Consider the following 144,179-nt stretch of genomic DNA (forward strand, 5'->3'; position numbering starts at 1 on the left):
ACTCATCCTATTTTCCTACTCCAAAAAAAGGCAATAAGAATTATCACTAAAGCAGATTTCTATGCACCGACGAACCCTATCTTTGTAGAGCTGAGCCTACTGAAAATCCATGATCTTGTTGATCTAAATACATTAGTAATAGTGCACAAAGCATATCATAATCTTCTCCCTCCTCAAATCCTGGAGCTTTTTGAACACAGGAAAAGTCAGTATAACCTTCGAGGAACTGCTTTCAAAAAAGCAAAAGCTAAAAAGAATAAAAAGAGTCGATGTATTTCTGTAAGAGGTGTTAATCTGTGGAACGACCTGGAAGATCAGTTAAAACTGTCCCAAACAGTCAAAGCTTTCAAAAAGTTGTTTAAAGCTACTAATATTCAAGAATATATAAGCTTAGGAGGAATAAAGTAAGAAAAATAAATGAAAAATAATAATGACATGATTTAGTTTCAACTAAATTAACTTAAAACAAATGTATGTATACATATTTGTTTTTATGTTACTAACTTCAGATACATGCTTTTTTCTCTTCTGTTTGACACTTGATATTGTTCATTATTAATGTTTGTGTTTTGTTTTTGTTTTTCTCTCGTGGAAGTCTGTAAACTGGGTTAGGCGTAATAAGTTTTCACTTCAGCCTAAACCCTTTCGGTCGTGTTGTCCACAAAGAATTGGAAATGTATTTACGTTTAAAGGAATGAACTGATCGAATAAACTACTACTACTAACAACTACTACATATTTCTTCTTCTAAAACACTCAAGAGCCCCTCGACTCCTGCAGCACAGTGGAGGCGTCACAAGAGGCGCTACAGGAAACAAAAAAAGGGAAAACAGGGAGGTGTCCGGGCAAGACTCGCAGCTAAGCCACACAAGCGTGGACCCCAGTCTTATAAGCTTCATCGGGAGTCAGTTTTTTTCGCCAAAGGATGTCAAGCTGTGAGACCTGATTGTCTGGAGCTTGGAGTTTGCATGTTCTCCCCGTGTCGGTGTAGGTCTCCTCCGGTTTCCCCGACCTCCACAAACATGCTGGTCCGGTTGGCCCACAGCGGCGTCACGCAGAGTCACAGCAGCTCTGGAGTAACCCAACAACCTTCATTTTTGTGAGCAGTGTAATGACTGTAAAGCTGTGACAGGTTTGACGCCAGATGTGCTGTCTGTCCCACCCGGCCACATCACTGCGACTGTCGTGGGCGTTGTGAAATGAGATAATGCTGCACTGAAGATTTAGTTAAAAGTTAAAAAAAATATCAACAACAATATTATTTCAAGTTTTATGTAATTTTGAGTGCGACAAGGTCTTTCTTCCTAATTTAAAGGGACTATACAGAGTTTAAAAATGTTAAAATTAAGTATTTTCATGTTTCCTGTTCACCACAACTGCCTCTAAAATCCTGCACTGTCACTGTCAAAGGTGTTACTTTGGATCCAAAGTGCCATCATGCATGAGCTTAATATAGAAGGTGCAGTTACACGTATGGCCTGAGGTGGCAGTAGTGAGTATAGACTGGCCAACTTGCATCTAGCCCCTTTCAGAGTAAAAACAGATTTCTTGAAATGAGTTGCTCAAATCAATCAAGACCATTTTAGTCATTTCTATGTAACTTTTTCCAGTGCGGTAGTAAGTATAAGGTTTCAAACAAGTGAAGAAGAATCAAATTAGCCAAAATTCCCATAGATACAGACGGCATCTCGTCATAGAAGGGGGCGTGGCTTCGCCAAGGGGGAAAATAGAATCTTTAGAGAAACACGATTTTCTCTCTTTTTTGCCATTTTCTGGTGGAATATGAACTTATTTATCACATACAAATAAAGTCAAATGTAAATCGGGCCCATATGGATATTTTCTCACAGCAGATTGTTCAGTAGAAGTGAAAAAACGGCAGTTGTAGCTAGCGCGAGCTAACCGTTAGCATTAGCCCGATGCTAACATGTAGCATCATGTTTGCATTCTCCGTTATTCATGTATTTATGGGCTGTTGAACCACTTTGCTCCTCTCCATGTCTTTGTATCTTTATTTAGTAGAAACTATAACATATAACATATTTCAGCATTTGTCGTTTTTGAATAATTAGAGAAAATATACATTTTTTCAAAATTATTTTCCCCCTTAACTGTTTTGAAAAATGACCATATATGGGCGATTCCAGAGATACCGTCTGTATCTATGCAGTAGCCAGTTACAGAAAAGAACTAAGACAATCTTCTTTCACCAAAAAATTCTCTTGTAAATGTTTTTTTTTGTGATTGTGATGTGCATCTTTCAGTATTTCACAGACAGCACAGTTTTTCCTCACCCTTTGTGATTGTGGATCTTTTGCATGAGCAGTTATGCACAAAACATTTGCATCTACATGGAATACAAATATCTATGTACAGTACATTTATAGATCATTCAAATTTGGGTTAAATGCAGAGGACAAAATTCCCTACGGGGCAATAAAGTATACCAATTTCACAACAGCTGTATTTTGAAGAAAAGTCCCAATGACTTTGTTTGAACAGTAGTCGAATCAAACTAATCTTCACACACTTCCTGAGTTTATTTTATTCTGAACTGCATTTTGTGGTTCTGTTTAAACCCGTGTTGAAAGTGGACCCTCTTTGACAGTCAAATATAATGTGCACGTTGGACACGCTCCACATGTAAAACCTGCCGTACGCGACTCCTGCTCACACCTACAAGTCTGAGGCCGAAGACGACGTCACGATGTTCTGGGGATCTTTGCACTGAGGCTTCAGCTGGTTCAGAACATTCCATTAGTCTCGTCCTTCTGTTTTATAAATGCAGGATCACTGACTGTGCAGAAAACCCACGGAACGTCCCACACGATTTAGCATTAGTTTTTACTGTCTGGGGCGCCCTGCCATTACCACATTAGGAGATCTGGTTACTCAGACTAAGTGCAGCCTTTATCCGAGCCCCTGGATTCAGCCTGTTATAGAAGATCACTCTGCAGCTCGACTGAATTAAGAAACATGAGGCAAAAATGCATTGATTATGTGCAGATTTGGGCTTTTCCACTGTCCTGAAGGCAGTGGAAAGGGAAGGGAATCCAAGAACATAACACGGCAATACTAAAGCTTGCTATTCTCTTCGAGTAGAACCACCATGCCTCATTTCAGTTCCCGAAATCAACATGTTCTTAACAAATACAGGCTCATTTTCAAATGTTTGTCTTTCTGTATCTTCCCCAGGGTTGGTTGTAGAGAGTTGTGTGAGCAGTGACAGCCCACAGTTGATTTGGATAAGGTTCAGTCTCTGCTGTTGCTCAGTGATTTCTTTGATCACACAAAGCTGATCGTATCTACAGTACAGTTGACGGCACTTCCTGGTTTCTGTACAGTGTGGATATGAATAGCCCGGACACACTTTATGTCTTCCTTCCTCTTCCACACAAACACTGTTATTTCCTCAAAACCCACTTCAATGAGCCGCGAGACCTGAAAGATTAAAACAACATGACGCCGGTTCACAATGAACTGACAGCTGTTTGTTTATGGTCGACTGGACAAAACAAGTTCAGATTCAGAGACGCAGATGAAGCTCTTGGTCATGTTGAAAGAGTGACGGTGTCCTGAGTGCCGCCACCACAGACTGTATAGAGTTTATAGTGGCCACTGAATCTACTACAGTATTTGCTGAAAACAAATGAATTTGATGAAAACTTTCCATGTTTGTCCTCCAAGGAAAAGCCCCTGCCATAGATGTACAAACTTCCACATTGTAGTCAGTCTGCCCCAGGGCGGCTGAGGCTTCCTTGCTCTGCGGGTGCCATAGCACCAAAAATGTTTTCAGCCTAAACACAGTCTCAGCCTGACTCAGCCTCTAAACTCTCTGCTCTTATTCAGCGCCTTGTAAAATGTCTACAGTGTGTCTCACAGCGTCACGTCTATTAATATCTCACATTACTGAGCTGCTGTGGTCTGTGCACGTGGACACAGGAAGTGTCGCCGGGGAAACACGCGATGACCCCTCCCCTGCAGCCGTAACCGGGCAACGCACAGTCAAAACAGGAAACAGAGACAGAGGGGACGCAGGGTGTGGGACGCACAAATAACAGGCTCTGGACATTTATAAACTACTACAAGAGCAAAACTGTCTTTGTGTCTGAAATATTGAACGGCATGTTCGGGATCAGGGGAATAATAATAATCCACTGTCCACAATGCAAACGACTTTTCCAGACTCAGGACATGTGTGTCTGTTTAGTCATTTTTTACTGAAATTCACAAATGTTGTCTTGATTAAGCTGTGATTAAACTTCACAGATGTTTAACAACTTCAGCACAGTCTGTCCTGTTTTAAACCCTAAAAGTTCAAATGCTCAAATATAATCCACATTTCTAATACTTCTAATAGCCCAGCTCCTCTATCGCCATCTGAACTTCAGCTGTGGTCACTCCAGCTCTTTTTAAGCCTCTTTATCCCAAAACACGTAATAAAGCGGTGGTTTCGTGCCCTGGGACTCTCTCAAACACAAAGCCTCACAGTTAAACCCGTTCACTCTCTTCCCCCAGACCAATTTTCCAACACAAACAGGAGGGAACGCAACATTCGGAGTTTATGAATTACTTGTAGCTTTCCAAATTTCCGACTTCTAAAAGCGGTGGATTCGGAAAACGTAGGGGAAAATAATCCGAAGTCGAGGCCTTTTCCACATCTCTGAAGCCAACGCGCGTCATAAAGCGGAGAAATGTTCACGAATTCTGGCAGTAGCCGGGCACAGGGGCGACCCGCAACCAGAAATGTGCGGGTTTGTTACAAGAGGGCCACCCTAAACCGCCGCATCTTTCATCTCAATCACGTTTTTTACGCAAAGGGCGGCAGCACGAGAACCGCAGTTGGGTAACACTGGCAGTCGATATTGAATGCATTGATTTATTGCTCTATTAAGTCAGAAATATGTTGGCGGCGCTGAACAGCATAAACACATTGCACCACAGGAGAAACGTATATGCATGGATGGCATCGTGACCAGTGGTTGACTTCACACACAGTTGCTCAACAAAGGTTATTTAGAAATTCGGGCGTGGAGAGAAAAGCCCTTCTATTTCGGGAGAGTGAAGAAAACAGTTTTATACGCGGCCCGTGGGTTCATTAAGTTTTGCACGTCGAGAATAAAGTGTTGCCAGTGTTTCCTGAGTGCTGAGGGTGAACAATGAAATGACTGCAGTGTGGAGCAAATAAAACGGTATTGTTCGGGGTATTCGGCATTCTTCTCGTGGATGTCACTCCTAAGGGACATTATCTCATGAAGATGTGTTGCATTTTGCAGAAATTACACTTTCATCTGTTGGCCTGACTGGGCAAACATTTAAAATTGAGCTAAAAGTGAATCATTGCTACTTTGCCACCACTAACATTTTGTTTGTTCATTTCTGTCTGTGATTATGGCATTTGCTGTGGCGTTTTAGTTCCTTCTGGGTAACACTTTATGCTACACTACCCTTGATATATTGTACCTGCCACATTAAGTATGTAATGTGCTCTGTAACACTGTCTAATAACTTGTACCTATAGGTTACATACACAATGGAATAATGTGTATTAGTATTTTGGTGGTACATAATGTAATAAGACATAAGACCCAAACTCTAACTCTGACTTTAAGGTCTTACATCATATTATGTACCTCCAAAGCACTAAAACACATTATTCTATTGTGTATGTACTAAAGTTATTACACATTGTTACAGAGCACATTACATTGTACTGATTTTAGTTGGGTACAATGTATTAAGGTAGTGTCCACAGCCCGTTAGAGCCGCACAGACACTGGAGCATTTTAAAACTCTGCTAAAAACACACATTTGACTAGCGATGGCCGATACTGTGGACCGATGTGATACTGGTATCGGATATCGGAGCCAATACTGGCAAAAAATACGGTAATGGGCATCTGCAATATCTAATACTGAACCGACTGAAAGCCTACCTGCTTTGGCTGTGGCCGTTTTAAAAACACAACCAGAAGAATTCAATCGCACTCGCAGAAGTATTTTTGGTCGTATCGCTGTGCGAAATGCTGCTAACAACAGCATGCTAATGCTAACGGCAAATAACCGAGACAGAAAACCATGACTGTTTCACCTAAAGTAATAAAATCATAGTGTTTGTATTTTAGTTTATGAAAGGCTGTTAAAGAATAACTGATCGAGCACATTTGTGATGCAAGTTAATGATCAATGTATGTGCGTCATTATATTAATGTAAACTAAAAGTAAAGAATATTTAGTGCAGAAAAGTTTGTTTTTTCATTTGTTTATTAATAGATAATGGATAATTATTAAGTAACATCTCGTTTGCACGAAAATATAAGACTTTTGATCTGACACTGGAGAAAAGAGGAGCATTCACTTATGTCACACAGCAGCCATTTTTGAGAAAGTCTCTTGGTATCGGTTAATATCGGAAATCGGCAGATACTCAAACCCCCGGTATCAGTGTTGGAAGCAAAAAAAGCTGGATCAGTCGATCTCCAGCTTTATTCTAAGATGTTCAGACACTGTTTTTAGCTGTTTTATGGATGAGTGTTTTGTTTTTCCCCTCAGTTCGTCTGTTTGCTCAGCAGTTGTTTTTTAAATGTGCCATAGAAATAAAGATCGGGAGCGAGATTGCAGCACCTCCAAGGGGATCCCCAGGGTTCGCGGGCCAAATATGCAGCGCCATGTCTTGGCCTGGTTCTGGTGGAACATGCCTGACCGAGGGGAGCGTCCAGAGGGCACCAGGAAGACACCCCCAGCTTTTACGATCTCCTAAAAGATCGAAGAGCTTTGACATTTCAGAGAGCGGGTCTGCTTTGTTCACGGTGGAGAACAGGCTCATATTTTAGAGTTTAGATAAATAAATGATTGTAAACTCAAACTTTTTCTGGTTAAGACAAGGTTTAGTTGTAACTTGATCATGATCTAAGCCTGGTGGTGCTTGGAAGGTCAGATTTTATGAGGTGGCCCTTGGTGTGAAACGTTTGAGAACCATTGGATTATATCATACTTCACTCTCTGACCAAAATAAACTCACCACCTGGATTTATTTATTTATCTGTTCTGATCTGGGGTTCCTGCAGTTGGTCAGGTTAAGGTTCAGCAACACTATGTGCCCAAAGAATAAGACCTGAACTTCCTGAATGGCCAGGTTATATGGATTTTTCTTCTTCCCTGATGACACGTGGCTAAATTCCAAGATGACGATGCCAGGATTCATCAGGCTCCTCACATTTTGAAGTAGTGGTTCAAGGAGTGTGAGATATCATTTTCACACAGGGATTGGCCACAACAATCCAGATCTTAACCCCATTGAGAATCATTAATCAAAGCTCAACTCACATTTACAGTTCTTGCATGGGCGGCTCCAAGACAATCATTTAACTATCAACATTAAGAAAACTGAATGCATGAACTGCCTGGAGACACCTGACCATCTCCAACCCCCTTGTCATTGCAAACCAAAAACTCTCAACTGTATCGAACTATGAAACCAGGGAGTAACCCTTGACTCTCACCTTACAAAGTGTCCACATACAAAACCTCACAAAGAAGTTAAACCAAAAACGTACTTGCATGCCATTGTACGTTCCACCTTGTCCTACTGTCTCCCAGATTGGACGCTCACAACTAAGGAAATGCTGGAACCTGTGTCTAGACTAACAGAGCATAAAAGACCCACCGCAGGCTCCCTGGTTGGACTCACCGTTGCACTGCTGTGTCACAGACCTTGACTTTCCAGAACTCTGCCCTGAGCCACGGGATTAAGCTTCCATCTGCTCAACAACTGGTCAACTCATGGTCTGCTCTGGTCCCAAGACCCAGCTCTCGATCCCACCGCTCAACCGGATCCACCACAAACCAAATCTTACCCTTACCTCACTACAGGAACACCTAAAAGACTGTGGTGAAACATCTGGCCTATGGCTATCGCTGCGACCACTAGTGACGGACACCATCGCCTCACACCAGTGCGTTCCTCCTTTTATGTGTGACTTTTGTGTTGAGCTTGAGCTGATGTTGCTGTGTTTGTGTGTTCTGCAAATCCGTTTGTACTGAGCCGGGCCCGATTTTGTTTTCTTTCCTGCTTAATAAATAAAAGGAAATAAAATCTTTGAGATGTTCTGAAGATGGCTTTTACAAGACCTTGGTGAAACATTAATGCAAAACTGGATCTTTTGACATTGCAGAAGCTTATTGAATCAATTCCACAGAGAACGTCACGAGATATTAGAGCTTGTGACCTTGTTTTTTGTTGGAAAGCAGTTTGTTTTATTTTGAAAGCTGAATATTTAGAGGTACTTTGACTGAGAGGTTAAAGGAACAGGCCACCGTTTTTCCATTACTGATATATGTTCTTACCTGAGCTTAGACGAGTTGATACGTACCTGTCTGGTCTCTGGTCACTTCTTACTTCACCATGTTTGGAGCTATAGGAATATGTTGGAAGAAGCCAAATGCAAACAACTTCTTTGGTCATTTTGCGTGACTGAGGGGACACACAAAGACCAGACAGGTACGTATCAACTTGTCTAAGCTCAGGTAGAACATAGATCAGTAGAGAAAAAACGTGGCCTGTTCCTTTAAGGACAACTGCAATGTTGTACTTCCCCATCTGCATCAACAGATCGTCTAAGCCTTCTAATTTTCTGCCTTGCATCCTCTTGCAGAAATGCATGTGCGCCTCTGGAGTGGCTCTGTCGTCTATAACCGTGCACTAACAAGCTGCAGGTTTGTGCGGAAACACTTCGCACAGTAACAGCGCGTGACGTAGAGAGAGGCACCGGTCAATCAGCGCGGCCTATTTATTCCCCACATGCTACAACTGTTTACAGCCGCACATGGCAGAATTTAACCCCCCCCTCTCCCCCTCCCTCCGGTCCCGCCAAGAGTGCATTTCCATGAGGTCAAAGCATTGCTATAGGGGAGCCACGTCTACAAGTTTCACACCTGCTGATATTAGTGTCCCGTGTGGAGATAGGGGTAAATGGGGTGAGGACAGGGCGGGTTCGGGACATGGGGCGAGGAGACAGAGAGGAGAGTTTATTAAGAAGTTTATTCTTGAAGTCTGGAATTTTTAGGTTTGTTTTGAAGTTTTGGTGCTTCAAAATGTAATGAACGAGCATTGGTTTCATGTTAAAGAGGTGATTACATTTCCGAGAGATCACTACATCGGCGTTTGAAAACACTTAACTTTATGTGAAGGTAATTTTGTTGTTTTGACCTTTGGAAAAAGTGCCACATCTTTTTAAGGCCACTGCAGAAACCTGTCGCCCAGCTGATAAGGTAAACTCCACATTCCCCGTCAGCTTTGGGACAGGGCGCCTGTATCGAGAGGCTCAAGATAGACCTTTGTCGGTAAAGAGGAGAGAGGAGTGGAAGAAGATCTCAAAATGCAGAACCCTCTTTCACTCTCACAGGACAGTTTTGCTTTGTATCTCTCAAAATGCAGATGCAGAAAATGCAGATCTCTGAAACTAAACTCCAACATCTCCTCTACCGACAAAAATGAACAAATCTGACATCTGGTTTCCACTAAAGTGTACGAGAGTGGTGGCAGTTTCCATCTACAACTACTTTTTTCAGATTTTTCAGATTCAGTCTTGATTCATTTAGACATTTTCCAGGTAAAGCCAGGAACATCCATCCATCCTTCCTTCCTTCCTTCCTTCCTGCCTTCCTTCCTTCCTGCCTTCCTGCCTTCCTTCCTTCCTTCCTTCCATCCATCCATCCATCCATCCATCCTTCCTTCCTTCCTTCCTTCCTTCCTTCCTTCCTTCCTTCCTTCCTTCCTTCCTTCCTTCCATCCTTCCATCCATCCATCCATCCATCCATCCATCCATCCATCCATCCATCCATCCATCCATCCATCCATCCTTCCTTCCTTCCTTCCTTCCTTCCTTCCTTCCTTCCTTCCTTCCTTCCTTCCTTCCTTCCTTCCTTCCTTCCTTCCTCAGCTGGCTCCTTTTGACGGAACCTATATTTCCTATATTAAATAGTCATTCTCATGTTCTCTTGTCTGTGAAAACGGGTTAATGATGTTGAAAGTTTTTTTGCTACTGTTCATAAAAGTGTAGCTGGGTTGTTTTGTCAAATGACTGGGTGCACAGCAGTGATTTCCATACGTGCATGTACTTTATAATGATATGTTTAAAAGGAGGAAGTGGAAACGATCCAGAGAGTTTATATTATGCTTTATGACTGATATGTCCTGGCTTGTTTTATCTGCGTTTTCTCCGATCGCCGCAGCCAGGAAATGTGCGTGGCTTTGATGAACGTCTCTTTGAAAGTGAAAGCGTCAGTAGTCGAGGTTTTGAATGCTCACTCGCCGCATAAATCTTGATTAGGGAGAATTCCTTGTGCAACAGTCGGTCTGTAATGATGCGTTTGAGTTCGGGGCCAAAAGCAGAAGATGCGGCCGATAAAGCGGTGGAAACTCCAGGATACACAGCTCCTTCTCATTAACATCACAGACTGGAGACCGACGCAGTTATACATGCAGCTGATGGTACTTAGAGATTGAGGGGTTCTCAAGAGAATTTCATCAACTTTCAGAGGATGATTTAGTCAAAATGTCACAGTCTGCGTCCCTTGAATAAGTAGCTGAATCAGGCAGACTCATAGTTACAGACACATCATTTCTGATAGTCGCTAGAATCATGACAAAATAAGACACCATACCATTATCTATTTGCAGAGTATTTAAGACTTATATAGTGGTTTCCAAGAGCCTCTGACCTGGGTGCCCCAAGATGATTTGAAGATGAATATTGACACTGCATTTCAATTCAATTCAAATTATATGACTTAAAGGGACTAGACGGAATTTAAACATGTTCAAATAAAATATTTTCCTCCCCCTACATGTTCCAGCCATGTCCTAATGTGTAGAATGAGCTCAGACCTGTTCACCACAACTGCCTCTAAAATCCTGCAGTTACTCAAAAAGGTGTTAACTGACTCTGTGCATAACTTCAAATCAAAACAATGCCCCCCAAGAAGTGACTTCCTGTTTTGACCCAGCACACCAAAATAAAAGCACCATCTTATTCATTAGTTCAGCAGTTCATTAGTTCAACTTTCTTTCTGCCTAAATCATAACAGACAAAACACTTAAAATGTGTGTATTTAATTATATTCTTGTAATGTTGCAAGTACCTGCTGAACTAATCCATGAGACGAGCTGTGTGCTTTTATTTTGGTGTGCTGGATCAAAACAGGAAGTCACTCCATTGTGTAAATGGATGTACAATATCCCTCTGTCCCTTCGCCCTTTCTGTCAGCGTAGTATTTACTCACAGATAATTACTAAGTTAAATAATCACAACTTGCTACGACACCTGCAGTTGTGCTTATGGCCTCTAGGGGCAAGAGTTACTTAGTACTGCTTTAATATACAGTTACGCATAAGACCTGAGGTGGCAGTAGCGAGTATAAAATGACCAACTTGCATCTAAAGAAGTAGCGTATAACATTCATTTACGACATAGAGAAAGTGAGCAAGTAAGTCCAGTAAGTGTAAACTGACAACACAGTCCTCATCACGTCTGTGCAGAGTTCAAGAGCACAAAGGTCTTCCTCCTCTGTTTCAGTTCATTGAAAACAGATGATATTTGTGAATTGAAGTCACAAAGTAAACAATCTCAACATTATTAAACCAGACTTTAGAAGTTTTGCTTGATAATAATTCTAAGTTGTCCGTAAAGCACTGACTAATAATCGGCCCGGGGTCATATCAGACCTCCATCTGGGCCAGACAGCTCTTTATTTCCTTTTCTACTTATGAAAAGTACTTTGTTCACAGCCTTTGGTCATAAATGATGCTGAATCTGTCCAAAGTAAATGTTCATGTTGTTTTTAAAGCTTAAGTGCAGGAAGTTGATTTATCACATAATTTCCCATTGTATCAACGATGGAAAACGCCTGTATGACTGAGAGCTAGTGCACAAACATTCCTCTCTGTTGTTTGTTTGGCATCGTCTCGTCTGTCTTAAAGTGTCTGTAAGTTTAAATGTTTTACAAATTTAATAGATCGTGTCCACTAGGGCTGTGCAATTAATCGAAATTCGATTACGATTTTGATTACAACAGTTAACGATTACAAAATTAGCATAATCGCAAAAAATCGATTATAATTGTTTTTTTCAAATTTGTTTTTCATTTTTTTCATTTTTTTTTTCTTTGGCCATTTTTTTTTTTGTAAAGCAGACTTGCGTTATTTCAGGCCGCTGGGATTATTTTCCCTTCGCTTTTCACGTGCCATGGCTCATGCTTTTGTCTGACATAAAAACAAACGGCGCTGTGTGATGATGTCATCAGGCCGCGCTGCTCAGTTTACTTGCGCAGGTGTGAGGGCTGGCCAGCAGGGGGCAGGTGTGAAACAGGGACCTCTCTTTAATCAAGGCGTACTTGAAATCATTTGTACTTTTATGACTGTCCAGAAAACATAAAGTGTAGTGTAGTGTTTTGATTAATAAATAAATAAAATAAAGATAGACTTTCAATTATGACAAAAATAATCCTGATTATTATTTTTTCAATAATCGAGCAGCCCTAGTGTCCACTTGACTGCCTGGGTCTTTTGAGGAAGCATAAGTAAAACTAGAGAATAATATTTTTTCCCTCGATTCGCTGATTTCAGCAACTCACAATCCCCGGGATACCACTTTGACCAATGAGACGAGCTCTTCCTGTGAACCGGCCTGTCAGGTCCAATCAGGAGGGAGGGGGAGGGAGCTTGATTGTTTACTTTCAGATTTCATTTGATCTCTCTTCACTTTGCAAACTTACAGACTATCACTTTAAAAAAAGGTCTCTGAGGCAAATGACCACTGCCACAAAGCAGGGGCGGACTGGCCATATGTCCATTCTGGAAGAGGCTCTAGGGCCACCAGTCCCGCCTCAACCGAGCTTTACCCAAATCTAAAAGCTTAAAAGAAAAGCATCAAAATAGCGAGAAAAAGAGGATGAAAAGTCAACAAAAACGTGAGAAAAACACGGCCAAAAAATTATGGAAAAATTATTTAAAAAACAACAAAAATATGCCAAAAATGTGGCGACGTGACAAAAAGTTTCCGTCACTTTTGTAGGTCTTAGCTTTCAAATGAGGCGTTACATTGTTGCTCTCCAGTCGAGAAGCTTTTAGATTTGGGTAAAGCCGTGTATAAAAAGAAAATGAATCTAAAAGGAATTCCGTGGAGTATGGTGCACCACAAGGTTCAATTTTGGGACCGTTATTATTTATTATTTACATTAATGATTTTGCTTCTGTTTCTACGACCACCTTTCCCGTTCTTTTTGCTGATGATACCAGTCAAAAAAATAATAATAAAAAGCCGAACTGGGGAAAATGCAGTCGTTAATGTTAAGGCGGGTGGTAAGACGTTAAAATATGTATTTGTGGAAGTGTCACAATTACGCTAATTTGGGCCAGGCTGGTCAGAGTCCAGGGCTGTTTTCCAGTCCCATCCGCCCCTGCCACAAAGTGATAAACACGTGGTGCTTCTCATCATTTACAGGCTTATTTAGGCTCATTCCTACACAACCCTTTTCTTCGTTTTTACACTTGTCTCGTCCATTCCTGTACGTCTTTTTTCTTACCATGTTTTCCATTCACAAACTCTAAAGTCCTGTAATTGGAGGAAACCCCGCGGAGGGAGCGCGGATCTGGAGGTCGACATGGGACGAGCCTCGTGCGTCACTGTCTGAAGTCTGAAAGGGGGGCGGCGCGTGCGATCCGAGGAGGTGATCCCCCGGTTTAAAAGCGCCCGAGTCCTCAACGAGCTCGTGCAGTGCGTCACGGCCGACCCGAGCGAGCCAGGATCTCCCAGACACACTGGCGCGCGCTCCCAAATATAGCTTTAAACCCAGAGGCGCATCTGCTTTTACTTTGGATACGAGTTCTTTTCTTTTTTCTTTTCTTTTTTCTTTTTTAAACAGGAACACCTCCAGTTTTCGTGTCGTTTCATTCAAACAAGCTCTTGGGAATATACACCATCACCGCTTTATGGATCCATTACCGCTATAATCAGAAGAGTTCGAGTTGTTGGTCACGTTGTTTTCAGCGCAATAAACGCAAAATGAAGTCGGCAGAAGAAGGTAAGCTCATCCTTCATCAGCTGCATCACGCAACACGTAACTTTTACAGAGTTATTGTCGCTTAACATGCAGAAAACCCGGTGAGAGAGATTGTACGGCTTGGATGAACGTGTGATATTACGCGTCGATATTAAAGCTGCAGTTTGGCGTAAGTAGCGCACCCGCCCATCTGATTTAAGCGATGTGGGCGTGTCCTTTCTGACCGACAAAGTGCTCTTAAAATAGTCCCACACTTTGCAGAACTAGCCTCGTTAATGATTCGGTATCGGGGCAGTATTGAAAATCCCCCGGGGCCACCTGCAGGTCTAAGTATAGCACTTTACTTTCAGCTTCTGTGTCAGCGCCAGGTCCTGTATAGTGTTAAATTTAGCTTTTATGAGAGACAGTCATGAGGTGCAGAGCTGATGTCATGTCTTCATAGCGGGGCCCATAATTGTGTCTAATTCGCTGCAGTTGTGGGTGCTCCGTCTGTCTCCCTGCCTGTATCGGTGTTCACCATGTGGTCGTTTTCATCTGAGGACCGCGCGACCGCAGCTGCAGTTCCCACGTTCCAGGCTGTGGCTCATCTCCTGGATTGAGATCAGGGTTTTGTTTTTTGTTTTTTTTGCGTTAAACTCTTTGGTTTCAAATGCTGTGTAGCCACTTAAAAGTTGTATTCGCTGCAAGTTATGACGTTTTTGCTATATGTTTGATTCATGGTATAGCTGATCTATAGCCTACAACAAGTCCATGGTAGAAATGGGCCTATGAGTTCATTTCCTTAATCAGATCTACCTCAATTGGCCAAGGTGAAAAAAATAATCCCACTGTTTGGTTTGTGTTCATGCCAAGCAGTGTTAATTTCGTCGACTAAAATATTTTGTCTTAATTTTTGTCAAAGTGTTATTTTTGACGACTCAAATTGGACTAAAACTAAATTAAAAGTTTCTCATGAGACTAAAACTATGACTAAAATGTCCAGATATTTTAGTCGACTAAAATAAGACTAAATAAAAATGAAAGGGAGAGACTAAAATCATCCAAACTTCTGTTCATAGTCTGAAAGAGCCTCAGATCATTTAAATTCTCTGCCAAAGGAGCAGCTCTGAGCTTTATCATGTGGAGCAGCTCCATAAAGCAAAAGAGCTTTATTAAATATGATTATAATACATATTATAAAAACAAAGCTGACTAAATTATTAACTAAAATTTTTTTGACTAAATCTCGACTAAAATTAAATTACATTTTAGTCAAAAGACGAAGACTAAAACTAAATTAAAATATGTTGTCAAAATTAACACTGATGCCAAGCCCTGATTATGAACAATATGGTCAATTTCATTTAACTTAAAGGCCCTATACCTGACATTTTATGCATTTATTGTATTTATATTACAAACAATGCAAGAGAAAGCCACTAAATTAACATGTTGTGGTCCCAACTCATGCCTAACTTTTATAGAAATATCCCTAGCCTTCACAGGGACGACTTTATCGGCACATTTCATAACTCGCAGGGTCACTTTTCAGGGTCATTGTCACAGAAATGCTACAAAACAAGCCTGAGAGTTCATGAGATGCTTTGTAATTAGATGGGCAGTGTTTGTCCCACACATGTCAGAGTCTACACACTTGATTTGTTTGGTTACATACAGTAAAATTGTCGGCCGTTAATATGAAATTGACCAAAGATATCATTGACATAGCTAAGTCAAGAAACCTACATTGAAAGTGCTTTGTGTGTTGGAGAATGAAGATGACTAACTATATATAACTACTTTTATGAGCTATTCCAATGTGTGTTTCACTTTATCTTTTCATTGTGTCGACAGTTGTGAAGTTAGAGAGAAGTGAGCACTTTGTGTGCCAATCCAGAACTTGGATAAATGAAACAGAATAGAAAGTTGCCAAATGTTTGTGGATATGTCTCATTTGTCCAGGAAGTGTTCATCATAGTGAAACTTAAGTCGTCGACTGCTGGTTTTGGTTGAGTTGAGGACGTATATATAACTATAGCTTCCAAACCCAGTCCAGTCGACAACTTAAAGGGATGTTTCAGGATTATTGACATAGGGCCTAATTTCCTAGTTATCCAGAGTGTTGCTGATTTCTGGAGATATTTTTTTTGTAATTCATGCAGTTCTTATGTTTGAAGAGTTACGTAGCGCTAGGCTAGTGCAAGGCTAGCGCATTTCTATGGTATCAGCTAGCCTGCATTAAAAACAGTCTGACCTGCTCCACAGTGCACCTGAGGCAAATCACTTATAACACCAGACTAACCATATAAATGTGTTGATAGAATAATATTTGGAATATAACTGACCATGCACCACATGAATGATCGCATTTTGAGGGACTATTTTCTAGCAGATCACTCCGCTGCTGCGTAGCTTATACAACCACGAAGCTGATGCTGCTCAAATATAAGGTATTTCAAATGCAAAATGGTTACAATTATTCTATCGACACATTTATATGGTTAGTCTGGTGTTATAAGTGATTTACCTCAGGTGCACTGTGGAGCGGGTCAGACTGTTTTTAATGCAGGCTAGCTGATACCATAGAAATGCACTAGCCTTGCACTAGCCTAGCGCCACGAAACTGTTCAAATATAAGAACTGCATGAATTACAAAAAAAATATATCCAGAAATCAACAACACTCTGTATAACTGGGAAATGAGGCCCTATGTCAAAAATCCTGAAACATCCCTTTAAGCTTCACTACGACGATGAAGGTTGCAAGTTTTCCAAAACAGGATCAAATTATCGACAGCTTATGGGACCAACAATGTCCTGTTTCCTCGTGTGATATTTGTGTTTCCCTCGTGTTGCCGCTGACCTCAGAGCTAAAGAAATGGGTACAGCGCGCACCTTTACAGCGGGCGGCTAAACCACTCCCCATGTCCCCGGTGTTTCTTTTCGATGGCTGTAAGAACACGGACAGAGCCAACCCAAGCAGTGCGCTGTTTTCATAATCCAATGTTTTATGAGCTACTTACATGGAACTGGCAACACGTTCTGGAAAAGACACCTGGGTTTGACTTTTAGATCTGATTTATGTGAAATGTGTCGCTTCAAACGCAATTTCCTTTGGACAATAGCGGCTTTCATTAGAGAACTTTATATAGAGGATGTGTCAACTTTAAGTAATTGACGAAATGGCCGTCGTGTTGAGCCAGATTCATATAAAATAATATGTTTGTAGTTCTGGTTATTCATTATCTAGAACCATAAAGCTGAAAGATCATTTGGTGGAATCTCAGAACTCATTCTTTTTATCCTAAGTAGGTGGCATTTCATTGTATTTCATGTTTAGAGTGGGGTGATACTTTTCAAACAAAACTTAGCTCATTTTTAAGTTCTATGACATTTAAAGGTCTTTCATAATATTGTTTATCGTGGCTCAATATATCGAACTTCAAATTCTGTGACAGGCCTTAAGTGTTTGTTAATAAACATAGCCTTGAATATTTCTTGTGCTGTAACAGTGTCTAGGTCAGGTCATTAAAGTAGAATAAACACCAGCAGATGACAGATAAACAGGTGGAAAACAAGCTAAAACCAATGGCTGGTATTATAAAGCACTTTGCATTGCACAAGTATCAAGAAAGGCGATTTGAGCACCAACAGAACAAGTCTGATGAAGATGAGGACTTTAAAAACATGGAGGCGCTTCATTGTTTATGCAGTTCTGCCGTAAATCAGAGCTCAGAGAGAAAACCGGACCACTATGTTAAGTAATTATTATGCAAATTGTATTTCAGTGCCATAAAGTAATTCAACTCATGGATGGTATTGTGTCTGAGGGCTCTTTGAATCACTGACATCAATCTCAGACAGCTGTGATGATCAGTTGTCAGGTGAGCCCAGTTTCTGCAGCCGTTTCTGCTCATCAGCATTCAATGAACAGTTTAGGGGAAGCTGGATAGACGGTTCATGCACAACTGCAGCCTCTGGAGGGTCCTACACCTTGATGTTCGAGAGACTCCAGAGGTACCAGCAGCTTCAAATACCTGTTTACTGCTTTGTAGCAGCTGTTCTCTTAATCTGATGTATTTGTCTGGCAGAAACCGTCCTCATTGTGCCTTTATCTGCACAAACCCGCGTGTGCTCTGAATCAGCCATGTATCTCTTAGCAGTACGATGATTGTGATTGCTGTATATTCCGGTCTATAAGTCACACTTTTTTCATAGTTTGGCAGGGAGCGACCAATATGTTTTTAAATTATGTTTTTTAAATTCAAATATATAAAGCGGAGGTTACTCTTAGAGAAGAAAACAAAACAAAGTTAATCACAGCTAAAAGCTAGATGCCTCCATGCCTGGGTCGTTACCAAGGCGATTGTTCAGAAGTGACACAGAGGATGAAGATTTTCAATGGATTTAGTGATTTGAAGTGAGATCAAGAGTTTGGTATATTCTTTATGCTATAGTTATCTGAAGTGTTTATGTGACATTAACATACCAGACACCTATTTAGTTAGTTGTTTATGCTTCATGTAGCTACCCATCAATGTGTAAAATACAGACGGGGGCGTGCCTTCGCCGAGGGGAAAGACAGTTTTTCACACTTTTTAGCCATTATCTGGCGAAACATAAACATATTTATCACATACAAATATAGTCAAGTGTAAAACGGGTCCATGTGGATATTTATTCACAGCAGATTGTTCAGTAGAAGCGATAAAATGGCAGTCGTAGTTAGCGCTAGCTAGCTTTAGCATAAGCTCGATGCTAACATGTAGCATCATGTTATTATTTTCCATTATTTATGTATTTATGGGCTGTTGAACCACTTTGCTCCTCCCCATGTCTTTGTCTTTATGTAGTTAAAAACTATATTCATGATTCAGCATTTGTTAGAGTAGTTTTTGAGTAATTAGAGATTATTCTCAAATCTTTTGAATAACTAGAGAAAGTTTTGATTTTCTCCAAATTGTTATCCCTCTGTTTTCAATTGTGACCATAATTATGGGCGATCCGTCTGTATCCTGTTGTTCTTTTATCAGGCATTTTTTGGCGACTTAGTCCGGAAAATACGGTAATCTTTCGTGAAATAAGGTTTTCATACCTAGTCCAAGGCATTCAACTATTTCACGCTTTTCATCAGCAGAGAGATCTTTTTTATTTCCCATAGTGCTGGAAAGTGGTGGTCTGCTTAATAATGTGGAACGTCCTTTTTCAGCAGTTTTTCCCTTAACTGGGCTTATGTCAGTGATTCAAAGTGCCCTGAGACACAATACCATTCACGAGTTGTATGGCAATGAAATATCATTTGCATAATAATTCTTAACACAGTGTAAACATGCAGGGTCATATGCACAAAGGAAAGAAAACACAGCTTGAGAAATGTTTTCGTCAAGGGTTCAACATACACAAAGGCAATTTAGCACGATGTAGGAGCTGTCAATATTGTGTAAAGCTTCAGCGAGTGTTGTGTGGACGGTTTGTTGACGTGAGTGCCTGCATTATCGCTCTGAGTGATGGTGATTACTATCGACTCGTATGTTTTTGTAACACTCTGAATCCATTCTCTCCTCAGACGCTTTCGGCTACACCCCCAACGTCACCCTGTCCCTGCCCCTGAGCGCCCCCTGTCTGCCGTCCCAGTACCACAGCCTACAGTCCAGCCCGACCATCTCCGTCACCGAGCCCCACCTCCACCAGGGCAACTTCGACTCCCCGTCTCCGCAGGACGAGCTCAGGGCGTCGGGCTACTACTCCTCCCCGCGGCCCAACGGCGCCCCCGCCCTGGAGAGCCCGCGCATCGAGATCACGGCCTACAGCCAGTTCGCGGAGGAGGAGGTGGAGGAGAGCGCCCTGCCCGTGGCCAAACGGGTCAACTCCATAGTGACGCTGACCCTCCCGAACGCGGACGGCTACCGGGACCCGAGCTGCCTGAGTCCCGCCAGCAGCGTCTCGTCGCGGAGCTGCCACTCGGAAGCCTCGTCTTACGAATCGAGCTTCTCCTACAACTACAACTCCCCGCAGAATTCGCCCTGGCAGTCTCCGTCGGTGTCCCCGAAAGGGTCCACCCTCGCCCTGCCCGGGGACGCCCACTCCCCGGCAGGATCGCCCCGCACCAGCATCACGGAAGACACCTGGATGGGGCAGAGAGGGTCCAGACCGAACTCGCCGTGCGGGGCCAAGAGAAAGTACAGCTTCAACGGCAGCGGGACGCCCCATAACAAGTACCCGTACTCACCGACGCATTCGCCCGGTCTCTCCCCGCAGACGTCGCCGCGGCTCAGTGTGACCGATGAAACGTGGCTGCCCAATACAAACCAGTACACGAATTCGGCCATTTTGGCAGCGATAAACGCCCTGACGACAGACGGGATGGTGGATTTGACGGAGGGGATCCCGATAAAAGCCAGGAAGACCAGTTTGGAGCACAGTGCCACGCTCAGCCTGAAGATGGAGCCCTTGAGCGAGGAGATGGGTCACTCCGAGCTGTGCCCCGAGGACCGCGCCGGGCTGAAGAAGGAGGGCGGGTACGGAGGCGGGTTCCTGGACGTCCCGCAGCATCCGTACTCATGGGCCAAACCAAAGACGTACATCAGGTGAGTGTTTCAAAACAGTCACATCCTTTTTTATTGATTGTTGACTTTTGAAATGTGTCAAAAAGTTTACATCCTTGTGTCTAAGATTAAGTATTTTATTTACACATATTTATTGATCTTGTAGGATATACTAATCATCTAAGACAGTGACTTGCTCAGTTCTTCTGTAAGATTGACCTATTCTAATTTCAACGCACTAGATTAGTGGCTCTCAAACCTTTCACACGAAGTTCGTTCCAAATATTTGACCTTCCAAGAACCACTTAGTTTAATATTTGACCTTCCAAGTACCATCAGGCTGAGATCAAGATCAAATGAACACCAAAGCCAAATAGACCTATAGATTATGTTTAAACTGGGTTTCAACCATGTTACCTGAGGGAAAACTATTATTATTATATTGATTTAAACTGGAAGAAGTCCACATGTGACTGCTTTAGATCATAGACTATGAAAAACATGGATGTTTATCGCACTGGAAGATTCGGACAATCGCTGCTACCAACAGCGGTCAGGCTGCACAATCAGGACTTGAAAGGCTGATCTTTATGAATGATGTTTTTATTGATTACATTTTATTATATGTTCTTGCTGATAATCTGTCTTTGACTGCAAGCATGAATCAATCAAATAAACTTGAATAAACTTGAAACTTGACGTAGCATCGCTATTAGCTGCTGAAGCCTGATAGAAAACCCGGGCAGGCTCCGGAAGATCCCTGCAGTCATGGACTTGCCATTAAGACTTTTTAACCCCTCTTTAAGTCATTATTGAACACAGGCTTCTTACCTCCACTTCGCAAGGAGGTACGGATTACTATTCTAAATATAGGGGCTGGCTCCAAAAACCCAAACTGCTAGCATGAACGAGCTTCAGTTATGGGGGAAGCAAAACCATCATCTTTATTCTACAATCTATGCTATAGATAGATAGATAGATAGATAGATAGATAGATAGATAGATAGATAGATAGATAGATAGATAGATAGATAGATAGATAGATAGATAGATAGAAAACGACCCACTGTGACCCACATTGATCCCGCCCTCATTTACTTCAGTCTAAAACCATGTTCACAGTGTGTTCTTCCTATAATTTCTCTGGCTGATCCATCACGAGCCTTGGCGTATCTCTGTGTTCACATTCTGCACATTCTGCTTTGATAAACGCGTCGAAAATAACTCTCTCTCTCTCTCTCTCTCTCTCTCTCTCTCTCTCTCTCTCTCTCTCTCTCTCTCTCTCTCTCTCTCTCTCTCTCTCTCTCTCTCTCTCTCTCTCTCTCTCTCTCTCTCTCTCTCTCTCTCTCAGCCCTTCTCTGCCCGCTCTGGACTGGCAGCTGCCCTCCTCGTCGGGACAGTACAGTCTGCAGATAGAGGTGCAGCCCAGGTCCCATCACAGAGCGCACTACGAGACGGAGGGCAGCCGGGGCGCGGTGAAGGCGCTGACAGGACATCCCGTGGTGCAGGTCTGTTCGAACTGCTGTGGTTTACGCTCAAGCATCGGGAGAGCTTTTATTTTGTCAAGTGTGAATGATACAAACTCCCCCCGGTTCACACAATTTTACCTCCAACCTTCTTCTTTATCTTATTTAATCTAGTCAAACATCACTGAATAAGTATCGTGGTATGGCATACAAAGTGAAGAGACTGTTAGCTTCACACTTTTAAAGTAAGTTGTGGCTATATTTTACCTAAAACTTCTAAGTCCCCAGAATTTTACCCAATAAATACAATTGAAATACAAGCATTTATATCATGATGATACTTTCAAATACCTCATAAACAAACATTTGCTTTTGCTGTGAGTGGGCCAACACTACTAAGACATGACTGTGACTTTAGGGGAGTGGGTACGTCTCTGGTTTGTCTCCATGGCCAAATTTGAGATTTAAATAGGTTAGGTTCTCATCCAAATCCATTCTTTGATTATCAACTGAAAAAAAGCTTTTGCTGTGTTGTTTGTATTGATGGCAACAGTATAGTCCAAAATGTTATGCAGTGTGCCTTTAAAGCAGTGCTAAGTAACTCATGCCCCGAGAGGCCATAAGCGCCACTGCAGGTGTCGTAGCATGTTGTGTTTTTTACTCATTAATTGTCCGTGAGAGTAAATACTACGCTGACAGGAAAGGCGAAGGGAGAGAGGGTTACTGTGCATCCAATTATACAATGGAGATAATTTTTTTCACTCAAACTTGGCTGTAAATACTGTTTAAGTGGTGCTAGCCCACAGCTAGCTTTGCCCGTTAGCCTGTTAGCTTCTTCTTCATGATTCCATTAGAGTGTATTGGTGACTCTGACCCAGTGGCAGTGAAGTTGCAATTGTGGTTTTCTGGCCAGAGACACCAGGGGGAGATGAGAGACCCCCCAATCATCCCATTAACACTTGTATGTAAAAAGTGTAAAAAGAATGAGTCCAAAGTTTATAAACCAAAAGCCATTTGACATTTTTTGAAGTGTGAAGATTGAAAAGTGTTGTTACTGTAAAACGAAGGAGTGTGTGATAAAAAATGTCTCCAAACACAAGTATTGAAAGTATTGATACTTGGTATTGCAGCGATAGTATTGTGATCCACAGACTTAACAAAAGCTTCCATTTTTAGCACACGTTTAGGAATTAGCCTTCAATTCAACATTTAGAGCAAATTTCAGTTAGAACTTTACCCCCATTTGTAAATGTTTGTGCAGCAGTTTCTTCACTGGGCAATTGTCACCTCAGATTCATGCTGTGTAAATTTCGGGCCCCACTCCCGACGTTTTCACCCCCCTCTGTTTTCCTTGCCCCGTTAGCCCCAGTTTTGTCTGCGTCTCGTCACCTCTCGCCTCAGCGCCCCGTCCCGCGGCTCATGTGCTAAAATCGGCCGCACTTACTTCATGCCCCGGTGGTAATGTTATTCTGAGATGTCATCGTTTGCTCGCGTAGATATGCCGTTCGACGTGGAGCGCTCCCGTCAGTTCCTGTCCAGACAAAAATGACTCAAGAGTTTTCCATTGATGCAGCGGGTTTTACTCACTCAGCCACAGTAGCTCCGGCGGTCAAATCCTGGAGAGATATTTTGACTGAAAAAACATCTGGACCGACATTGTAACCCTGACATCAGCCTAAGAAAATAGTCAAACTAAACAAGCAATTTACCGTTTAAACCAGAGCGACAATGGGGCGCACGATGACGGCAATCAAACCGCATATTCTGAGGCAGAGGGGGTAAATGTACTGTTACCCAGGGTCCAGAGCAGGGAGGGGCCTTCGAAAAATGCCCTTGGGCAAGACACTTCACCTATTTGCCCACTTTTAACTAGGGATGCACCGATCCGATACTGGTATCGGATATCGATACTGGAAAAAATATGATTTTGGGTATCGATACTGAACCGATTCTAGTTTTAGCTCTCAACAATTTAAAAACACAACTTTTACCACCTAAATCAAAGTGAATATGGGCTGTATATCATTTAAAAGCTAAGGACCTGGAGAATTCAGTCGCTGATTTAGTTCTAACCGCTGCAAATGTATTTTTTATCACTTCGCAAAATCGCCACGCTAGCAATAGCATGCTAAAGCTAGCGGGTGCATGACTCAATCAGAAACTATGATAAAGATACCTACAAAGAAGCCTAATAGAAGAAGAAGATCTTTATTTATATTCACAGACATGATCACAAAGTGCTTTACATGAGAGCATTCACTCCATACTCAGTGGGGGAAAGCTACGTTTGTAGCTTCAGTTTCCCCTGGGGGAGACTGACAGAAGCGCTGTCGCGACTGCACACGTCTGCGCCAACGGTCCCTCTGACCACCACCATACATTCACTCACACACATCATTCATCCTGGCCTATTGTTCATGTTTTTAGTGGTAGGAGAAACCGGAGTACCCGGAGAAAGCCTACACAGACGCAGGGAGGACATGCAAAGTCCACACAGAAAGGCCCCGTCCTGGTGGGAATCGAACCCTGGACCTTCTAGCTGTGAAGCGAGAGCGCTACACTGCGCTACTGTGCCACCAATACAAAAAAATAATACAATAAAATAACCACTGCTGAAGCCAAGTGTTTGTAGTTTAGTTTAAGAAATAACTGATCCAACATATTTGTAATGATCACCGTTAGTTGTTTATATTAATGTAACCTCCTACCCTTGGTGAGTTCACCGTTTCAAGCTAAATTTTGTGGTCCTTTTACAGTCTTAAGAAAGGTGTCTGATCTGGATTATTTGATTGAAACACCAGGCCGTCGGAAGTCTTCAAAATTGTATGACATTAACCTCCTCAAGGCTTATCATTCCAGTGATCCAGTGGCAGGCGGTACAACAGTGAGGTCAGCGGTGGCGGTGCCCCGTTACTGGATCAGAGAGCTGGACTTTGTTGAGGGGGGGAAGAGGAGTTGGCTGTAGCTTCAGACGAAATTCAGAGAGGTCGGTTGAAAAATTCTCAAACCCTGCGAAACCTTGGGGTTTTTGTCAACCACTTGGATTGTGAAAATCGTGACGAGTTGTCATTAGAAACTAGTCCAGCCTGTGACAAGTGGGAGTGCTTCATAGCTCGAAGGTCCCGGGTTCGATTCCCACCAGGGACAGGGCCTTTCTGTGTGGAGTTTGCATGTTCTCGCCGTGTCTGTGTAGGTTTTCTCCGGGTACTCCGGTTTCCCCTACCACTAAAAACATGTACAATAGGCCTGGATGAATGAGAGTGTGTTTGAGAGTGCGCATGGGGGACGACGGATGGAAATTAGCCCAAGGCGTGTGGCGACCTGACCAAATAAACCAATAAATAAAAAAATAAAAAACTTCTACCCAAGGATATTTGTGATCCTTGTTAAATATACATCCATTAGTTTATCAATAGATATAACTGATAATTAATCTGTAACATCATGCCAATAAAATATGACTTTATTGAAATGGAGAAAAGAGTCACTTACATTTTTCACACAGAGAAAGCCACTCAGCCACTAAGAAAGTCTCTTGATATCGGTAAATATCAAATATCGGTAGATGCTCAAACCCCAGTATCGGTATCAAAAAAGCTGGATCTCTACTTGGAACTGAAACTTTGCATTAAAATGTTGTCAAATGTGGTCCCTGTACCTGCTTGAAAAAACTCATTTAGACACGTTTTTACAGAATCTCTCTTCCCTACATTGTATCAATATGTCGTGCAATAACTTCACCCGTTGTAAAGGAGGATAATAGCTTCACCCGTCGTGTTGGGGCTGTAGTTCTTGCTTTGGTTGTGTTTCAAATTGGTTCAGATGGCAGTAATGGAGAGGTCGTTTAGCCGCTGCAATAATAATGTGAAAGAAGGTGCTGAAAAGTGACGTAGCTGCAGCAGACGCGATTCTGGCTCTGACAGTTCGCTGGCCTGTTTTCTGAATATCAAGCACTTATGCAGGTAATAAACGAGGCAGATTTAAAACGTGAATATGGATTTATGGCGCTAAGGCGAGACTGCAAGAGTGGGCAACAATGAGAGGGAGGGCTTAGGATTTGTTTTATCGTTGTTCATTCGTCTTTTTCTGTTTGCTCTTTGCCAGGTTCTTCACAAAGTCAGAAAACTCGGACCTAAATCCGAATAAATATGATAATTGTTTTCAAATAGGACATTCCACTTGGTTTCCATCCACCTCCACCTCTGAGTTGCAGGAGTTTTGGATGCAACACAACAAGGCAGCGATGTTTTTCACATTAACATGAAAAAGAGTCTGAACCTGTGAATAGCTGTTTCATAAGCAGCTTCTTGGGCCGTTAAAGTGAAAATGTGTTTTTCGAACCAAAGAGCAACGCCTCAAATGCCCCGTTATACTGTTTACAACATACAGACAGGACGTCTATAACATGAAATGGGTGCGGTTCAATTCACTGCTGGCGACATTATAGAACCAGAAAGACTAAACACATTATACAGAATTACCAAAAGCCATACTGTGTAACTTCTGCAGCTTTTCTTTTGCTGTGGAGCCAAACATTTGGTTTAAGTACATGATGTCCTCTTCCAAATGCTTTATTTTGATTATCCTACGCTAAAAGAAAAAACAATGTTCGCCTGATTATTTAGAGCAGTGGTTCTTTGGTATGGCATCAGGACCCGCAATCGCTTTTGGACGACAAGCCGTGACCCAAATACAACTTAGACGTGGAAAATATGATGTAAAATATTTTCATTTCCTCAAAAAATGTTGAATAAGCATTAAATGAGCCAAAAAAAAAAAGATCAAAACAAACTGATAGCAGTTATTTTAACAGACTGGGGTTTCACTTTATTTCACTTTGATACACAGTGTGCCAAACCGAATCAAGTACAATGTAATTTGCTTTAACAAAGTGTAATAACCTGTACCTATGTAGTACTTACACAATGGAATAATGTGTATAAGTAGTTTGGAGGTACATAATGTAATAAGATATAAGACCCTTAAAGAGCCTAGTTGCAAGTTGGCCATTTTATACTCACTACTGCCACCTCAGGTCTTACGCGTAACTGCAGCTTCTATATTAACGTTGACTGCCAATGACGTCTATAGACGTCAATTAGGTTTATCAACGGGAAAAAACAGTCAACATCCTGAAAAGCCTCTCAATCAATCAATCAATCAAAACTTTATTTATAAAGCGCTTTTCATACAAGGTTGTAACACAAAGTGCTTTACAGATTAAAAGCAGTTCCCGCCCACCCAACCACCCACTCTTCCAAACAGACAACACTGCTCAACCCCACCCCCCTCCCCATAGCCACACACACACACACACACACACACACACACACACACACACACACACACACACACACACACACACACACACACACACACACACACACACACACACACACACACACACACACACACACACACACGCACACAATGAGATAATGGACGTAGTGCTGAGTCTGGGTACAGATGAACCAGGTGAGGAAGTGCCATCAGAGGCAGTGGGGAGCTCTCTGATGTGAAAATGGCTGGCAGTCAATGAGTTAAGCTCATGCATGACGGCAATTCAGAAGTAACAACTTTTTGAGCGACTGCAGGATTTTAGAGGCAGTTGTGGTGAACAGGTCTAGGCTCATTCTACACATTAGGACATGGCTGGAACATGTAGGAGGATGAAAATACTTAGTTTTAGCATTTTTAAACTCCACATAGTCTTCAGTAGTGATTTTAAACGTTTTCTTTATGTGAATATTAAAATTAATGTGTTGAGACTTGTTGAGAACCACTGATTCAGAGCACATTTGGCACCGCTGGTATGTTGGTTTATTCATTTATCAACATGGTAAAGAAGTTTGGCTAGTCTGGAACATTCTCCATTCCTTTCACAGACCTTGGCAAAGTTACCAACTCATTATTGCAAGGTTTATCAGACTTTACATACGGATTCTGGAATAAACTGTGCCCTAGTTTTCCCCTGTTTTGTGGTTATTTAAGTGGCACGAGATATGATGGAAAGCAAGAGATTTCTGTGGTGTTATTTATGATTCTGCTCTTGTTGTCCCTACTGCTCATGTGCGAAAAGCGAGAGTATGTTTGTCTTTGCGAGGGTGCTAATGATTTAATGACAGAGGTCTGGCCTGTACAGAGAGGGGAGTGTGTTTGGGCTGTAGCTCCCGGGACCAACCACCTCCATCCACTCTCCCCTCTCTCTCTCCCCCCTCTCTCTCCCCTCTCCTCCTCCCCTCCAGCAGCTACTACCACCAACCACACAGACCTCCCTTTGTTTAGGAAAGGTCCCGGGACGCCGCTGCTGACATCACTGCCCGGCCAAACCACACACGTTTCGGGCGGGCTGGGGCTGCATGTTGGACGGACTTCCTGATTACATGGTTGGCTTCTGGGAGCTTTGGTGCTGCTTCAGCTCGGAGTCCGGCCCTGCCCTGAGTTCTAAATGGCTCTATTCTGAGGACTAAAGACTTTGTTGCTATGGGTGTTGTTTATGGATTGTAAAAATAGGATTGTAAGATGGCCCGAAATGTTGTAGCCCAAACTTGCAGTGACGGAAGTTATGGCTAGGACTCAGACTTTATTGAGACTGAGGCGCAAAGTATTGGATGATTCAGTATGAAGTGAGTCAGTGCTAAAGTTTAGTCAAACCCGAGAGTCTAGACCAAGTCCAAGAGTTTTAAGTTGAGACTTGACGTGGCTGCATTGAAGTTTGTGATCAAATGTTATAAATAGCACATTATAACCAAATCTGCCATATCTGTCATATTGTTTGTAAAAGACAACAAGCTTAATATAGCCAAAGCAGTAGCAGCTGGTATGTTACATTTTGTATTTATTGCGATTTTTAGACAACGATACCAAACATTGCAAACATTGTACATGATAAATAGAAATACTTTAGCTTTACCTGGCCTGTCAGACACTACTCCTTTCTGTTCAAGAGAAGAACCGTCTGGACAACTCCTCGCAGCCTATCATTTCACGATTTTACCCACATCGGTCCAATCACGCACCGAGAGGCGGGACTTCATTCCCCCAAGAGGCGGAAGCCGTCACCACACTCTACCAAAACAATAGCGTGTGCGGCGGGTGATACGATGTTTTCTTTTGCTCTTTTCTCTGTTTTAAAAAAAATGTATCCCAAAAACCAGAGCAAGAAACATCGTTCAAAGCGTTCCTCGTAAATAAGGACGTTTTTGGAAAGGCTTCCTGCCGCTTGTTGCTGCGACGTATCTAGCGTTGCTCTGATTGGTTGATGCCGTCTGTCAATCACGCCCACCGGGAAATCATTGAGATCATGTTTGCTCCCAGACTATATGTCTTTGAAATATCTATGAAAAAGCATCTAGTTTGGCAGGTCAGGCAAACTTAGATAGTTTTCAGTGAAAGCAAAGAATAGAGGTAATGATCGCAGCTGTATATACCCTGTGTTTAGGGCTGTCACTATAATTACTACATCAACTTATCAATCAATAAATAGCAAACAATACATTTTGGGTTCAATATTTATTGTCTGGAAAATTAGCATTTTCCCCCTATTTTTGTAAAACTTTGATTTTTAAATGAAGAAAAATGACTCTGCGCATCACTTCAAATCAGAACAACACCAAGAAGTGACTTCCTGTTTTGATCCAGCACGCCAAAATAAAAGCACACAGCTCGTCTCATGGATTAGTTCAGCAGGTACTTTACAAGAATATAATTAAATACACACATTTTAAGTGTTTTGTCTGTTAATATTTAGGCAGAAAGAAAGTTGAACGAACAAACTGCTGAACTAATGATGAGATGGTGCTTTTATTTTGGCGTGCTGGATCGAAACAGGAAGTAACTTCGTGGGTGGCGTTATGATTGTAAGTCAGTTAGGTGACATTATATTTCATGTTTATTGCAGCTTCTGTTGGTATTCCATAATTAGATCTGTTGGATCTAATTATGGACTTTTAGAACAAAGGTTTACAGTATTTTTTATGCTTTAGAGTGGACAGCATCAAGCATCTTTATAGTCAATAACATCATTTACTGCAATATATTTTTCGACCACGATTCATCAAGCATCAAATTTGCTCTTGTGACAGGCCTACCTATAATACATCCTGTTGTCATGGATACAGTGTGATAAAAGGTCATAGTCTATGATTGCATAAAGACATTCTTAGCCTTCTAAAAAAAAGTTATAGTAATAGGTATAATCTAGCCAAATTAAGGATACATTAAACAAATAGTTTCCATATAGAAAAACAAAGACATACGAGGCTTTACTTTGGCTGCACATAGAAAGGTAGACCGTCTTCCCTTTTTATGTGTGGCAAGTTTCTTTTTATTGCTCTTCTTTTGTGCTGCATCAGACACATTGCTCCTCTGTCATACCACACCCAGCCCTATCCCAGCTCAGGACCGTCCTGTCTGCGTACAAGTGTGCCCCTCTGACCACACTAATACACTGTAATGGACTGTGCTGCACTGGGTCGAGTACCGCTCATTAAAGTCTGGATTTAGGACCTGCTTGTCCTCAAAGCACTTATGATCTTGTCTTTTTCTTATTGGCCTCTTTTCTTCCACTTAGGCCTCGAGCCACTTGCAGCTGCTGGAAAACCTCTTCAGTTGTGAACATGTCAGAGGTTGTTAGAGGCTTGGCCAGACAGGTCCCGTTCTATACTAGGACTGGTTTGGGATCATGCCTTACTGTATGAGGCTGGCAGATGGATTCAACTATCAGAGAAACGCATGGTCCGACCACATCAAAACAAACATGGCGGCTCAAGTAAAGAAGAAATAGTATATACGGGACTGTCAATCAGAGGCGAGAGAAGTTATAAAGTTGGGGAAATGTCATCCTTCGCATTTGAGTGACGCGCTAATAAGGACTGGCTATGAGCAGGAAGGAATAGAGGGAACTCCTATAATCGTAATATGGCATTTATACATTTTTTCTGCTTTCTCTATCATTGACATATTATAAGCGGCCATTTGATGTGTTTCCGATCCCACAAAAAGCAGAAACTAAACTGAATATGAGTTAGCATTTAGCTCAGAGGACACTTTTAGGCACCAAAGTAAAATCTCAAAAGGTCCGTCATTCATTAACGATTACTGACTGGGCTTTGACAATAGTTGAAAACATCTGGATCGCTCATGATTTGGTTTGTTTCATGGCTAAATGCTAATGGCTATAGGAAAATTACAGTGAGCAGGCCAACAGATGCTGAAAAGTGTGGACATTTCCTTGGACAGTCTGCCCATTTCCCACGTGGCTACAATGTGTTGTTTATATCTTGATCTCTCATTATGTCAGTGCCCTCTGCTGGACACGTGTGGAGTTCTTTCCTTTTTATTTTTATTTAAGCAGCCCTCAAAATCCGCACGGGAATGGTCTAGAGACGTTATCCGGGCCTACAAGTCCTGGGCCGGATTGCTTTAGATGTATATTTTAGATGCTTCTTCATATTTTCCTACATTTTAACTTATTTTAAGTGGAGATGCTGGGCCTGAGTGATCGTTTCAAACACTTCAAAGACAATAGCAGTTATTTTGGAGAGCGAGTTTATGTCGGTGCTTAACTGTGTGAATAAACAACTTTGACAGTAAAATAGTTTCGGGCTTTACGCTCTGTTTGTCCCTAAGCAACGTCGTGCAGGAAAAAGGAAACCCCAAAAGTGTGCTACAGTAAAGTGTGATTCATTTTGATTAATATTTTTAATCGCACTAAACCTGATGTAATTAATTAATCAGAATTAAACGACAAAAGTCCCTGTCCTTGTGAGGATTGAACACCAATGGACAACGTTTGCTAGTATCTATAGCGGATCTCCATGGTAACAATGAATTTATACCATTCCATACAGATTTGCTTTCCACATCTACGATATCTTCATGGAGAAATATGAACATTTTTAAGATAAAGGTTCTTCTTGTCCTCTATATTCATCTAAAAGTAGCCCCAATGAAACGGTTGGTACTTAAATAATGCCTGCAATGAAATCATATTCAATCAGGGAAGTAGAAAAGAAATGACGATGGGGATTTCTCTTTGTTCTAAATTTGTGTTGTTCCCTCATCTCATGCATCCATTGCTACATTAAGTTTCCTGCTCTCTACACGAAACAGAAATCTAACATTTGGCCAGAGTTACTATCGCGCCTGAGTTAGTACGTCCAAGTATACGTTGTGGAACCATAAAAGTATCCACCGGTTCTGGAGCCACAAAGATGGATGTCGCCATTAATTGAAAATATTGACCTCATAAAATCGTCTTTTTAGCCTAAAGTCAAACAGGCCTGTCCCGTATGCGCAGCTTGTTTTTAAGCTGATTTATCGTTGCCCCTGCTTGGCCCCGTTTCAGGTTTAGTCCGAGTCCGAAGTCTTGAGATTCCTCCAGTGGGTGATAATGTGGAGAGGAGGCAGCTAGCACCGCCGTCAGAGCCGGGGCGGAAAGATTTACGAGAACATAACACTGCTTTAAATGACGGCCACAAATCAGCTTTCAATCACAGCGGATTAACATGAAACGCAAACAGCAATTAATAATGTCACAATAAGCTTTTAATACAAGTGCTGAGCTTTCAATGGCCAATCCAATACTGAAATAGTTAAGGATGTTTAATGTGTACTTGTTTGACCATGGATCCTCATGCCCTACAACTTTAAAGTGATGTCTATGATGGAAAAATATGCAGAGTGTTTTTCACGTGGCTATAACTGTCCACAACGACCGGCTGCGTAGATGGTCAGTGTGTTTCGGAGCAGAAGTGTAAATGCTCAATGAAAGAGGCCCCTCTCTGGTTTGTTTACCCACAGAGGATGTTTTGACTGTCCAGAACCAATCACAGTGCAGTGAGTGTATGTAGCACAAGGGCACACAGTCAAAGATGGTAAAAACTGATTGAAACCCAACAACTAAAGCTTCATTTAAGTTTTTATTTTGAGTTTTTTGCTGTAGTCTGCATCGTCATAGCCTGCAAGCTTGACTTTTTTTTTACACTTGGGTGTTCTGTTTGCAAATATGAAACCTGTTTTGGTTTTTGGATTCAAATAGATCAACCTTTTGTATGTTGTAGTAGTCGACTGGACTGGGTTGGTTGATTAAGTTGCAGACGATTCACTTCTACAGTGTCGTCAGAAGCGAAATGTTCTTCTTGTGTCACCTATTTTACAGTTTGCCAAAGTGCCATACACACATTATAAAACAGACTTGATAAACAGTCTTAACACATGTTGAAAAGTCTGTCAATCAGAAATAGAAGAGAAATACAGTAATGCAGACAACATACTGTAGGAAATCAATCAATCAATGAAACATTAAAGCAACGAAACAGAACAACAGGCAGGAAAATTAAAGAATAACTAAGTAACTTGTTTACCTTAGTTAATCCTCTCCGTAGTCCCTCTGGGGGTAATGCAAGTGTTAAAGGAATAGGCCACCGTTTTTACATACTGAGATATGTTCTTACCTTAGCTTTGACGAGTTCTATAGGACCTGTCTGGTCTTCACCCGTGCCTTCAGTCACGTAAACACAGCGCAGACGGCGTTAGCATTTAGCCTCTCCCTCTCTCCTCTATAGCTCCAAAACAGGTCAAGATAGAAGCTACCAAGCTCTTCCACGTTTTCCCTATTTAAACATGGTTACGTGAAGTGTTGCACTACAAAGTATAATTACACAAAATTAAACAATGTGGATTTTCTAAGCGGATAAAAAGGGGGAACTATATTGTAAGGCGTAATAATACCAGGAGTAGTTCGAAATCCGCGTAGTAATCTACACTTTACTGTGCGGATGCAAAATTACTCCTGGTATTATTACAAAGCTAACTGCGGGCTAGCAACACTTGAACAGTATTTACAGCCAAGTTTGAGTGAAAAAAATGTACTCAAAAATCCAGTGGGACAAGAAAGAAACCTTGGGGAGAACCACAGAAGGAGGGATCCTTTCCCGTGGACGGACAGACTATAGAGATCAAGGGCCGATGGGAACCCCTCAGCAGACGGGCCAAGACTGCAGAACGTCCAGTCCTTGTTGGAGCTTTACTTCTTCTTGTCCAATCCCTGTAGGCAGGGTTCCTCCATTTCTCTGTGGACAGGGCTGAACACAACAACACCAATGACCCACCATCTGAAATGTTAACTACCAAGGAGAAGTGGGACAGGGGACACCATGTGAATAGTGATGAATAGACTTCAGATAAAATAAATACTGTAATAAGAACTAGAGGATAGCGCTTAGTGTACTGTACTTCCCACAGCAGTGTTCCTCCTAAGGTAGCTTTGCCTCAAGCTGTGGGTTAGAGCTTGAACTGACATGATACACTAAGTGATTGAAAGCCATATATTAAATTTGCAGTAAAATGAAGTAAACGTAGTGAAAGCAAGTGTTGAAATTGGTTGGTAAAAGTGTATAGAGCACCACTTTAGACACAAGTTTGAGAGCTGCTAGGTTACTTTAACATGAATAAAGCACAACTCTTGAAGTCAGTTTAGTTTAGCACAGTACAAGCGCTTAAATACATTATTTATTTTGTGTTTAGCTCGCTTGTACACAGATGGCAGCAGCCTCGTTCACCACAGTCATTTGCCGTCAGCCAGAACTCTGTCTATTTACAAACTGTGCGCTAACGTACGGAGAAAAACCCCAGCTATCTGTTTAGGGGGAACCTCAAGCCTTAATTTAACTCTCGCTCAGTTAAACGCTGATAACGCAGTGCCCAGTTTGTAATTACGTTTTAAAAGTAGCCGTCCCGTGTTGTTGCGTCCTAAATAAACAGGATTGCTAGGCAGCGGCCCCGCTTCCTTACACAAATATACGGCTGGTTCGCGCCGGGAGCTCCTCCTAAATCACAGGCTGTTCCTCCGGGCGCTGCAGGCTCTCCTCATGTGATCCCCTTATGTAAGAATACAAGCAAATTAAAGTGCTTCCTCTGCCATTGTTCCACATGACAAGTTTCGTGTGAGGCGGTGAGAGGTGTTAATGCCCGTCTAAAAGCAGCCTGTTCAAAGGAAGCAAACATAGCTCTTCTAATTGAACTCCAACATGTTAGAGCTGAAGTCACCCAGCTTCCTTTGAATAATATTGGTTTTGTTTGTTTGAGCTGAATTATGCATGACACTTATATAATATAAACTCACTGGGAGAGACACGGTTTTGGAAAGAAAACAGAAAATCTACAAATGTTTTCCCTGATCATTATGTAGAGGTGATTGGATTCACAAACCTGCCACATTAAAAGTCTTCTGTGACTGAAAGATGCTGTGTAAATGCTTGAAACTTTCAGAATGTATGGAAGGCAACTTAATTATGCAATTTCACACTGTTAGAGATAGATATTGATCAGTTCTGCCTTCTCTAAGTCTATGGAAAGCTGTTTGTTATCCCTCAGTTTAGAGCTGACCATAGAAATCACAGAAATGCCTTTAGCTCAGAGCCTGTTCCTACAAATGGGGATGATTTAACGGGGATGATTTAAATTGAATCTTTTGTCCTTTTCATGGCATTTATGTACTTTCTGTTGTTTCAAGATTATGTTTAGTGGCCAATGGATGTGTATCCGACAAAACAAGAAGCAGAAACGCAAAGGAACAGGCCACCGTTTTTCCATACTGAGACATGTTCTTCCCTGAGCTTAGACGAGTTGATGTGTACCTGTCTGGTCTTTACTTTACGTGTGCCCTCAGTCATGCAAAAAGACCAAAAATGTTGTTAGCATTTAGCCTCTCCTCCTCTCCTCTGTGGACCAACACAGGGGTGAAGTTAGAACCGACCAAGCTCTTCCACGTTTCCCATTTTTAAATATGTTTACGGGAGAAGTTACACAATCCAAGTATAGTTACACAAAATTAAACATGTCGATTTTCTAAGCGGATGTGAAGGGGTGCTATATTGTAAGGCGTAATGACACCTTCAACATCCACGCAGTGAAGTGAAGACATTACTACAAGGAGGAGAGGCTAAATGCTAACAACATCTTTGGTCTTTTTGCGTGACTGAGCTCACACACAAAGACCAATGGCTTCTAGAAAAACAAACTTGCAATCATAATCTGTAACGTCATGTGGGAGCGACTGTTTCACCTAGAAAAAGGACCGGTAGAAAATGTTCTAATGTTCCAATCTTGTTTAAATTAAATGTATGTTTTTAATTATGTCAAAATGTATTAATCCATGGTCAAGTATTCATTTACATTTAAAATCAGTTTTTGTAACATCAACCTGCCCAGGGACTACAGGTGGAAATTAGCATCTTTGCTATAACCTGGCACAATGCCTCTTTCCTTTTGGTCAATGTTAAATTGTGCACTGTCCCTGTCTAAATGAAAAACATACCATACCAGACAGGTACGCATCAAGTCGTCTAAGCTCAGGAAAGAACATATCTCAGTATGGAAAACCGGTGGCCTGTTCCTTTAGCTGAATTTGAGTTTGCATTTAGCTCAGAGGCCGCTAATTTGTATCTAAAATAGGATCTCAAAAGGTCTGTACATTCATTAATAATTTCTAACGAGGCTTTGATAAATGTGGTTGACGGGTTGACAACAGCTGAAAACATCTGGATCGTTCATAAGTTGTTGTGTTTGATGGCTAATGCTAACGGCTATAGGAAAAATACATTGAGCAGGCTAACAGGCTATTCCCGACTAACCCACTTATGACTGTCCTGTGTTACCATGGAGACCAGCTGCGATACGTCCCCTTTAAATAAACGGGTTACTCATTGCAGTAGCTTCACAAATGGACACTTGGCCTTCTGCCTTTTGCGTCAGCCTCCCGCGTTACCGCCCCTTCTCTAAGCCCTGACTCCGCGGCGGTCCGTCAGTAGCGCCGCCCGTCTCGAGTTACCCGCTGCGGCTCCGGGGGCCCGAGTGCATTGTGGGTGGCTGAGGTCATCGGGCCGTCAGCGTCACCTCGAAACGTCTGGCAGCTTTTTCTCTGAAGAGAAAAAAAAAAAAGCAACGAAAGTCACTCCTCTTCTAGTTTTCAGGCGGATTAGCTTCAAGATAAAGATCGAGAGTTCGGATTTCCTCGGCTCTGATTGGTTGAAGCCTGGAGTAGTTTTGATGACCCTGAACATCGGGTTAGCCTTGTCACAAAACCATGAATCACTGAAACCCGCTCCGTCGGTGGCTAACGCTACTGTGGCATCGAACATCTCGGGAGGTTTTGACGTGGACTGATTTAGGAAGTGCATTTCGGGGGCGCGGGTCGTAAACGGGGAGGAGATGAAACGATTAGGAAAGACTAAAAGCGACATTGTTTGTAAGAAAGGCCTGAACTCCGGAGGACCCCGGGTTTATTTTGAGTGACTGACCGCAGCAGCCCAGAGGTTCCCCTGATGAGAGAGCGAGAAACGGGAGAAAATGTCAAATCCAGGATTCCGAGTGAACTCCAGCTAAATGTCAATGCTTTTAGTTCTAGTGCGAGCGTGCACAGACCGGGACGACATACTGCTCTGTATTTCTCACATGAGTTATATTTTCTATTCATTATTATGTCTGGGGTTGGATGTTTTAGAATGTATTTCAGTCAAATGCAATGTATTTTTTTAAATTTTCTATTACAATGCAGCAATCTTCCCACTCACACCGATAAAAACACTAAAAGTGATCCTTAAAAGTTGTTTCAATGGTAGCTGAAACAAGTAGTGAATCTTATATTAATATTAAAAAAACTAATAATAAATTAGATACGGTATGTATGTGCAAAACCCCAATATGGTACGAAGCCATTGAAATAAAGGCCCTCGTTTTAGTGGATTTCCTTGTTCTTACAAAGCTCTCACAAACCTTTCTTTAAGGTGCCACAAAAAAAGATCCCACTCTCCTTTAGCTTTGATTACAGCACACACCTGTGGTCAATCCATGTGTGAAAATAATATATCATCAGCTCCCTGAACCACTCTTTCAGGTCAGAATAGTTCATTAAATCCAGGTGGCAACTTTTTTCTTTTGTTCAGGCACTGTATGTACAGTTTTACAAATTTCCGACTCCAAAGCAGCAGCATGCCTCAATCAAAATGTTTTGTTTCAGAAAAAACAGTGGTCAACATACTGTAGGGAACAGGATGGTAAAGAAAAACATTAGGCACTGAAGTCTTAAGGTCGACAGTCATTTTCACATCAAAACCCATTCAAGCTTGACATCGTCTTACTCCTTTCCTCTCCTCTCTCTCCTCAGCTCCACGGCTACATGGAGAGCGAGCCCCTGACCCTGCAGTTGTTCATCGGCACGGCGGACGACCGGCTGCTCCGACCCCACGCCTTTTACCAGGTTCACCGCATCACGGGCAAGACCGTGTCCACGCCCAGCCACGAGGCGCTGCACAACAACACCAAAGTCCTGGAGATCCCTCTGCTGCCCGAGAACAACATGAGGGCCATGTGAGTCCTCTGCTGTCAAAACATTATGACCCGTCAAGAAGTCGTTAACACAGATATGGTTTATGATTAATCACACGCTACACATTTGGAAAGCGTTGGTAAATATCGTAGACTTAAAGCCACACCGCGTAGAATTTTACCCAATAAACAAAACTGAAATACAATAATTTATTTTATGACAGATATTTTCATACTTGAAAAATACCTCAAAAATGTACAAACAAACATTTATGAGGCTCACCCCTCCTAAGATATGACTATAAACTTTACTGGAAGTGGGTACGTCTCCAGCTCATCTCCATGGAGATGTGACGAAAGGCAGTAGAATTTGAGATTTAAACAGGTTAGTTTCTCATCCAAGTCCATTCTTTTATTACACACTGTAGTAACAGCATTTTCTGTGTCATTAGGAGCATGTTTTGTTTTGCCCCAACAGTATAGTCCGAAATGTTACGCAGTGTACCTTTAATATTCATAGACCTCTTGTGCTTATTACACCTCATTTGCATTAATTACTCCATTCAGGAGAGAATCCATGATGCTGCTTAGTCTCCTCCTATGTTCCAAAAAAGGATAAAAAGGAGGGACGCTCCGCCCCTCGTGTTCTTAATTGCACAGAACAAAAAAACAGCGTAGTTAAAGCAATACTAAGTAACTTGTTTACCTTAATAAATCCTTTCCGTAGTCCCTGTGGGGGTAATACAAGTGTTAATAGGATGATTGGAGGGTCTTTCATCTCCACCTGGTGTCTCTGGCCAGAAAACCACACTTGCAACTTCGCTGCCTGCAACTTTGGAGACCCAATACACAGTAATAGACTCACGAAGAAGAAGCTAACAGGCTAAAGGGGAAAGCTAACTGCAGGCTAGAAAAAAAAATATTTCCATTGTGTAATTGGATGTACAATATCCTGCACCTGCAGTTGTGTTTGGACCATAAGGGCCAAGAGTTACTTAGTACTGCTTTAAAAAATATGATACCTAGCTCAGCATTGTCATATGGGTCAAAAAAAAAAAATGGCTGTAGAGCCAGGCTTTTAAGCGGTGTTTGGGAGGTGGAAAGACTCCATTTTAAAATGTGTCTTTTGGAGTCGCCCCTGGTATTGCAGGAATGCCAGTGATGTTGAGTGTACGTCTGCACAGCGCCACCTGCTGTACTGGAGTGTTCATCAAAAGGGTTTTAAATGGGGCATTTCAGTTTTACTTTCTACTGTGGAGCCCTTATAGAAATGTAGTAGAAAGGGTTTTATTCATCTTTCAAATGTAGTGGAATGAAAGTAGTAAGTTCTCTGCGTAAATACTACTCTAGTAAAGTACAGATCCTCAAAATCTCCACTCAAGAACAGTACTGTGGCAGTCCCAAACTTTGACTGGTAATATAAAAGGTATGGATATGAGCCATTTAAATCTTCTTCAGACAGCAGGTCTAAAGAGTTAACCTCTCTTTCGCGCTGTGAGTCTCTGTTGGGACATTAGAGCGCTCCCCCCTCTCCTCCCCCTTCCTCCCCGTCTCCCCCGCTGCACAGAGCCGTATAGAGCTGTTTGGGTTTTTCTGAGCGTTGGCCCAGGATCCGCTGTGAGGTTTTATAAGCCTCAGAGTGAGATCAGATTACCCCAGGAGCTCGCACCGTCCCGGGACACTGTCTGGGGTAGTCCTGCTTGGATCAGCACTTTCTCTGCTTTAATGGATATAACACATAAGCTTTGTGTTAGCGGGACCTCGGGCGGCTCACGCTCCCCTCACACGCTCCGGGAACGTCCTGTACACAGATGGGCTGAGAGACACCAGCCAAGACCAGAGTTTAGATACTTAATACCTTAAAATGAGATGTGTTTGTGTGTCGGTTTCCAAAGATTTTGTATTTTTCACTGGGCCTGTCAGGTAGTAGCATAAGTGAATGTTGCAGAAAAGCTGGAGCTGCTGCCGTATTTTCTGTTGACTTCAGTTGTTTGAATATCAGTGCTGATTTTCACCCCTCAGAATGGGGCCAAAGGGGGTCAAATTTGTTTCTGTAATCATGAAAATTTAGTCTGTATCGATCTGCTTTCCTGAAAATGCCAGCTCACACTCCGGTTTACATCACACGTGGACATTTCTGTCAAGTCTCTTTTTTTACAGCCTTGACCAAACTTGACCCGATCCTAACCTCTTCTCAGTCTCTGTGTGACTTTTATTAGTGATTTTATTTTATGTCTTGGAACTTGGTAAAGCCGTCATACTGGCGAATGTGTTTCTGTAATTGGTTAAAGTGACTGTCTGTAAGTCTACATGTTTTACAAATTTAAAGCAGAACTAAGTAACTCATGCCCCTAGAGGCCATAAGCGCCACTGCAGGTGTCGTAGTATGTTGTGTTTTTTTAATTGTCCATGAGAATAGATACTACGCTGGCAGAAAAGACAAAGGGAGAGAGTGATATTGTAACATCCAATTACACAATGGAGATAATGGGAATGAAACGAAAGATGTAAATTAGCCATTTTATACTCACTACTGCCACCTCAGGTCTTACGTGGAACTGCAGCTTCTATATTAAGCTCGTGCATCACTTCGGACCCGAACTAACAACCTTTTGAGTGGATTTTCGAGGCAGTTGTGGTGAACAGGTCTGGGCTCATTCTACACATTAGGACATTGTTGGAACATGTAGGGGGAGGGAAATACTTAGTTTTAACATTTAAACTCTGTATAGTCCCTTTAAGCAAGTTAGATAAAATAATTATATGTTTTCTAAAGTCCCTCCCTTTGCTGATCTCAGCAACAAATCGATGAGACCAGCTTTCCTGGAAAGCACTGGGAACGAGGAGGGGCTTTCAGGTCCAATCAGGGCAGGGCGATGGATGTAGGTCATTTACGCACATCACAACTCACGAAGATAACGCCAGGTCTCACACAGCAAAAACTTCTTGAAATAAATCAATGTATTCCTGATTTGAGTCGGTCATTTCAACAAATCTGTCCATGCGGCAAGTTTTTTACACTTAAAAGACAACAGCAAGTAAATAAAGATTTTCTTTTGTATGATTTTTGAGTGCAATGAGATATTCTTTTGTGGTTTTAAGCGTAAAAAAAAAACTTTCCTCATGGACAGATTAAAGATTCATTTGTCAGTGAATTGAAATGATCATTCTCTCGTCCTAGGTTGATTAATTAATAACTCAAATGAAGGAAAAAATTGCTTATTTCAAGTAAATTGTACTTATTTCTAGACTACGTTTGTGAAGAAGAGGAAAGAGTGTAGTCTGGTTCGTCAGGCTGAAATATACCGAGGCTAATGTGTCCAAAAGCAGTATAAAAAGCCGGACTAAAGTATGGTGCTTGAGTTAGAGCCCTGCAGTTGGTTCTTCGGGCCCATCACCTGCGCCGGGTCCAGAGCTGGGCCTGATACAGGAATGTGAGGGAGTGAGAAGAGTTGACTTTTACTGGAGCTGAGGAATGCAGTGCGAGATCTGTGCCAGTGGAGAAAATGGAGAAGACAGAAAGCGCTCACATAGAAGTAAGAGCGATGTTGATACAGTCCAAATGAGAGCAGAGGCCTTACACTTAAATATATACAGTTTACTAAAGTACTTTGTCACTGAATCTTATCCTACGAGATTGTGCATTCTATATTAAATGTTCGTTGTGTGTTTTTCGTCCAGAATCGACTGCGCCGGGATCCTGAAGCTGCGTAACTCGGACATCGAGCTGCGTAAAGGGGAGACGGACATCGGGAGGAAGAACACCCGGGTGAGGATGGTGTTCAGAGTCCACATCACCCAGAGCTCGGGGCGCATGGTGTCTCTGCAGGCGTCTTCCAACCCCATCGAGTGCTGTGAGTCTCAATGACACACGTGATATAATACGAACTTTCTGTCATCCAAACCTTTCCATACAACTTCAGCACATTCGTCACGTTGAGGTTCTATCTACGTAATACTGAGATATGCACCAACATCTACTAAACTTTCATATAGTGTACACAGGATAGGTCCAGGAAAGATAATATGTGAATAACTAAGAACCAGAAACTAAGTGGACACAACTTTTGGTCAAGATAAAATTTCCATATTTGTTAGTAGTAGTAGTTATAGTAATGATATAATGATTGGTCCATAAAATGATATAAGTCAAGTGATGTTGACATGCACTTGGACCTGAGAATGTTTTTATTTTTTTTTATTTTACTAAATGACTAAATTTGTCCTTCAAAAACGTATGTAAATGTGTTAAATAGTACACAAAAAATATCAGATGCCATTATTATATGTCATGACTAAAATTTGTTTAAAGCAGCACTAAGTAACTTGTTTGCCTTTATAAATACTTTCCGTTGTCCCTTTGGGGGTAATACAAGTGTTAATGGGATGATTGGAGGGTCTTTCCTCTCCCCCTGGTGTCTCTGGCCAGAAAACAATACACACTAATAGAATCACGAAGAAGAAGCTAACAGGCTAACGAGCAAAGCTAACTGTGGGCTAGCGCCACTTACACAGTAGCCAAGTTTGAGTTAAAAAAAATTATCTCCATTGTGTAATTAGATGTACAATATCCCTCTCTCCCTTTGTCTTTTACTTTCACAGACAATTAATGAGTAAAAAAATGCAACTTGCTACAGCACCTGCAGTGGCGCTTATGGCCTCTAGGGGCATGAGTTACTTAGTTCTGCTTTAAAATAGGGCAAATTTTTACTTGATTATGTCTAAACTGGTTGTTACCTTGCTTAACTTGTTAACCCCCGCTTTAACCGAGTGCATTTTCTCCACTTCAGCTTTACCCAAATCTTAAAGCTTCTTGACTATAGGCCAGTGTAACACCTCATTTGAAAAGCTACAAAATTGATCTAAACAGATCTTTTGCCTCACGTTGGTGCCGTGTTGCTGTCACTTTTTTTTTACTTTTTTAATCGTCACTTTTTTTCTAATTTTCATGCTGTGTTTTCTTCACATTTTTGTCACATTTTTATCTGGTTCTTATTGGTCTTTTGTTGTTTATTTGTCTCTTTTTTTATCACATCTTTGCTGCTCTTTTGTCACCTTCTCATAGCTTTTTTGTCACTTTTTTGTTGCATTTCTGCCTCGTTTTTGTCGCTATTTTGACGGGTTTTTTTCTAGAAGCTTTAGATTTGGGTAAAGCTGAACTGGAGAGAATGTGGTCGGGGGTTACGAAGTCAAAGGCAGTACTAAAGCTTACATGACGTTATCACAAACTAAAATGAAGAAGCCACAGTTCGAGAACAACTGGTATTACATTGTTACAGCCATGTCAGCTCTTAGCTACATCATCTTCTCTCTGTCCGCGTATCGTCCCGGGACACTCTCCTCAGTCTGTCCCGTTTGTGGATGTGGCTCTGAGATGAAGTCTGCTGAACTAAATGAAAGACCGCTGTTAAACCATGAGCGCAGCCTCCTCAAGTACTCCATTGTTTTGGGGCCTGACACGCCGCCAGCGAGCAGCAGTTTATGACCAGAATCCACCGCCGTCTGAGCAACTGAGGCGCAGAGATACAAACTGCCCAATTATAGGGATTTCATTTGAGAAAACAGAGCCGTGGGTGCACTATTAGGCCCGTGTTAGTCTCTGCTCGGCTCTGCCTGGTGTGTTTCAGCCTTCAGTTTACTAACTACTGACTAAATAACACTGTGGGTCTGTAAAAGGAGCTGCCAGAAAACCATCATCGTCTAATATAAATTCTCCATGAGGTCTTATTATGTGTAAAACCTGCTGACCCTGTAGTTTAGACCTCTACAAACATTTCCTAAAATGCATCTTATCCTGATATTAGCGGCTCATGTTTCTGTCTAATGCTCCTGGACATGTTCATTATGGTCCAGTGATTGTTGATTTTAAAACATAAGTTACAATTGTAATCCTCCTCCTCTATTCAGTGTTCAGTGTTCAGCTCTCTTAGTTCCTGGGCTCGATCTCGTGCCTGGTGCAAGGACAGTCCTGCTCCAAACATATTGTTAGACAGGCGTCATCTTGCCGTAATTGCGTTAACATGACCCAAACAAAAGCACATGTTCACCCCCCACTCCCCCACCACCCCCAAAAATGTACATTATAGTCTTCGTTTTGAAACACAAGATCGAGCCCTTAGTCTTTTGGATGAAAATGCTTTTAGTTTTAGTCACATCTCCAAATGTTTTAGTTGGGGGTGGGACTGAAACGCATTCATTTCGATTAATTAATTACAACGATTTTAACGCGTTAATTTTTTTAACGCAATTAATCGTATTTCCAACTATTTCCCCCATAGACTCTATATATAAATGGACAGCTTCTGCTCACTCCTCCCCGTTTACCATAATGACCACGGTCGAGGGGGAATTCATGGAGGATTTACAGACTCCCCCTCCCCAGCTCTGAAGAAGCATGTTCCTAAAAAGGGCATAAGGGCGGGATCTCCACCGTAGACTCCGCCCTTGCGTGACGTGTAGCTCGCGCTGCTCCAATGCTAACAGTCCGAGCCTCATTAAGTACGAGATTTCTAAAATTGTTCTTCCGAAAACCAGCCTGATTTCATAAATTGTGACTAACCCAGTGTTTTCTCAGGAGGAATATCTAGCCTAGTCTAGAGTTGAAAAAATTGAAACCAGGCGGTAAAGTTATTTTTAAGGTGTCTAAACTCCAATGCTTTTCAATGGGGGACTAGCGGCGATATGGAGGTACTGCAGCAATGGCGGGGCAATGGCGGCCCCCCAGTGTCGTGGGCATAAAGCAGAGCAGCCAGCGGCCATTGTACCGCTCCAGCCACGCCCACTCTGAGCCACAATAACCCAAACCCTTGTCAGGATAAGAAATGTTTTCTTTAAACACATAAAGGCCCTCATATGGCCTTAATTTATGTTTTACTTTCATATAAATGTAATGATTATTACTGTTTAATGAACTCTACAAGTTATATGAGTGATAAAAAAAAAAAAATCAAGTCCCACCGCTAGTTTTAGAGTATAGTTTTAGTCAGTTTTATTAAAAAGAAAAATACCTAAGTATAACTATTTCAACAAATGAATATAAGTATTGAAAATAAATTGTAGCCTTTTGGAAATCGAGATGAAGGCTGTACTAAGCTTTTGACTGACAGATGACGCCACATCGTGACCCAAAAGCGGCCGCTCTCCTCGTCCTCTGACCATCACTCTGAGATTCTTTATCAACAGCAGCGTCTGCACAAATCATGCTTCCTGCGTCCATACTCTGCTGTATGTAACTGGGGAACTGTCTTGAGAAAAGTCCCAGTTTGATCGCAGTCGGTCGGGTCAGACCATGGAGCAGCCGGTCGCTTCTGATGGCACCGCTCCGTGTAGTGGGTGTGTTCTTGGTTTTTAGCTCGTCACTGTTACATCATCATCATTAAAAAAGCTGCGTTAACATAATGACATCGTTACAGTCCCCGCTGACGAAACAACACTGATTCTATGTATATACTTACTTACTTACTTGGGCTTCCCATTTTGTTGGGTTTGAGTCAACATTAACAAGCTTCTGCAAAACGCGCCTTCACATCCAAGTATTCACAGTTGAGCAAATCTCTCCTGACAGTTATAGATTGTTCCAACGAAAAAATAAAGGTTTACAAAGCACAGAGTTTTGCCAGAAGGTGAGCCACCGCTGGGACTCAGAGCTGTGTCCATAAATCTCCGTCCGCCTCGAAATGAAACGGCTTTTTAGCTTCCAGTTAAAAAAATGGTTCAGTGAAATCACAATATGGTCTTTGGCCCGGGTCTGGCGGTCCCCCGAGCTGCACCCCTCAGAGCAGAGGAGCGTCCCGGGCTGGACTGAAGCCAGAGGAGGACGAGGGATTATATCAAACGGATTCCAAAATAAAAGACTTCTGCAGTATATCTCTGTCACAAACTTCAGTTACCGCAAAATAACTTTACTCAACGAGGAAAGTGCTCAGTAAGTCCTTGGTCCACCTCAAAAATCGTCCCGGGACTTTATCGTCGGCGGGTTTACAGCCGTTGCTTTGGCAGAAGCAGCTTTTTTTGGGGTTTAGATGAGACAATGGAAGAGTTTTGTGTGTAAATGATACCGGAGGAAATCATTTGTTTTTGTTTGAGCTGAGGTTTGTATAAAAGCTCTGTCTAAGTTCATGAATCAGCTGCATGTAGTTATTTTTACTGTGAAATGAAATTGATCAATATGAGAAAGGATTCATTTATTTGCCATAGTTTTATTGATCAATGATAGTCATGAAGAAGAAGTTTTTGTTATTTTATGATAATGAAATGCTGCTATAATCATACAGACCCCACAACAAGTAAACATTATACTTATTTTCAGTAACTAAGGAATATAACATATTATCGCTAAAACAAAAATCAAAAATGTGACAGTCACACGACAACAGTGCGAGGAAACAGATCAGTTTAGATACATTTTTTAGCTTTTAAATGAGGCGTTGCTCTGGCCTATAGGCTGTGAGCTTTTAGATTTCGGTAAAGCTGAACTGGATAAAACATGCTCAGTTAAGGCGAGAGAGGTTTAATGGTTTGTATTGATTCACTGACAAAAAAAAGTCAAACTCCCCCCAAATGTGAGAATCTTGTGAACAGTGAATGACCGTGTACAAAATTAAAAAAGATACACAGGCCGCATAACATATACACTCAGATCAGAGCACACATAATATATACACATTACAACAATACAACAATATATATATATATACTTTATCTATGTAGGATGTAGTATACGGGAAACAAATATCACATGTGTTATAACCACCGGTCCCTGAAAGGGGACAAAACTTAAAGTTAAAAAACACAGCGGTTTCCAACGTCTCAAGCCAGTGGTTTAATGACAGATTTACAGCTCTTATACATATTTGACAAATCAAAAGCACATATTTACCTGAAAGGGGACAAAACTTAAAGTTAAAAAACACAGCGGTTTCCAACGTCTCAAGCCAGTGGTTTAATGACAAGAGATGGAACCGAAGCTCCCCCTAGTGTCCAACGACCGGATGTGCTTTACTCAAAAATCCTTTCAAAATAATGCACAAGCACTAAATCTTCGTATGAAAATGTCCATAGTAAAAGATCATTGCTTTGTAAAAAGGTTGTTTGTTTGCTTGTCATATATTTATCGAATTTTATAAACTTATTAAATAACTTTTTCACGCTATTACACACACCCCTTGGAAAGTAGATGTCGTCCCGACATCTTAACTCAAACTTAAATGTAACCTTCCTGAACATGTTACAGCTTACAAAACAATAATAAACTAATTTTATGGTTTTACCATTAGCAGAGGTGTTCCTGAATGCATAAAGCACAGTGCAGTTACTTAACTTGTTACCAGTGGACAATATGTCTCGTTATGGTCTTCTCATGCACTTTTGAACCTTGGTCCCTTATGACTATATCATCTTGACCTTTCACATAACTAATCAAGTTATAACACAATAGTACATTAGCTTTGCTGTGTTACTGCATAAATGTTAAAACATTTCTTGTATCTTCGTCTGTTTGAACTCATATTGGAGTATTACTTGTATGCTACATTCTCTGTTATACAACAGTCCATGAGCCTCACTCGAATGCTGTTTAGAAAACAGTCCATATACCGGTAAGTACTTCTGTTCTCTTTGAAACAGTCAATATTGGAGCTTCTTAATCACCATTAATAAAAGTGTTACTGCACTATAAGGGATCAACGTAAGTATAATGTCTGGGGATCATAGTAGTGAACCATGTTGGGGTACCTCCAAAAGGTTTCTTCAGCTTGAAGTCCACAGGGTGGGTACTGTATTCCCTGGTATACTGCTGGCCAAGTACTGCAACAGGAGGGCTTACCCAGCTCATTATAGGTGAATACCCTTGGCGGATGCCTGTCTCTGCGGGGCCGTTGTGGCGTCTGGTCCAGTTGGATGCGGTCGCTCCTCACTGATGCTGGCAGATCACCGGTGTCTGTAGTGCAGGGAGATGAGATGTCCTCCAGGGCAGATGATGTTCTTTGCTGAGCTGTCTCCTCCTGAGTATGATCATGGTCTTGTCTTTGCAGGACTGGGTGTTCTTGAGGAGCTGGAGAATTTTCCACTTCACCTTGCTCAGTGTCAGCAGAGTCATTAGCACAGTCCATTCCTTGTGACACTATATTCTCATTTTTTGATTGAGGCTGAGTTGGGTAGTAACAGTAGTACCAATCCTCTTCATCACTGCTGGCTTCTTGTTGTGCATTAGTCTCTGACTCTGTTCTTTCTTTCGGTGTGTTTCTTCTTTTTGTGCGTGCCACTTTCAGAGGTATGTCAAGTGGTAAGTGACTACATGGCAAGAGCAAGTTACGATGTAATATTTTACTATCTCTATTTTTACCTTGCTCGGGCACAACTTCATAGATGGGAAAACCTTTGCTTACTTGGCGTACAATCTTGTAGATACAGTCTTCCCAGTGGTTACGAAGTTTTCCTGTTCCGCCTCTAGGGGTCATGTTCCTTATAAGGACGCGGTCTCCTTCCTCCAAGACAGAACTTTTCACTTTGTTGTCGTGGTTTCTTTTTCCTCTTTCAGATGACTTTTTCGACTTTTCTTTCGCTATTTCATAAGCTTCTTGTATTTGACTTTTCCACCTTGTGATGTACTGTTGTTGATCTTTTGTCCCTGTTTCCTGTGTTACTTTGAAAAGGATGTCAATAGGGAGTCGTGGAGCTCTGCCAAATAACAGATAGAATGGAGAGAAACCTGTTACTTCACTTTTTGTACAGTTGTAGGCAAACGTGACTTTATTCAGTGACTCTTTCCAGTTTGACTTTTCCTTTTCTGTGAGCGTTCTCAGCATTTGTAGCAGTGTTCTGTTGAATCTTTCGACTTGGCCGTTCCCTTCAGGATGATAAGGGGTCGTTCTGGAGCTTGCAGTGCCACACAGTTTAGATAGTTGTGCAAAGAGTTGGTTTTCGAACTCGCCCCCTTGATCATGATGTAAACGTGAAGGAAATCCAAACTTGAGCGCATAATCATTGAATATTTTGTCTGCTACTGTCTTTGCGCTTTTTGATGTTGTTGCATAAGCTTGTGCGTATCTTGTAAAGTGGTCGATTAAAACCAATATGTACTCATAACCTCCAGCACATCTGTCCACATGAAGGAAATCTATTGACACCAATTCAAAAGGCTGTGATGTGACAATACTGGTTAGAGGTGTTCTTGTTTTTCGACTTGGTTTTTTACTTTTGAAACAGGAGCAACTATTCACATACTGTTCAACCTGTTTTTGCATTTGGGGCCAAAAGAATCTGTCTCGAATGAGTGATGTTGTTCTGTCGACTCCTTGATGTCCCATTTCATTGTGTAATGCATTCATAACTGTCTCTTTGTATATGTCGGGTAACACAAGTTGTGTCCTTACTGTTGTTTGACGATGCAGGATGTTGTCCTTGTCCAGTATTAACCTGTCCCATTCAGATAGCAGCTTTCTCGTGGACATGCTCAGTGACTTGTGTTCATGGCCAGAGGGTTTTGTGCCTGACTGCAAGTATTCAATAACAGGACCAATGCATGGGTCAGTTCTTTGAGCTTGGCTTATGTCTTGTGTTGAGATGGGGATGATGTTTTTATCATTGTCCATTTGCGGAAGTGACACAGCCATAGACCATGGTGTGCTGAAGTCTGTCTCTATAGCTTGAACAGTGGCTTGTATGGCACGTGATGGCATTTCTTCTGTACATGTTTTAATTATTGCTTCGATGTCAACTGGCATACGGGACAAGCTGTCGGCATCAACATTTTCACGACCGGGTCTGTACTTTATGGTGAGATGAAAGTCTGCTAACTCGGCTACCCATCGACATCCAGTAGCATTGAGTTTAGCTGTGGATAACACGTATGTAAGTGGATTGTTATCCGTGTAAATTGTGCAGGAGGAACCAATCAAGTAGTCCCTAAATCTCTCACAGACCGCCCATTTTAATGCAAGAAACTCAAGCTTTCCTGAGTGTAAATGATAGTTCTTCTCTGACTCAGTAAGCGTACGGGATGCATAAGCTATTACTCGCATCTTACCAGCTTGCTCCTGGTAGAGGATTGCGCCCAGACCTTGGTTTGAAGCATCAGTGTGCATTATAAACGGTTTGCTGAAGTCTGGGAAAGCAAGAATGGGTGGTTCAACGAGATAGCTGATCAACTTTTCCAGTATCTGCTGATGATGTTGAGTCCATTCGATTGGTACATTTGAGGGGACACCTTTGATTTTCTTATTTGTCTGTCTTGTCTGTCTTACTTGTGTCTCTGTCACTTGTGTGTCTGCAGGAGCTTTGAGGAGATTGTAGAGTGGACCAGCAATGCGGGAGAAGTCCTTTATGTACTGCCGGTAATAACTCAGGAGTCCCATTATAGCTCTGAGTTCTCCAACTGTCTTAGGCTGTTTGTCTTTTAAGGCTCTGACAGCAACAGTATCAGTGGGGTCCATTTTACTGCCCTCTGCTGACACAATGCGTCCCAAGTATCGCACTTCTTGTTTAAACAGTTCACATTTGCTTGGTTTTAACTTTATTCCATGTTGTCTGAGTCTTTGTAGTACAGTCCTGATATCATTGACATGTTTTGTGAATGAGTGACTGAATACAATCGTGTCATCGAGGTACGGAATGCAAATCTCATCCCTCAAACCTTCTAAACAGTTTTCCATGCAGCGCTGGAAAGCGGCCGGGGCATTCATTAGGCCAAAAGGGATTCTGACCCATTCATATAAGCCCCACGGCGTCACGAATGCTGTCAAGTGGCGAGAGTCTTGGGCCATAAAACCCTGATGGTAGGCTTTTCCTTGGTCGAGCAGGGAGAACCAGGTGTTGCCTCCAAGCCCGTCCATGATGTCCTGGACCCTGGGAATAGGCTGTCGATCAGGTATAGTTTTCTTGTTAAGTTCACGGTAATCTATACACAATCTGAGCCCACCACACTTTTTCCGGACACATACCACAGGAGCTGCATAAGGAGAGTGGGATTTTTCTATCCAGCCTTGTGCAATAAGATTGTGCAAATAGTCTTTCATTTCACTGTATAACGGTTTGGGCACAGACAAATACGTTTTTGCTACAGGCTCAGTGTCTTTCAGAGATACAGCCATTTGTAACTTTTCAATACAGCCAATGTCATTTTCAGATTTGGAAAATGATGCACATTCTTCTCTTAACATTTTCTGCACTACTGACCTTTCATTTTCAGGTAGGTGACACAGGTCCACTGGTGGATCCCAAACACTATTTTTCTCTCTGTCTGTTGTGACTTGACTCACTGTGGCTGGAATTGCTGAAGTGGGCTGGAAGACTGAAGCTGGGTAAACAGCTCGTACAGGCTGCACTGTCCCAATAGGTGTTCTGCCAGTGAGCACAATTGCGTGGTCCGTAGGGTTCTGCACATCAACTATAATGAAAGGTTTTTGTCCACTTTTAACTTTTACCAGGGTGTCACAGAACTCAAGTCCATCTGCCCACTGTTGATTTACATCAGATTCAAATATGAGAGTTGTGTCTTCTTGGCATAGAGGTGCTTGTATGTGGCATTCTACTCCGACTGATGAGTGCTTAGGTACAGTCACTGTTTCTCTTGTAGTTTTAACTTTGTATTCAAAAACTTGGTTTGTGGTCACTTGCTTTACACATGCTTGTATTTCACATATTTCAACATCTGGGAATGCTGTTGTGACAGTCTTAATAACTTGCTCTTTGTCGGCAGATGACTGGTCAACTATAAGCCGAATTACGTTAGAGCCTATGATTGGTTGGGCAAGACTCGCGCCACTCATCACAAGAGTAGGGACAGTCACTTCGGTAGTAGAGCCTTTTTCAGTGTGTAGGTTGAATGTGACTTCTAGCCAACCAATATAGGGCATCTTTTCCCCATTAGCAGCTGTTATTACTAATGAATTATCTCCTTCCAGTATTTCACAAATGTCTCTGAGTTTTGCTTGTGGAAGATTTTCTTTCCACCATCTCTCATCGACGATAGTTACTTGTGAGCCAGAGTCCCATAATGCTCTTGTCTTCTTGTTTTGTATGTAACAGTCAACAGAGTACTTTTGTCCAATTAGAGGAGCCATTTTTGGACTTGATTTATGCTTAGGTGACTTGAGTTGGACAGTATCACATGACACGTGTGCACAATCTTCTTTGTGAGTATCCCAATGTTCAGTTTGGCAGAATTTGGAACAATAAAGGACATTTTTGCAAAGTGCACATTGTCTGAGTCTCACCTTATTTCCTGCAGCGTGACAGTAAGCACAGTTTGGGGACAATTTTGAAGGACAGGTCACTGTTTGTCCCGCTGGAGCGACCCTTGTCCGTTTAAAGGCCAAGACTGACGAGCTCCTCTCATCCTGCAACCTGCTAAGAAATGGTCATCACTACCACAAGCATAGCAATGTTTGCAGTCTTCGTTTTTGTTTTGTTGACAAGCAAAACAGCGTCTTTTGCGGCGGGGTGCAGGTGCTGGAAAGCGTTGAGGGAAAGCATGGCTGTACTGCGGATGTTGGTACACGTAAGGCATACTGGGCCACTGCATTTGTGGTGGTATTTGGGGTGGAACTGTCACAGGCAGAGACACAGTACTGGGGGACTGATCTGCCTGGGCTTGTGGATGGGGTTTTTGCATGAACTCTTTTATTTGTGAGACTTCAGCTTTTAAATTGTTTAACAGTGTCATGTTGGATCTTATTTCTTTTAACTCAGATAAAATGTCTGGTTGTCCTTTGGAGTTACTCTGGGAGACAGGTGCTTTGTCTTTTTTCTCAGTGGGACTTTCATTGGTCTGTGCAGAATGGACAGCAACACGGTGTGGCACAAGCAATTTTCTTTTGTCATGTCTCTCACTCTCACATGCACAAGCAGTATTCAGTTTCTCAAGCAACAATTCATCTGACACAGTGGCAAGCTCTAGGTATGGTTGTAGATCACGTTTTATGTTGTCATTCTGCAGCCCTGTCAATACTGTGTGGAGGAACATGTTCTGTACTAATACTGGGTCATACCTCAAGCCTGATTCAGATTCTTGAGAGGCGAATAATATTTTCTGCCGGAGGTCTAATGCACGAATGACAAAACTTTGGGGGTTTTCTTTACCTTGTACCTCTGAACTCAGTTGCTTGTACAGGTCTGTTGCACTTTTCTCCTGATAGTGGCAGCGGAGAATCCTTCTCAGAGCTGGCAGTGTCAAGTTGGCCTTTCCTTCAAGGTAGCTGCGGAGTTGCATACCAGGAGTGATGGCTCTTATAACAGCGTCCACAATCTCTCCTTCCGGAAAGCCCTTAACTAGTCCATGCTCTATTTGACGTGCCAAGCTGGAAAAAGTGAGGCGATCTTTCTGTCCAAGCTCACCAATTTGGCCTGATATTTTAAAGTCTTTTATCCAGGGGTTGGTGACTTTGGAGTGCGCAGTGTATGTGACATGTTGCTTTTCATTGGGAACTTTACAGTCACTTCGTTTTTGCATTAATGTTAACTTGAGTTGCAGGGCCTCGATTTCTTTAGCCAGTTTTATCTGTTCATCTGTCATGTTATCTGCTTTGTTTTGTTCCATTACTTCAAGTTCATAACTCTGACTTGCTCGCCCTTTTACCTCACTTTGTGTTGACTCCACTTGCACAGATTCAAGCTGAGGTAAGTTATCTTCTGTATTTTCATATTCTTTTATCTTGTCTTTCATGTACAGCAGCTGGGACATGCCCTGGTCCTCCAGCTCTTTCAACTCATCGCGCAGTAGATAGGAAGTAATCATTGTTATTAGTGCGGTCCTGGGCTTATTCAGTACAAGTTCATTTCCACGCCCAGTTATGCCTAAAAGTCCACAGAATTCTTTTAAATTCTCCTTAGTTAGCTTGCATAGCTCTTGGATCACTCCTAGCTGTAAATCTTCAATGAGCGATGTCTCCGAGTCCTCCATCGTTAAACTGTTGGGTGTCGTCATGGCGACGCAGAATCTCTAAGCACGCGCAGCTTAACGGTAGCGCTGAATATTAGCTTAGCTTTGCTTTCCTGGTGGCTGTAGCTTCACCTCAGATTGCAAAAAAAGTTTATTCAAGCAGCCCACTGTTCACTACAGGTACTTTTTGTTTCTTTGTCGTCCGTCTGGGTTGTTTTGAGCAGGATGGGCAGCAACTGAGGTTACTTCTGACGAAAGCTAGCCCCGTTACACTCATCCCAGCGGCGGTGCCTCCAAATGTTATAACCACCGGTCCCTGAAAGGGGACAAAACTTAAAGTTAAAAAACACAGCGGTTTCCAACGTCTCAAGCCAGTGGTTTAATGACAGATTTACAGCTCTTATACATATTTGACAAATCAAAAGCACATATTTACCTGAAAGGGGACAAAACTTAAAGTTAAAAAACACAGCGGTTTCCAACGTCTCAAGCCAGTGGTTTAATGACAAGAGATGGAACCGAAGCTCCCCCTAGTGTCCAACGACCGGATGTGCTTTACTCAAAAATCCTTTCAAAATAATGCACAAGCACTAAATCTTCGTATGAAAATGTCCATAGTAAAAGATCATTGCTTTGTAAAAAGGTTGTTTGTTTGCTTGTCATATATTTATCGAATTTTATAAACTTATTAAATAACTTTTTCACGCTATTACACATGCAGTCAAAAGAAGGAAAAACTGTGTATGTTCATATCACTATGTCCACCTCAGACAGAACAACGATAAGTTCTCCCCCCAAACATGATGCGGCACCAAATCCAGTTGGATCCTGTTGTACAAGATCTGCAGTTGTGTTTATTTAATGTCGTCAAAGCAAAACACGAGAGAATGAGTGATAGTGAAGGCACTTTTTTTTAAACTCAGAAGTAACTCAATATAGTGTGACTCAGCTGATGGAACAGAAACATGTAATACAAATATAGTTTAAAACTGTAACTAATAATATAGAATATATCACAGTTTTAAAGGGACTCGCCCAACACTGCCTCCCACACATTGTTTTATCATGTGTGTATGTTTTAGCCTCTGAGTAACACATTTCAAAAGCGATTACGAGAATTTCACATTCTCTTAATGACAGCAGGGTTAATAGAAGTGATTATAATGGAGTCAATGAGGCAAAAAATGGCTTCAAGAGGAAGAGTGTGACTATTTCTCCTGGGAAGTGTAAATTATATGTTTTGTTTTTCAATTTCGCTTCTTTAAAGCATTTCAAAGTGCAAACCTTTGTCACGTATCATCACGTTAGCATTAAAAAACGTAAAGTTACAACAAAAAATGTACCTCTCAAAGCCAAAAACAGTGCCAATAGCCTCAATCCAGGCACTCTATAAAAGTGTCCACATTTTACAGTAAACGTTTATCTTAAAAACTTGATTTGTCTTTGTGTATTCCCAAAATGAGCACTCACGATCTCCAAAAGCCGTCATAACGCTGCCTAAATGCATCACAGTCGAGTGTGTTACCGAGTATCTCTGCCCCGTCCCGTCCCTGGATGCTCTGGTTTGCCTGGTGGGCGGGTGTAACCCTCTCCTCTCTCTGTCCCGCCCCCTCCCTCAGCTCAGAGATCGGCCCAGGAGCTGCCGCTGGTGGATAAACAGAGTCTGGAGACGTGTCCCGCCTCCGGAGGACACCCCATGGTCCTCGAGGGGCACAACTTCCAGCCCGACTCCAAGGTCCTGTTTGTGGAGAAAGCCCAAGGTAAAGAAGAGCTGTGTGCACGGCAAAATGAGCCACAGTGCTGCTGTTTATTTATTATTTTAGTTAGTCTGAGCTTTAACATCTTTAATGCAGATATTTGTGTTAACACTAAGTCGCACATACGTTTTTGTTTTCGCATTGACGATGTTTCTTTCCTTTAGTCCAAAAAGCTTCTCTCAGCTCGTTTAATTGTTTCATTTGGATCTGAAGTGGTTTTGTTCTCTGATATAAAAACAACTCTCCTCAAAAATGCACTTTGGGATTAGACGTTAGAAAGGAGTGTGTGGAATGAAAGGGAGAGATATTCACTGTGGTTTAACCACAGGGCGAGCGTCATGCAGCAACATTCATCCTCAGGTTTGAAGAGGAAGTTTGTGTTCAATTATTTTGTTGAGACATACCTAACTAGATTTAATACCATGTAATCTCCTTTGTAACAATCTGTACTAACTTGTACTTGTACATGTAGTACTACATACCCAATGGAATCATGTGTAGTACTTTGGAGGTGCATAATATAAAACGCCCCTAAGGTCAGGGCTTAAAGTTCGGGTTAGAGTTTTATGTCTTATTACAGTATCTTCAAATTACTAATACACATTATTCCACTGTGTATGTAACACAAAGTACAAGTTATTACACATTGTACACATTACATTGTACTAGATTTGCCAGGTACAATGTAAGTGTTTCCCATTTACATGGTTCATAACAAAGGGCAGGCTGAGCCAGGTGTCCTCAACTAAATCAGCTCGAGGTCCGCAAACCTTTCTTTCATAACTTTCCACATAGTCCAGTGATGTCCAGAGTCCGGAAATTATGCAGTCATTGCTCTTGACAATGTTAAAACATGAAGTTGTCTATTTACAAAGCAACGCTGATCAATGAATCAATAACTTTGCCATTTTATTTTTTTCAGCCTTATAAATTAAGTATATTGAGAGGATGAAAAGGCTTTGGGGTCCGAACTAAAGCCTCTGGAGGTCCGGATCTGGACCCAGGTCCACCCCTGGTCTAAGCTTTAGGTCCTCCACTTTTCTAGTCTCTGTAGATCAGGGATATCAAACCAGTAACTCTCCAGCCCATTCATGGTAGCTCACCAAAGACTTTCTACATTTCTTCACATGCTCAAAGAGTCACATTTTAGATGCATTTTCTTTTTGCTCTGAACATTTTGAACCAAATCTGCAAAATATTTAAGGAAATAAAGTAAAGTATCAGGAGAAGCCTTTAATTTTGTTGAAATATCTTTGCTGCTAATTCTCCGGGGTGAACTCTCCTGTCACAGAGTTCCTTGAGTATCTGCTCTGTGACGGTTTTGTTATGCAAAAGTAGCTCACTGCTTAAAGACCTCTCACTGAAGATACTGTGCAAGATAATACAGTATGTGCATGTTGCAGCAGAATTGATAAGGCAACTGACTAAAGAAATATTTGCTAAAGCTGAATTAGGCTAAATGATCTAGGTCTAAGTGAATAAATTGTAAACTTGTCCAGACTTGCACAATATACTGTATCGCCAAATCATCAGTATCACAATAATAGGAAAACCATCTGACTGAGATTTACATTTTTTTTTGTTAATATGGCCTAAAAAACAACAACTGGGAACTTAAAAATGTGCCAAAGATCAGTTTTAGCTGAGGGTTATATAATGTAATGCCTTTTGAGGTTTGTTGTGATCCTGATTTAGTTTCTTTTTGTAAACCATTTAGAAAGAAACAACAATATAATTATCCATATTGAAGCATATTGTGTACCTCTAATGTCAGATTCAGATTGTTATTGTGGAGTCAAATCACTGACTCATTTGTATCCGTGTGTATTTGGAGACATCCCTGCACTCTCCTCTCTCTCCTCTCTCTCCCCCGCCTCCCCTCTCCCTCGTCCTGCCAAACGCACACATGTGGTCCGCATTAACGCGCGCGGCCGTATCCTTAAAACCAGTCGCGTTCGCTCGAGTTTCCATGGTCCCGTCGAGCCGGTCGGGCGCTGGACGGATCGCCAGTGTTTGGGGTTTTTGGGGCGAGCGACAGGCGACTGCTCCCAGATGTCGGTGCTGAAGAGGGTTTTGCAAACAGCAATTTCACTGATTAGCTTCCACCGAGAAACGTGAGCCGCGCAAACACGTGCGGGTGAACACGGGCCCAGGCTGGAGACGGAGCTGTCCCACCTGAGGAGAGGAAGTGAGGGATACAGCAGCCCCCCTCCAGCGCCGCACTGTTTACACTGAACAATAAGTGAATGTGTTTCCTATTTCCTCAAGCATTTGATTAATCTGAGTCTCTTCCTCTTTGGGTCTAAAGTGTCCTTATATTATTTCACATGTTTACAGAAATATATTATTACCAAGACAATGGAGAACAACAGGAAACTGCTTAAAGAATGAATATAGATTTTCTTATGCTCTTACTGTAATATAGCAGTTATTGGTTCATAACTTTGTACATTTTGCAATTAATGGAAATCACTTTGGGGCTTCAGACACTGCCTGACCAAAGAATAAGTGTCCACAGTTGATCGTCATTTGGTCCGTCCTGCAGGGCCTCAGTGCAGCCTGTCAGGAGCAGCTGAAGGTTGAAGCCTATAGTGCATGTTTTGAGTTGATGGGTGAGACCAGAGCGAGCAGGGGAGACACCCAGACACGGGGATAATTTGCTAAATCTACACAGAAAGGCTCCACCCAACGTAAATCAGGTGGTAGGCAATAAGCAGGTTACTGAATTAACGTGAGACACTGCAGGTAAATTATTACCAAAACCACTAACATTCATGCAGTGGTCAATGTTGAGATTTTTAGCTAGTCAAGCTATCCCTTAAAGTTAATACAGTATGTCATGCATATGGCGCTTAAAAATAGACTTAACCTATTTTCCCCCGCCTGAACCGAGTGTATTTTCTCCAGTTCAGCTTTACCCAAGTCTTAAAGCTTCTTAAAGCAAGTGCTTTATTGTCATTGTACAAGCGTACAACGAAATAGTGTTCAGGTGTCAGAAACTGTAGCATCCGGAAGAAACCTGGCCGCCCTCTGTCTCCTCTGATCCTCTAAAACGGTGCACCGCCGCCTGGGCCCGTCTCAGAGCGTGGTGTCCTGCACTGGTCAGCTCCCCTGGCTCCACCTTCGTCCTGTAGCTCCCTCCGTTCCACAACAGTCTTTTTCCTCGTTTGTCCCTTTATTGTTTCCTGTAGCTCCTCTTGTGACGCCTCCACTCTGCTGCAGGTGTGGGGGCTCTTGGTGCCTCTTCAGTGTCTCAGAAGAAGAGATTTGTTGGTCTAGTAAAGACCTGTGCAGTGCTTATTTATGACATTTGTCCACAAACGAGCCAGAGATATCCAGGAAGTGACTACAACCGGAACCATGTGCAGATGTTACAAAACATTTTATTTACTCAAAATTAAGTTTTCGTTCCACACATTGCTGAAAATTGCCTGCAGTAAAAGTTTCAAATTGATGTCCTTAAATGTACTTTCCCCCCCATTGACCTGCAGTGTCTCGCCTTAAACAAAACACGACTCTCCTTTTTATGAAGACATATTTTTGCAGTTTCCTATTTTCAACCTGCCCGTTTCCAATCCGCAGCCCGATCTGCCAACACCTCTGCTGTTGTTGTCGCTGCTAATGCTCTTGACCCATTATCTCTCCTCTGGCCTCGGCTAACATTACCTCCACTTTATAAATCAATACACGCTTCAGTTTACTCCACATAAAACCCTTCCGTCTCCCCGTGCTCCCCGTCCGCCTCTCTCTCTCTCCTCTCGTTTTTCTGAGGGGTTCCCCGAGTTTTGGCACCGGGCGCAGATTCCTGGGACGCCCCATGGAAACACTGTCCCGTGCTCACACTCGCAGTAAGAACACACAAACTTTCCTTCTGCCCTGCCATCTCTGCGTTAACCTCTCAGTGGGCCACAATGGGCTCCTCACAGCTGCACGGTAAAAATAGCAACTCAGAGAAATCGATAGGCTGCGAAGGATGTGTACAAGGAGCTCGTGTTGGTATTTTATCACAACGAGATTGCAAAGTGAAAATATGTGAACTATGTGGACAAGGATAACTGTACATTTCACAGATTATTGCAATTTATGTCCCGAGAAGACTTAGAAAATGTTTACGTGGGGGACGTGTGTTAACACAATTGTTCTTTGGTTCAGTAGTTTTACCTTGGTTTGACATATTCTGTTGTTGTAAATAGGCACAGGATGAAAATATGACAAACGCTCTCAAGTGTCGCCTGGCTGACATACTGTACATAAGGGCCACGAGCTGGTCCCAGTTCTATCCTGGGTTCACATGACGTCACCACAATCTAAAAAACCTACTATACTGGTTGTAACTATCCAAATGCTGAACACATGAAACAAAAACTGTCACAAAGTTCAACGTCTTCTCTCTCAGCACATATTAACTAAGGTCAGTGATAGTCTCATAAACATGCCCGAAAGGGTGACAATATTCAAAATAAGGTGTTTGATGTTCATCAGATGAAAGGACTTTCAGCATTACTGTAGATGAATGTGGCAGGTTTGTGAATCCATCCATCCATTTTCTTCCACTTGTCCGTTGCCGGGTCGTGGGGGCAGCTGTTGGAGCCCAAATCACATTGCACCACCAGCCCCTATGGCTCCTCCTGCAGGTGGTGGGTCCACAGAAGGACGGCCTCATGGTTCTAACCGGGCCTGTTAGTCTCTCATAAGGGGCTTCTGAGCCACTCTTTTTCTAACCCGTCACCCAGGACCTGCCCTGGGAGACCCTACCAGGGGCACAAAGCCCCCAACAACAGAGCTCCCAGGATCATTCGGGTGCTCAAACCCCTCCACCACGTTAAGGTGGCGATTCCAGGAGGATCTTGTGAATCCAATCACTTTCAAATAATGATCGGGGAAATTTTTTGTTGATTTTACTGTGTCTCTCCTCTTGAGATGCCCCTGCTCCAACTGAAATGATGAAATTGTAAAATATAAAGAACACAACCATCAGTATGTATGTATTGTATTGTATATATTGGTTCATTTGGTCGGGACAGTGCATGTTAATGAACATACATGGATCTCATGCATGTAAACACACCACACCAGATTGTCCCCATGGGCCAATTTCCATCCGCCATCCCCCATGCGCACTCTCAAACGCACTCTCATTCACATGGCCTATTGTACATGTTTTTAGTGGTAGGGGAAACCTACACAGACACGGGGAAAACATTTAAACTCCACACAGAAAGGCCCCGTCCAGGTGGGAATCGAACCCAGGACCTTCTAGCTGTGAAGCACGAGCTCTAACCGCTGTGCCACCGTATTAGGACATCCTGTTCCTTTTAGATTGAACATAGGCATTTACGTTATGTTTTTCAACTGCGCTACATACTATATGCCACTTCACTGGTGTAAAACGTTTGGTTCTGGGATTCAGTCTTTGGAATCCAGTCACAAAACTCATATTATCCCAGACTAAATTGCTGAGAGGCAATCCTTTTGATTTAAATCACAGAAACGTACAATATGGCTGACTTGGAAAAGCGAATATAGATAGAAATGTGTGCCATATTTAACGCCACATCACTAAACTAAACATTAAACTATGATTAAGAATAAAACAGATGCAGGTGACGTCACAAGAGCCTAAGTTGAGGTGTACATTATTCTTCATTTGTTTCTGGAACTTGGAGGTAACACTAGAAATATGAAATCCCTCATAGCTACTGTGATGCTAAATAGGCTGTGACTGATTGCACGATGGTACCAACAGTAGTGATGTTTTCTGATGCGCAAAATTAACAAAGGCAACATCTCTACATTTCCCACCGCCTGTAAACTTCGCCTCTCGTGCAGCTCCCGTTCTGAGAAACCACTTAACGATCGCACTCGTAAATCCTTCGGTCTTTAATTTGACTTTGATGAACTGTTTTCCAGCCCAAATTCCAATAAATCTCCCTCCCTCGCCGGCGTTTCACAGCCTTCGCCCGGCGCTGCGGTGCGGCACACGTGAGCGCGCCGGTTCTCGTGGTGTTTCCCCGCAGTGAGAGCGTGGGCGGTGGAGAAGGGGAGCCCTGCCTCACAGCGCTGCCAAAACCCCAACAGCATTTGTTTAGATTCCCGGTCCGCTCCTATAATTGTGTTTCCATCCAGCTCCTCTGTTTGAAAACTCATACTTTGTTTGAAAAGTAGAAATCGTTTCATGTTTTTTCGGAATGAACTAAACACTCGCGGCACATTTCCGACGGAGGAGCGTGCGGGTCGGGGGCAGAGAGGCACGGTCCGCTGACAAAGTGTGCAACAGGAATGTACGACTTTGGAACTCCCATGTTGTGATCATTTATTTCAGATTGGACAAAAGTGAATGGGAAACATTAATAACTACATTTCTGAAACGCATTAAAAACATGGGGAAATGGGGAAGGAAAATCCATTAGACGACCTGGACAATGTCTTTGGTTGTGTAATATGTTATCATTTAAAGCAGTGCTAAGTAACGTGTTTACCTTAATAAATCCTTTTCGTAGTCCCTGTGGGGGTAATGCAAGTGTTTATGGGATGATTGGAGGGTCTTTCATCTCCCCCTGGTGTCTCTGGCCAGAAAACCATAATTGTAACTTCGCTGCCATCGGACCGGAGCCACCAATACACACTAGTAGAATCACGAAGAAGAAGCTAGCAGGCTAACGGGCAGAGCTAACTGCGGGCTAGCGTCACTTTAAGCAGTATTTACAGCCAAGTTTGAGTGAATAAAATGATCTCCATTGTATAATTGGATGTACAATATCCCTCTCTCACTTCGCCTTTTCTGTCAGCGTAGTATTTACTCTCCAAGTCAATAAATAAGTTAAAAAAATCGTAACTTGCTACTACACCTGCAGTTGCGCTTATGGCCTCTAGGGGCAAGAGTTACTTAGTACTGCTTTAATTTCTTCTATTTTCTTTGCTCTGCACCATATACATGATGTGGAGGAAGGCACTATGATTACAGATGCTTTTTAGCAAATATTGATTTTTCACGCGGTGGTCTAGATTTATCCCTTAAAGCAGAACTAAGTAACTCATGCCCCTAGAGGCCATAAGCGCCACCGCAGGTGTCGTAGCAAGTTGCGTTTTTTTATTCATTAATTGTTCGTGAGAATAAATACTACGCTGACAGAAAAGACAAAGGGAGAGAGGGATATTGTACATCCAATTACACAAGTTTTTCCACTTAAACTTGGCTGTAAATACTGTTTAAGTGGCGCTAGCCCGCAGTTAGCTTTGCCCGTTAGCCTGCTAGCTTCTTCTTCGTGATTCCATTACTGTGTATTGGGGCCTCTGACCCGTAGGCAGCGAAGTGGAATTGCTAAGCTGCTGGCAGGAAGTGACATAGATAAAGGTAAAGTTCCAGCGATTTGACTCATTACCAGTCAGTGTCCAATAAGGAAGTGAAGCTATAAACATCACAAAAATGGTTAAACTAAAGAAAGCTGGGTAATGCTTTTAGGAAAATCTTGAATATAATTGTGTTAACTATGTTTTAGCTAAAAACGTGTCACATGCACTTTAAAGGAACCATATCTGATTTTTTTTTTTTTTTTTCTAGTAGTGGAAAGGGGAAAAAAAGTCCTCTCATACTCAGACACTGTACATCTAATTATAAATCATTTGTTTCTATTTCATGAACTTGCGTTTGGGAATGGACTCTGTATATCATTGTTGCTCTTCCATCCTGTAATGAACAAATATCTTGAACTGTTTTTTTCTGGCTCTTGGTCCTGAGGAAATCCTTGTCTCCGTGGCGACAGTGGACGCATTAACCCGGACAACGGTAGCACAGATCGTATCGGTCGTCCCGGGTTACGCTGCCGTGTTTATGGATGTCTGACGTGGATTGTCTCACCTTTAGGGCTACACCTGCTGCACTGATCCTGCTCCAGATAAACCCTCCATTTTGGAAATTAACCTCCTCCTCCTTCTTCTTCTCCTTCTTGTTCTTCTTCTTTGTCTTCTTCTTCTTCTCTTTCTTTTTCTGCTTCTTCTACTTCTTGTACACTTCTTCTCCTGCTTCTTCTTCTTCTTCTTCTTCTTCTTCTGCTTCTTCTTCTTCTTCTCCTTCTTGTTTTTCTTTTCTTTGTCTTCCTCTTGTTCTTCTTCTCTTCCTTCTTCTCCTACTTCTTCTTGTTCTTCTCCTTCATCTTCCTCTTCTTCTTGTTGTTGCTGTTGTTCTTTGTCTTCTTCTCCTTCTTCTTTGTCTTGTTCTTCTTCTCTTTCTTCTTCTGCTTCTTCTACTTCTTGTACACTTCTTCTCCTTCTTCTTCTTCTTCTCCTTCTTGTTTTTCTTCTTTGTCTTCCTCTTGTTCTTCTTCTTCTCTTCCTTCTTCTTCTGCTTCTTGTACTTCTTCTACACTTCTCCTGCTTCTTCTGGTTCTTCTCCTTCATCTTCCTCTTCTTGTTGTTGCTGTTGTTCTTTTTCTTATTCTCCTTCTTCTTTGTCTTCTTATTCTTCTCCTTCTTCTACTTCTTGTATACCTCTTCTCCTGCTTCTTCTTCTTCTCCTTCTTGTTTTTCTTCTTTGTCTTCCTCTTGTTCTTCTTCTTCTCTTCCTTCTTCTTCTGCTTCTTGTACTTCTTCTACACTTCTCCTCCTGCTTCTTCTTGTTCTTCTCCTTCATCTTCGTCATCTTCTTGTTGTTGCTGTTGTTCTTTTTCTTCTTCTCCTTCTTCTTTGTCTTCTTCTTCTGCTTCTTCTGCTTCTTGTACACTTCTTCTCCTGCTTCTTCTTCTTCTTCTCCTTCTTGTTTTTCTTCTTTGTCTTCCTCTTGTACTTCTTCTACACTTCTCCTGCTTCTTCTTGTTCTTCTTCATCTTCATCTTCTTCTTCTTGTTGCTGTTGTTCTTTTTCTTCTTCTCCTTATTTGTCTTGTTCTTCTTTGTCTTCTTCCTCTTCTTCTGCTTCTTCTACTTCTTGTACACTTCTTCTCCTGCTTCTTCTTCTTCTTCTCCTTCTTGTTTTTCTTCTTTGTCTTCCTCTTGTACTTCTTCTTCTCTTCCTTCTTCTGCTTCTTGTACTTCTTCTACACTTCTCCTGCTTCTTCTTGTTCTTCTTCTTTGTCTTCTTCTTCTTCTGCTTCTTCTACTTCTTGTACACTTCTTCTCCTGCTTCTTCTTCCTCTTCTCCTTCTTGTTTTTCTTCTTTGTCTTCCTCTTGTACTTCTTCTACACTTCTCCTGCTTCTTCTTGTTCTTCTTCATCTTCATCTTCTTCTTGTTGCTGCTGTTGTTCTTTTTCTTCTTCTCCTTCTTCTACTTGTTCTTCTTCTTCTCCTTCAAGCTTTAAATTTAAAGTTTCAGTTCTTAGTTCCCAAGAGGCAAATATGTTATTTCATTGTTCTCAGAGCGCATTGTATCAATAAAATAATAGCAGCATTTGTGATTTGCTGGATTTGTCCAATCACGCTGAAGCCTCTCAGAAACAGCTAATGCCTGAGATTTTAGATGGAGCTGCAACTAATTTAAATGGGAGTGGCCCAATAGTTTTGTCGAACCATTATTTTAGGATCCCAGAATTCCAGAATAAATTGGTATCAAAGTGAAATAGCATTTAACTCTTTCCCCTTAATGGTGCAGCTGTAAAAAGTTGCCCTCTACAAAACAACGCTAACCTGCTAATGCCGCTTTCACTGGTTAAAACTCAAATTGCGTCGCCTGTGTTTGTTTTGTCCCGCTCGGGCCGCTGTAGTCACGGGGATGATGGACCAGGGTCTGATTTGCATGGCTTTGTTTTAACAGCTTGAGCTCCTTCTGTGCTGACGTGATCCTTCGGCCGCAGTTACCGCTCTGCACCAAAGTAAATTATGCTAATGCTTCGTCAGAGTTAGCTTTTAAAAATATCATCACACAAGGAAAATACTGACCTCAGATATTATTTGCTTTTTGTCTCCTTCGCAGTTCGGGATGTGTCAACTTTTCCGAAAGTCCATTATTATTCAATGCAGTTTAGAAAAGGCTTTGGAAGACAAACAGAGAGCCGTATTTTGTCCAAAACCCTTTGTAAATACGGTAATTGTGTTTGTTCTACAGCACTCGGATGACGCACTGTTAGTGATAGAGAACATTAGTGAGTGCTGATGATGCTACCTGCGAATAATAATGACTCACTTCACTTTGTCATGTTTTACAGATTGAAATAACAAATGGCTATCACTGCACGCTGAATACTGATTTGAAGTAGCAATTTTAAAGCAATTCCATTTTGCCGGCCCGGAATTGTTGCATTCCCACTTTGCATCGCTATGTGCCACCTTCAACAGCTTGATAACTTTGTCCCGCAGAGACGAGGCCCACATCTCCTCGCCTCACCCCAAACACACCCCGTACCTGCCCTCACACCAACATTAACACATGTAGGGATCGCAAATGTTTGAAGCAGCAGAAGCCGCAACAGTTAGCGGCTAACACAGAGTCTAGCATTATGACAGAAGTTTACAAAAGATCGTGAACAGACAAACATCTGACTGACCTGTAGCTGAAATCCTCACAATGCCATGTTATTTGTTTAATAATCAAATGCTCTGAGCATGGGACAAGTATGAGGCATTCAAGGGTTGCAGGTTACTTTGTTACCCATCTTATTTATTCTGCTGATAAATGTGTGTTGCGCACAAGATTAGTGATACTTCCCGTTTCTCTTTGAGCGAATCAAAAGGGCAGCTTGTGAGGGGCGTGGAGGGAGGAAAGCCAGGTGAGGGGAGGGAGAAGCAGAGCAGGTTTCACTACTGACATCTACTGACATTAAAAACAATCCAGGAGTGTAGCTGAGGGCAGCTTTAAACACATGCACATTTCCTTTCAACTCATAAATATTATGGGGTGTACAGGATTTGTAGACAAGCTTTGAGAGCTGTATCAATGTAACTCTCTGTGTGCAGCTTTTTACCAATAAAATGGCGTATTTGTCTTAAAGGGATAGACGAAGTTTAAAAATGTTAAAATTATGTATTTTCCACCCCCCTCATGTTCCAGCAATTTCCTAATGTGTAGAATGAGCCCAGACCAATTGTTTGTATACTTTTGTATACTTTATTGTCCCCGGGAAATTTGTCCTCTGCATTTAACCCATCCTTCGATGCCATTGAGGCAACCTGTAAAGAGCAGTGGTCGACGGCAGCGCCGCGCCCGGGGACCCATCTCCATGATGTGGAGCCAGGCTGATGGTCAGAATCACTGGCTGGAGGATTCACCTATTGTATATGTTTTTAGTGGTAGGGGAAACCAGAGTACCCGGAGGAAACATACGCAGAAACGGGGAGAACATGCAAACTCCACACAGAAAGGCCCCGTCCTGGTGGGCATCAAACCCAGGACCTACTAGCTGTGAAGCGGAGGCGCTAACCGCTAAGCTCCCGTGCCACTAAACTGCCGCTAAAATCCTGCACTGTCTCTCAAAAAGTTGTTGATTTGGGTCTGAAGTGCCGTCATGCACGAGCTTAACATAGAAGGTGCAGTTACGGCTAAAACCTGAGGTGGCAGTAGCGAGTATAAAACGGCAACTTCCATCAAGTCGCTTTAACTTTCAATTATAACATTAAATCCCTAACCCTATGAACAAATCCCAATAAGTTTTGATGCAACTGAAGAAAGAAACATATTGTTCAAAAATCCATTGAAGGTTTTTTAATTGTAGAAAACCAACAAAGGCATTCGTGAATAAAACCTCTCTGACTCCTCTAAATGATGCCTTGTATCTGGAAATAATCGCTTCCACGCTCATTGAAAAACACACCTGACCATTTCACACGCTTTAACTACGGCCGCCACTGTGTGTTTTCTCTCTGTGATTGATAATAGTTTAATTTCAGTGAGAGGGAAAACCCATACGAGAAGTGTGTTTTCACATCTGGAGAGTGGGACTGGACAGCTGCCGAGTCGACTGCAGCTCATTCAATAAGTATCGCAGTGTTTTCTGTAAAAGACCTGGAGGCTTTAGCTTCCTGGGGCCTGTCATATAGAGTTGGGGCAGTTTAGTGCCTGGACCTCAGTATTTGAAAAACCCACGGGCCCGGACAGCCGACAGGAGTATTCCAGGGTTCACCAGTTGTTGTTTTTTTTAACTTTCTGAAGGGAAATCCCAAACTACTGACTGTAATTGTTCTTGGCCTGAGACCGAGGCGCGGGAGAAACTGTCTGAAAAGTGAGGATTATTTCAAGTGAGGCCGCCAGAAATTTACTGGAAGCCAAAAACTCCCAGAACCCGTTTAAGATTTAAAAAACACCACACCAGGCCGTGATGATATGTAGGGATGCACCGATCCAATACTGGCGTCCGATATCGGAGCCGATACTGGTAATAATACTATATCTGGTATTGGCTCCAAATATCCGATACCTGTTCTGACTCTCATCTTCATCATTTTAGTTTCTGAAATGCTCTTAACCTCTTCAACATGAGCACATTTTCTCCAGTTTGCCTTTACCCAAATCTAAAAGCAAAAAAGTAGCAAAAAAGTGGTAAAATCTGGACAGAAAAGCAACAATAACACAATTAAAAGTGTCAAATACACACGACTAAAGAGTGATGATAAAGCAACGAAAAAGTGACAAAAAACATGACAGAAACATGACCAAACCCCAACAAAAAAGCCACAAAAATTTTATGAAAAAGTTACTAAAACACGACAAAAAAGCAATTAAAAAATCAACGAAAAATCAACAAGAAAAGCCACAAAAAAGCCACAAAAATGCAATGAAAATGTGACCAAAACACACCAAAAACATGGCAAAAAAGCAGCGGCAACACAACCAAAAACTTGCAATCAGTTTTGTTGGTCTTAGCTTTCAAATGAGGCGCTTCTCTGGCCTATAGTCTGTAAACTCCAGTCGAGAAGCTTTTAGATTTGGGTAAAACTGAACTGCGCTCAGTGAAGGCAGGGGGTAACACAACATATTTGTAATGCACAAGTTGTAATGATCAGATAACTTTTGTGATTTGTTGTTTATATTAAAGTGACTAGATGTAAGTTGGTCATTTTTATACTCACTACTGCCACCTCAGGTCTTATGCGTAACTGCAGCTTCTATATTAAGCTTGTGCATGACGGCACTTCGGACCCGAAGTAACAACTTTTTGAGTGACTGTGCAGGATTTTAGAGGCAGTTGTGGTGAACAGGTCTGGGCTCATTCTACACATTAGGACATGGCTGGAACATGTAGGGGGAGGAAAATACTACATTTTAATATTTTTAAACTTCACATAATCCCTTTAAAGAAGAACTAAGCAACTTGTTTACTTTAATAAATCCTGTTCGTAGTCCCTCTGGGGGTAATACAAGTGTTAATGTGATGATTGGAGGGTCTTTTATCTCCCCCTGGTGTCTCTGGCCAGAAAACAACAATTGCAACTTCACTGCCATTAGACCGGAGCAACTAATACACACTAATGAAAGCACAAAGAAGAAGCTAACAGGCTAGAAAATATAAGACTTTGTTGATCTGACAATGGAGAAAATGAGGACCTTTCAGTTTTTTTCACTGAAAGCAAGCCGCCTTTAAGAAAGTCTCCTGGTTAATATCAGATATTGGCAGATACTCAAACCCCCAGTGTCGGTATCAGGAGAAAAAAGCTGGATCGGTGCATCTCTAATAATGTTGTTTTACATTAGTTTAGTGACTGACTATGCAAAAACATCAGTAAATATGTCTTTTTGCCACAGAAACCGCTTCAAAACCTTCATAAGTCCTTGGTGTAAAAGTAGTAGTACCCGCTTACATAGTCTATAGTTCCCAGGGAGTCAAACCTTCCTTTTCTTTGAGCGAGGTTCTGTTTATATTTACTGTACATTATGGAGAGTTGGTCCTACTGTTTCACTGTGAGCTCTGCTTCTCCACCCACCTCCAGTTAAACCCACAACAAGCAACGTTTCATTCACTTTATAAACTCAATACGACAAATAACTCCTTTGTGTGGTGTGTGTGTGTGAGGGCCCAGCGTCGCACATGTGGCTGTGTTTTGTCTATGGGGGAAATAATGACTTGCGTGGGGCAAATGTGAGCTGTAGGGTCCGTGTAGGTTTGGGGCAGTGCCAGGGCAGTGGGCGTCAGTGCTGGGAGTTTTTATACTAGTGTTTATCCATTTAGAGCCTGGAGTTTTGGCGACGCGGCTCGAAGCCATCGGCTCATTGGGAGAAAAAAGTTTGGGGACTCCTTCAAGCGGTTATCTACAGGCTGTGTTAGCATCTGACCTTTCACCTCTTGAGGATTTTGTCAGCAGCTAATGATATTCTTTTATTCTGAAGGAGGACAGAATGATGACCATGACAAGGGCCTTTAAGTGCAGCCTGTTGCTAAAACATCGTTAGTTGTTGACGAAGTCTCTCAAGGTAAAAGGCAAAGCGTCCTCAACACAACAGAGCCCGATATTTATTTTATCGGCCGATGTAAAACCGATAAAAGCCCGATATCTCCACCGAAGTATTGGAAAGAACTCACTCAGAGTTTTAAATTAAAGGAACTGAGACACATCGCAATGAAAATCAGTCACAAGTTTGTACCACAGATTTTATTAATTTTATGTTGCAGACTTTTGCTTATAATTTCTGAACTGTAAAAGATAGAGTCATAGCCTTTTTAGTCTTGGAATCTGCTGACTTTTGCCTTTCAAACAAGTACCTACCAAACAGGAATGACCTGAATAAATCGTCCGCATGCCTCTGACAAAGCGCCACCTGCTGTAACAGTTCAACACTGACACATTTTACAGTTTAGAAGCATCATACACAGGAGACATTTTAACCCTTTAATGTTACTCCCTACACTTTTTTTTATTTTTTATTATTAATAATTACCATTTTCTAACCATTTGGAGGACAAACAATGTTTTTTTTTTTTTTTTTTTGATAGACCTCCCAGTTATCTGCTCTAAACCAGTCCTAACCTGATCTAAACCAGCATTAAACCCATCCAAACGTCCTCTAAACCAGTAAAAACCAGGTCTACATCAGTCAAAGCCAGCATGAACCAGTCCAACCAGGCCTAAACTGGTCCAAAACATGTCTAAACTAGTCCAAACCAGGTCTAAACAAGCCCAAACCAGGTCTAAACAAGCCCAAAACAGGTCTAAACCAGCCCAAAACAGGTCTAAACCAGTCCAAACCAGGTCTAAACAAGCCCAAACCAGGTCTAAACAAGCCCAAAACAGGTCTAAACCAGCCCAAAACAGGTCTAAACCAGTCCAAGCCAGGTCTAAACCAGCCCAAAACAGGTCTAAGCCGGTCCAAACGGGTCTAAACCAGCCCAAAACAGGTCTAAACCAGTCCAAGCCAGGTCTAAACCCGTCCAAACTTGGTCTAAGCTGGTCCAACCCCAAACTGGATATTCGGAGTATTCCACCCTTGAACCGAATGGTAGAGAAAGGCAGATTAAGAACAACATTTGATTCGATAAAGCGTGCTCTACCAAATGGTTGAGCAAACTCATAAAGGGCTAAAACATCGGCCAGAAACATTGGCCTGAGAACCTTTTTCTCCTCTGGTCAACTCCTGCACATCTGTGAGCTTACACAAACGATGCATTCAATTCTCAATTCAATTTCGCCTAAAGCCTCAAAGACATGGCTGGGCCTGGTGCCACCCTCGAAACAGCTCAGTTCTCCGCCTGGACCACGCCTCGCCCTGAAACTGAAGCTACTGCTGTTGATTACTGTGTGTTTTGAGGTTGTCAATCTCCAAAACACTCGGCTCAAACAAAGGAATCCCACATGTCTGCTTTTGTTAACTCAATTTCCTGGCAGTGGGTAAAATAATCTTCGACATAAATGGGCCAAATTATGATTTTCTTTCTGAAAAATGATGTGTGCAAATCAGAGAATGTCAGAAGGGAAGCACAGGCTGATGTTGATTGAAGAGATGTAGTTTTGGTCACATTTTTTAAGCACAAGAGAAGGTGCTGAAGACACAAGAAAGAGAACAAACAAAGAAACAGTCTTGTGAGGTTTAGAGTGTGGCCTTTTTGATGTGGAAAGTGTCACTGACGTTTCTGAGCATTTGAAACGAGGAAATGATGAAACAAAGCGATCATTGTTTGGTCGTGCACGTGTGTGTGTGTGATCGTGATCCTCAGAGGACCAGGACTGTGTTTATTTGTGGACTTCCTGGTTTCATGGCGAACACATGTGCGGCCTCCACCTCGGTCTCTCTGCGGTATGTGAACAGTGAACACTTGCCCACGCCTCGTCCTGCGAAGCATTTTAACCTCTTAACCCCCGCCTTTACCAAGTGCATTTACCCAAACCTAAACGGTATAGGTCAGTGCCTCAGACCTACAAAAAACTCATTTCAATTGATCTTTTTCCTTGCGTTATCGTCACTTTTTTCATAGCTTTTTTTATTTTTCTTTCATCACACATTTTGTCACTTTTCTTCTGTTACTCCTTTGTGGCTTTTTCATCTCTTTTTTTGTGTCAATTTTTGTCACGTTTAAGGCCCTGTCCATACAAAGTCAAGCTGAGGACCAAACACAAAGATAGTTTATCAATCCAGTGTATCGTCCATACGAGCCCAGCGTTTTGGGAGTCTGTAAACAAACATTTTCCGAACTAGGTCCCAGAGTGGAAAGATCTCAAAACGCCGCTTACGTGGGGCCGTTGTTACGTCGTCTCCGCAACGTTTACTAAAACGATGACATCACAGCCCCAGAGTGGTGTGTGTTATCCATAATCTACTGACCTTATTCACCTTATTCCGCCCCGCCCACTTTTGCCACTTTTTGCTTTCTCTCGACACTTCCGTTGTACAGACACTTCCGGTCGAGCACTAAGCCCGTTCATTTAAACGGAGAACAAGGGAAAATACTCCCTGCTCAAATCTGATGTTTAGTCGATTGATTTGTGTTAAATGGCCAATGTTCATTTGCACCGGCTTTGTTTTCCTGTAGTAACTGACTTCTCCAGTCCCATGTTAACAGATAGGAGAAAAGGGGCGGGCACAATTCAAGGCGGCGCCCACGTGAACGTCCGGAATAAGGTGAATAATGAGTTTTGTTCATGGATCTGTTACGGTTTTTACGCTCCTCTTTGTTCCACTGCCGTCCACAAGCCACAGGTGACAAGTAAAAAAAACACGGCCGAGTCAGTCTGTGTTTTTGGACTGACAGTAAAAGTCACTGACAGGTTTATCTGCTTTAGTCCCGTTACATCTGAAGAATAAACTCTCCTCTTCGTCTCTTCTGTAGATCCTTGAATCAGTTTCATTTTCACAGTTTACATTCCACAAAAGTTTACCGCATCTCCATCTTGTTCTATTATCAGTGTTAGCGTCACAGCGCCTCACACAGGCCTGGAAGATGAATTGCGCCGTTTTTAACAGACCTGAGTCGACCCATGTGGACGCACACATTTACTGAGCTGCTTCAGGCTCACAAAGAAAGTTTCTGATAACATAGGCGTTTTGTCTTCATGTGGATATGGCCTATGTAGCTTTTTTGTTTTGTTTTCTTCACATTTTTGGCCCTTTTTCTTTGATTTTGGTCACGTTTTTGTTGCGTTTTCATCCTTGTTTTGTCTCATTTGTGTCGCTTTTGTCACTTTTTTCCAGAAGATTTTAGATTTGGGTAAAGCCAAACTGGAGAAATGTGCTCGGGGGTTAAGAGGTTAAACTAAGATACAATGATCAGGCACATTCAGAAACATTAGCCTGGAAGTGTGAGCAGAGTTTGCATGTTCTTATCTTCCCATGTCTGCATATGTTACCTTTAGGTGCTTCTCCTCAACCCAAAACATGTACAATAGACTTGATTCTCTAGCTTGGTAGTTCTTGCCACTGCACCGCCCACTTCAGCTGACATGTTGCTCAAGGACGACGGATGAGTCAAATGCAATGGGGACAATCAAAGTTCATCTTGACCTAAAAGATTTCCACTAATGCTCCATGAAAAACGCTTCCTGGAAGAGAGTGGGCAAAACATCTCCTGCTCGTCCAAAAAAAAACGATCATTTGAAAACCTTTTGTTGTCATTTGAGATCAGATCCATAGATTGCTCTTTGCACTGAGCTCAGCATGGCAGACAGTGCGTCAGACAAAGTGCGGGAACGCTCCAAACAGAGACTCCGTAAACAGGTGTCTCGTCTCTCATGTAATAACTCTGTCGGTGCCAGCTGTGCCACATCAGCGCCACGAACACATGAACTCATTTCACCTTCCTTTAAAGCCGTTTCCCTTCCCATGAAGCCATTCGCACTTGTTTTAATTGAGTTTTTAGCTGTTGCTGACTCTACTGAAATGTGTTTTCTTTTGCTGCTAATAAAAACGGCGCAAATATGTGCACACCCCGCCGTGGGAAGCAAGCAGTGCATGTATTTCATAACTAAGGAGGTGCTCGCAGTGATTCCTCTTTAAAGTGACTCACCGTAGCTCTTACTCTTTCATATGTTTTAATATTGTTTTGTTTTTTATTGTTTTGTTTGCCTGTTACATTACTGATATATTGCAAACATTTGGCATCATTTGTAATAATATCATAAAGCTACACTGTGGAACATTGCTGATTAAAGGTGCATTATGCAACATTTTATACGAGAAAATAAAAGTTAAAAAGATATTTTGTCTATTTGACCTTGTAGTGACCCAGCTGCTGCATGTGTGGGGCATTACACTTTTTACTTTCGATCATGGTGGTTTCTACGACGCTCCAGGATCAGTTGTTTTGTGGGTTTTCTGGAGAAAGGGTCCATCAGTAGTGAAACCTTCCAAACAATTGATCCTGTAGCATCCTAGAGACCACTGTGATGGAAAGTGAAGGCGCCATGCTGACCACTCATACAGCCACTGGGTCACTACAAGGTCAAGTACACACAAATATCAACTTTTTTAGCACATAAAAAGCAGCTCCAAGGTTTAATTTATTGTCCCCGTAAGGAGCAGTGGGTGACCGCAGTGCCTTGCCCGGAGACCCATCTCCTGACCAATCAACAAACTTGTTATACATAAAGATGTGGAGCCAGGGTTAGTATCACCTGGCAGGAGGATTCACCTATTGTACATGTTTTAGGGGTGGGGAAACCAGAGGAAACCTACGGAGACACGGGGAGAACATGCAAACAGACAGAAAGGCCCCGTCTTACCCAGGGTAGTGTTAATTTCATTGACTAAAATATTGTTTATTAATAATTCTAGTCAAAGTGATAGTGACTAAAATTGGACTAAATCTAAATTATGAGTTGTTATGAGACTAAAATGTCTAGATATGTTCGTCGACTAAAATATGAAAAGCGACAAAAGTCATACAAATTTCCCAGACAGTTTGAAAGAGCCTCGTGTCAATTCACTGCCGAAGGAACAGCTCTGAGCTTTGTTCATGTGGAAGAAGCTCCATGAAGCAGAGGACCTTGATTAAGTATGATTACAATTAATATTTTAAATGCAAAGTTGGCTAAATTTGTCTTAAATGTATTTAAATATATTTCATTTTCGACTAAATTGAAGATTATTATTTTACGAAATCTCGACTAAAAGTAAACTAAATTAAAATATGTCAAAATTAACACTGGACAATGTTTTGACGGCAACACGTCATGTAGGGAGGGCGGGGCCTAGTGAGGGGGAAGGAAGTCAGTTATGGAAGTCATTATTTACTTTTAGACCAGCTATAAGCATGTTTAGCACACAGAAATAAAGCCAAGTCAAAATCGGGTCCAGACGGGCAAAGATTGTCCACTAGAAATCAAAACATGGGTTCAAAGTTAGCCGTTAGCTTGTCACATGAAGCTAACGTTAGCATTCTGGTAAGCATTCTGCATTTATGGGCCGTTGAACCACTTTGCTCGTCTCCATGTCTCTTTATTTGGTAGAAAATAGATCCATAATTCAGCGTTTGTTAAAGTAGTGGTGGAGTTATAGGTGAAAGAGTTATTTTTTCCCCTCGATTATAGCCATTTGTGGGAGTTTCCTGTCTGTATCACATCTCCATGGAGACGAGTCAGTGATGTCCCACTCCCAGCAAAGTTAGGAGTCAGGCAAACCTGGTCACATGTTTTTTTCATGTATTTTTCACCAATAATGTCACCCATAATGAATGAATGCTTTATTTAATTTCATTTATTGGGTGAAATGTTATGGCTGTATAGTTGCGTGACCATGTTTTTGGGTAAACTCAAAGTCACACGCCGTTCAAAGTTAACATTGTGACAGTAAAACCTCCTTTTTGTAGCCCCTAAAATAAACACCATTTCATAATCGTCGTAATGAGGCGCGCAGATGGTGACTTTCGCAGATGTGTTACGGGACTCCAAGCATCACCTCTCTGGTATTTGAGGATTACATCAGGTCTCTCCTCAGTCCGTCTATAGTCTCGTCTCGTCTGAGTCTCGGTCGTTTTGGTCGGAGGGACTGAGGAGGTGAGGTCACAGTCCGACCGGGGCTGGATGACGTTTGGGGTCTGTTTTAGATATCACTGACGTAACAGATAATTAGGACAAAGCGAGTTTCTTCATTCTTGGCCATGAAGCTGGACAAATGTGGATGCAATTGAAAGAAGTGAAACCGCTGCTCTAAATTTGGAGGCATAAAAATGGAAAATGGAAGCTGTCTAAATGTTTTGTTGCTCTGGATATAGATAATATCAGTGAGCATGTGATTCATATTTCACTCACTTTTTTTATTTTTATTTGGTGACAACTGTGAACGCTATTGCAAAAGCTTTCACCATCAAAATTAAAGGCCCTATACCTGACTTTTTATTCCTTTTTGTAGGTTGACATTCTAAAAGTATGCTGTAAAAGTAGTAATTTGTGAAATGATAAGCCTGATTATGGTTTGTTAATGGGTAAGATCAACCCATTTCGTCACATTTTGACTCCAAAAGACAGCCGTGATGGTAAAAAAGGCCTATCTCGTCACATTTTGATTCTGATATTGGTGCATCATAAGATCATCATGGGATATTCAACATACAGTGTCGCACAGGAGCTTATTGAATATTGTACAGCATTCATTTTGACCTAGTTTGAATATAGCATTGTGCACACTCGTAGCTCGTAGTCAGTTCATTGTAGTGTCAACCTTTAAGACTTCAATCACATGTTTATTCACTATGCACTGTTTAAAGGGACTAGACAGAGTTTTAAAATGTTACAATTATGTATTTTCTACCCCCTACTGGCTCCAGCAATGTCCTATTCACCACAACTGTCGCTAAAGGCCTGCACTGTCATTTAGTTGGCATTTCGGCATTCCCCATTGTCATGCACAAGCTTAATATAGAGACTGCAGTAACGCATAAGACCTGAGGTGGCAGTAGTGAGTATAAAAATGACAACTTCCATCTAGTCCCTTTAAATTTCCCCCGACCACTTGGATGTTTTTGGATCAATGGGAGGAAAACATATTGTATCTGACTTATAGAGTCACTTTAGATTAAGTGTAGGCAAGTTTGCTTAGAGGCATCATGTGCCGAACCTTCCTGTGGTTGTTCCAGACTTAGTCACTACAAATATTTACGTTGTACATCAGTGGTTCCCAATCCGTCTTGTGTATCTCTTGAGCCTTTCATTTAAACTCTGAGTACTCCAAAACTAGAGGCGTGCTTGCAATGATTTAGGAACTCAACAACTAAACAACTCCTCCAGTTGACACCGTTTGGTATGTTGAGTTTAGCGGCACAAAAATCGATTACAAAAAGATGGTTGAATGCAATACCCCCGAACGTGGAAGATTGGTATAATCTTGTATATGCAATATTTGTTATGGAACGAATTACATTTCATAAAAGACTCCAAATGGACAAGTTTGACAAAATCTGGGAGAAATAGAGAACTTATATCTTTCCCAGGAGGCCTGATATCGTATGATTCTCTGTATTACATGTATAAGTAACACAGTCATATAATTGTTGTATGTGCACCTCTTGTTTCTTGTTCTTCTGTATGGAAAATTTTGAAGAAAAAAAAACAACTCCTCTAAATCCAGCTTTGTATTTGTGTGATGTGTTCAAAATAAAGCTAAAATACTCTCAAAATCTAATATTTTGCTGCAAAACATTATGAGAAATTAGCTTTACCATTCAGTTTCAACTTCTTTTGTAAATCTGAAATTATTCCAGCTACTCTGGCTAGGTGCTCAGTTAGGAAACACTGTTGTAGACAATATAAATTTAACAAGCCATTCTGAGGGCCAGTTCATTAGACGAGAGAGAAAACTAACATTTGATTAACATAAAACCTTTTCGTCATCACCACTGCAGTATGCTGGACAAATATAACCTGCTAAACTTGGAAAACCTTGTAAAATTTCATGATGCTAATCTGGATTTTACCTTTTTTTTGGCTCCTTTTTTGGTTTGGCTCCTCCACCACTTTCAAATTTTATAAGTCTGAGCAGGAGACAAACTAGATCCGCCACCTCAAATAACCTGTTAGTTCCCCTCAGGAAAAGTGCCTTCAGCCAGTCGGCCTTTTCAGTGAGAGCAGTCCAGCTCTGGAACTCTATCCCCTCTAACATACGCAATGTTGGTACATTAAGGCCTTTCGAAAAGATGTTAAAATCCTGGTTACTTGAGAATCAAACTTGTGTGCATCACTGTTAATGTATTTTAATCTTGCTGCTTTTGCGCTGCCATTGTAATTCTGCCTGTGTGTGTATTTGTCTATTGTGTAGTGTTTGTGCCGAATGTTTGTGCCGAATTGTTTGTGCCGGTCTTCCCTGCTGTGTTTAAAGGGGCGGTGGTGAGGCCCCTGTTGAAGAAGAGCAATTTGGACAGTAAAGATTTTTATAATTTCAGACCAGTATCCAACTTACCATTTTTAAGCAAAATCTTAGAAAAACTTGTCTTTATCCAACTTAATGATTTTATTACTGCACAAAATGTCCTTGAGAAATTCCAGTCCGGCTTTAGGGTAAACCACAGCACCGAGACCGCCCTCTTAAAGATTTTAAATGACTTTAGATTGAATTAGATTAAATAAAGTTTGATTGATTGATTAACATAGGTTGTGTGTGAGATTATACTAATGAATTGTTTTATCATTTTACAGGTTAATAATGATTGTTGTTGTTTTGTTTATCTACATCTTGCCCAGGGACTACAGTTGAACTCTTGCTTTAGAGCTAAAACTGGCACATTTACAATTAAAAAATTACTGGCAAAGACCTTTTAACATCCTCTTCCATGTCTGTTTTGTCCTAAAGTAAAAGGTGCCTCTGTTCCAAAACCGCTCAGCACAGTGCATTCTTTTATCCGCTGTCGTCTTGTTTTGATGCTGATTGGGCGCGTTGTGGGCGGATTACCGAAACCTGCCGCGTCTGAACCTCTTCCTGTCTGTGTCTGCTTGTTCTCAGATGGACACCACCTCTGGGAGACGGAGGCGAAAGTCGACAGGGACGGCTCCAAACCTGTAAGTCATTCACCGCACTTTATCATCAAACACACCACCGGGAAGAGGTTTCACACGGGCGGTGTTTAGAGCAGCTGGGGTAAATCTACACGACTAGAAATCGCAAGGGTTTCACGTCTGCAGTGTTTAAAAAAAAGGCCAGCGATGAAGACTTTATGTAGGAATCCCCAAGTGTGATGATAAGTAAATGTGAAAGCCAATTTCTGATCTATTGCTTCTCAATTGTCAGGAATCTAATGGAAAGTATAGCTCTTAAATCTTTGTTTTTCTTAAAAGGAGACTCTGAATTCCTGTCCTGAGCCCGGTTCTTGGGTCAGACCGGAGTTTAACCAAATAAATTGTCCGTAACCCGCAGCGTGGCTCCCATTCATCGACACTGAGCCTGGATACAGTGTGGACTTTATTACAGGGGGAGACTTGGTGGTCCCAAACTCAGGCTGCTAACCGTGGACCGGTCCAGGATCCTGCTTTTGGGACAGAGAAATGTTGTGTTTAAAGAGCGTGTTGAAAAGGTTTGTGAGAGTTCAGCCTGTGATCTGCGGGAGGAGGCGCCTGGCAGAGAGTCCAGTCTTTTCCTGTGAGATAGAGGTTTCCCTGCTCAGAGACAGACGGGGGGATATTCTGGACGTGAGATCAGGATTTGGAAGTGAAGAAAGGCTGAATTCATTAAGGCTCTTGAAATATATTGATTTTGATCACATCTAAACGGCCGGTCAATCATTTCCATAGTGTCTGCTGGAAATGTTGAGTCCTCTTGCATTTCTTTATAAAGTGGTTCGTTGGGGTGACAATGACTCAGTGGTTGGATCATTTGTTGCTGCGACTGGTGCGGACAGTCGTGGTGTCTAGGGGTGTCTAGGCCTGTGTACGAAGGTCCACACTTTTCTATAGTGCTTTATATAGTGGTCACACCATATTGTAAAGGTGTCGGAATCACCCTGAGAGAAAGATTCAAAGATTCAAAGATTTATTTGTCAGTTCATTTCACCATGAATCAAAATAGTTAGTTCTCTCGTCCTTGGTTGTGGAGTGGTGGGTGGGGAGTGAGGGGTGGAAGCACAGGGAGGGCAGGGAAGGGAGGGAGTTCAGCTTCCTGATAGCCTGGTGGATAAAACTGTTCTTCAGTCGACTGGAACTGGCCTGTAGATTCCGCCGCATCCTCCCTGAACGCATTACCTTGAAGAGACTGTGTGATTCTGACGGCTTTGTGGATAATTTCACGATGTTCACTTACAATTTCCCACAATGCATTTTGAAAAGTAATGTGCAGCGATGGTCACTAGACAAGTCAATATCGACCACAATGCATTGCAAGAGCTGGACAGCGTCAAGTTTTTTAACTAAACACAACACGGATGAATGAAAACAGCCAACCTCGGGGAGAACCACAGAAGGAGAGATCCACTCCCATGGACGGACAGCCTATACCCAGGGACCCATTTTTCATGAATAAACCACTTAAATATATTTGATGCAGTGAATAGTTGCTAATGTTAGCTGCTGACCTTTAGCCTGAGCTGTTAAATGATGAAAGGCAGTAATCCAAGCCGAATTTCTTCTGTCATGTCATATCCATGTTAAATCAAACTGATCTGACTGATATTTATCCATGAATGTTATTAAACTGTTTCCTGAATTTGGTTGGTCTTTATCGCCGAAATTACCGAAGTTTAGCAAACTTATTTGGCAAGTCGGACTCGGCGGTCATTACTTTCTCCACACCGCAGAACACATGACAACAAAACATGATCAGCCGCGAGGAGAAGGTAGCAAACTGTGTGTTCGAACTGCCAACAGAAAGCGTGCACTACATTGTCTACTATATAGTACAACACTATATAGCAGGGGTAGGCAACGTCAGGGCCGGGGGCCAACTCCGGCCCCCAGAACTGAACCTCTGGCCCTCAAGATAAATTTGAGGAACATCCCACTTGGTCATACAAAACACTGATTCTCAACTGGTGAGTCGTGACCCACTTTTGGGTCACGGAACCATTTTCAGTGGGTCACGAGCCTTTAGGGAACCTTTTTTTTTTATATTTTCCATCTGAAACTGCATGAAAACTCATTTGAATCTGTTAAAATTCATGTTATTTGGATATTTGGTCATAATTTCAGTCTTAAAGGCTAGTTAAATAAAAGCCATGTGTGGAATATACAATGTTATATTATGATATGTGAAATTTGGGTCGCGGCTTGTCATCCTATAGGGTAATGGTGGGTCCCAAAGTCAAACCACCTGATGTAAAGCATTGGCATTTGCAGAAGAGCGGTCTCTACTCTAGGCTACAATGGTGAAGTTTGGCCCTTGATGATAAAAATCGACCCTCTATGACACAAACTTGCCTACTCCTGCTATATAGTAAATAAAGAGCAATGTCCTTGGGTAAGACAGCTGTTCACCACCACAGTGTGGAGCGAGCAAATGATGAATACAATATAGCGCAACACAAACCCTAAGCCATTATTATTATTATTGGAAATTGACGATCTGGTATAACTAAAACTGTTCTACACCTTATATTTAGAACATATTGTAGCTATTGTAGTTGTGTGTAGTACTTAGAAGTAGCTTGGATAGTTGTCGACATTTCATTTATTTCGGTAATTAACAACATCCAAAAGTAGAACTAAGAATGTGTGAGGAAGCCGTTCTTATACTGTCATATCCCGTTGCCAAAGTCCATGTCTTGTCGATATTACAAACATATTCCATAATAAAGTTAAGTAGCAGTTAAGTTGATATTCGTGACGGTCAGGCTTAAACAAACTGCAGTTAAATTGAGTTTGCTCAGGTGCTCGTGTCTTACAGCCACTTCTTCCATTATCATTACATCCTCTTTGACCAAGTTTAACCCGACCTGCTCCGTCGCCTGCACAAACTCAGAGCGAAAGGGCCCGATCTCTCCTCCAGCTGTGATTTAGGACGGCCCTCCAGACTGGACACGTCAGGCTATTACGGAGAAATCTTCACCCCAGAGCCCCAAACGCGCTCCTCCTCGCCAATCCGTCAGCTCAGTCTCTCCCTCGGTCCACGTGAAGTACGAGCACTGTGAGACTGTGGTGGGGTTTTTTTTGAGGGAGATTGTCAAGGTTTGAATTTCCAAGAGATTTGACAAAACCCTCACAGCCTGACGGATTGTACAGTAGTGCAATGATCTCCATAAAAATGACATTCTCAGTCTTAAGGGCATCATTAAACACAGATGCTAAAACTACTATGTTTACTACAACGACTTTCTACAATTATTTTTACTGCCTTTGCTACTTAAAGGGGCTATATGCATTTTATACTCACTACTGCCACCTCAGGTCATGCGCGTAACTGCACCTTCTATATTAAGCTCGTGGTGAATAGGTCTGTGCTCATTCTACACATTAGGACATGGCTGGAACATGTAGGGGGAGGAAAATACATAATTTTAACATTTCTAAACTCCATATAGTCTCTTTAAAGCTACACCGCGTAACATTTCAGCCAATAACCAGGTTCAAACACAAGCAATTATTTTATGACAGATAATTCGATATTTCGAAAACCCAAACAACATGTGGCTCACCTCTCAGCCCTGACGGTAAACTTTACAGGGAGCAGGACGTCTTCAGCTCGTCTCCATAAGAGATAAAAGCAGCCAAATATGAGATTTAAATGGGGTAGGTCCTCATCTAAATCCATTCTTTGATACCCCTCTGCAAAAATAGCCATTTCTGTGCCGAGCTGGTCATTATGAGCATGTTTTGAATTGCTAGCAAGTTGCAACAATATAATCCAAAATGTTACGCAGTGTCCCTTTAAGCACTAAAACTAGCTATACCAATGGTTTGCACACTGTAAATTCCAACTCATTGCGCTTACTTGGAATAAGTTGTAAACCCGATGCATAATTATAACACCCAATGTTAAGCCATGATTACTAGTAACGCTAGTATGATTAAGAGGGATTTCACAGTATTCATTACTTATGATACAAGTTCTGATTACTAGACATGTTGGTACTGGCAACTGGGAATTCCTTGTACTGATTACTTTTGTTACTTAAATATGGCCTTAACCTGTACTATTATTCTTAGTAAAGGTTACTGGAATATTCCTGTTCCCTTTATGGTTTATTTGTTATTCCCATTAATGAAGTTTTACAAATTTAGTACAAGATATAAATGTAATAAAGCAAAACGGATAAAGAGAAAAGCAAGTAAAGCCAATATGAAGCCTATATTATTCAAAACTGGCAAATCCTAGTAAATGGAACAGAATCTTATAATGGATACTTTAGAATGAGCGTGAGCACAACAGGACTACAAATAATCATTACTGGCATCATGTAAAGTTAGTCAGTACTTGCAAAACCCTGTTATTGGAACGGAAACATGTTGCTGTAAAATGGAAAAGCAATTAATCACTATTTTCTCTTGAAAATGTACTTCTTACATGGAATAGAGGGTAATTGCTGAAAAATTCAGGTCTCCTAGTATTTATAACATTTTATTTCATGTTACGACCTTAATCGGAATTTACAGTGTAGTTACTATCACTTCTTCCAATTCTGCTACTCCCACTTATACAAAAAGTGCTCTTACTTCAAACTATCCTGTTTAATTCTTGCTTTACAACTTCTTTAATCATCATTACTTATAACTACCACTGATTCTATACCACTGCCTTATTAATCGCAGCCCACTCGGCTAACAAGATCGTAATGCTGATGTCTTCCAGAGAGCAAACCAAATATAAAGTATTCTACACGTCCTCAAATATTTCTCCTTAACCTTGACATTTTTCATCTTGAGAACAACATAAAACACAGCTGCTCTGGGCTGGATCCATCTGGCTTCCATTGCACGTACCGCTCTAAACGTAAACGTGTCCGCTGCCGGGCCTGTCCTGTCACTGCCTGCTCCAAAGATCCTCTCTGCAGACAGATGGCCCTCCCCCAATGCGCTCATGTGCTCAGATTTACATTCGAGCAGGACGTGAGCTAAAGTCATCTCTCCGCACGCGTCAGGCAGCTTTTGGCTCCTGGGTCTCGACATCATAAGTGTGACTTATTTCTTGGCTTCCGCTTCACTGTCAAAGATGTAGATAATGTTAGCAGAGAACGCTTAAAGGGGGAGTATAATGGATTATCAACTTTTTAGAGCTTTTGCAGTGTTGTTCTCTCATCGAAAACAGACCTGGAGTTGTGTTTTGAGCCGCTTGCACACCTTTGAGTATTCTTTGAATCTTCTCCATTGGCTTTTCATTGCATCACGCCGACAGCTCCCCAAAAGCTCCTCCTGAAGTTCCTACATGGCTTATGCTTTCCTCACCTCACAATCTCGTAAAAAGGAGAAGAAGCGTTCAGCTAGCAGTTAGCAAGTAGGCTAGTCCGGGATACTTTTTAGAGTCTGTTAGCATTAGCCTCCTCAATGTATTTTTCCTATAGCTTTTAGCATTAGCCATCAAACATCGCAAATATGAACAATCACAGTGTTTTCAGCTGTTGTCAACCCATCGACCACATAAAGGGGATGTTAAAGGCAAGTTAAAAACCATTAATGAATGTACAGACCTTTTAAAGCAGAACTAAACTAACTTTTGCCCCTAGAGGCCACAAGTGCCACTGCAGCTGTCGTACCATGTTGTTTTGTTTTTTTTACTAATTGTCAGTGAGAGTAAATACTACGCTGACAGAAAAGACAAAGGGAGAGAGGGATATTGTACATTGTGCCACAACCCAATTACACAATGGAGATATTTTTTTTCCGTACAAACTTGGCTGTAAATACTGCTAAAGTGGCGCTAGCCCACAGTTAGCTTTGCCCGTTACCCTGTTAGCTTCTTCTGAACGTGAATACAGTCAGGACTTACCTGCACCATGTCTTAAACCTCAGAAATGTGAGCCAAAAGTGATTTTGTGGACAACTGAGAGCAGTTAGGGAGATGTTTTCCATTAGTGTGTATTGGGGCTGCCGGGTCGGAGGCAGGGAGAGTTGTGTCGTTTTCTGGTCTGAGACAACAGGGGGAGATGAAAGACCCCCCAATCATCCCATTAACATTTGTATTACCCTCAGAGAGACTACGAAAAGGATCTATTATCGTAAAACAGCAACAAAAAAAAGAGAAATTATGTAAATGCCATGAAAAGGACAAAACATACTTCACCATATGTCAGTTTTGTGCCTGACTTTCCTATTCATTTGTATGGGGGTGGAACATTCAATTTAAATCGGGTTGAGGGCTAGCATACTGTAGGCATTTATAGGAACATACTCAGAGCTAAAGGCATTTCTGTGATTTCTTATGTTGGAAGCTCTTTAAGAATTAGATCAAGGTGGATGTTTTGCCCAATCAGAGTCATTTATAATTAACATCAGTTTAATCTTCCTGTTGTCAGAACACTCTGCTGGTGGAAGTCCCTCCGTACAGAAACCAGAGACTGTCCACTCCCGTCCACGTCAACTTCTACGTCTGCAACGGCAAACGCAAACGCAGCCAGTACCAGCGCTTCACCTTCGTCCCCGCCACCGGTGAGAGCATTCATATCCCAGGGTGTTTGGGGAGGGGTCAAGAACAGTGGTGAGAAGTAAGAAGTACTTTTACTCAGCAGGTTTCTGTACTTTCTACTCCACTAGCTATCATTGGGGTATTTTGAATATTGGTTGAAACACGTGTATTTTTACAGTCATTGCTGTAAAGTCTGAAAACATTAAAAAAAATACAGCATAATTCTTTCAATAGAAATGACAATACAATTTGTATCTATAAGCTGCAGTATCTCCCACCTACTCCATTTAGTAATATTATTATGCTGTTACGAATACAACTTATCTACTGTATAATAATAATGATAATCTACATAATAATATATATACGATACGATATATTTGACGATATAACGGACAAATTACTTAAAAATCCCAGGGAAATGGGAAATTCCTTGCAAATATGATCTTCTCAAATAATGTACATCATTCATTTAATTTTACTTTTTAGCCTGTTACCTGCCACCTGAGGGTTAGAGTTACAGTTACTGTTTATCAATTGTGCATATCCAAGTCTTGAAGTGTATTGACTTCAGAGCTTACAGCCTGTATGCCAGTGTGATGCCTCATTTGAAAGCCAAGACCTTCTAATTTCTAAAACTATGTGTAAGATCTGTGTGAGTGAAACACAACTTGCATCACATTTGCCGTTTCTAACCCTAATCATAAGCCTAACCCAGGCGGACGGCTGCTCTGATGGAGCTGAGCTTAAAGAGACTAGATGCAAGTTGGCCATTTTATACTCACTACTGCCGCCTCAGGTCATACGTGTAACTGCACTTTCTATATTAAGCTCGTGCATTTGTTTAGTTTAGTTTAGTTTAGTTTAGTTTGTTTATTTGAGCAACAGATGCATACAGGTATAGTATACATATAACATACAGAATTTTTCACAACATAAGAGGTATTAGTGCTGCTCAAAGGGAGTAGGAAGAAGTTAGTTATAACTTATAAGGCCCTACCCCTCCTTTCAGACTTACACAACTTAAACTACTGCTCACGGCACAATATTTTTAATGTATAATTAGGCTTTAACCATGAGATCTATGCGGCAATTCCAGACTGAGGAATCCCAAATCCCAAACAGTAAAGTCATTAGTTCATAACATTCTTGTGTTGCACTTGCATAAGGCTGAAGGTGCACATTCTGGACATCACATAAAAAATCCGGATTCACAACATACTTCTCATTATCGGATCAAAATAACAAGACAATTCATAGTTCAGGAACAGATGATTAATTACAGGAGTTTTGCATACTTTTCCAGTATTTGCTTTCTGTGCATGACGGCATATTCAGACCCGAAATAACAACTTTTTGAGTGCAGGATTCTAGAGGCAGTCGTGGTGAACAGGTCTGATCTCATTCTACACATTAGGACATGGTTGGAACATGTAGAGGGAGGATAACACATAATTTTTAACATTTTTAAACCCTGTATAGTCCCTTTAATATTAGCTGCAATTTCTGTCTGTGCCTAGTCCTGCCTTCAGTCAGAATCAGCTGGAGTGGTCATGCAAATTATACTGTGTCCACACTGATATAAAGAAATGATATCGGTATAACTATATGTGATACGATAAACTAAACTTTTTCTTTTACTTACGTTATAATCGATCTGAAAGTGAATACACACAGTAACATACCTCACACTTCCAGACCAAAGTCTCGAATCAATGTCATATGAATCTGGTTTTTGCAGGTCAACATAGCAAAAGGTAGAGCTACTTTGTCTGTTTATTGTTTCATTTTAAAAACAGTCATTATATACAGTATATACACACCAAGGAAAATGGGCCAATCATTATGAGCAACTCCATTTTGGTTTAAGATGTCACCTATATTAAAACTTTCTTACTCTACTCGAATATGTCAGAGCGCCCCTTGCCATTTTACTTGCTCAGTCTTATTGAAAACACTTTCTACAGTGTTTTACAGGCAAAGACGGCGGACAAACAGATTCTATTGCCCATTGTCTGGTGGTTAGCGAGGGAGGAACAAAGCAGCATTATTATTTGGGGGAACCCTTTATAATAAAACGTGTTATTTTTCAAACCTGGCTGCGGCTGTTGTGCCTGAGCGCTGCTGGGCGGGACGGGGGGACGGGGGGGACATGGGAAAGGCGAGTCTTTTCAATAGAGAAGCCAACGCCAAGCTAAATATAAACAGCGACTTGAATGTAAAAAAGTAATTGGTGCAGACTTGGAGCGCGGAGCGAGTGGGCGACGCGCAGCGTGACTCAGTCGGACCCTGCCTGTCCCGCTGTACGTGTAGGCGACTTACTGTCCCGTAGTGAATGTGCAGCATTGTCCCAGGACCAAAGAGGGAAAGAGAGAAACAGAGAGGAGTCCCAGCTGCGGTCAGTGTCTCCTCCGGGTCAAAGTCTAGGAGGAACTCGCGGAAAACATAGTGGTTTGGCACAACTTGGTGAAACGTGAAAATGCCGTGTTTTCAGTGGCGCTGGCGGTTTTTGCATTTGGACGAAGTTTGAATCAAATTAGGACTGAAAGAACTGATGAATTAACTGTACAGGGCGTAAGTTTATTACAAATTCTCAACTAAAAGGCCCTTTTTACATATGCTGAAAAAGAGACTTGACTTTTAACAGCTTTTCCCTCACACACCGCGCTTTCTTAAAGGGGAGTAATATGCTAAATCAACTTTTTGGAGCTTTTTACCATGTTACTAAGTTGTTCTCTCGTCCAAAACATACCTGTATCTGTGTTTCGACCCACTCGCGCATCCTTGAGTTATCTTTGAATCTTCTCCTGTGGCTGTTCTTCTCCCAAAAAGCTCCTCCTTAAGTCCTACGTATCCAGGAAGTGCGTTCCTCAACAATCGATTTCTTGCAAAGCTTAATCTTCTCATTGTGAAGTAGAATCATTTGCCATAGCTTCACCACCACACAGGCCAACAGACTTTTTCACCTTTTTATTAAAACAGCTGCAATGAAGAGGGGGGTGGTAATGTCTCACGGGGAGATCGCCTGAAAACCAGGAAGTGAAACTACATGACATTTAAGATCACTGTTTAAGATCAATATTGAAGTTAAAGATGATACAGATGTGTTTCAGGTTATTAACACATACCTGCAAACAGCATAACACCCACAAGGGCTGGGTCAAAATATCAGATCGCAATACTTTTTATTGCAATAGCAAGTATCGATACTTTATTAAGTATTACAATACTTTCAATGTTTGTGTCTGGAGGCATTTTTATCATGCACTGCTTTATCTCACTGCAAAAAGTAATCTTGAAATAAGTAAAATTTTCTTTTGTCTTTGATTTGACAGATTTGAGAGAGTCCATGTGGTATTTACACTGAAACTAAGATTAAAGAATTCACTGCACTGCAAAAAAAGATCTTAATTTGCTTAATAAAACAGTTGTTTTATCTTAATTTAAGTGTAAATATCTTGCCCCAAGGACAGAGTTCTTGAAATTTAACCCAAATCAGCGACAGATTTACTTATTTCCAGATAACCTTTTGCAGTGTTTCCAGTGACAGTTACACAGCACTATGTTACATTTTGTGTTTATTTTCAATCTTAACACTTCAAATACAGTAAATGTCAAATGGCATTTGGTTTATAAACTTTGGACGCATGACTGTTTTCTTCTTAAAGAGACTAGATGCAAATTTGTCATTTTAATGCTCACTACTGCCACCTCAGGTCATACATGTAACTGCAGCTTCTATATTAAGCTCGTGCATGACGGCACTTCGGACCTGACGTAACAACTTTTTGAGTGACAGGATTTTAGAGGCAGTTGTGGTGAATAGGTTTAACAATTTTAAACTCTATATAGTCCCTTTAAGGTACATACATTATTTATCATAATTACTGTATCGCAATATGTATCAGATTGTGACAAAAGTGTATGGTCCCAGCCCTAATACCCGTTCTTGAATTCAACTTAACCTTCTATCCTTCTTGCCATCTATAAACCTTGATCTATTTATTTCTCTTGGCCAAAATACTAAAGACAAGCGTAAAGTTATTTATGGACTTGAGGCATATGTTTTTGAAACGCTTCAGTGCATCTGATGGAGTAATGGGCTGATAAACGTCCAGCTCAAGGTTGCTCTGGGACACCTGCTTTATTCTGATTCTTAGAGGTCTATCGCTCTCCTGTTTGAGTTTTCTACTTCAGTCTTCTCTGTGGTGAGGAATATTTCATTTTAAAACGAGCGGCCCCGTCGCTGTGACATATTTCATGAAACACATTTTGGAGAATATCTCGAGCTCAGGTCCAACTCAAACAGGACTTTTACTGTCGAAGCGGCTGGAAGTTTCTCATGTTGGTGACTCAGTCCTTTTTATAGTTTTGGAGGCTTTTCAAAGAGAGAGCGGTCATACGGGAGACCGAGTCCAAACTACTCACTGTTCAAGGCTATATATAATAATGTCCGCTGAAGTTGCGTGATTTTTTGTGCACCAAACTGAAGCCACAAGTGAACTACAGAAGCGAATATTTTAGTGAAAGTGATACGTGGTTATCGAATGCTTCTCTAAACAAAAATGGAGGCGTTTATTTTTGCTCAACTATACAACGAAGGGAGATGAATGACCTTTCGTTTGGGTTATATTAGTTCACGATGTCTCTTCACTGCTGTAATATAAATTATCTGAGGAACTTTAAACATAAAAAGAAAGCTCTTATAACTCAATCATTATTAGTGACAATAGGTCCATTTTCACTCAGCTTTTATCCAAACACACAACACAATCACCTTATTATTGTGCCTTATTATGCCTGTAATGTTCAAAATGCTGAGACATAGAGACACGTATTGTTCGGTTATCTTGTAACAAGCACTACAACTGCCATGAAATTAGCTATTTATGGTAAGCTCTTCACCTGAACAGAGCACATTTTCTCCAGTTTGGCTTAACTCGAATCTAAAGACTTCTTGAAAAAAAAGTAACGTTAGTCAAAATAGCAACATAAGTGAAATGAAGGATGAAAATGCATCAGAAGAGCGGGGGGAAAAGTAATGAAAAAGTGACAAAAAGCCACAAAGGAATGACTGAAAAGTGATATAAAGCAATGAAAATGTGGGGGGAAAAAGGTGACCAAAAAGCAATGAGAAAAAGAGCATTTCACAATATTGTGAAGGGAAAACCCCAGGATCAGCAGCAGGTTTTATACTTAATGCGAAGCCACGACAGAGCTACAAAAGGTGACAAAAAGGCGATGAAAAAGACAACAACAAAAATTGCTTTTAAAAAATAAAGCAGCGACAACGCAACAAGTTATGATCTGTTTTGTGGCCTTAGCTTTCAAATAGGCGTCACACAGGCCTATAGACCCTTTAATTGTTTGTAAACATTTCGGGCTTAGCTGGAGGCAGGAAGTGAGATTCCTATCTATTTCCATTGTAGCTGTTGTCATAGTAACGATAAACAAATGTCTAGCTGTAATATCAGATAAACCTTATTTTATCGTCTCAAATGTCGTTCCTCTTGTTCTTGCACCTTAAGCCACAACAGGACCACATTTTTTTGTTGTAGTTTTACACTTATAATCGCTAGTTTTAGTTTAATGTTATTTCTCTTGATCACTTCCTGCCTCCAGCTGATGTCACGGATGATGTCAGCAGTTAACCCCCTAACTCCCGCCTGAACCAAGCACATTTTCTCCCGTTTGGCTTTACCCCAGTCCTAAAGCTTCTGGAAAAAAGCTGTGAAAATAGCCACAAAACTGAGACGAAAACAATGATGGAAATGTGACAAAAAAGTGAGAAAACATTGACAAAAAAGTGAGGAAAAATTGATGAAAAAGTGGCAAAAATGTCACAAGAAATTGACAAAAAATTTACGAAAAAAATGACAAAAATGTTACAAAATGTGACAAAAAAATTAAAAAAATATGACAAAAATTTGATAAAAAATTGACAAAAAAAATGACCAAAAAATGACAAAAATTTGATAAAAAAAAATGTGTTAAAAATGTGATAAAAATTTGACAAAAATGTGACATAAAATGACAAAAAAAATTCCAAAAATGAGTTGAATACCAACAAACAAATACAACAAAAAAATTATGGAAAAAAAATCTGATGACGTGAGAAAAAAGATCCTCTCGGTTCAGGCGGGAGTCAAGAGGTTAAAGGGTCTATAGGCTGTAAGCTCCAGTCCTGAAGCTTTTGGATTTGGGTAAAGCCAAACTGAAAATTCACTTGGTTGGTCTAACTCTAGTCAACAAAAAGATGACTTGACTAAAATTCTGACAAACTATTTTATTTTTGTTACCTGTTTGTGATTCTTCGTAATCAGTTTCTCTGTCCTCCTCAGTCCCCACCATAAAGACCGAGCCCCACGACGACTTCGACTCCCCCCTGGTCTGCCCCTCGATGCCCCTCCACCCGAAACCGTTCTTCCCTCCTCAGACGCTGACCCCCATCATCCTGAGCGGTCCAGGGACGGGCTTCTCCCCTGTGCCCCCCACCCCACCGCCACCACCGCCGCCTCAGCACGTCAGCCCCAAACCTGCGCCCGTCCCGCCGCCTTCACCCGGTCCCAAACTCCACAGCCTACCCCCCACGCCCTTACCCCCGCAGCAGCCGCTCGTCGTCCCGCACGTGTCGATCATCCAGGAGACGCCGGGGCGCTTCGCTGCGTCTCCGCTGTCCCAGCCCTCCACGCCCAACAACGGCCCGCAGTCGCCTTTTTCTGCGACGACGACCCTCCCCGCTCCGAGCGCCTCCCCACTGGCCCCGCAGCCGAAGGAAAGGTCCCGGGACGAGGCCAGCACCCCCTCCCAGGCCTCCCTCTCCGTCAGCATCAAGCAGGAGCCGCAGGAGCTGGACCAGATGTACCTGGATGATGGTGAGTAAGAGTTTTGACTTTAAGGATTAAGATTAAGGCGAGACACGGCAGGTGAAGGTATTGATTTTTCACGCAGTGGTCGAAGTGGAGATTTTTATCCATTTTCCTCCCTTTACATCTTAGTTTTCATGTCAGAGTAAAAACATGACAAAACTCACCCCGCATGATGTTTATTTTATGATGTTTTGTCCGGACACGGAAGTAGCTGCTGCGCCGCGTAGAAAGGCTGTCTTTCCCGCGGGTATTCATTCATAAATATTGACAGATTTTACATCCACGTGTCCTGCTGAGGGTCCCCGTGATGACGCTTTCACCCAAATATGGTGTTTTTCCTCCTACGAGACGCTGGTGCGGAAAAGTCGGAGAACGGGCCGCGCAGTCGCTACAAAACTTCAGGGCTGGTTTTCTCTGAATGAGAGAAGCCGCACTCGGGCAGAGCCTGAGCCCTTATAGAAGCTCCCACAGACTCCAAACTTTACAGTCTGAGACCTAACAATATTTTGAAGGAGGGATTTTTTAATATCTAATTCCTAGCCTGATTTATTCAGCTTTGAAACCAAAAAAAAACAGGCGGAAATTGAGTTTTTACAGATTTTTTCACTGATGATTAGTTTATTGAAAAACTAAACAAAACATCCAAAATCCCCTCTGAATAAAATCTTAGTTACTAATATGTCAATAAAATAAAACCATACATTTTAATCTGGCTCAATTCATTATTTTGATTTCGTTGCCCAAAATATAGGCAATTTTGGCCATTTTAATCCTCAAAATGCCTTATTTTTATGTGAAAACATAAAATGACAGAAAAAATGCAATACATTTTTTTCTCATATTTATATCTGTGATGTTCAGAAAAAGTTTCAAATTGATATCTCTACATTTATTTTTTTTCCCTATTCACCTGCAGTGTCTCGCCTTAAGGTCATTAATGGACAAGACATGACTCATTTTGATCCAGGAACAGATCGAGCAGCGTTTGTGAGGATTTTAACTTTCGAAATGATATAAAGTTTATTGACAGAGCGTTTATCGACACCGCCGGACCAAAAGAATGTGTCCATCTGGATTTCACTGACTGTTCTGATCTCCAAGTTGGTCAGGTCTAGACTCAACAACACTATGAGCCCAAAGAATGAGATCAGCTGAACCTCCTCAATCACCAGGTTGTTCCATCCATGGATTTCTTCTTCCCTGATGACACAGGCTTGTTCCAAGATGACAATGCCAGGCTCACATTGTGAAAGTGTGGTTCAGGGAGCACGAGACATCATTTTCAGACAGAGTTCAGCCCCTAACCCCATTGAGGATTTTTGAGATGTGCTGTAGAAGGCTGTGCACTGTGGTCACACTCTCCCATCATCAATACAAGATCTCAGTGAAAAATCAATGCAAAACTGGAACTTTTGGCTAAAGCTTATTGAAACAATGCTGACGCTCAAGGTGATCCAACCAAATATTAGCGCGTGTGACCCCTTTTTTATCACTTTTTTAACCTCTTAACCCCCACCTGAACTAAGCACATTTTCTCCAGTTTGGCTTTACCCAAATCTAAAATAGTGACAAAGACGAGATGCAAATGCAACAATAAAAGAACATAATAAGAGCGACGAAAAAGTTACGAAAACACATTAAAAAAGTGACAACGCAGCAACAATGAGAGGCAAAATCTTGGTTTTGTAGGTCTTAGCTTTCAAATGGCAGATAAGCTTTTAGATTTGGGCAAAGCTAAACCAGGGAAAATGTGCTTGGTTAAAGGAATAGGCTACCGTTTTTACATACTGAGATATGTTCTTACCTGAGCTTTGACAAGTTCTTTAGGACCTGTCTGGTCTTCACCCGTGCCTTCAGTCACGTAAACACAGCACAGACGGCGTTAGCATTTAGCCTCTCTTCCTCTCCACTATAGCTCCAAAACAGGTCAAGATAGAAGCTACCAAGCTCTTCCACGTTTCCCTATTTAAATATGGTTACGTGAAGTGTTACACTACAAAGTATAATTACACAAAATTGTATTAGAAAAACATTTTCTAAGCGGATAAAATGGGAGACTATATTGTAAGGCGTAATAATACCAGGAGTAATTTGGCATCCGCACAGTAAAGTGAAGATTTCTGCGCGGATTTCGAACTACTCCTGGTATTATTACGCCTTACAATATAGTTCCCCCTTTTATCCGCTTAGAAAATCCACATTGTTTAATTTTGTGTAATTATACTTTGTAGTGTAACACTTCACGTAACCATATTTAAATAGGGAAAACGTGGAAGAGCTTGGTAGCTTCTATCTTGACCTGTTTTGGAGCTATAGTGGAGAGAGGGAGAGGCTAAATGCTAACGCCGTCTGCGCTGTGTTTACGTGATTGAAGGCACGGGTGAAGATCAGACAGGTCCTAAAGAACTCGTCAAAGCTAAGGTAAGAACATATCTCAGTATGTAAAAACGGTGGCCTATTCCTTTAAGGCTGGGCTTATGCTAACAATAAACCCGGACGCACTGTTGATCACCTTTACTGTGCTGTCACCTTGAACTTAAAGCAAGGTCTGAATAATACTTGCATATTTGTTTTGGCAAACTTAAACTGTTGTATTGCATCGATACAATTACATCTGGGCCTGGGGGGGCGGTGACTTAGTGGTAGAGCCTTATTACCCAAAGGTTGGCAGTTCAATCTGATCAGAGCGTGAATAAGAATTTCCCCCCGGGGACAATAAAGTCTATATAGTTGTTCTTTGGCAAGACACTGCTGCATTTACGTGTAAAAGCCTTTTTTTGTGATTTAGGGACAGGCATGTTCATCGGAATTTTATATTTTCTCCGGTTCGGCTTTACCCAAATCTAAAGCTTCTCGACTGGCGTTTCCACTGTATAGGCCAGAGTAACGCCTCATTTGAAAGCCACGACCTAGAAAAACTGATGTTAACAGATCTTTTTCCTCACGTTGTCGTTAGTTTTTTTTAAACTTTTTGTGCACTTTTATTTTATTTATTGATTTATTTATTTGAAAAAGAGGGACAATACATATTAATGAACATTGTAAACAATGTAAATATGCCAGATTATAGCCTTAGGCTAATTTCCATCTGCAGACCCCCTGGCAAGTTGATGTTACACACGAGTTAGTAAAAACATACAGAGACACTATATACAGACTATGTACAAAGAGACAGGAATGAGAACAGTGATCACATCATGTTAAAACAAATAACAATTACAAGAGTGGACAACAGAGGAGAATATAGAAAATAGTAAATGCATCGACTGTATTGCACAAACCTCAATAATGCACATGCCCTGACAGACCTGATATTGCACTGACCCATATTGCACCATTCTTTATTACACTGACCCGCATTACACTGACCCCTATTGCCCAACCCATGTTATCGGACCCTTATTGCACAACCCGTATTACACTGATAATTGTACCTCTTTTTTTTATAATGCACTAAGCATGATCACATGTTTGTGTGCCCCTCAGCCACACTTTTAAATGACTCCTGAATGTAGGGAGACTTGTGCTTTCCCTCACTGACAGTTTTCATCCTCGTTTTTGTTTCCATTTTGACGCTTTTTTCAATAAGTTGTTTCAGGAGGTGGTTAAGAGGTTAGAATTCAGAAGAAAAAAAAGCTTTTACTAATATACTGTATAATCCTCAGCATCAACAACCAATGAATGCACTGACTCCACATGAGCGCTGATTAACACAAAACCCGAGTCAATCACAAATCGATTAAAACGTGACTTATTGAACGTACGTGTGAACAGTTTGCTTTGGGAGCAGCCACTTCCTTCAGTTCATTACTGACTCGATGGAACGGTGCCATGACGTAAATCCTATGCTTTACTTTAATAAGAACTCGCTTTTGCACTGTACGGCGGATATAAATGTGACCAGAGGCCAGAAGCTGAAGCTTAGAGCCTGCGAGTCGAGGCTTTCATAAACCAAACACTTCATTTCAAAATGTGGAAAATATTAAGTCGCCAAATTAAAAGACAATGAGCTTTTTATGGAGGCACAAAATGGCGTCGGCGCAGCACAGTGTCCGCAGGTGCACGTTGGTCTTTAATGGGTATCGCATGACTCACGGCGTGTACGGCCAAGGAACTGAATAACTTTGGCACGGAGAAGTGACTTTGCAGGTTTCAGGGCAAAAAGTGTCCCTCTGTTTTCATTTAGAAAAAACAATGGACAAAGCAGCATTTCAGATAAAATTCTTCTCCACAACAGAGCGTTTTATAAAAGGATTTTATTGGCACATGGTTTTAGCAAAAGTATTTTCGGACTAAAGCTGTTTTTTAGTGGAATCAGTGGAATCTTGTTGCAACTTTTACTCTCGCTATTAAATATGTAACGCTTTTCAGATTATCATATGTTGAGCGTTGGCAAAAATTTGACTTAATTCAACTTTCAACTTCTGGTCGCACTGCACAGCCATTTAGATAATGTCCCACTTTTTCAACTCTCTGAAAATAGTGATATTCTTATGCCAAGACTTCTTTCATTTCACAACACCTTTTGCCTAATTGATCAAATTTGCTTTAAAATATCCTTATTATCTCTGCTTTATCTAATGCTTCGAAATCTTTAGGAATGGTAAATGCCTATATTTTTTCTTTACCCAAATCTAATAAAATACAGAGGCATCAAGAGCCTCCCACACCTGCAGCACAGTGGAGGCGACACAAAAGGAGCTACGGGAACAAAAAAGGGACCAAAGAGTAGATGGTGAAAGACTGTTTTTGAGCGGAGGGAGCTGCAGGAGGAAGGAGGAGTTCGACCAGTGCAGGACACCACGCTCTGAGACGGGCCCAGGAGGCGCTGCATCATTTCAGAGGATCAGAGGAGACAGAGGGCGGCCAGGTTTCCCCGACCTCCAAGGTCATGCGGGTCAGGTTGACACACAGTGGCAGCTCAGGACTAACACCTGAACACTAGTTCATTGTACGCTTGTCCAATGACAATAAAGCACTTACTTTTCTTTACTTTTATAAACAAACAAAACTAACGAAAATGATACGAAAATGAGGAGGAAAACGCTACAAAAAAGCAACCAAAGAATAACAGAAAAGTAACAAAAAAGCTATGAAAAAGTAACACAAATGTGACGAATAAGCTATGGCTCAAAACAGCAACAAAAGAAAAACAGGAAAGTGACAAAAAAAGCCGCGAAAGAGCAACAGAAGAGTTGACAGAAACACAACAAAAAAGCGATGAAAAGAAAATGTCAAAAACGTGACGACAACACGGCAACAACGCAAGGAAAAAGATCTGTTTCGATGTGTTTTCTTAGCTTTCAAATGAGGTGTTACACTGGCTTATAGGCTGTAACCAACTGGAGAAAATCCACTCGGTTAAGGCGGGGGTTAAGAGGTTAAAACAGTATTAAACGGCCTTAAATTTGACTGGCTTCTGCCTCAATATGACCTACACTCATAAAATGTGCAATATTAGGTGTCCTAACTTTCCGGATTAGGACTAATTGCTTCCCTGTGTATGTTCTTTTTTGTTCACTGTGGGGTTTGCATATTCCCTACAGAGTCAATAAAGTAAAATGCCAGTACGAGTAATCCCTGAATCTTTGTTAACTGTTGTGTTGTATAATTGACCTCTCAATAGCCTCACTGTATCATTCAATACCTTATTGTTAAGTTTTGGCAAAGAATCAATACTTCTTGCTTCAGCCCTCCACTTTTATTACAACCAGATTGTTCAGGGGAAGCGCTGCGGGGTCACTGCGGTCGCATTTTGATTAGATTTTATAAATTTGCTCCTGACACTTGTGCGTTCTCTCTTTTCTCTGTGGTGATTTAATGAAAGAAGCCGGGGCCTCGCGTTGCTGCTGCAGTGGGATCTGGATTCCTGCAGAAGCTGCCCAGAGTTTGATCACATCATAAAAGTCATTCCTCTGACCCCTTTTATCGACTTCATCCACTGCACACAATTCATGATCTCACTTTGGCTCCGGGCTCTGCTACTGAGGGGACGTGGTGTTTGTCAGAATCCAGCTCGAAAAAATACAAGGTCTGGACACTGTAGCACTTTAGAAATGCATTTATGATTTTCATACCAGTGTGTTTTCAAGGATTACGTAATCATTTTAATAGAGACAGAGAAAGGCTCTAATGGTTGGACAGTTTAGCTTTGAGTACATTGTTTGTAATTTGCTTCTTTATTGATGATGGGAGAGAGAGACCACTGCGCAAAGTCTTCTCCAGCACATCCCAAAGATTCCCATCGGGGTTAAGATCTGGACTCTGTGGTTGCCCGATCCACCTCTTGCTCCCTGAACCTCTCTTTCACAATGTGAGCCCGATGAATCCTGGCTTTTTTTCTTTGGGCTCGTAGTTGAACCTGGACCTGACCAACTGCAGCAACCACAGATCATAACAGTTAATCCAGGTGGTGTCTTATATTTTTGGTGTTGCCGTGTATTGGCCTTGTCTGTCGGCTGTGTCTGTGTATAATGGCGTGTGAATGTGTGAGTGTTTCCTTGATGTAAAATGCTTTGAGTGAACAGTGGAGGTCAAAAAGCGCTATATTTAAGTGACCATTTAGTATTAAGGTGTTAGCTTGTCTGCACTGGTAAGATAAGGTTTGCTTGTCCATCAATGCAGACATTTGACTTGGATCTCTTGGTGCTGCTTCAAACACACACACACTCTAAGGTTAGGGCCCCTAACCCTAACCTTAATTCTAACCCTAATCTAAACCCAATTCTAACCTTAACCCTAAAACCACATCTTGACCCTCAAACCGTCCTTCAAATAAGTGAGGACCACCCAAAATGTCCTCACTTTACAAAAATGTCCTCACTCTGTTGGTTAAAAACTCAAACTGGTCCTCACAATGTTGTAAGTACAAGTACACACACACACACACACACACACACACACACACACACACACACACACACACACACACACACACACACACACACATACATACATACACTCAAAATATAGTCATATAGCCTTATTAACCTTAATTTTCATCCCTTTTTATGTCACGTTTTTGTGCCTTTTCTGTAGCTTTTTTTTTGTTGTGTTTTCATCACATTTTTGTTTTTTTGGCACATTTTTTTGGTCAATCTTTTGTCGCATTTACATCCTTGTTTTCGTCTCATTTTTGACATTTTTTTCAAGGAGCTTTCAGATTTGGGTCAAGCCAAACTGGAGAAAATGTGCTCAGTTCAGGTGGAGGTTAAGAGCTGAAATAACACTAGGAATGTTGTATTGGTGTTTATCGTTTCGGCTCTATTTTCTCTGGCTTTTGGCTCTCCGTGAGTTGGAAACGTTCATTTAAAGAAACAAACTGGATTGGATAGTTTGCTGAGCTGGTCATTTTATACTCACTACTGCCACCTCAGGTCTTGCACGTAACTGCAGTCTCTATATTAAGCTCATTCTACACACTAAGACATGGCTGGAACATGTAAGGGAGTCAGATTTGGGTTTAGCCAAACTGGAGAAAATGTGCTCAGTTGAGGTGGGGGTTAAGAGGTTAAACAGAACATTTCCATGCGCTGACCTCAGGGAGTTGATGTCATGACTCTGACAGTGTCCAGCGCAAACCCCCGCTCGGTAATATACATTATTAGCAATAGACATTATCCCCAAAGTACTTCATTTACCCCTGGTTCACTTCGGTGCCGCGGCTGATCCGCCATCACAGTCTGCAGCTTTAGCTCTGTTTGTGTTGGACATTTGTCTGAAACTTTAGCGAGCGCGGCTAACGTCATGCGGTTGTCACTCCATTAAAACCCTCGGTCCGACGCGCTGATTTCCTGTATGGCTCCGGCTCAGGTGCGCTGTGGCTAGTTAGCGATACCTGAAACTCGAGCTAAAATGAGCAGCGATTATTCAAACATGGCTGCCGTCGGTTGTATAAGTCGCCATTAGCCATCTGCGAAACCGCTCAGTGTTATGTAATGCATTTATGTTGCCGTAATGATCCTGAAATGACCTTTCCCCACATTACCGTAGTGTCTAATTATTGCACTGGGCCAAATATAACACGTGGGAATGTCTGACTGGAAATGCATGAATGTCTCTTGTTTAAAAATCCGGCTCCAGTGTTACAATTAGGACTGGACCGGTACCATTTTGTCGAGCCTGTGACGTCTATGTCTGGGTCACTCACGCCTCACAGCAGATAGAGTGTCCCGGGTTCGATTCCCAGGTCAGATGAAGCCTTTGCATGTTCGAGCTGTATCTGCTTTGATGTTTTATTGTGTTTATTGTACATATTGTTACTGTTCTTGTACAGCACTTTGGTCGACAATGGTTGTTTTTAAATGTGCTTTATAAATAAAATTGACATTGACATTGATGTTCCCATGGGGTAAGATTATCACACCAAAAATGTAGGGATGCACTGATCCGAAACTGGTGTTAGATATTGGAGCCAATACTGAAAAAAATATCCTATCTATCTATCTATCTATCTATCTATCTATCTATCTATCTATCTATCTATCTATCTATCTATCTATCTATCTATCTATCTATCTATCTATCTATCTATCTATCTATCTATCTATCTATCTATCTATCTATCTATCTATCTATCTATCTATCTATCTATCCTAACGTGTAGAATGAGCCCAGACCTGTTTACCACAACTGCCTCTAAAATCCTGCACTGTCACTTAAAAAGGTGTTAATTCGGGTCCGAAGTGCCGTCATGCACGAGCTTGATATAGAAGGTGCAGTTACATGTATGACCTGAGGTGGCAGTAGTGAGTATAAAATGACAAACTTGCATCTAGCCCCTTTAATGTTACTTAAAGCATGTCATATACCCAAGGATATTTAGTGTAGAAAAGTCCAGTGATCCTTGTTAAATGTTTATCCAAGAGTTTATCAAAAAATGTAATTGATATTTGATCCGTAGTATCATGACAATAAAATATGACTTTATTGATCTTAAAATGGAGAAGAGCCAATTACATTTTTCACTTAGAGAAAGCCCTCTTTTAAGACAGTGGTATCGGTAAAAATCAGGTACTGGCAGATACTCAAAACCCAGTATCGGTAGCCAAAAGGCTGGATCGGTGCATTTCTACTTAAATGTAGGGGGAAAAAACACATGCAACTCTTTTTATATCTCATTTTGAGTGTGTGTTTTCTTCGTTTAATTGTCAGAGTCAGATTTAGTAACTTAGATCAGGAGCAATGTTACTTATTTGAAGATTACGTTATGCAGTGCTAGAAAGTCCAGACCAAACCTAGCTCAAAATCGGGGTTAACCGATTGTAGAGTTGATCCTTTTTTTATTTTTATGTTTTTTATCCCTTATGGCCTCACAGCCTCTTCTGGGCACTCCAGTTTCCCGCAATCAAGCAAAACATGCTCAAAGAGGCTGATTCTGACCATCAGCCCAGCTCCACATCTGGAGATGGGTCCCTGCGGTCGCCCACTGCTCCTCCAGCGGCATCCAAGGATGGGTCGAATGCAGAGGACAAATTTCCCTGCAGGGACAATAAAGTAAACCCCTAAAAGTGACCTATTTATCACATTTCACATATTTTATACCCATATTATAAGCAAAAAGACTGCTTTGGTGTCTTTCCACTTAGTTCTGAACTTGCTTGTAACCACCAAATATTTCATTGTTTTCCTTATCTAGGCCTATAGTTAAAAAAGCAGTACTGTATGTACACAACCAATTATTGCAAAGCTGGACATGAATTCATAAAAGATTTGTGATCTGATTTACAGACACAAGTAGACTGTACTTGTGTCTGTAAATCAGAGTCCTCCCTTGTGTTTCTTCTCTGACAAGCACAACAGTACTATAAAAACTCAGCTGTAACTCAAATTAAATGTTGTATTTTTTCTCTAAAGAGCACAGTTTACCTCTGCTCCATCCACAAAGAGCTTGCAAAGGTTTTCATATGGGACTTATCAAAACGTCTTTCTGCAAACGTCCCCCTGTGAGACTGAGTGGACACAACTTGCACTCGCATGAGCTCTGCACTTTTATCTGAAGAAACATCATCTGGAAGACCGTGACTTGCCGTGTGTTTGCAGTAGTTTCGCTGGTAACATGAGCGAAATGTGTTTTTGAAATCCCCACGCAGCGGCTTTAAAGCGCTACAGCACATTTTTATGGTTCTATGTCACTGCACCACAGTTGATGATATCAGAACGAGTCGGACAAAATGATGCACAGGCGGAAATAATTGGACACAGTTCTAGAGTTTAAAATTGAAAATATAGCGTTTATTTGTTGTAATAAAGCGAGCCAACATATTGACGCGGCTTTCTAATTGACCGGGACATTTATAGCTCGAATTATGTCGTAAAATTTAATGCAACATTGCCTGAGCCGTGTGCGGTCCAGAGAGATTAAAGGCTCAGAGCTCTGTTATTATGAATGTCCCCGGTGGCCGATGACTGAACTGCAGGTGTGTGACGTGGTTGATTTTAGGATGAAGCCACGGATGAAGTATTTTCAATGGGTCATGAAATTTATCTTATCATAATGTGGTTAGAATTTAGATTGTAAATATAGACAAATTACTACGTCACACAGGGCCCATTCTTGTGTTCCTAAATGCAGACTATAGACTAGACTTTAGCGCACTAGATTTGATGCTGGAAGTGGCTGGAGCTGAATAGACACCCCCATGGCGATGTTACACAACAGCTCCCCAAGCTTATTCCTCCTACATATTAAAGGGATATTTCAAGATTTTTGACATAGGGCCTAATTTCCTAGTTATCCAGAGTGTTGTTGGATGTGTTGCAGTTAGTTTTTTTTATTCATGCAGTCCTTATATTCGAAGAGTTTAGCGGTGCTAGGCTAGTGCTAGGCTAGTGCATGTCTATGGTAACTAGTAGCCTGCAATAAAAACAGTCTGACCCAAGCACAGTGCACCTGAAGCAAATCACAATAACACCAGACTAACCATATAAATGTCTGTGTTGACTGAATCACTTTTGAAATACAACAATTTTGCATTTAAAAGAAGTTGTATTTGAGCAGCACCGGCGGAGTGATCTGCTAGCTTACCGGATCTACAGTAGTTTGTTTAGCTGCGGCCGGCTTTACTACACGTGGAATTCACAAAGGAGCTTTCTATAAATGAGATATGGCAACGTTTGGAGGACGACCCCATGATTTTAAAGAGGTTTTTAATGCAGGCTACTAGTTACCATAGACATGCGCTAGCCTAGCACTAGCCTAGCACCACTAAACTCTTCAAATATAAGGACTTCACTCTGGATAACTAGGAAACTAAGCCCTTTGTCCAAAATCCTGTAATATCCCTTTACAGGATATTACAGGATCACTAACTACTAACTACTCACAGCTACTTTTGACCCCTAGCTGTGTCAAAAACCCAGTGCTCAATAATTTTAACGATAATTTGTAACAAAATTGTGGTGAAAATCCCACAGTAATAAACTTAGAGATCTCAAAACACAACACGTGACCGCGAATACAATATTTGCGGTCACGTGTTGCTTATTCACGAGCAGAGTCGCATTTAGGAAAGGAAGAGCTTTTTCCAATTGGCGGTAAATTAACCAAAAACACATCGACATAAGCGTTCGGTGAGTTATGTGAGTCATAACCCACAGAACCGCTAATAACACAGTCGATTTCCCTTCACTGATTGGTTTACTTCACTTCCTGTTAGCATATAAGCTAAGATAAGATAAGATAAACTTTAATTGATCTCACAACGGAGAAATACACATAATGTTCTGCTCTGGAAATGTTGTCGGTCAAACCAAACTCAAATCTGTTTCATTCAGAAACAAAAATTTTAATCAACCAAAATGGAAAAGAAGGATTTGACGAACTCTCGACTTAAACTAAACCAAAATATGTCAAATTAACGCTGCAGTGAAGCACTTTGAACGCTACAAAGATTTTAACACCTAGCTTAAACACCTAGCTGTGTCAAAAGCTAGGTGTTAAAATTATTCATTTTAACTACAATTTGTACCAAAATTGGCAGTAAATTAACCAAAAACACATTGACGTTAGCGTTCGGTGAGTTATGCCACTGATAACCCACAGAACCGCTAATAACACAGTCGATTTCTCTTCACTGAGAGAGGCCAAAATGAAAATAAAAGAGTATTTCCGTACAAAGGTTTGAACCTGTTCCTTGAAAATACAGATGTCTGCATGTGTATTTATGGATTAGGTAAGAAATATGTACTTCATATTTAATCTTTCTTTGCATTCGGGCCTGAGGTCCACCACTTTCTCATGAGACGTGCTAGAGTTTTGGTTTGGTGTAGTCGTCGGCATTTCTATAATTCTGTTAATGATAATCTTAAACTACATCAAGCACTTTGTTATTTCATATGTTTACGTAAGATTTTCCTAATTTCCCTCCATTTTAGACAAGTTTAAAGTGTTTGTGATGAGAGGAAGTGTCGCCAAAGCAGGTCCACGCTCTGACTCAAGTGCAGAATTATTATGCAGCCATTTTCACACAACAGGCAGGAAAACACATCTCAAAAACTCTGGAAAGTCGGTTTTCGAGACGAGGACGTGAGACAGGCCTCAGCTCTTCATATGTTTAAGTCCAGGCTGAAAACATGCCTATTTACTGCTGCCTATGCCTACTTTTAAAATATAGTTTTAATATACCCATATTTGTAATTCTGTATATTTTTATGAGTGTATTGTCCCGTGTGAATGCACCACATGAAAAGCAGACGTCGGGGCATAATTCTTTAATTGCGTGGGGCCCCTAGATAATGCTTATAATGCCTATAGTCACATTTTTGTCAGCTAAAATAATACTTTGACTGAAATTATGACAGAATGTTTTAGTTTTTATTGAAAATAACTATCTTGTAAACGCTCTCTGATCGCCCTGTGCGTTGCGTCCGTGGTTTTAGGTCACTGTTGTGTCTCACAGATCGATACATCGACTCAATTAGACGCTCCACTTCAAATGTGGCACCATGGCTAGAACTGGGCCATGGCAACGAGCGCAACAACAGGAAGTGCTGGCCTCGATACACCGCGTTAAATCTGCCCTTACCCCGGCGCGTGAACCACTCAATTACATTCACGTACATATACTTTAGGAGTAATTGCACTGTACTTTCTACTTCTAGACATATATATTAACAATGAGAAAAAGGATTTGCTTAGTATACTGTATATGTGACCTCAAGTCATTCTAGCAAAATTAATGAATATGAATTCTCTTGTTTATTCTCTTTGAAATAATTTATTTAACCTCTTAACCCCCATCGGAACAGGTTTGGCTTTACCCAAATCTAAAAGTGTCTTCTTAAAAAAAGCGTCAAAATAGAGATGAAAACACACTGGAAAAGCAACAATAAAACCAACAAAAAAAACCATCAAAAACACGAGAAAAATGTGCCAAAAAAAAGTGACGAAAACGCCTAAAAAAGGAACAAAAAAAGCAGTGAAAAGGCATCAAAACACAACAAAAAGCAACTAAAACATGGTGAAACAGCAATGAAAAAACATCAAAAACATGACAAAAAAAGTGACGAACACACAACAAAAAAGCGTTTAAAAAATAACAAAACAACTCCAAAAAATGTGGCTACATGTGTGTCTGGGGTGTGTTGGGGGGTGTGCTGTGAGGTGAGGGCATGGATCTATTATAATATACGGGTGAGGGAGGTGTGAGGTGCAGCGCTGGTGGTGTGGCGCACATGGTGGCGCATCTAGAGGCACTTATTGGTACTGCATCGGTGCCGGACCGGCAAACCAGGATCACTTGGGCAACAAATGGGCAGACTAATCCAACTTCATTGGCAGAGATTTTGTTTATTCTTTACAAAGTCATGCTGTTCTGGCAGACCCACTGCCTGACGCAGACACTTTCACCACATGAACGCGGTTAAATGGGAAAGGGGGAAATGATGATTTCATGATGATTTTCATAATGATATGGACCAGAGGACATCACCGCTCAAGGAAGCGCAGTGAAACACTCTGAGCCAATGACCCGCTTTGAGACACTGATACACAACTCACAAAATGAGTGACCAGCTATTACTGAAACAGGCTCCGACGCAGTGTTTCAAAAACATCTGCTTCTGGAAGAGCGATACAAGCTCAGGAGCGCAGAGTTTTTTGGCCATCACTAAAAAATGATGTTCAGTGTCACTTTCTACCTCATCTGGGGTAATACAAGTGTTAATGGGATGATTGGGGGGGTTTCATCTTCCCCTGGTGTCTCTGGTGAGAAAACCACAATTGCAACTTCGCTGCCACCAGGACGGAGACGCAATATACACTAATAGAATCACGTAGAAGAAGCTAACAGGCTAAAGGGCAAAGCTAGCTGCGGGCTAGCGTCACTTTAAACAGTATTTACAGTCAATATTGAGTGAAAAAGGATCTCCATTGTGTACTTGGATGTACAATATCCCTCTCTCCCTTTGTCTTTTCTGTCAGTGCAGTATTTACTCTCACGGACAATTAATGGGTAAAAAAAATGCCACAACACCTGCAGTGGTGCTTATGGCCTCTAGGGGCATGAGTTACTTATTTTTGCTTTAAATTATTTTCAAGTCAATATTTTGGCATCTCATTTCTCCAGCTGCTACTACTCATGTTGCTACATCACTAATTACTGACTTTACGTACTTTACGTATTTAACAAGTGATCTGCCTCTGAGAAATACTTTAGAGCTACAGTCACACTCTTAGTAACGATACAGAGACCACCATCAGGATTAAAAGTGCAGCTCGATCCAGTTTTCTTTTCATTCTTGTGTTTTGATGCGGATGCCTTTCCGCCACATATATTCCACAACGGGACACTCGGGGACAGACTCGGGCTTAAATCATGTTCAGTCCTGGTGGTTGTGGGACAGGGCGATGAATCGATGCAGAATGAGTGAAGTCTTAATGTTGAATATTTGCAGCTGTCACTTGAATAGAGAGTCTGGGGCGGGACAGTGGACTCCAGAGGGTTTGGACTTTCAAATCCAGATGTGCTGAGGTCAGAGCCAGGTCTAACAGAACAGAGACGTCAGTCAAACCTCAAACAAAGGCAGGAATTTGGTTGTATATTTATTTACAAGGAGGCTTTATGTGAAATAGAAATCTGAGCGTAGACGACCGACATTAGACAAGATACGTTAAATCATTGCAGATTCTCGCTCACGTGGTTTGCAAAGGTTTGATGTTGCTGGGAGGTTACAATCCATACTGCTGTCATGTCCAGTGGAAAAGTACTGCAGTGCCCTGATATACAGTATCAACACTTTTCATGTGTCGGCTTTTCTTTGTATTCAACTCATTGAAGACTTTAAAGCAGAACTAAATAACTTGTTTACCTTAATAAATCCTTTCCGTAGTCCCTCTGAAGGTAATACAAGTGTTAATGGGATGAACTGCAGCTTTACCAGAGTCACCAATAGATACAGACGGCATCTCTGGAATCGCCCATATATGGTCATTTTTGACAACAGTTAAGGGGGAAAACAATTTTGAAAAAAATTATATTTTCTCTAATTATTCAAAAACTACTGTAACAAACGCTGAAATATGAACATAGTTTCTACTAAATAATGATTCAAAGACATGGGGAGGAGCAAAGTGGTTCAACAGCCCATAAATACATGAATAACGGAGAATGCTAACTTGATGCTACATGTTAGCATCGGGCTAATGCTAACGGTTAGCTAGCGCTTGCTACAACTGCCGTTTTTTCACTTCTACTGAACAATCTGCTGTGAGAAAATATCCATATGGGCCCGATTTACACTGGACTTTATTTGTGTGATAAATAAGACAGAAAACGGGAAAAAAGAGTGGAAAATTGTGTTTCTCTAAAGATTCTATTTTCCCCCTCGGCGAAGCCACGCCCCCTTCTATGACGAGATGCCGTCTGTATCTATACACGCTGATGGAATTATGAAGAAGAAGCTAACAGGCTAACGGGCAAAGCTAGCTACGCGCTAGCACCACTTAAACAGTATTTACAGCCACGCTTGAGTCTTTTCTGTCAGCCTAGTATTTACTCTCACGGACAAGCAATGGGTAAAAAAAAAAAATGCTACAACACCTGCAGTGGCGCTTATGGCCTCTAGGGGCATGAGTTGCTGAGTTCTGCTTTAAACTATGAATGAACACATGGGATTATGTAGGAAACAAAAAATAGTGAAATAATTTAAAAGGTTTTCAACAGGAAGCAGTCTGTTCTCTCTGTCCTCTTAACCCCCACCTGAACCAAGCACATTTTCTCCAGTTTGGCTTTACCCAAATCTGAAATCTTAGTGACAAAAAAAAAATGTGCTGGAAAAGCAACGAAAATGCAACAAGTGACGCAAAGACGTGACAAAAAGTTACGATCACTTTTGTTGGTCTTAGCTTTCAAATGAGGCGTTGCACTGTTGCTCTCCAGTTGAGAAGCTTTTAGATTTGGGTACAGCCAAACTGGAGAAAAGTTGCTTGGTTCAGGCGGTGGGGATGACTTTAAGTCCAAATACAAAGTGTGAAGTGTACGTGTGCAGTAAGCAGTAATCAAAAACCATAATATGTGTTCATGCATAAATGAAGGCCTCAATATAAACCGTTTGGATATAAAAGATGAAGTAATGCATGAAAGAACCATTTCCAATCTTTTGGCTGGTGCTGTATATTGTCATGTGATATCTATTGTAATATAATACACACAAAACACGCTCTTTGATGCATAAGGGAGGGGTTTAGTTTATATTTGATCATGAAGTTCAGATTAAAGCTCACATTGTAGTTTCTTGTGGGGTTTTTTCTTATTCTAAGTTAAATCAGTGTCTTATCGCAGCATATTATCTTAATGTTGACTACAGTTTATTTAATCAATATGGTTTTGAAAAGAAAAACTGTGGATTTGTGCCCTGTTCCTCATATGGCCGGCCCTTCTTTAGCAGTTTGCAGCAGATGTTTGTGAAAGGATGACGTTGGCAGAATAAAAAAGATCAAATAATCAAAGCACATCCTACAAAAGCGCAGTATTAGCCTAATTATTAGAATGTCAAACTTTAAAAATGATTGATGACAGTCGGTTCTCTTCAAGTCCATTATTCCAGGGCTGATGGCTGCACAGAGGACCTTGAGTTTTCTGAGAGTTATATAAGAGTCTGCCGCTTTAGACAAGTGTGTAATAAAAGTATTTAAACATAAAAAGCTCGAAAGGATTTGGCGCTGTAAAAACACATTTTTGAGCGAGGGTCGTGCTGTTCGCTGCCAGGTTTTTCTCAGACGTGCTGCTGCCGCTGCTGCCGCTGTCCTCAGATATAATCACTTCAGTGTGTTCAAACTTCTCTGGATCTTCCTCTTATTCAAATCTTTAAGCCGTTCAGTCCAACCAACTTTGCAACGACGACACAGGGGCCTCAAAAGTCTGTAAGAGTGACTGTAGAAAACATTATGGGGTTTAAAGTAGTTTTAGCACACTGTATCTGAGTAGATCAGTGTAAATGTTGTCTACACGTTTCTTTTACTGCACTGAAATAACACCAACACCTCTTAAGCTCCACCTTAAAGTGATAGTCTGGAAGTGTAGATGTATTACAAATTTTATAAAATGTGCAAAATCGACCACCTGCGTATGCATTTTGATGTAAAGTGAGTAAAAATATATATACAGTATATTATTTTTCTGTTAAGTTCCTCCTTCCCAGGTCTCAGCAACTAATCAGAGATTATTATTACTATATTAGTATCCTCCCGCGTCGACCAATGAGAGGAGCTTATCCTGTGAACCAGCCAGTCAGGTCCAATAGATACAGACGGCATCTCTGGAATCGCCTATGTATGGTCATGTTTGAAAAAGTTAAGGGGGAAAACAATTTGGAGAAAAATCTAAACTTACTTTAATTATTAAAAAATACTTTAACAAACGCTGAAATATTTATATTGTTTTCTACTAAATAAAGATACAAAGACATGGAGAGGAGCAAAGTGGTTCAACAGCCCATAAATATATAAATAACAGAGAATGCTAACTTGATTCTACATGTTAGCATCATGCTAATGCTAACGGTTAGCTAGTTCTAGCTACAACTGCTGTTTTTTCACTTCTATTGAACAATCTGCTGTGAGAAAATATCCATATGGGCCCGATTTACACTTTACTTTATTTGTATGAGATAAATAAGTTCATATTCCACCAGAAAATGGCTAAAAAGAGAGAAAAGTGTGTTTCTCTAAAGATTCTATTTTCCCCCTCTGTATCGATCAGGAGGGAGGGGGAGGAGCTTAATCGTTTACTTTTGACGCATTTTCTCCAGCTCAGTTTTACCCAGATCTAAAAGCTTCTCGACCGACGTTCAGATTTTGGGTTGGGTTTTTTTTACTCAGGTTTTTTACAGGGTTTTTTGTTGCTTTTTGTTATGTTTTTGTCACGTTTTTCATGTATTATTGTTGCCTCTCTGGCTTGTCCGGTTTATGTCGCTCTTTTGTTGCCTTTGTTGCTTGTTTTAGTAGCTTTTTCATCACTTTTTTGTTGCTTTTCTTTGCTTTGCTTCTTTTAGATGAGGCCAAACTGGAGAAAATGTCCTTGGTTCACGTGGGGTTAACTCATGACCCTTGAGGCCATAAGCACCACTGCATGTTGTGTTTTTTTACTCATGAATGGTCCGTTAGAGTAAATACTATACGCTGACAGAAAAAACAAAGGGAGAGAGGGATATTGTACATCCAATTACACAATGGAGATCTTTTTTTTTCACACAAACTTGGCTGTAAATACTGTTTAAGTGGTGCTAGCCCGCAATTAGCTTTGCCCGCTAGCCTGTTAGCTTCTTCTTTGTGATTCCATTAGTGTGGATTGGTGACTCTGACCCGGAGGCAGCGAAGATGCAATTGTGGTTTTCTGGACAGAGACACCAGGGGGAGATGAAAGACCCTCCAATCATCCCATTAACACTTGTTTACCGTAATAAATCCTTCTCCTTGTCCCTCTGGGGGTAATATAAGTTGCTTACTTCTGCTTTAATGCAACACTGGCACTTCATACATGGCAGAAGCTTATTGACACAACGCCACAGGGAATGAGTGCTGTGATCAAAGATACAGACGCACCGATGATGTCTTTTGGTGGTGACTTGTTTTTTTTTTGTGGACAACTTCATAGCTACACTAAAGAATGGGTAGGAGGACACATTTTTAGGTGGGACATTAATTGTATTCTGTGGTGAATACAGCAGTGTTGAGACTCAAGCTGTACCAGTAACACAAACTTAGAAACCCTCTGCTGAGACAAAAACAGCCGCTCAGGTCCCAGGAATAATTCAAAAGCGTGTAATTTTAGGCTGCAGTGAGTGGACAGTAGCCTCCTCCCGCGGCCCCGTCCCGTCCCTGACCTCGCCTCTTGCTGGAAGTGAGTTGTATTTTAGTCCGAGTCCCGTTGCGCCTCTGAGACGAGGGCTGCCCCGTTTTGGGATCTAAAGTGACCCTCATCCAGGCTGCCGTGATGGTGTTGTGATGTGTTTGGAGCGGCTCAGGTTTCAGGCTGATCTCTGAACGGGACAGAGGGAAGTCCTGTCCCGGGACACACCGCTGCTGTGGGGTGTTTCCCGCTCACACTCATGTATCCACACAGCTGCACTGGCCCCTGTTAACGGAGGCGGGTGAAATATGCACTTTGTTATTGTGGGAGTTAAAGTAGCTGAGATCACCTCAAATAATGTTTCCCTTTTTTAAATGTTGTGAAATATTTCTAAAGCTTGCAGTCAAAAGGTTGCAGTCTACAGGCCAGTGTAACGCCTCATTTGAAAGCTAAGACTAGTTAGTGAATTTCTCCATTGTGAGATCAATAAAGGATTATCTTATCTTAAGACCTACAAAACTCATATAAATTGATCTTTTAACTCCAGTTGTTGCTGCATCGTTACATTTTTGTCACTTTTTCGTTAAATTTTTGTCACATTTTTGTCACTTTTTTGTAATATTTTTGTTCAGTTTTCATAAAATTTTTGTCACTTTTTCGTAATATTTTTGTTCAGTTTTCATCAAATTTTTGTCACTTTTTCGTAATATTTTTGTAACTTTTTCGCAATATTTTTGTCACTTTTTTACAATATTTTTGTTCAGTTTTCATCAAATTTTTGTCACTTTTTCGTAATATTTTTGTTCAGTTTTCATCAAATTTTTGTCACTTTTTTGTAATATTTTTGTCACTTTTTCGTAATATTTTTGTCACTTTTTTATAATATTTTTGTTCAGTTTTCATCAAATTTCTGTCACTTTTTCGTAATATTTTTATTCAGTTTTCATCAAATTTTTGTCACTTTTTCGTAATAGTTTTGTCACTTTTTCGTAATATTTTTGTCACTTCTTCGTAGTGGCTTCCCCTCTACAGGTCGGTGGGGAGTCCTTACCTCAAGTGGAGGAGTTCAAGTATCTCGGGGTCTTGTTCACGAGTGAGGGACGGATCGGTGCGGCGTCAGCAGTGATGCGGTCGCTGTATCGGTCTGTCGTGGTGAAGAGGGAGCTGAGTCGGGGGGCAAAGCTCTCGATTTACCGATCGATCTACGTTCCCACCCTCACCTTTGGTCATGAGATTTGGGTCATGACCGAAAGGACAAGATCGCGAATACAAGCGGCCGAAATGAGTTTCCTTCGCAGGGTGGCTGGGCGCACCCTCCGAGATTGGGTGAGGAGCTCAGTTACCCGGGAGCAGCTCGGAGTAGAGTCGCTGCTCCTTCACGTCGAAAGGAGCCAGCTGAGGTGGCTCGGGCATCTGTTCCGGATGCCTCCTGGTCGCCTCCCGCGGGAGGTGTTCCAGGCATGTCCTAGTGGGATAAGGCCTCGTGGAAGGCCCATGACACGGTGGTGGGACTATGTCTCCGAGCTGGCCTGGTGTCGCCTCGGGGTCCCCCCAGAACAGCTGGAGGAGGTGTGAGTGGATCGGGAAGTTTGGGCATCTCTGCTGAGACTGCTGCCCCCGCGACCCGGCCCCGGATAAAGCGGAAGAAAATGGATGGATGGATGGACTTCTTCATAATATTTTTGTCACTTTTTCATAATATTTTTGTTCAGTTTTCATCAAATTTTTGTCACTTTTTCGTAATATTTTTGTCACTTTTTGTAATATTTTTGTTCAGTTTTCATCCTCATTTCCATCTCGTTTTAATCTCTATCTTAACATTTTTTCCAAGAAGCTTTTAGATTTGGGTAATGCCAAACGGGTGAAAATGTGTTCGGTTCAGGTTAAGAATATTCTGCAAAATCTACCTCATAGAGCTTTATATCATGTCACAATGTTGTTCTCGCATTAACAAAAAACAGACCTGGCCCGGGAGATGGTGTGAAGATCAGGAAATGAAACCACTGGATATTTAGTTTCAGATGTTTTAAATCACTATTGCATTTTCTAACTAACAAAGTGATAAAGACGTATCTGAGATTATTACCAAGCCTTCCCCCTCGATGGACCAAAGTCAAACATTGCTTGAAATACCAAAGACAACGTTCAGGTCCAGGTGACTTTATTAGTACCTATAGTTAAGATTTGTTTTGCAGCATAAGACAAGTTTGGCGTCAGAACATAATGTATACGGACACACAGGCTTATAACTCACTAATTATTTATATTGCACTTTACCTTTCCAGGAAATCTCAAAGTGCTAAACAGGCCTGCTCACATTAGCACATCTATTTCAATGTCAATATCTATCAGGATATTACGCCCAGGTGGTAAGATTCATTTGTAAATTCATTGCAAGCTCCCAAGGCTTTATGTGAAGGAAGTGCAGCAGAGGGAACAAGGCTTTACTCTTGTGCTTTGTTTCCCATAAGAAAGGCTCGGGAAAACCTTTAAGACATTGTTGTAGTTGTGTGCCTCTCTCATAATGATCGAGGGGCCTGAGTCTGGGCTGAGGCGTTGCTTATCCCTGACCTGGCGCTCGAAGGACTGACCTCCCACCGCTCCACTCCCACCTGTGTCTATCGTGAGCCTCACCGGCTGCTGCAGGAGAGGAGGGACCTCGTCTAAATAACGACTTAGTCCATGGGTTCTTGCATCACAACCCCCCGGGAAACACAGCGTCCCAGAGCATTTAAAAGAGACACAAAATGATTAGTGCGTCCCCCGTGTCCCCCGCACCTATATTTTTCACTTGAGCTCCTGTCTGCCGTCCTCAGCTGCTGTTTCAGACTCACAACAAAACAAGCTGCACCTGGAGCAGGGCTTGCATCATCTCCCCAGACACCGACAGTCACACTGGGACTCACAGGAGGCTAATGTAGGAAACAACACATCCTGCAGCGTTTCCACCGGCAACAGATTCACACTGATGTCGATTTGAGAAAATGTCACGGTTGAAAATACCCATGGTTTGAGCAGCGCAATAAGAATAATTCAGATTCTGTTCCTCCAGAAACTGTCAAGTACAATCCCTCAGCTGTAAACTAATAAGTCGCCTAATCTTCACAATTATGCCCTCTGGAAAAAAAGAATTTTGTACCTAATATGTCAACAAAAAATTTAAAACCTAAACCCTTTCAGTCGCACTGTACATGGAATAATTGAGATGTTTTGTTTAATGTTTAAAAGAATGCAGTGACCGATTAACCTCTTACCTCCGCTTTAAAGGAACAGGCCACCATTTTTCCATACTGAGATATGTTCTTACCCGAGCTTAGACGAGTTGATGTGTACCTGTCTGGTCTTTGTGCGTGCGCTCAGTCACACAAAAAGACCAAAGACGTTGTTAGCATTTAGCCTCTCCCAACATATTCCTATAGCTAGGAGAGTTTGGTATGTTCTTCATGCTATAGTGTAGATATATGAACTGTTTATGTGATATTAACATATCAGACACCTATTTAGTTCATTAGCTATGCTACATGTTATTAACCATCAATGTGTTATGTTAGCCAACCGTACGTACGCCTATTCAGCCTGTTGTCTTTTCTTCATTAGGCAATGTTTGACTAGGGCGTCTTATACTCCGGAGCGACTTATAGTCCGGAAAATACGTTACACAAAATTAACTTCGACATCTTAAGGAGCTACTACTACTACTACTACTAAAATCCAAACTCGGGAAAATAAGCACCGACAGGGCGAACCGGATTCGCCCTGTCGGTGCTTATTTTCCCGATAATGACCAGCGTTCTATACATTATCCCGCTTATTATACGGCCATTTGCCTGAACACACACAACATAAACTTCGTACACTTTTATGAAGGTCAAAAGGTTTATTTAATGACTTCCGCGACAAACAGTTCCCAAAGGTTTGCGCGTTGCTCGGCAACGTTTTGCTAGGCTAGAAGCAGCAAGGCTAGCAGCTAGCCTAGCTACTTAGTTGAAGGTGCAGTTGGAGTGGAGAAATGATGGTGAATCTCTGGGTAAGTTGAAAGTCAGACTCACGCTAACTTCACGAGCGATTCCCCGACTTCTCTCGCAGTGACGGGACAGATAGTGTCGCTACTACGTACGCGCCGAGTGATATGAAAGCACGAACTCCGTTGCCATTGGCAGCGGTCATTATTTTTTTCAGAGGTCCTTTATCAGAAAACGTTAGGAAATCCCAGTCAAATCAATGGAGCGTTCTATTTACGTTGTGAAGAGCCGTATAATAATAAAATATGTTTTTTACTTATGAAAAGGGTTAGGGTGTGGGTTAGGTATTTGAATGGTTCATGCCGACAATGACTTTCTCAAACTCAACAGCAATAAAACAGAACTCCTCATCACCGGCCCCAAATCTCTCCTCCCCTCTGTCCAAAACTTCACCCTCCTCATCGACAGTCACAATGTCACCCCCTCCTCTGTACGCAACCTCGGCATCATCATAATGGACTCCACCCTCTCATACAAAACACACATCAACAACATCACTAAAACATCCTTCTTCCACCTCCACAACATTGCCCTCTCCGCCCCTCCCTTTCCCAGTCAACTGCTGAAATCCTCATCCACGCTTTCATCACTTCCAGACTCGACTACTGCAATAGCCTCCTCTACGGACTTTCCCCCACTCATCTCCAAAAAACTGCAATACATCCAGAACTCTGCTGCCCCGCCTCCTCACCCACATCACCCCCGCCGTCCAGCAGCTCCACTGGCTCCCTTTTCAATACCGTATTCAGTACAAGCTCCTCCTCCTCACCTACAAATCCCTCCATAACCTGGCCCCGCCCTACCTCACCGAGCTCCTGCAACAACACCTACACACCCGCCGCCTCCGCTCAGCCGACTCACTCCCATCACCCGCACTGACCTTAGGGGGACCGAGCCTTCGCCATCGCCGCCCCCACACTCTGGAACTCACTCCCACAGCCCATTAGAAACTCTGACTCACTACCAAGCTTCAAATCAGCACTGAAACCCCACCTGTTCAAACTAGCTTTTTCCTAAATCCCTTTTTTGTTTTATTCCCCATGTAAAGCGTTATTATTTATCATTATTTAATCTTTGTTCACCTGCGATTTCTTTCCATAAGGTCTAGAGTCAGCACTTCATTCATTTCCATTGAAGCTTTTTCTCTGCTTTCATTTCTGAGTGTCCACGATCAAAACAATGACAGCACTTTTCTCTCTTTTTCTTTTGTTTTCTTCCAGTGAACGAGATCATCAGGAACGACCTGTCGAGCATCTCCGTCCACAGCCACGCGTAGCTTCCTGTCAGGGGGCGAGAGTTCAAAGGGCAAAGGGACGCCGCACCAAAGACACTAAAACCTCTGCTTTTTTTTGGCATGGAGAAAAAAAACACAAACTAACGAAACTGCACAGACTTTTGAAGAAATCTGAACGATAAACTTGACCAGGGTCCAATTTAAGTGTGCCTTGTTTTGGGAAGAAATGCCTTCACACATTATCAGGAAGACGAGACTGATTGAAACATGTAATAATGAAGTAGCCACCACCGAAGTTAAGCTTTTAGACCAAGAACAAGCATTCCCTTTGTGTTTCTATTATGTGGTCTGTAAATGATTCGGTGCCTCTATGACGTATTTGTATATAATGTAAACGGCGGTGCTTCATATCTAGCCTTTTATACCAATTGAGTTGTGCCTTTAACTGGAAATGGACGTCTGTTATGCAAATATATAGTGATGCAATTAATCAGCATTCTTTTGCTTTCTCAGCCGACGAAGCACTTAACATGTTCCTCGGGCATCAGGTTCCAGATACGATAAAGAAAAGATATGTCTATACCCGTACAATCTCTCCTTATGATGCCAACAAAGGTAATAATAATAATGGCTTACACTTACTGTGCTTTACGAGCCTGTGTTACCAAGTTTCTCAAAGCGCTATATATTCATTTATACCACACTTTATGGTGGTAAGCTACTATTGAAGCCACAGCTGCCGCTTGGGGTAGGCTGATGGAAGCGAGGCGGCCAATCTGTGTCACTGGCCCCTCCGACCACCACTCACTACATTCATGCTGGCCTATTGTACATGTTTTTAGTGGTAGGGGATAGGGACATGGGAGGAAGTCCAGCGTGTCACGTAGTCGGGATTGTCCCACGTAAGGCCTAAAGTTAGATACATTTGTCTGAAAAACATGCACAGGGTGAAACTCGGAAAATTTGAATATCACAGTGCATTTGCTTCTGTTATTCAACTTAAAATGTGAAATTAATGCATGATATAGACTCATTACATATATAAAGTATATGTCAAGCCTTTGTTGGGTTACAGTCCATTTTCAAAATATTCTAGTTTTCCATGATTTTTAAGTTAGGGTTTATACAGGCTGAGCCATAATAACCAAATTTATAACAAAATAAAGTCTATACATGTCTCACTTTGCAAGTAATGAGTCTATATCAGTCTCACAGTTTAAAGGGACTCTACGGAGTTTAAAAATGTTCCAGGAATGTCCTAATGTGTAGAATGAGCTCAGACCTGTTCACCACAACTGCCTCTAAAATCCTGTCACTCAAAAAGCTGTTACTTCGGGTCTGAAGTGCCGTCATGCACGAGCTTAATATAGAAGGTGCAGTTACACGTATGACCTGAGGTGGCAGTAGTGAGTATAAATTGGCCAACTTGCATCTAGTCTCTTTGAGTTGAATTACAGAAGTGAATGCACTTTTAACGATATTCTAATTTTCCGAGTTTCACCTGTTTATAACATCTGAACTGTGTGTATTGATTTATTATGGAGATTCTTTTTTCACATACACTACCGCTCAAAAGTTTGGGGTCACTTAAAATGTCCTTAATTTTGAAAGAAAAGCACAGATTTTTTCAATGAGGAAAACATTAATCTAGTCAGAAATACAGTCAAGACCAGACGTCTCCAAGCTTTTTTACCCGGCGAGCTACTTTTACCTAACTTAATATCTCGAACATACTTTGTGTATACGACTTCAGGCAGACTTTGCATAGTAGATTATAGTTATTAAGCACGGTCAAAGAAAATATAATGAATTTTGTCCATATACTTGACTTTATTTACCTAAATGTATGCAGATTCTGTTCAACATATTCAAAACAAACAGAAAATCTCGCTAAACTGTGACGTGGTAAGCCTGCAGTAGAAATTAAGAAAGTTATTAGCGAGCGACTAAGAAAAGCCTGGAGAGCTATGGGCTGGAAATCCCGGGTCTAGACATTGTTAATGTTGTGGATTCCTATTCTAGCTGGACACGGGTGATTTTTGCATATCTGGCAACCATCGCTCCAGTGTCTAACGGAACATCGTGTTAGCTGATCCTGTTTGACGGTAATTGATGATTAGAAAACCCTGGTGCGATCCTGCTAGCACTGCTGAAAACTGTTGTTCTGATTAGAGAAGCCATAGAACTGACCTGGGTAACCCCAAACTTTGGAACGGTAGTGTTTATCCACATCTTTAGTCATTAAAAACAAAAGACAAGAAATTCTGCCAAAACCTTTGCCACCGAAAAATGCCTAATTCACACCACAGACAATGTTTAGAAGTCTGTAATTTACTTATATTCCAGTGGCCACAATAAAAGTGAGTAGTTCTAATGCAGGTTACAGATAAACCGGAGAGACCAAAGAAATGGACCGTAAGCCTTACTACTTACACTCTGTCTCCATTACAGACTTTTCAACCAAATGAACCTTTGGGCTTAGCTTTGTCAAACCTGTTATATCAGAAACAAGTCATCCCAGTTTATTGTGGCTGCACAACATCACGACCCGGAAGCCGAAGCTATGCAACATCAACACAAGTCACCCAAAGAAACCCAGCCAGCAGCAATATGAATATAGCAAGTGTATGTATAGCCTACACTTTTGTATTTTTGTATTTATTCTAAGCATGAGCTCTGTTTAACCCTGTTTTCTTATACTACCTTATTGGCTCTGTGGACATTTACTGAAGACATTTGTATTCCAGTTTTGTATGTACTTTGTATTTAAAGAGTCTTAATGGGAGAAGCCATAGACGTCCTGCACAAGTTACTCACTATCCTGCTTCGTCCTCATTTTGTGTATTTGTAATAAATAAGCATCAGCTCTGGCGCTTGTGTGTGGGTGTCATTGTCACATTATCTCAGTAAAGTGTGTGAATGCTAGTACTGATGCTAACAATAGACCTACTGCTACTATGAGTCATTTTTAAAAGTACAAATCAAGTATCAATTGGGGATTGTAGGACTGTATAATGATTTGGGAATTATTCATCCACTCAACACATCGAACACAAAGGGCAGTTTCAAAGTTTTACTGAAGTTCAGCTTGTTACAAAGATCTGGTACAAATACCAATACAAATGATCTGGAAATACATTGAAATGACTGATTACTACGATTATGAACATGAGCACCTAAATCTTCTTCGGTGAAACAACTAAATCTTTTTGTTGCTTTTGTGACAGAGCAACATGAACTGAAATGCTCCTCCGTTTGGTTTTAAAGAAACACTGCATAACATGTTGGATTATACAGATACCAGCTAAACAAATGATGTTTTTTTTTGCAGTCAGTAATCAGAGAATGGATTTTAGATACAGACGGCATCTCTGGCATCGTCCATCTAGGCTATGGTCATGTTTGAAAACAGTTAAGGGGGAAACCAATTTGGAGAAAAATCGAAACTTTCTCTAATTATTCAAAAACTGCTTTAACAAACGCTGAATGACATGAAGAAGAGCAAAGTGGTTCAACAGCACATAAATAACGGAGAATGCTAACTTGATGCTACATGTTAGCATCGGGCTAATGCTAACGGTTAGGTAGCGCTACCTACAACTGCTGTTTTTTCACTTCTACTGAACAATCTGCTGGGAGAAAATATCCATATGGGCCCGATTTACACTTGACTTTATTTATGGTTGATAAATAACTTCATATTCCACCAGAAAATGGCTAAAAAGAGTGGAAAATTGTGTTTCTCTAAAGATTCTATTTTCCCCCTCGCCGAAGCCCCGCCCCCTTCTATGACGAGTTGATGCCTTTAGTCGACATCTCCATGGAGACGAGCTGGAGACATCCCGCTCCAAGTCTGAGAAGAGGTGAGCCGCTCACAGCAAAGACACATGTTTATTTGCACTTTTTTTTGTTATAAATACTACATCTATTGGGTGAAATGTTACGCAATGTGGCTTTAAGTAATCTATTTACAATTTTGGAGATTTTGAGACCTTTCCACCAATTTACCCTGATTTACAGTCTCACATCAGTCAATAAACACCATTAGGCACTGATCAGTTTGAGCTAAAGTGCCCGTCAGCACAGGTTAAATTAGAGCCAAAACCATTATTTCAATCTATTTCAACATTTTAAATCATAAAATCCTATGTACATGAAAATGAGGCTGTGCAAACACGTCACACGCTCAGTTTGTTGATCTTGTCTGTGTTGGCTCTGATTTGTTTTTTTCACGCACAGCTGCAGTTTCCTCGTCTTTTATGAAAATCGAGGATCATTGTAGTTCCATTTGTCAAAGTCATGGTCGACTAGAGGCATCGCTAGACGCTCCCTCCACGGTATACATAATATACTTCTCTATTTGAATGAAGTTTGATTTGAATAAAAGAATCATCTTAAATGTGCAACTTTATGAATTAAAGAATTTGATATTAATGGATATTTGACCTGGAGATTTCTTTCATATATAGTGTCTCACCCACAGACACTATTCCGTGATGCTTCCTCTGAAACTGAACTTCTGCTGGAAAACAACAACAGAACAAAAGACCCTCAATTTCCATAAAAGACGAGGAGCTCTACGTCAAAAACAAATTAGAGCAAAAAATACAGAACTGAGCAAAATCAACAAACAAAGTCTCTATAGGGCTGCCTTATTTTCATAAACCACAAACATTTACTCAGATGTACACAGGTCATTATGGAGTTGAACCATAAATGTTGCCTTTCCATCTGTAATTATAAACACAGCCTGTAGGGGGCACTGTAAACCTAGGCATGAAAGGCTACAAAGACAAGGGCACATTCAAAATTATTAATGGAATATCTAAAAGAAATCATGCCCGGGATTGTAACCTATACCTGAAGAATTCTTGAGGTTATTCCATATTACTTTGTCCTCATTTTGTGTGTTTGTAATAAACCGGCATCATCATTTATATCCAGTGAGAACCAGATGAAAGACACATTTGCATTTTTTTTCCTCACTGTCTGACATGAAACCAGAATTAACTTTTACTTCATTAGGTCAAGTAGACTTATTTATATGTGCTAAATGCCAGAACAATGAGAGATAGAATTATTTAGAAACGTTACTTGGCTCCTTCTTCATGACACCATCACAGCCCGAGCCTCTCTCATAAACCCAGAGACAATCGCTGTCCTGGAGAGATAAACCACCGCTATCCAGTCAAGAGGCCTTGGTTTTGGAGGTGCTAACTCTCATCCCAGTCACTTCACTCTTGGTTGTAAAAGCTGCATTATTCCATTAATAATTTTGAACGTGCCCTTCCAGCATACCTTCAAGTGGCTATGTGGCCTTTCATGTCTAGGTTTACAGTGCCCTCTTCAGGCTGTGTTTATAATTACAGATGGAAAGGCAACATTTATGGTTCAACTCCATAATGACCTCTGTGTACATCTGAGTAAATATTTGTGGTTTATGAAAATAAGCAAGCCCTATAGAGACTTGGTTTGTTGATTTTGCTCAGTTCTGTATTTTTTGCTCTGATTTGTTTTTGACGTAGAGCTCCTCGTCTTTTATGAAAATTGAGAGTCGTTGTTGTTGTTGTTAAAATCATTTTCCAGTTGAAGTTCAGTTTCAGAAGAAGCATCACCCAGACCCTTACGGTAAATATCTTTCTAAATAATGATTCCGTTATTTTCAATTGGAAGAAGGTAATCTGAAGAAATATTAACTGTATTGCGTTAGGTAACTTTATAACCAACAAAATGATCAGTTTCCTGACTAAATCTGTGAAAAGAAATATAAAGACAAAGAGGGGGGAAAGGCAAAAAGTAGGCTTCAGACAAACTTATAACCAAACTCAATACGGAAGACAATGCCAGCAGCTTCTGTCAAAACTTTGCTTTTCTTGGAGACTTTTGAACCTCTGAAACCAGCACCAGAAAATGCAGAACATTTGGTTGATGAAGGAGAAATAAAAAGTAAATCCTCTTTTGTTTTGCAGATTCAAAGATGGAGGAAAGCAATGACACTAACAGTAACTCCTCCCTGAACAGCAAGGATGGATGTCAATCACACCCGGCTATGATCAACTTTCCGTACGTCTTTTCTCTGGTGCTGGGACAGCCCATGTCGGCCCGTCTCTTGTGGATCATCCTGAGCTCCAAACACCTGGACGTCCTGAGCTGCAACCTGACCGTTTTCCACCTGCTGCAGTACTGCTTCTTCTACGCACAGCTCGTCTGTATATACATCGCTCCTCATCTGCAGGCACCCCTTTATAAGTTCACATTTGTCTATTTCCAAGTCGGGAGTTCACTGCAACTGTGTTTCATTTACTTGGAGAGGTTCATCGCAGTCATCCACCCAACTTACTTTCCTTTGCTCAAAAAGTACAGATGCAGAGAGATCTGTGTCGCTGTAGTTTGGATTATCTCAATCACTTTTGCGGTTTTATTTATGTTTACTATGCATTTAAACTCAGTGGAGGACTTGGCAGAATATCTTCCTTTGTGTTTAATGGTAGCTTTGAGTTGTGTAATGGTGTTCACAAGCCTGAAAGTGGCCAAAGTTCTCAGAAACCCCACTGTAGGGAAAGAGTCCATTCACCCGGCGAAGAAAAGAGCCTTCATCACCATCTGTGTGACCTGTGCTGTTGCCATGAGCTGTTACATCCCTGTTACGGCCATGCAGCAGTTTTATGTCAGGGATGAGGACAAGTACAGATGTATTATGGTCCCACTGTGTATATTTTTCTTGTCAATAGCGAGTTTTGTGCACCCGATGTTTTACTTGTACGCCAAAGGAGAGTTTAGCTGCAGCAGACGCACCAAATAGTCTCCAGTGGAGCTGCAAAGTGAGTCTTCATCTTAAAAATTCGGACATGGATCAGATCTGGTGCCCACCCCAGTGAAAAACTATTAACATGGTTGGTTGGTTGGGTGTTTGGATGGATGTGTGGGTGGGTGGATGGATGGATGGATGGATGGATGGATGGATGGATGGATGGATGGATGGATGGATGGATGGATGGATGGATGGATGGATGGATGGATGGATGGATGGATGGATGGATGGATGGATGGATGGATGGATGGTTGGTTGGTTGGTTGGCTGGCTGGCTGGCTGGCTGGCTGGTTGGGTGTTGTTGTCTTTGATATGATTTTGAAATGTGTTGCTGTAGCACAAAATTGATACTCCCCTAAAAGGTGTTTGACAAAATATCCCAGAATAAATGGCATGGAGCTATTATTTTTGCAAAAAGATTTGTGCGCTTGTAAATCAATGTAATGTGTAATCTGTAATGTGCAAATTACGTTTGCATTCAATAATCTCATCTGTGTGTACGCGATAGATTATGTCCGTGGCGTTTTGAATGTGCAAGATCTGTGAGTAAAACAATTATGTTGTAAAAGCAGATCACCTAATGGTAATAAAGTTCTGAAACAACCATTGAGGAACTCTTACTGCTACGTTCAGGCTACACTCGGGACTTTGAACTATCTTTTGAACAACATTATGTTTTTATTTCACTTTTTCATGCACATTTGTATTGATAACTATCTCATCCCATACAGTCCTGCCATGTCAGCTTAGCGCCTGTGTTTGGGTGTTTTCCCCTGGTTTTAGACTTTCAGGCTATTCTCACAATGCATTAGGTGGTAGTGCATTAGGCTACTGAGAGAACAGGTAATGCAAAAGAGAAAAAACTACACATCTTACACGGTTGGCTTTTTATTGTTATCGTTTGAAGCGCCCTCTTCAGGGTATTACTATATTTACCAGTGGTAATTTTTTGTACAGCCATATGGCCTTTGTGTACGTCTCTGTAAATATTTGTGGTCTCATGAAAATGAGGCTTTGTTTGTGATTTACATAGAGCTCGTCTTTTATGTAAATTAACGACCCTTTGTTCCGTTGTTAAAGTCATTTTCCGCCAGAGGTTCAGTTTCAAAGGACGCATCTCAGAGACCATCATGGTAAATATATTTTGAAATCGTTTTGATGTTATTTTCAACTGGAAAAAGGTGATCTGAAGAACAACTACTATACTATTTTGCATGTATATTTTTGATAAAGGTAACTTTATCACAACAACTAAGGGAACATTTTGTAGAGTAAAATTGTAAAAGGCTACAAACATGTAAAAACGTATTTTCATGATAAAAATAACAAAATGGCCTACAGTACGGCAGCTTGTGTTTAAGTTGTGTTGAAGAAAAGCTCTTTGCATCATTTTATCTGTAGCTGTGAGAAAATACTAATTTTACTCTGGATGCAAAGTGCTTTTGGGAGTACGAAACTCAGAGCCAGACAATATCAAGACAAGTTTACTTGAACAATTAATTCCTGAGGCTGAGTCTTCATTTCTCCATGGTGTCTTTTGCTTATTTTGAACCATCCTAACCCTAACTGGGCGATGGTAACTTAGACATTTAAAACACTTAGCGAATACATGTGAAACAGATGATCGACTTTTGAACAGGGGGTATCTTCAAATCTATTTTCATAAACCATGCCCTCATTTTATCCTTTTCTAAACCACTGCAGACACTGGCTTGGGTACAGTACAGAGATTCACATTTGAAATAGTAACACCTTTTGCAATGACAACGTCTAAAGTGGGCTGTCTGTTATGTACAGTCAGGTCTCTCGTAATAACCGAACAGTCAAATTCAGTGCACACAACTGAAAGTAATTTCATAAAATCACCATCAATTCTGGGACGGTTTATAAATAGCAATGTAGAATATGGAAGATAGTTCTTTCTCCATTTTGAATAACCTAAAATGATGATGACCACCTGAATGACAATTTGTGGCTGAGTATGTTGTCCTTATATATGGCACAGCCCGCAATCAGGGCGACATTATCTGTGGTTTTGTCTTGCCTCGTCTCATGCCAAAAATAAAGATTACATGAGGAGATAAGATCATTAATTAAAAATGGTTTGTTTCTTAAAGATGCAGCATGTTCAAAATTAACCGGGCTTCAGACAGGGATCGTAATGCAGGACAGTAATGCCAGTTTCAGCTCATCTCAAAGAAGTGAAATTCAGTTCTGATTGGTTTTGGTGCAGATTCTAAGATGGAGGGAAGTGATGAAGAATCCTCCCAGAACAGCTCGGAGAATTGTGTGACGGAGCCTTTGTACCAGGCTGGGATCGCATCCATCGACATCATGTGTCTGGTGCTGGGACAGCCCATGTCGGTCCGTCTACTGTGGATCACCGTGACCTCCAAACACCTGGACATCCTCAATTGTAACCTGGCCCTGTTCCAGCTCTTGCAGTACATCATCTTCTACTTCCATCTCATCTTCCTGTTCACCTCTACTTTCATCAAGGCAAAATTTTACAAGTTCCTTTTTGTCTATATCCAAGTCGGGGGCCCAATGCAACTGTGTTTCATTTGCTTGGAGAGGTTCATCGCAGTCATCCACCCGACTTACTTTCCTTTGCTCAAAAAGTACAGATGCAGAGAGATCTGTGCTGCCGTAGTTTGGATTGTCTCGCCCACTCTTGCAATTTCATTAATGTTTAATGTAGAGTCAGAATCATTAGAGGATGTTGCCCAATTCCTTCCTGTGTGTTTGATGGCAACTCTGAGTTGTATAATGGTGTTTACGAGCATGAAAGTGGCCAAAGCTCTCAGAAACCCCACCGTCGGGAAAGAGTCGATTCACCCGGTGAAAAAAAGAGCGTTCATCACAATCTGTGTCACCTCTGCCGCCGCCATGACCTGTTACATGTTAGTTATGACCATGGAAACGTACAAGAAAGTCGATGAGTTTAAGTACAAATGCTATGTGGTTCCATTGGGTATTTTTTTCTTGTCTATTGCGAGTCTTGTGCATCCGCTGTTTTACCTTTACGCTAAAGGGGAGTTCAGCTGCAGAAAACCTGGATAGTCAAGCAGGTTTTGGGAGATCATTTAACATCAGATTTTGAATTTTAAAATATATTCGTGAATTTCATTTATTTATTAATTTTGTTTCAAGAGTCTAAATGAAGTGTAAATTTCTCGAAAGAAAAAAAAAACTCAAACTTCACGAACAAGAAAGGCATAAGCAATAGATCCTGTGTGAGTCAAGCTAGTGTCTTTTGTATCATCATCAAAGCCTCGGCAGTGAATCCCGCCCACAGAAAAGAAAAGAAAAAACATCCTGCTGCTCCTCAGCCACAGGATCAATTGCATTTAGTGTGATTTGGGTTTTTTTGTTTTTTTGTCATTGCACATTTCAGACTCTTATACTGCTGTGTTTGAGACCTTGAAAATATGTATTTAATCATCATTATTTTATTGGTGAAAAAGATTTAAATTGAAATTTGTTCATTGACTAAAAAAATAATCACACCTGCCTTTTGTGTACAACTTTACCTCCAAAGAAACTATGTTCGCTGATTAAACTCCATAAAGATCTGTGCTTGCATTTATTTAACATAATGTTTTCATGGCTTGATTGTTGTCCTTTCTTGACTTGAATATCATTGTTGAACTGTTTTTTGTTCTTAAGTTTTAGTGTGTTTTAGTGTGTACCAAAAGATGTACATGAATAAAATCAATATTTGTACGTATTGGACAGAGTTTGAGTGACTAAATGTCAATAAACTATATTTGACACAAGGTAAAAGTATTTGAGTGACGCATGGCGTTAACGTTGTGTGTTCCAGGGTCACAAATAGGAACAAAATCTAAAACACTTCACTTCACCATCAGAATGCTTTCACGTGGGAGTAAAATGATGACATATAGGAGGCTGTTGATGAAGAAAATATATCTTTTGAAAGGTGAAGAGTTATATTCAGTCACGCCTGGTGATGTAAACTTTAGGTGGAGCTGTTGCAGACAGGGCTGTTGTACAGACCTGCGAACACATTTACTGCTGCTTGTCAGATTAAAAAGTATATAGTATAGTATTTAGACACACATCAGTCACATAATACCTACAAAACCAACCGTACAGGCAACTCTCATTCCAGAGCATCAGAGCCGCCATGTCGACTAAACAGGCAAACATCTGACATAAATATTGCCTAACAAAGCATTTGCCATAAGTTTATATTATAGATGTGGAGGTGAGAAGTCCTCAAAATGCCGTATATAACAGGAAAAACTAATGTGACTGAAACACATAGCGGTTTAACAATGTTGTTATGACGACACAATCCTGATCTCTAACGGCCACATGGGGATTAAAAGTTACACATGTGCTTTAGAAAGTCTTACCTGGACCTTGGACGTGGCTTTGACCAATCACAAGATTCAGAAAATGTTTTGCTGTGAGCTTACAGTAATGAACAGCATGAGGTACAAAATAAATTGGAATCGAAGGCCTGTTCCTGGATGGAAATGTTGGTTGTGGGGACACTTGGTTTGACAATGACAAAAAATTTATTTCACATTTCTTAAACAATTGTAAAAATATTCAGTGTTAAATATATACAAATCTATGATCATCAAGTTTTCTACAAGAGGATCTGTGCGTATTCGCTACATTGGACATCTCAACAACAGCAAATGAGAAGTTGCAACACCAAAAGTGGCTCAAGAAATAAATACAAGTGGTGTCTTGTATTTTGTAGTGTTCAGTAGGTGATTTAAATGTCTGGTCAGTGCTCAGGGGCACTTGGTGTTGCAGGCGTCTCCAGATGAGAACAAACTGAGGATGCTGACCAGAGGGAACATAGTGACCGCTCCAAGCAGAGAGCCCAGCTGCACCACCGCCCCGCACCACACGAGGGCGCTGTGGCCTTCATCACGCAGGATCACACCTACCATCACCTTCACATAGGACAGAGTGAGCACGAACACCACCCAGGCCAGCACCTAAAAAAGACAAATGCATGTTATTCATTCATCTATCAGCAGGACTGTGCAGAAACTGAACTGCAGGTACTGGGAATTGTTTATTATAATATCTTCTTTAAATGTAAGTATTTTTGTCTTTGAGACACTTTAGCAGAACATAATGAAGCTTTATCTCTGACCCATGTGGCAGCAGAACATTTTCATAATAATTATATCATTTTGTGAAGTTCCTTTTGTGATCGGGATTACACTCACAATGATAACTGCTCCCCAGGTGTCATGCACCAGCAGAGGGCAGGGGCTGAGCACAGCCATCCACATGATGTATGCTCCGACTCCACTGCCAAACACTGTGAGCGCTCCCATCAGCACCAGAGACCTGCACATCCAACATACAAGGGTACTTTTACTGTACAATGATTTACAGACTGTTTACAAAACACTGTTTTCTGCTCAAACAACAATGGGACCAGGTGAAGCTAAGCCTCCTGTGCACTCACAAAATATGAGTTTCAAACCTCTTTTGCACCATCTGGTGGTCATCTTGTAGACTCAGATTGCAATTCACCACACTCTGAAGAGTACGACTACTGGGTATAGTATCCTGCTATTAATTTAGTTGATTGAAATTATATCTGTATGGAACATGCTCCTTCATACTACTCCATACAGCTTATTATGATTTCTGATCTTCCACATGTAAATAACTGCATCATATTGACAAATCAAGACTCTGTGGACTAACTTTCCTATCATATTTGTAGCATCCCAATTCTTCACAGAGACGAGTTTACTGGCAACTTTTCACATTTTGCAGGGTCACTTTCACAGAAATGAAAATGCTTTACAATTATACACAGTGTTTTTCCTCACAAATGTTTAGGTTTACAATATACTAAAGAGGCGGAAACAATTGTACCACTACCAGAAAGAAAAAATCAATTGTGTTGCACTGACCTTATGGGCAGGAACAAGGCGATGAAGCAGGCCAGAGGGTTGGACACCGCCGCCATAGTGGCAGACAGGTGATAGGCGTTGTTCCCATAGGGCAAGCAGGAGTAGGACTGCACTGACGGCACCACAACGTTGGTCAAAGCATTCACCCAGGCTAAAATCACAAATATATAGACCGCCTCCATCACACTATATGTCCCTGTCCCAAACCGGCTCCTCCTTTTGGGGCTTTTGTACAGTTCCAGCATGTTCTTCTGCTCAGACCACTTCTTGTTTTTGGCTTTTACCCCATTGGTATAGCGTCCGTTTGGCAGCTCTCGAGCCACTGCGGGATGGTAGTTTAGCAGAAGGAACGCGACAAGGCAGACAAGCATCATGGCGCTGAGGAAGAAGAAAAAGACCTCCACAGAGAAGTTGGCGGGCTGGTATCGAGCCTGCAACTCAAATGAAGACGTGTTTGAGGTTTGGTTTGAGATCTGAGTGCTGTTTACGCAATGGACAACCCCGACGCCTTGTACTAGGGCAACCAAGGCGGGGAGCAGGCCACTGACCCCTTCCCCAATGTAGTACGTGGTCAAATACTCAGGCTTTAAACGCATCATAAACGGTAGGAAGGTCACAGAGGAGGTGCAGTCCACAGCAGCTAAGAAAAAGGTGAGCACCAACAGGGCCACGCTTCTGTGAATCCCCGCAACAACTACAGCCTCTTTCCAGAAAAACCCCAGTAAAAAGGTGGCCACCGTGCCCAGGGCGATGATGACGTAGATGACCGCGGTTTCGCTGAGGGTCCCGGGGCGGAAGCGGTGCATCAGGGTGACAAAGAGGGGCCCCACGTTGGCCATTTGGATGAGGACGGACATGTAGGAGGGGAGGTACCAGCCCTCGGGGATCTGCGGCACGATGAGCGGGAGTTCCACCCACAGACCGTTGATGGAGACCCAGGAGCCCATCCCGAACAGGACGGCCAGGAGGTGGGTGAGGAGCGACATCCTGGAGGCGAGGAGGCGTCTGAAAAGAGACACGATCGTATCGAAGTCAGATATTATACTGTAACAAGAGAAGACTTCATCATGGCACTTGCAGAGGTGTGTGCGAAAGCTCAGTGAACTTCTGGGATAGCATTAAGCAACTTTCTTTCAGATTACAAATGATAGAAAAAGATACAGTTTCATTTGAAGTTATATCATTGACCATGTTCTTATTTTCATATTACTAATGGCAAATGCGGGACACTGTAATGGACCCCTGCACGGCGAATTCTCGTCAAAAAAGTCAGTAAATCATTTGCCAAAGGAAGTCTCTTTGCACTTTATCTTAAGTTACGGCACTCAAAAATTAGATAACAAATCTCATTTTACTTGAAATTCTTTTGTTTCTGCCTGACAAGACATAATGACTCATATTAAGGTGAAAGATTCTTGTAATTTTAACCCGTCAAGATATAATTCTTTGCTGTGTGTTAGCAGACCAGCAAACCGGGGTCCCAAGCTGATGGGGGGCCCCAGTATGTACCTGCCTTAACCAACAGGCCAGTAAATGATAAATATTTTTTTCCTATTGAATCGCAATTTTTTAACACTTACATTTGAACAGTTGCTCCCTAAAGGCACTATACAGAGTTTAAAAATGTTAAAACGAAGTATTTTCCTCCCTCTACATGTTCCAGCCATGTCCTAATGTGTAGAATGAGCCCAGACCAGATTTACCACAACTGCCTCTAAAATCCTGCACTATCGCTCAAAAAGTTGTTACTTCGGGTCCCAAGTGCCGTCATGCACGAGCTTAATATAGAGACTGCAGTTACACATAAGACCTGAGGTGGCAGTAGTGAGTATAAAATGACCAACTTGCATCTAGTCTCTTTAAAGCAGAACTAAGTAACTTTTTTACCTTAATAATTCCTTTCCGTAGTCCCTCTGGGGGTAATACAAGAATTAATGGGATGATTGGAGGTTCTTTCATCTCCCCCTGGTGTCTCTGGTCAGAAATCCATGCTTGCAACTTTCCCTGCTCCGACCCAGCAGCCCCAATACACACTTATGGAAAACGTCTCTCTCGTTGCTCTCAGTTGTTTACAAAATCACTTGGCTCGCATTTCTGAGGTTTACGACATGGCACACCATGGTCTAAAGCAGGGGTGTCCAAACTTTTTTCATGTGGGGCCGCATATTGAAGCGTACACGGGGTGAAGGGCCGTAGATCGGCAGTTAGAGCTGCAAAACCTTCGACTAACAGAGGTTTAATTTGTGCCCCATACCTCTATTTAAGCTTAAAACCTTCATGCCAGCTCTGTCTCACAATAAAATGTTAGTTGTTCGGTTAGAATTGTTTGGAATTATTACATTTCAGATAAAAAGGTCCATCTCTGGTGATGTGTACCGATACAGCAAGAGGCCGAGGGAACCATAAATTGGTCTGAGGGCCGCATTTGGCACCCGGGCCGCGCTTTGGACACCCCTGGTCTAAAGTCAGAAGTGCCTGAAGTGTTGTCTTGGCACATTCACGTACTTTTGAGTAATCTGTAAAAACTGTGATGGCGGCCATTTTAAGGATAGGTTTGCCTGAGTCCTCCTAGGAACGCCCCCACCTCCTGGAGACGCCTCCGAGCTTTCGTCACCAGCCGAGTAACCAACCACTGCTCCTCAGCAGAACCCCCTCCCCACTGATGCCACAGACAGCGTGTGGAGGGGGCGTGTCAGAAAGGGTCAGAGGTTGAGGCCTATTTCAAGACATTCACTACAGCCATTTTGAGAGAGCAATTTTATACAAGGCAGTTATTCTAATTTACTGCATTTACAGACCAACAGAAGGTTTTGTCATCTTTGTAGTGTGATATAGACTGGTGCTATGTGATTGAATAAAAAGCATAATACCCCCTCTTAAAATTAAAAAAAAAAAAAAAGATAAGTCCAGGCAGGATTCTGTCTACTGTCTCTCTGCTTTTGGTTTTGTTGATGAACATTGTTATTTGGTTTATCACAATCAGAAGAAGCTAACAGGCTAACACCCTGAGACACCCTCAGTGCAGGACGGAGCGCTACCGCAAAGCCTTCATCCCCACTGCTGTCAGACTGTACAAAAAGACTGTAAAGTAACATGTGCAATAATCTCTGTATCAGCTGCACTTTATTAACTCTGAGTGATCTTCTTGAACTCCGACTGTAACAAGTGAATTTCTCCTTTATGAGATCAATAAAGGATTATCTTATCTTATCTTATAGCTCCACTTTCGTAGTATTTACAGCCAAGTTTGAGCGGGGAAAAAAATGTCCATTGTGTAATTGGGTTGTGGCACAATGTACAATATCCCTCTCACGGGATATTTACTCTCATGGACAATTATGGAGTAAAAAGAATGCAGTGGCACCTGTGGCCTCTAGGTTCTTCTTTACGGCTTTGGGCTTGATGTTTGCAAGAATGTTTTTGTTTATGTGTGCAGACCCCCAAAGTTCCCGCTTGCCTTGGGCCCCATAGTGTCTATAAACGGCTCTGTTCAAGCAGGTGGGCAAAAGAAATGAACCAGCAGTTTGTTCACGTGTCGGATGCTGCGGCTGATTTTCTGCTTGATTCTGTCTCGTCTCAGTGTCTCTTCCGGCAAATGATTGATAATAGCAGGTGCTGTGACATAGTTAATGTTTACAGTTAGTAAAACGTGATCTAACTTACTGTAACTTGAATTATAAAGGACAACATGTCGTGCCGCGTGAGATTTCCCCTAGGCCTGTTTGCAGTTTGATCCCAGGAGGAGCTTGGTCTGAAACAACAGGACCTCATGCGGCTCAGGAACGTCTTATGTAAGCAGCTGAGGAAACATCTGACCAACGCTTTGTCCGTTCAAGTTAATGACAGACTCAGAAATAATTATCAATGGAAAATTGGGCCACATTATAAGACTCAGCCAAGCAATAACAAAGTGACAATCGAGAATAACTCCGCTCGTGTAAGGTCAAAACAAGCCTGAGAGATTCTAATGTTGCATTGATATTATAGGTTTATTGTTTTGGTATTCAGTCATATTTTTGGACAAATTAACGTTGTTTTGAAGAGATGACTAGTAAATATCAAAGTGCAAGCAAATAAATATTAACTAGTAGGACATTTTTTGCAGATTCTGATGAGTTATTTTTTCAAATTCATTTCAGTAATTAAAGCATGCAATACAAAATGCTTCAAATTAGTTGTCACTTTAGTCATGTACAAATATTTTAGAACTAAAATACCTCATCATATGCATTAAAAAATCCTATGCATAAAAGGGAGGCAAAGATTTACAGTGTTTCCGCTGAGCGTTTAAAAAGCATTAAAAGAATGAAATGAACTTTGCCAAAATTAAGGCCTTAAATGTAATTGAAAAGCATCAAATTAGATTCAATCTAATTTGAAAATTGTGGTGTAAAACATGTTAAGTTTTGGCTGAAATTGACCACATTTTTGCACAAAAGTTTCATGTTTTTGTCTAATTTTCCTTCCTCTGTTTGATAAATGTTTGCAGATCTTAAGAAGTGGAAAAAGCACAGACTTTTTTCTGCGTTTGTGGCATTAAAATTCTGTATTTGGACTTAAAAATGGCATTAAAAAGCATAACATTAAACCCTGAATTATGCAAAAGAAAAAACAAGCAAATGATGATTTAATACTGCCATTGCTGGTATGTACTTCGTATTTTATATTTATATATGAAGTAGGCACAGATCGCACCAATTTTACTGCCTTAACGAAAGCAAAACAACCTCAATGAAAACAATCACTATAGCTTTGCATTTGTGCAAAACCACAAACTAAATGTGCACAAAACACACTAAAACTACAGTTGACATTAAACACACAGTAAAACCACTGAATAGTTGGTGTACTGCATACAAAGCACAATATTAACTTCAAACAGAAATCACAAAATGAAACAAATGTTGATGTTTGGCGTGTAGCAGTGCAGAATACTCACGTGTGGCTGCTGCAGAGCTCTGGAGTTTCTGATCCAAAGTCCTGGTGCTAAACCGCAGAGGTGTGGGATTAGACCCTCCTTCTAAAACAAGCCAACCGTTACAGTCACGTCTGGGGCAGTTTGCTGACCATTGTCTCTTAAAAACCTCATCCACAAACGGGACGGGGGCAGCAGATCACACGGGGGGCGTTTTGAGCCTTTGGGGGAGTTTTAAAAAAGACAATTAAGGCCCATTCAAGAAATCACACGTTTGTTAATTCGGCTTAAGGCGACCATTACAGTGGCAGTAGTTACATAAGCACACGTTTGATTACACAATAGGTATTTTGACTGTGAAAAGGTTGGAATGATGAAATTACTTTACTGTTGATTAACAAGATATAATTTATTTATGCAGAAGGCCTCTGACATGATCAATGCCTTCACAGCCCCTGAAGCCCCCCAAAATAAATTTCTCTGGTGGTGGAGCCGGCAGGGCTGGGTGCTGTTAAACAATGCCACTCTATAATCGGGGAAAAAGTTATGGTAATACTGGTATCAAAAAGAAAATGATATCAAAAACAGATACGGTACTGTAGCACAGCGACTTCACAGTTGGAAGGTCCCTTTCTGTGTGGAGTGGGTTCCCCTACCACTAAAAACATGTACAATAGGCCATGGTGAATGAGGGTGTGAGTGGGAGACAAATGGAAATTAGCCCATTGATCCAATCCACCGTGGTGTGTTTACATGCATGAGTCCCATGTGTTTTCATGAACATGCACTGCCTCAACCAAATAAACAAATTAATACAAAAACATTAATAAAATGAAGAAAAAAAAGTTTTTTTTTATGCCAGTTGGGGACAGGAACAGCACTAAAGAAAATGATATGTTCCAACTCAAAAAATGATACAAATTTAAAGAGACTAGATGGAAGTTGCCATTTTTTATACTCGCTACTGCCACCTCAGGTCTTACACGTGACTGCAGTCTCTATATTAAGCTTATGCATGACGGCACTTCAGACCCAAAGTAACAACTTTCTGAGTGACAGTGCAGGGTTTTAGTTGTGGTGAACATGGGGACATGGCTGGAGCATGTAGGGGTTAGTCTAGTCTAAAAAATATTAGAAATAGTCTAATGGAACAAATTAACATTATTGTTCTGTTTCAAAAAATCATTCGGGTATCCTAAACCAAGTATCGGTGAAGTACTGCTACAGAAGAAAAAAAATGTAACGTACCCAGCCCTATTATTATTATTATTATTATTATTTTTTTTTTTTGGTTTATTTGGTTAGGATAGTGCATGTTAATGAACACACCAGTCACACTCTCATACACACTCTCGTTCCTCCTGGCCTATTGTACATGTTTTTAGTGGTAGGGGAAACCGGAGTATGCGGAGGAAACCTACGCAGACATGGAGAGCACATGCAAACTCCACACAGAATCAAACCCGGGACCTTCTTGCTGTGAAGCACGAGCGCTAACTACTGCGCCACCGGCCGCCCATATTGACCCTACAATATCACAACTATGATCCAAAGACAAATACTAACTTTAAATTAAAGGAGCATTATGCAACTTTGTGGCTTCACCGAGGGGGGAAATAGAATCTTTAGAGAAACACAATTTTCCACTCTTTTTAGCCATTTTCTGGTGGAATATGAACTTTTTTATCACACATAAATAAAGTCAAGTGTAAATCGGGCCCATATGGATATTTTCTCACCGCAGATTGTTCAGTAGAAGTGAAAAAACGACAGTTGTAGCTAGCGCTAGCAAACCGTTAGCATTAGCCCGATGCTAACATGTAGCATCATGTTAGTATTCTCCGTTATTCATGTATTTTTGGGCTGTTGAACCACCTTGTCCTCTCCATGTCTTTGTATCTTTATTTAGTACAAAACTAAATTCATATTTCAGTATTTGTTAAAGTAGTTTTTGAATAATTAATGAAAGTTTAGATTTTTCTCCAAATTGTTTTCCCCCTTAACTGTTTTCAAGCATGACCATATATGGGTGAATCCAGAGATGCCGTCTGTATCTCTCTTGTAGTGACCCAGCGGCTGTATGAGTGGTCAGCATGGTGCCTTCACTTTCTATCACAGTGGTCTCTACAAAGCCTGAGGATCAGTTGTTTTGTAGGTTTTCTGGTGGGTTTTTGATCAAACCAATGAGAAAACCAGCGTTATAGTAAAAGTCCACACACAATACTTACAACACGAGACCGACGTGAACACAACCTGCTTCAAGTTTAATCACAAAGACACCGTAGTGACAATATTATTACACAAAGGCAAATTAGTGCAACTCACATTAGAATATTATGATAATTTACATGGCACGTTTAGTGTGTTTTAAAGTTAAAACATACAAAACAAATCAATAATTAGTTTAGAAAAATGAAACGGCACAAACACATTTTATCCTTCAGTGACAAAAGACACTAATGGCTCCCTTCAGGTGTAGATGGAATGAAATAATATTTGGCAAAGAAAACGCTGCTTGCAAATTGAAATAAAAGGGAATGTCATTCAAAGCATTTATCAATTGGTTCAATACATAAGTGAATCATACATTTTTCAACTTTGTTTTCTTTACAAAATGGAGGTAGGACAACACTTTCCACGGACTTTTTAGGAAATCAAACGATAAGATCAATACTTCAAAGTTACACTAATAAACTTGCTATAAAAAGACAAAACACAAAAGTGAACAGTGTAAATCTTTTCCAAACTAGAGTAAAAACATTTGTCACAATCCATTTTAGATTAAACATGTGTGACTTACAATCATGAGAGTGTGTTGTCTTTTTGTCGTGCTTTTTTACTGCGGAGAAGTAAACAGAGGTAATTTAGCGCCCGTCTCCCTGAGTTTTGCACATGATCGAACAGCTTAAAGCACATGTGGTTTTACAGCACTTTCACTTCCCTCCGGCCAGTCTTTTCACAATGCAGCCTTTATTGGGGAGATGTTTTTGACTTTTCCAAGGCCTCTCCATCCTCGTCCACGAGATGCAAAAGGTCGGCCCTTGACCCGAGTCTGAACAGTGATTTCCCACAAGCTTTTTTAGACGCCAGTGCAGTTTTCCCCACACTCCTGGCCGCGGTGGAAGATGGAGTAGATGTTGACCAGCGGGAACATGGTCAGGGCCCCGATGAGGGAGCCAGCCTGGATGGAGATGCCACACCAGAGCAGGGCAGAGTGTCCCGCCTCGTGCAGCAGCGTCCCGATCACCACCTTCAGATACGAGAAGACCCCCGTGAACAGGATCCACGACAGCACCTGAAGGAGAGGAACTTTGCATTCGTGAACCATTTTAACGAACTAAAGAGCTCAATGATTGATTTCAAGGTGGAGGGCAGCTATACATGCCTTTAAGTCATGTGACTTTTGTTGTTATGGCGGCCATTTTGAATACCGAAGTAGAATTATGCAGTAATACAACATGTAACAATATCTCTACCCAGGATGAAAATGAAAGACAACTGACTGACAGTGGCATTTTTATGTACTCGTAATCATTGCTCAAGAAGATAACAGTAAAAACACCTCAGGGAGCGCACGTTTCTGTGAAGAAACCAGTAAGTCAGTGTTTAAGCTACTGGTTAGCAATTAGCATCAACAGCTCAGCTCCGACCTCTCCAAGAGAAAGCCCTGAACCACAGTCCAAACATCGAGCCTTGGATACAACATGTGACCGAGGTCAGAGCTGAGCTGTTACTGTAGAATTTCCTCAGTGCTCATAGATGTGAGTCACACATATGTTTATCGTTTTGAAGCCATTGACAGATGATTCAATCAACTGTCAATGGTTGAAGCTAAATGCTAACCGGTAGCATGCTAACGTCTTGAGCAGCTTAAACATTTACTCAGACTGAGACTCTGTTGACATGACAAACTGTAAAAATCCCAGAGAAAGGTTTTCTGTTTCCTCTTTGATATGTTTAGTCTTCAGAGTGAAGCAGATCTTTAGTAAATCCTGCTGTGGCTCGACAGACAGAGACCGGAGGAAACGTCTGTGGTCATCTTGGTAGATTTTTTTGTCCTGAAGCTAAAGGCTAACACTAAATAAAAATTACAATAGCAACAAGATTTTAATCTCTTACCACCAAACGCATTTTCTTCAGTTCGGCTTTACCCAAATCTAAAAGCGTCTCGACTGGAGAGCAACAGTGTAATGTCTCTTTTGAAAGCTAAGGCCTACAAAACTGATCATAATTTTGACAATGTTTTTGTAGTTTTTTAGATGTGTTTTTGACGTGTTTGGTCTGTTTTCATATTTTTTTTGTCATGTTTTTGTTGCCTTTTCATTGTTTTTTGTCCGTTGCTTTTTTGTCTTGGTTTCGCCACATTTTTGCAACGTTTTTGTCACTTTTGTGTCACATTTTTGTTGCATTTTCATTCTTGTTTTCGTTGCTATTTTGACGCTTTGAAGCCTTTATATTTGGGTAAAGCCAAACTGGACAAAATAGCCTGTCTTCAGTATAAATATTTTTTACTAGTCGTTTTCTGATCGTGTGACTGTCCATCAGAAACTAACTGTTCAATGTTTTCTTGAACTATTTATTGTTTGTGCGAGACACCGCTAATCCCTTGGGAACTAAGAGAAAGAGCAGCCGCCTCCTCGGGGCTGACTTGGAAGTCACATGTGACTCATGTGCAAAGAGCTTCTATAGCAGTAAAATCAGCCACAGTATTACAGAGGTTTGACCCGGTTTACTTTTATATCATTAATATCTCTGCAATAAATGACACATCACACGTTTCTCTAGTAGCACAAAATGAACTATGGTGAAATTATTTATTTAGAGTCAACAATTGGCAGTGGTGGAAGAAGTACTCAACATTCTTACTTAAGTAAAAGTGTAGACACAGGACCAAAAATGTACTAAAGTAAAAGTATCTAACACAATTTTTACTTAAGTAAAAGTATGGAATATACAATGTACTTCATAAGTAAAATGGAAAAGTATTTAAAGAGTTAAATGTGCAGCTTTTCTTTTAATCATTTAAATAAAACCAGGTCTACGAGTAAACCACTAACTTAGGTCAAAAACAGGAACTAAACCTGGTCTAAACCTGGACTAAACTGGATCTAAACCAGATCTAAACAAGGTCTAAAGGAGTAAACCACTAAACCAAGTCTAAACTGGGACTAGACCAGTTCATCGTAGAGAGGTCACTTTTAAAATGTAGTGAAGTAAAAAATATTCATCATAAAATGTATTTAAGTAAAGTGAAAGTACCTATAATTTGTACTTTTTACTTGTACTTTTTACTTTGTTACTTTCCACCACTGATAATTGGTAATACTCAGTGTGAACTCAACCCAATACTCAACACAATAGAACATCTCACAATGACTACAGGCTAAATAGTGGTTTTAAGTAGTAAACTTTTGCAAATCAATCTATTTTTCCTTTCTAAACCAATGTATTTTTTCAATGTACTTGTAGAAAAGCTTTGTGGCCTCCTTTTAATGCCTCTGTAGTGCCCCGACCTCCACTTTGGAAACCACTGGAATAGAAAAGTGCACATTTTTTGTTTGGTTTACATCGTGTGCTTTGTGCCTTTGATGGAGATTAGAGTTTGGACAAGATAAGAGGCTCAAGGCCATAAAGGAAGCGAGTAGAGGCTAAATGCAACATTTCATGTGATTAAAACTGTTATGTATTACACTTGGATAATAGAGACTTGGTAGGTAATGAAGAGACCCGTTTATGGAAGGATCGGGTGAATAAAAGGGAATTATGTCCGTAAAATACATCAGTGCATGTCAACAATAACAAGTTCAATTGAAGCAGTCGCTATGCTTGTTCTTGTCCCAAAGAAATCGAGCTCAGAGTAGCCATTATTGACCACTCTGACCAGATCAAGGTAGTTTTCTTTCACCACATCAATGTTTTATCGCTCACAGGCAATGTTAAAGATTGTTTTGACAGAATGATTGATTAGAACGGACACTGAAAGAACTCGGAGTTTGAACTCACCACCAGAGCCACGCCAGAGGAGGTTCCCAGGAGCGGCGGGCAGGGGCTCAGAGCGGCCAGAGCCATGAGGTACGCGGCAAACACTCCCCCAGCCACAGACAGGCAGCCCAGGCCACTCGCCGACCTGAAGAGCAGACGCCAACACTGTTCATTACAAGCTACATCACACCAAACATCTAGAAAATAAGTGTTTCAATGACAAACTGTATGTACTGTTTCAAACTAGCACTCCACAATATACTGCAGAATTATCATTATTGTATGATTATCTGGTACCATATAGTAAGTCTTATACACAACAGCAGCATGAGTTGTTGAAAAAGTCCGATTTTACTCTAGTTCTTCGTCATGATAATGTTTTAATGTAGCTTCAGTTTGTTCCTGATTTAGTCTTAGCCTTTGACACAGTTTGACCAGGAAATAAATTGGCAGTAACTATGGTAACTGTGGTAACTGGCGAATTGCTGATTTCTTTGGTTAACATCTCAATCATTACTGGAAGAACCCACATGAAACAAAAACTGTCTCAAAGTTCATCGGCTCCTCTGTTAGCACATGTGCACTAATGTCCAATTATTTTCTCTAAAAGGCGTTCAAAAGTGGTGAAAATATTCGCAAACATGAGTGTGATGCTGGCCAATAGAAAGGACTTTCAGACAAAAAACTAATATGTCAGGTTTGTGAATCCAGCCACTGTCAAATACTGATCAGGAAAATCATTTGTTCATTTTCGTTTTGGAGATTTGTAACAAAAACTGCTTTTCTCCCATAGGGTTGTATAGAGGTCGGGAAATTCTAGTGTTACCATGGAGATCCGCCATCTTTGCAGCTGTGAGCACACATTTCCATTGACTAACATTAGCTAAAAACAGTATAAAAAGTGGAGAAAATACATATGTATCGTGGGTGTTACTGCTGGTTACTCATCTAACACACTGTGGTGTCCAAGTGTTTTAATGTGAACAATAACTCCAGTATTTTAACTTATAAAATATCCGTTAGTTTATAATTGCTGCTAATTATTATATATGATATGACGTCACATTCCCGAACTCTATTGGCCCCTGCGCTCCACCTGACATTATGACATCATCACATTCTTAATCATGAACTCAAACTATTACTGATTGTTCTTTTAGTAAGCCAGGAGATTTGTTTACCTGCTTTACTAGTTTCCATCACTTCCTGTGATCGAAACTAGTAAAGCAGGAAAACAAACCTTCTGTCTTACTAAAAGAACATTCAGCAATAGTTCAATCTAAGAAGACAGTATGAACCTTTTACATAAAGGGTGACAAGTTTGAAGAATTTCAAATATATGATATAATTTGAGTCATGCTGTTTTTGTTTAGTACATAATTCAATTCAGGATAAAAGTTGAAGGGGCAAGTTAGCCATTTTATACTCACTACTGCCACCTCAGGTCATAACTGCACCTTCTATATTAAGCTCGTGCATGACGGCACTTCAGACCCGAAGTAACACTGTTTTTCGTGACACTGCAGGATTGCAGTTGTGGTGAACAGGTCTGGGCTTGTTCTACACATTAGGACATTGTTGGAACATGTAGGGGGAGGAAAGAACATAATTTTAACATTTTTAAACTTCGTACAGTCCCTTTAACTCACAAATATGTACAGGTATATTTGTGATTTGAAACTGATACAGAATACTCAGGACGGATTGTTTATCTGATGTAAATGTAAAAGTAATGTCTAACTGTAACATCATGAAATGGAAATGGAATTTACATGAACAAAGGGTAGGCACTTATAAGCCTCTTGCTTCTGTCGGCTCCCTTTGAGCTTCCATTAAAAGGGAGTATAGGGAGTTTAAAAATGTTAAAATTATGTTTTTTCCTCCCCCTACATGTTCCAGCCATGTCCTAATGTGTAGAACAAGCCCAGACCCGTTCACCACAACTGCCTCTAAAATCCTGCACGGTCACTCAAAAATGTGTCACTTCGGCCCGAATTGCCGTCATGCACGAGCTTAATATAGAAGCTGCAGTTACACATATGGCCTGAGGTGGCAGTAGTGAGTATAAAATGGCCAACTTGCATCCAGCCCCTTTAACTGTATGATTGTGAAATTTTGAGGGGAAAAAATTTAACTCCTCAAAAAAACTACTACTACTACTACTACTACTACTACTACTACTACTACTACTACTACTACTACTACTACTACTACTACTACTACTACTACTACTACTACTACTACTACTACTACTACTACTACTACTACTACTACTACGTAATTTTTCTGTTTTCAAGTTGAACGTGTTTTGCCTGGACAATGGATGAAATATAACAGCTGCTGCTCATTACTAGTATGTTGATGATTAATGTGCCTTGTCCTAAGTAAAGCGAATAATTCTTACCTCATAACAAAAAACATGGCCAGAAAGCAGGCGAGTGGGTTGGCGATGTTGCCCAGGACGACCGACAGGTGAAAGGTCATGTTGCTGTAGGGCAGGCTGGTGAAGCTCTGCACTGAAGGCAGGACTCCGTTGGTCAAAGCGTTGGATAAAGCCAATAACACCAGGAGGTATATGTTATGTGGCGTCCAGAACGTCTGCCTCTGAGGCTGCGGTTCCTCCAGCTCCACCCGTTGCTCCGACACCGGCGTCCCGTTGTGCAGGGGGTGCGTCTCGTCCCCGCTTTTCGCCGTCGCGCTGTTGTCCTGCTCCGGCGGGGAGTGCATTTCGGCCGTTTGTCTTCTGGTCAGCGCCAGAAAACTCAGAGCCGAGACCGTGAGCATGACGCACAAGAACCAGAAGAAATTGTGAGCGGGGAAATTCTCCTTAAAATACTCCGGCTGGGCTGTGCCGTTGACAAACCTGCACTCCACTTTGCTCACGCCCTGCCCTAAAGCGACGATGCAGGGGAACAAGGCGCTGAATCCCTGTCCGATGAAGAAGGTGCGGATGTACTGAGGGGGGTATCTGAACATGAACGGCAGAAAAGTCACGTTGGACGTACAGCAAACGAACGACAAAACAAAAGTGAAAAGCAGAAAAGGTATCGATCGATCCTGTCCCGCCACGGTGACGATGTGGGACCAGAAAATGGCCAGAAAGGCAGCGGTGATGACGGCCAAAACCTGGATGCAGTGGATGACGACCCGCTCGTTCAGCCGTCCCGGGGCGCAGTGGTGAGTGATGGTCACAGCGATGGGACCCACGTTTCCAAATGCAATGAGGACCGAAAGGTAGGCAGGCAGGTTCCACCCTACAACAGCAACAAAATAATAATAATTCAATCTTCTGATACTACCGTGGT

General features: G+C 41.3%; 3 protein-coding genes across 3 annotated transcripts in view; 1 reads left to right on the forward strand and 2 right to left on the reverse strand.

Moving 5' to 3' along the window:
- Positions 1-13,790: 13,790 nt before the first annotated feature.
- Positions 13,791-117,641, forward strand: nfatc1 (nuclear factor of activated T cells 1). Its single transcript, XM_079570911.1, has 10 exons — positions 13,791-14,082; positions 19,606-20,626; positions 21,936-22,092; positions 38,219-38,421; positions 42,061-42,233; positions 55,876-56,016; positions 79,292-79,347; positions 85,722-85,854; positions 92,173-92,706; positions 117,232-117,641. Exons 1-10 carry the CDS (start codon positions 14,064-14,066, stop codon positions 117,285-117,287), a joined length of 2,493 nt encoding a protein of 830 aa, XP_079427037.1. The 5' UTR covers positions 13,791-14,063; the 3' UTR covers positions 117,288-117,641.
- Positions 117,642-128,592: 10,951 nt separating this feature from the next.
- Positions 128,593-135,024, reverse strand: slc52a3-2a (solute carrier family 52 member 3-2a). The gene is made up of 4 exons (XM_079570989.1): positions 134,917-135,024; positions 129,978-130,982; positions 129,276-129,399; positions 128,593-129,038 (listed from the first exon to the last, which is right to left on the reverse strand). The coding sequence occupies exons 2-4, from the start codon at positions 130,961-130,963 to the stop codon at positions 128,829-128,831; spliced, it is 1,320 nt and encodes a 439-aa protein (XP_079427115.1). The 5' UTR covers positions 130,964-130,982; positions 134,917-135,024; the 3' UTR covers positions 128,593-128,828.
- A 2,947-nt stretch (positions 135,025-137,971) lies between these two features.
- slc52a2 (solute carrier family 52 member 2) overlaps positions 137,972-144,179 on the reverse strand; it is a gene marked incomplete at its 3' end in the record, with an annotated part of 7,841 nt that continues 1,633 nt past the window's right edge. Inside the window, exons 2-4 of the mRNA XM_079570411.1 lie at positions 143,279-144,128; positions 140,896-141,019; positions 137,972-138,187 (exon numbers count right to left, since the gene is read on the reverse strand). Of these exons, the coding sequence (XP_079426537.1) occupies positions 137,972-138,187; positions 140,896-141,019; positions 143,279-144,128 (1,190 nt within the window). The remainder of the gene's footprint in view (positions 138,188-140,895; positions 141,020-143,278; positions 144,129-144,179) is intronic.

This window comes from Gobius niger (genome assembly GCF_951799975.1).
Source record: "Gobius niger genome assembly, chromosome: 14".
Lineage (NCBI taxonomy): Eukaryota > Metazoa > Chordata > Actinopteri > Gobiiformes > Gobiidae > Gobius > Gobius niger.

Excerpts from the sequence above, each read along its gene's own strand:
- nfatc1 (XM_079570911.1), top strand. Across the intron at positions 22,093-38,218 it reads CAGGACATCCCGTGGTGCAG|CTCCACGGCTACATGGAGAG; the intron begins GTCTGTTCGAAC and ends CTCTCTCCTCAG. Across the intron at positions 85,855-92,172 it reads CACCTTCGTCCCCGCCACCG|TCCCCACCATAAAGACCGAG; the intron begins GTGAGAGCATTC and ends TGTCCTCCTCAG.
- slc52a3-2a (XM_079570989.1), bottom strand. The coding sequence starts at position 130,963 with ATGTCGCTCCTCACCCACCTCCTGGCCGTCCTGTTCGGGATGGGCTCC. Across the intron at positions 129,400-129,977 it reads GCCTTGTTCCTGCCCATAAG|GTCTCTGGTGCTGATGGGAG; the intron begins GTCAGTGCAACA and ends TTGGATGTGCAG. Across the intron at positions 129,039-129,275 it reads CCTGGGGAGCAGTTATCATT|GTGCTGGCCTGGGTGGTGTT; the intron begins GTGAGTGTAATC and ends TGTCTTTTTTAG.